Source organism: Pan paniscus, chromosome 6 (genome assembly GCF_029289425.2).
Source record: "Pan paniscus chromosome 6, NHGRI_mPanPan1-v2.0_pri, whole genome shotgun sequence".
Lineage (NCBI taxonomy): Eukaryota > Metazoa > Chordata > Mammalia > Primates > Hominidae > Pan > Pan paniscus.
The window spans coordinates 81,146,790-81,290,968 of NC_073255.2; the positions used below are offsets into that span (position 1 = coordinate 81,146,790).

Consider the following 144,179-nt stretch of genomic DNA (forward strand, 5'->3'; position numbering starts at 1 on the left):
GAGGCCAAGAGTTGGAGGAGGCAGTAAGGTGAGACCCTGTCTCTATTTAAAAAATTGCCAAGCTTTACCTTGGAAGACTATGTACAATTTAAACACCCCTCCTAGTATAAGAAAGTGTCCATTTCACTGCACCTTTGCCAGCACAGGGTATTATAATTTAATAAGTTATTTTTTGTTTGATTATTTTAAATAGATAAAATACCACATATTGCTTGGTCACATTTCAGCATCTTCCCTTAGCTTATTAGCTCTATTTCTTTTCTGTCTGTAAATGGTTGTGGTTGTTGTTGTTTTGTTGTTTTGTTTGAGATGGGGTCTTGCTGTGTCACCCAGGCTTGACTGTAGTGGCATAATCATGACTCACTGTAGCCTTGACCTCCCAGGCTCAAACTATTCTCTCACTTCAGCTTCCTGAGTAGCTGGGACTACAAGTGTGCACCACCACTCCCAGCTAATTTTTTCTTTTTTTGGATAGAGACAGGGTCTCACTGTGTTGTCCAGGCCAATCTCTAGCTCCCGGCCTCAAGCAGTCCTCCTGTGTTGGCTTCTTAAATTGCTGGAATTTCAGGCATGAGCCACCATGCCTCGCCTGGGCTAGTCCTATATTCTCTAGAGTTCTCTTTACTTTGTGCTAGCCAGTCTCTCATTATGCTGTTCCCCTGTTATAATGAATAATTCTCTGTATTAAATTTTACCACTTTAAACTTTTGAGTGGTTTATGTCTCCTGGTTGGACTCTAATATGCTAAGAAGGGTCCCTGGAGATAGACTCACACAGATGGGATTTGGGGATAGGTTTGGTTATCCAAGGGGCAGTGCTGAGCTCCTTGCCAATGGGAAACGGAATGCTGGTGATTTCCAGGAAGTGACCTCACAATGACTCAAGCTACTGCTTACTGTTGATTGTGATGAAATGCCAGCTGAGGCACATGCCTTGGGAGCTAAGTGGTTGCTGCACTTGACCGCTATGAAGACTGGTGTGGGAATGGTCCTTTTGGATGCACTTCAGCAGGGGTCCCCAACCCCTGAGCCATGGAGATTTAAGGAGCCACACAGCAGGAGGTGAGTGGTGTTGAGTGAGGGAAGCTGCATCTGTATTTACAGCCACTCCCCATTGCTCACATTCCCGCCTGAGCTCCGCCTTCTCTCAGATCAGCAGCAGCATTAGATTCTCATAGGAGCATGCATCCTATGCAAACCGTGCATGCGAGAGATCTGGGTTGTGCTGTCCCTATGAGAATCTAATACCTGATTATCTGTCACTTTCTTCCATCAATTCAGATGGGACCATCTTGTTGCAGGAAAATAAGCTTAACATGTCCACTGATTCTACATTATGGTGAGTTCTATAATTATTTCATTATATACTACAATGTAATAATGGAAATAAAGTGCCTAATAAATGTAATGCGCTTGAATCTTTTGGCTCAGCTCCTGCCTCCCGGCAGCCTCTCCAGGTCCAGAACTTTCTCCAGTCGGCCTCTACGGGCCAAGCTTGTGGCTCACAATGGCCTATTTAGGCCCATACCCTACCTCATGGCAGTCTCCACAGATGAGGCTGCTGCCTCATGGCAGCCTCCACAGGCCCAGCTCCATCATTACAATGGCCTCTTTAGGCCCAACTCCTGCCTCCCAGCCTTCTCTCCAGGCCCAGAGAGAAGGTTCTCAAGTCAACCTCACCAGGCCCAGCTACTGCCTCTCATCAGCCTCCCAAGGGCCATCTTTTGCCTCACAGCCACCTTCCAAGACTCAGCTCCTGTTTTACAGTGGACTCTTGAGGCCCACCTTTTGCCTCCCAGTGGCCTGTACAGGCCCAGCTCCTGCCATACAACAGTCTCTTTAGTCCGAGCTCCTGCCTCTGGGCAGCCTATACAGGCCCAAAATGTCCATAAGTCAGCCTCTCAAGGCCAAGCTCCTGCCTTCTTCCGTTGGCCTCTCCAGACCCAGCTGCTGCCTCCAGGTGGCCTCTACAGGCTGAGGTTTCTCCTGGCTGTGCCTGGAGGCCCAGCTCCTGCCTCACAACAACCTCTTTTGGTTCAGCTTCTGCCCAGCTCCTGGTGGCCTTTGTAGGCCCAAAACTGCCTCAAGTCAAGCTCTCCAGACCCACCTTCTGCCTCCCAATGGCCTGGACAGGCCCAGCTCCTGTGTGACAACAGCATCTCCAGGCCTAGCTCTTGCCTCCCAGCTGACTCTCCAGGCCCAGCTTTTGCCTCACGGAGGTCTTCCCTGAACAAGTTTCTACCTGCCTCCCGGCAGCCTCGACAGGCCCAGGTCCTGCCTCACACTAACCTCATTACGCCCAGCTCATGCCTCACGGCAGCCTCTCCAGGCCCAGCTCCTGCCCCCGACGGGCTGTCCAGGCCCAAAACTTCCTCAAGTCGCCTCTTCAGGCACAGCTCCTGCCTAACACTGGCCTCTTTAGGCACAGCTCATGCCTCTCGGTGGCCTCTCCAGGCCCAGCTCCCGCATCCCGGTGGCTTCTCCAGACTGAGAACTTTCTCAAGTCTGCCATTTCAGCAGACCTCCCATCGGCCTCTACAGGCCCAACCTCTGCCTCACAGCAGACTTTCCAGGCCCAGTATCTGCCTCACCACAGCCTCCCAGGCAAAGCTCCTGCCTTTCGGCAGCCTCTACAGGCCTAGCTCCTGCCTCCCAGTGGCCTCTCTAGGCCAAGCTCCTGCCTCATGGTGGCCATTCCGGCCCAGCTTTTGCCTTTTGGCAACCTCTTTAGTCACAGAACTTCCACAAGTGAGCCTCTCCAGGCCCAGTTCTTCCTCCTAGCTGAATCTCCAGGCCCACCTCCTGCCTCACAACAATCTCTTTTGGCTCAGCTCCTGCCCAGCTCCTGGAGGCCTTTGTAGGCCCAAAACTTCCTCACGTCAAGCTCACCAGCACAACCTTCTGCCTCTTGGTAGCCTGGATAGGCCCAGCTCCTGCATGACAATGGCCTCTCCAGGCCCAGCTCTTGCTTCACGGAGGTCATCCCTGGCCAAGTTCCTGCCTACCTCCCAGCAGCCTTGACAGGCCCAGCTCCTGCCTCACACTGGCATCATTAGGCCCAGTTCATGCCTCACGGTGGCCTCTCCAGGCCCAGTTCCTGCCCCTGACAGGCTCTCTAGGCCAAAATCTTCCTCAAGTCGGCCTCTCCAGGCCGATCTCTTGTCACACTGGTCTCTTTAGGCCCAGCTCATGCCTCTTGGCAGCCTCTTCAGGCCCAGCTTCTGTGTCCTGGCAGCCTCTCCAGGCCCAGCTCCTGCCTTCTGTCAGCCTGTACGGGCCCAATATCTGCCTCACAGCAGATTCTCCAGGCCCAGCATCTGCCTCACCGTGGCCCCCCACAAGCCAAGCGCCTGCCTTTCAGCAGCCTCTACACACCCAGCTCCTGCCACCCAATGGCTCTTTAGGCCAAGCTCATACCTCACGATGGTTTTTCCAGGCCCAACTTTTGTCTCATGGCAACCTTCCCTGGCCAGGTTTCCACCTATTTCCTGGCAGCCTGGACAGGCCCAGGTCCTGCCACACACTGGCCTCTCTACGCCCAGCTCATGCCTCACAGTGGCCTCTCCAGGCCCAGCTCCTGTCCCGGGACATCATCTCCAGGCCCAAAACTTCCTCAAGTCGGCCTCTCCAGGCCCAGTTGCTGCCTCCCGGCATTCTCTCCAGGCCTAGCTCTTCCTCCTGGCTGTATCTACAAGACCAACTCCTGCCTCACAACAACCTTTTATGGCTCAGCTCCTGCCCAACTACTGCCGGCCTTTGTAGGCCCAAAACTTCCTCAAGTCAAGCTCTTTAGTCCCACCTTCTGCCTTGCAGTGGCCTGTACAGACCCAGCTCTGGCTTGAGAACAGCCTCTGCAGGCCCCGCTCTTGCCTCTTAGCTCCCTCTCCAGGCCCATCTCTTGCCTCACAGTGGCTTGCGTGGGCCAAGTTCCCGCCTGCCTCCCAGCAGCCTCAACAGGCCTAGCTCCTCCCTCACAATGGCTTGTTTAGGCCCAGTTGATGCCTCTGGCAACCTGTCCAGGCCCACCTCCTGCCTCACACTGGCCTCTCTAGGCCGAGGTCCTTTCTCATACTGGCCTGTTTAGGCCCAGCTCATTCCTCTTGTCATCTCTCCAGGCCCAGCTTTTGCCTGTTGTTGGCCTCTACCTCACAGTGCACCTTCCAGGCCCACCTCTTGCCTCACCGTGGCCTCCTCTGACCAGGTTCCTGCCTTTCGGCAGCCTCTACAGGCCTAGCTGCTGCCTCCCAATGGCCTTTGTAGGCCACGCTCATGCCTCACGGTGGCCTTTCCAGGCCTAGCTTTCGCTTTTTGGCCACTCCAGGCCCAGAACTTCCCCCAGTCAGCCTCTCCAGGCCCAGCTCTTCCTCCCAGCAACCTCTGCAGGCCCAAATCATCCTCAAATTGGCCTCTTCTTTCCCAGCTCCTGCCTCCTGGTGGCCTCTGAAGACCCAAATCATCCTCCAGTTGGTTTTTCCAGGCCCAGCTCCTGCCTTTTGGTGGCCTCTCCAGGTGCAAAACTTCCTCCCATCAGCCTGTCCAGGCCCAGCTCATGCCTCTTGGTGGCCTTCTCAGGCCCTGCTTTTGACTTGGTGGCCTCTTCAGGCCCAGAACTTGAATTCAAGTCAGCCTCTCCAGGCCCAGCTCCTGCCTTCTTAAGGCCTGTACAGGCCCAGCCTCTACCTCACAGCAGACTCTCCACACGCAGCTCTTGCCTCACTGTAGCCTCCCCAGTCCAAAACTCCTGACTTTTGGCAGCTTCGACAAGCCCAGCTCCTGCCTTTCAATGACCTCTTTAGGCCCAGCTCATTCCTTACAACGGCCTTTCCAGGCCCAGTTTTTCCCTTTTGGCGGCCTCTCCAGGCCCAGAACTTCCTCAAGTCGGCCTCTTTAGGCCCAGTTGCTGCCTCCTGGCATCCTCTCCAGGCTGAGCTCTTCCTCCCTGCTGTGTCTACAGGCCCAACTCCTGCCTCACAACAACCTCCTTGGACTCAGCTTCTGCCCAGCTCCTGGTGGCCTTTGTAGGCTCAAAATTTTCTCAAATCAAGCTCTCCAGGCCTACTGTCAACCTCGTGGCAGCCTAAACAGGCCCAGCTCCTGCCTGACAATGGCCTCTCCAGGCTTTTCTCCTGCCTCGCAGCAGGCTTTCCAGGCCCAGCTCTTGCCTCATGGTGGCCTTCCCCGGCCATGTTCCTATCTGACTTCTGGCAGCCTCAACCGGCCCAGCTTCTGCCTCACACTGGCCTCTCTAGGCCCAGCTCCTTTTTCACAGTGGCCTCACTAGGCCCATCTCCTACCTCAGATCTGCCTCCCAAGACCCAGCTCCTGTCTCATGGTGGTCTCTCTTACACCAGCTCCTGCCTCACAATGGCCTCGTCTGGCCCATCTTCTGCCTCACAGTGGCCACTCAAGGCCCATCTTTTGCCTCATGGTAGCCTCTTCTGGTTTTGCTCTTGCCTCACAGTTGCCTCTTCCAGATCCAGCTTTAAGCCTTCGATGGTCAACAGCATCAAGGAGCCTAAAGCTTCCCTGGACTCTCATTTGTTCACTTTACAGCAGAGTGCCTTAGCAAAAACTGTCTCTTAACCTTGAGAGTGGATTTCTGACAAATCGATAGTAAATTCTGCCTGTGTGGTTTCACAGTGATTTCTGTTTTATTTAGTGTCTCATGGTTTTTCTTGTCTACTGGGGGTGAGGAGGGGAATGGGCTTTTGCTTGGGCCCTTTGTCTTTGCCCTGGACATGGTAGCTTCTCACTTCATGTCTTCTTTTTTATATTTTTTATAGTTTTCTTTTTCTTTTATAGTTTTCTTAGACAGGGTCTTGCTCTGTCACCCAGGCTGGAGTGTAGTCGTGTGATTATGGCTCACTGCAGACTTGGCCTCTTGGCCTCAAGTGATCCTCCCAACTCAGCATCTTGAGTAGCTGAGACTACAGGCATATGCCACCATGCCTGGCTAATTTCTGATTTTTTCTGAGAGGTTGGTTCTCACTAGGTTGCCCAGGCTGGTCCCAAACTTTTAGACACAAGCAATCTTTTTGCCTGGGCCTCCCAAAGTGCTGAGATTACAAACATGAGCCACCATGCCTGGCCTGCCATTTGCTTGTCATGAACTATTAAGAATTTACTTTTTGATTAATACACTATGACTATATACATTTCTATGTAGAGAGAGATTTTAAATTTTTCTTGGATACCAATTTTTTTCTTTTCTTTTCTTTTCTTTTTTTTTTTTTTTTTTTTTTTTTGAGGCAAGGTACTGCTTTGTTACTTAGGATGGACTGCAGTGGTGTGATCTCAGCTCACCACAACCTCTGCTTTCTTGGCTTAAGTGATCCTCTCACATCAGCCTCCTGAGTAGCTGGGACCCCAGGTATAAGCTGCCATGCCCAGGTAATTTTTATATTTGTTGTAGAGAGGGGGTCTCACCATGTTTCCCAGGCTGGTTTCAAACTCCTGGGCTCAAGTGATCCTTCCAACTCAGCCTCCCAGAGTGCTGGGATTACAGGTGAGAGCCACACCTGGCCTGCCATTTTCTTTTCAAGGATGATTAAGAATTCACTTTGTGCCGGGCACAGTGGCTCATGCTTGTAATCCCAGCAATTTAGGAGGACGACGTGGGTCTATTATGAGGTCAGGAGTTCAAGGCCAGCCTGGCCAAGATGGTGAAACCCCGTCTCTACTAAAAATAGAAAAATTAGGTGCCTGTAATCCCAGCTACTCAGGAGGCTGAGGCAGGAGAATCGCTTCAATCTGGGGGGGCAGAGATGGAATTGAGCTGAGATCGAGCACTGCACTCCACCCTGGGTGACAGAGTGAGACTCCATCTCAAAAAAAAAAAAAAAAGAATTTACTTTTTGATTAGTATACTGTAAATATTTATATATGTATGTGTGTGTATATATATTCATATATGTATATATGTGTATATTTTCATAGCATACACATACACACACACATCTATATATTGTGAAAGAGATATTTGAATGCCTAGAAGTTGATAAGCTTCTTCCAGGTTTTGAAAACACCCTTAGCACAAACATGAAAGTAGTACAAAGTATCATTATTAATGACCATGGACCAAGATGACCATGAGTCAATAGTACTTTGCACCTCAACCACCTTCCAGCAGAGCATCTCAAAGGGCTGGATGTATCTGAACATCACACCCTTTCACTTAGATTAGGATGCTTTGTAATTGTTACTTCTCTTAAGACCTCAGTGTGACCCTTGTCAGCATGAAATCAAACTATTTCTCAAATGATAGAGATATTGAATAACAGCTTTGGTCAGGAAATAGGTATTGCATTTGGTTTGTCATGACAAGTTCCTGACCTAGTCAGATGGAATATTGCAGAAATGTGTGTGTGTTTGTGTGTGTGTGTCTGTGTGTGTGTGTGTGTGTGTGAACATTCTTGTGCACAGATGTGGGGGTGGAAGTGGGGTTTGAATTTGATAAAACCAGCAGTGGGCAGGCTGCTGGGAGGGGGCACTTATTTTGGCAGCGGCAGTGTAACTCTAGAATTAACAAATGCTTGTAAGCCTCAGTTTTCTCTCTTGGAAAATAAAGATTATAATTCTTGCCTTGATATGTGGATTAGGTGATCCGCTATATGCAAAATATCTAGCATATAATAGGTGCTGAATTAATACTACTTTCTGTAGCTCTTTCTTAATCACTGCTTAATTTTTAAAAGTTTAGAATGACTACTGCTTTTGTAAAAATTATTTGTAATTATTATATAAAATGTAAGTCCTATAGAAAAGTACAAAGCACGCCGGGTGCTGTAGCTCACACCTGTAATCCCAGCACTTTGGGAAGGCAGGTTAGAAGGATTGCTCAAGGCCAGGAGTATGAGACCAGCATGAACAACATAGCAAGATCCCATCTCTATAAAAAGTTAAAAACCAGTTATGGTAATGTGCACCTGTAGTCCCAGCAACTCGGGAGGCTGAGATAGGTGGATCACTAGAACCCAGGAGTTTGAGACTGCAGCCTGGGCAACAGAGTGAGACCCTGTCAGAAAGAGGGAGGGGGAGAGAGAGAGAGAGAGAGAGAGAGAGAGAGAGAGAGAGAGAGAGAGAGAGAGAGAGAGAGAGAGGAGAGGAAAGAAAAGTACAAAGAAGCAAGTAGCAAATCATGAAATTTTCAACCACCAAGAAATAACTCTTAACATTAGGTGATATGGCCAGGCATGATAGCTCATGCCTGTAATCCCAGCACTTTGGGAGGCTGAGGCAGGCAGATCACTTGAATTCAGGAGTTCGAGGCCAGCCTGGCCAACATAGTGAAACCTCATCTCTACTACAAATAAAAAATTATCTGAGCATAGTGATGCCTGTAATCTTAACTACTTGAGAGGCTGAGGCACGAGAATCTCTTGAGCCTGGGAGGCAGAGGTTGCAGTGACCCAAGATCACACCATTCCACTCTAACTTAGGCAACAAAGAGAGACTCTGTCTCAAAAAAAAAAAATAATAATTCATACCTCTTTTTGTGCAAATAGGTAGCTAGATAAGTAGATAGATTAATGGACTGAAAATAACTTTGATGAGTGCGGTGGCTCACACCTGTAATCCCCAGCACTTTGGGAGGCTGAGGCAGGTGGATCACAAGGTCCAGAGATCGAGACAATTTTGGCCAACATGGTGAAACCCTGTCTCTACTAAAAATACAAAAATACAACTCCAGCCTGGCGACAGAGTGAAACTCCTTCTCAAAAAAAAAAGTAACTTTACGTATTTTATATTGTGTTTTAGTTTAAATATATATATAACTTTTATTTTGCTTGCTACAACAGAAGCTGAAGAAACTAAAGTAAGGTGGGAGAATTTCTGAACTTCAGATAAATGCCTATGGGAAAGTGATATCTTTTTATTCAATGTTCATTAAAATTATTTTAAAAATAATAAAAGTATTATGAGTCTTTTTAATCTGCAGTTTCTGTTTTCACCCACAGCTGCTGTATTTTTGGAATTGGTGCATGTTTGATAGTTTCTGTTTAATGTGTTTATCCTTGGATGACTTTTTTTTTTTGACAGAGTCTTGCCCTGTTGCCCAGGCTGGAGTGCAGTGGTGTGATCTCAGCTCACTGCAACCTCCGTCTCCCAGATTCAAGCGATTCTGCTGCCTCATTTTCCTAAGTAGCTAAGAATACAGGCACACGCTACCACGCCTGGCTAATTTTTGTATTTTTAGTAGAGATAGGCTTTCACCATCTTGGACAGGCTGGTCTCGAACTCCTGACCTCAGGTGATCCTCCTGCCTTGGCCTCCCAAAATTCTGGGATTGCAGGCATGAGCCACCGCACTTGGCCTGGGAGAATATTCTTGATTCATTTTCCTTTGCTTCAGGTCTTCCCATAAGTTCTGACTCTATTCTCATCTGACTCTGGCTGGGGCTAAGGGAAGGTCTGAGGCTGGCTGGAGGTTTTTCTCACATGTACTTATGTTTTCCTGCCCAAAGGCCAGTGGAGTACTTTCTTTATCATTGAAGTTTGATAGCTTAGCCAGGGTTGGCTGGAGGCCAATCACTCCGTATCAGTTTTTCCAGGTATACGGTGTGCCCTTTGGCTACTGACTATGTACTTCTCTATCTCTGCATGCAATCTTTCTTTCTCTTTCTTTCTTTCTTTTCTGTCTTTCTCTCTTTCTCCTTTCCCTCCCTCCCCTTCCTCCCTTCCTTCTTCCTTCCTTCCTTCCTTTCCTCCCTCACTCCCCCCACCCTCCCTTCCTCCTTCCTCCATTCCTATGTTTCTTCTTTCTTTCAAGACAGGGCCTTGCTCTTTCACCCAGACTCTAGAATACAGTGGTGTCATCATACCTCACTGCAGCCTCAAACTCCTGGATTCAAAGGATCTTCCTGCCTCAGCCTTCCAAATAGCTGGGATTACAGGCATGCACCACCAAACCTGGCTAATTTTTGTTACATTTGTAGAGATGGGGTCTTACTATGTTGCCCAGGCTTGTCTCAAACTCCTGGCCTCAAGCTATCCTCACACCTCAGCTTCCTAAAGCACTGGGATTATAGGCTTGAGCCACCATGACCAGCCCTGTTTTATTTTTTTAGGTTGTCTAACTCAGGGTCACCAATTGACAACCCAGTGTTAGACTACTGTCTCTAATTTCCATAATTATTTTTTCAGTTGTTTTATTGTAGTTCTTTTATCCTCTGATTCACTTTGATTATATCAAGCATTTCTATGTGTTGAACTTTTTTTTTTTTTTTTTTGAGACAGAGTCTGACTCTGTCACCCAGGCTGGAGTGCAGTGGTGTAATCTCAGCTCACTGCAACCTCTGCCTCCCAAGTTCAAGTGATTCTCCTGCCTCAGCCTCCTGAAGTAACTGGGATTACAGGTGCATACCACCATGCCTGGCACATTTTTGTATTTTTAGTAGAGACGGGGTTTCACCATGTTAGCCAGGCTGGTCTCAAACTCCTGACTTCAGGTGATTCGCCCCCCTCAGCCTACCAAGGTGCTAGGATTACAGATTATAGGCATGAGCCACTGCGCCCAGCCGCCACATTTCCTTTATTCTTTTTTCCATTGATGGAAAGAAACGTAGGTTGATTCCATCTCTTCACTGTTAAGAATAGTTGTCTACAAATTTTTTTACACTTGTCATCAAGAGATAGAATCTGGTTTCAGGCTGGGTGTGGCGGCTTACGCCTGTAATCCCAGCACTTTGGGAGGCGGAGGTGGGTGGATCACGAAGTCAGGAGATTGAGACCATCCTCGCCAACATGGTGAAACCCCATCTCTACTAAACATACAAAAATTAGCTGGCCGTGGTGGCTTGTGCCTGTAGTCCCAGCTACTCAGGAGGCTGAGGCAGCAGAATCACTTGAACCTGAGTGGTGGAGGTTGCAGTGAGCTGAGATTGGGCCACTGCACTCCAGCCTGGGTGACAGAGCAAGACTCTGTCTCAAAAAAAATAAAAAATCTAGTTAATCTTCCCTTGAATATGAACTTAGTCCCCTGCTTCTATAAGTAGAATACAATGGAAGTGTTGCTCATGATCTGCCAAAGTTAGGTCATAAAAGATGTTTCCACTTGGCTGTCCTTCCTGGGATGGATGCACTTAGAACCCATTCACCATTTTGTGAGAAAGCCCAGGCCACATACGGAGGTGATGTGTGGGTGTTCCACCAGATAGCCCCATCTGAGGCACTAGCTAACAGCCCACATTAACCAGGAGATATTTGAGCAAGGAAACCATTGAGACTATTCTAACTGCATACTGTTTGAAGGCAACCACATAAGACATCCTAAGCCAGAACTGCCTAGGTGAGTCTAGTCAGCCTTCAGTATTGTGAGAAGACTAATAAGCATCATTGTAACTTTATACCATTATGCTTGGAGTGGTTTGTTACACAGCAATAGATAGCTGATACACAAAGTGGTCTTCCAATACGAATATTATGTCAGTTCTCCACTTGACAGCATTTAATGATTTAGAATTGAGTGTAAAAGTCAAAACCCAATTCTGAATCCATCTGACAAGGGATTAATAACTAGAGTACATAAAGAGCTCAGGTGGAAAAAAAATAAATGGGAAAAAATATAATAATCTGATTTTAAAATGGGCAAAAAATCAGAATAGATATTTCTCAAAAGAAGACATACAAATTGCAAACAGGTATATAAAAAGGTGCTCAACATCATCGATCATCAGAGAAATGCAAATCAAAACTACAATGAGCTATCATCCTACCCCAGTTAAAATGGCTTATATCCAAAAGACAGGCGATACCAAATGCTATTGAGGTTGTAGAGAAAAGGGAACCCTGATACACTGTTGATGGGAACGTAAATTAGTACAACCACTATGGAGAACGGTTTGGAGGGTCCTCAAAAAACGAAAAATAGAGTTACTTTATGATGCAATAATCTTACTGCTGGATATATACCCAAAAGGAAGAAAATCAGTATATTGAAGAAATATCTGCATTTCTATATTTATTGCAACACTGTTCACAATAGCCAAGATTTGGAAGCAATTTAAGTGTCCATCAACAGGTGAATGGATAGAAAAAATGTGGTATATATACACAATGGAATATTATTCAGCCATGAGAAAGAATATAATCCTGTTATTTGCAACAACATGGGTAGAACTGGAGATCATTATGTTAACTAAAATAAGCCAGACACAGAAAGACACATTTTGCATGTTCTCAGTCATTTGTGGGTGCTAAGAATTAAAATAATTGAACTTATGAAGATAGAGAATAGAATGATGGTTACCAGAGGCTGGGAAGGGTAGTGGGCTGGAGGGAGTGCACAGGAATGATTAATGGGTACAAAAATACAGTTAGAATGAATAAGATGTAGTATTTGGTAGTACAACAGCATGACTATAGTAAACAATAATTTATTGTATATTTAAAAATAGCTAAAATAGGCCAGGTGTGGTGGCTTATGCCTGTAATCCCAGCACTTTGGGAGGCCAAGGGGGGCTGATCACCTGAGGTCAGAAGTTCAAGACCAGCCTGGCCAACACGGAGAAACCCCACCTCTACTAAAAATACAAAAATTAGCGGGGCGTGGTGATGCACGCCTGTAGTCCCAGCTACTCAGGAGGCTGAGGCAGGGGAATCACTTGAACCGAGGGGGCAGAGGTTGCAGTTAGCCAAGATTGTGCTACTGCACTCCAGCCCTGATGACAGAGCTGGACTTTGTCTCAAAAAAAAAAAAAAGCATAATTGGAGATTGTAAAACAAAGAAAGGACAAATGCTTGAGGTGATGGGCATCCCATTCACCCTGATGTGATTATTACACATTACATGCCTGTGTCAAAACGTCTCATGCACCCCATAAATATATATACCTACTGTGTATCCACAAAAATTAAAAGTAAAGCATTTTTTAAACCCCCAATCTTGGCCAGATGTGGTGTCCCACACCTGTAATTCCAGTGCTTTTATAGGCCAGGATGGGAGGATCACTTGAGTCCAGGAGTTTGAGACCCACCTAGGCAACATAGCAAGACTGTCATCTCTAATAACAATAAAAAAACTTAGCCAGGCATGGTGGGGCTCAGGCCTATAGTCCCAGCTACTTGGGAGGCTGAGATGACAGGATCTCTTGAACCCAGGGGGTTGAGGCTGCAGTGAGCTATGATTGCCCCACTGCACTCCAGCCTGGGTGACAGAGTGAGACCATGTCTCTTAAAAAACAAACCAATCCTAGCATGATCAGACCCTGTCTGCCACCCTCTATTCCTTTCCTCTTGCTCGTTGCGCATCAGACATCTGGGCTTCTTTTCTGCTCCTGTAAATGCCAAGTGGTTTCCCTCTTCAGGACCTTTGCACATGCTCTCCCCTGCCCGAAATGGACTTCCCATACCTCCTGCCATAGCTGGATTTTTCTCATGTTTCAGACCTCAGCTCGCACATCATCTCTCGAGAAATCCTCCCTCATCCTGTGAAGAGAGAATCATCGTCCTTTTCATTGCCTTGTCCTGCCTGGTTCTCTCAAAGCAGATACCACACTAAAAAATCAGCTTGTTATTTATTGAACTGCTTGTCTGCATATCCTCCTCCCAAACTCACGGCAAATCAGAACAGAGGCTCCCTATGGCAGGAGTCCCATCTTGTTCGTTCTCAGAACCTAATATAGTACTTGGCACATAGTAGGCACACAACAAATGTCATTAGAATGAGTAAGTATCAAGGGGTCAGGCGCGGTGGCTCATGCCTGTAATCCCAGCACTTTGGGAGGCCAAGGCAGGTGAATCACCTCAGGTCAGAAGTTCGAGACCAGCCTGGCCAACATGGTGAAACCTTGTCTCTGCTAAAAATACAAAAGTTAGCTGGGCATGGTGGTGCACACCTGTAATCCCAGCTACTTGGGAGGCTGAGGCAGGAGAACCACTTGAATTTGGGAGGCAGAGGTTGCAGTGGGCCAAGATTGTGCCACTACACCCCAGCCTGGGTGACAGAGTGAGATTCCATCTCAAAAAAAAAAAAAAAAAGAATGAATGCATAAGTATCAAGGAAGGGAGATTTTGTGATTTGCCACCTTTACATGGAAAGCCTACTTAACATTGACATTTTCTATTTGATGGTATTTTTATAATAGGAAATTGAAACTGAGCTAATTAAAAAAGAATAAAGCTGGGCATGGTGATTTATGCCTGTAATTCCAGCACTTTGGGAGGCTGAAGAGGGAGGATCACTTGAGGGTAGCAGTTTCAGACCAGCATCGCAACATACAGAGACCCCTGTCTCTGTAAAAACAACTTTTTTTTTTTGAGACAGAATTTCGCTCTTGTTGCCCAGGCTGGAGTGCAGTGGCACGATCTCGGTTCACCAACCTCTGCCTCCTGGGTTCAAGCAATTCTCCTGCCTCAGCCTCCCAAATAGCTGGTACTACAGGCATGCACCACCACACCTGGCGAATTTTGTATTTTTAGTAGAGATGGGGTTTCTCCATGTTGGTCAGGCTGGTCTGGAACTCCCGACCTCGTCTGATCCACCTGTCTTGGCCTCCCAAAGTGCTGGGATTACAGGCGTAAGCCACCTCGCCCGGCCAAAAATAACTTTTAAAAAATAAACCAGGTGTGCCAGGTGCAGTGGCTCATGTCTGTATTCCCAGCACTTTGGGAGGCTGAGGGGGGCAGATCACCTGAGGTCAGGAGTTCGAGACCAGCCTGGCCAGCATGGTGAAACCTCATCTCCACTAAAAATACAAAAATTAGCTGGGCATGGTGGCAGGCACCTGTAATCCCAGCTACTCAGGAGGCTGAGGCACAAGAATCACTTGAACCCGGGAGGCAGAGTTTGCAGTGAGCCGATATCAGGCCATTGCACTCCAGCCTAGACAACAAGAGTGAAACTCCTTCTTGAAAAAAAAATTAACCAGATGTGGTGGCACATGCCTATAGTCCCAGCTCCTCCAGAGGCTGAGGTGGGAGGATCACTTGAGCCCAGGAGATAGAGGCTGCAGTGAGCCATGATTGCCCAACTGCACTCAGCCTGAGCAACAGAGCTAGACCTTATCTCTAAAATCAAAAAACAAAAACAAAAAAAAAAGGCCAGGCGCGGTGGCTCACACCTGTAATCCCAGCACTTTGGAAGGCTGAAGCAGGTGGATTACCTGAGGTCAGGAGTTCAAGACCAGCCTGGCCAACATGGTGAAACCCTGTCTCTACTAAAAAATACAAAAATTAGCCGGGCATGGTGGCAGGCACCTGTAATCCCAGCTACTCAGGAGGCTGAGGCACAAGAATTGCTTGAACCTGGGAGGCAGAGGTTGCAGTGAGCAGAGATCACACCACTGCACTCCAGCCTGGGCGACAGAGCAAGACTCCATGTCAAAGAAAAAACAAAACAAAAACACTAAAAAGAACACTTCAGCTGCTTGTCAAGAGACTGGACATGGAGGGGCAAGAGTTGGAGCAGGACATCTGGTGAGGAGCTGTCATTTCAACATCTTTTGATCACTCCAGGCCACGTTTTGAGTGGGGCCTCGGCTAGAATGTGGCCCAGCCTCAGATGCCTTAATTCTGACACTCAGTGCCAGTAGAGGCCCTGTGAGGTCACACTGTGGAGGCTTCTTGGGAAAGTGTTGGCTCTAAAATCAACATCCTGGTTCATTCCTTTGATGCTGGAGACAATGACCTGTGTCTCCTCATATGTCTGCTCAAGACTGTTACAAACAGGGTGGAGTGTCTCTTAGTCTAGGAGCTTGGGCTGCTCTGGAGTTTGCACAAATACAAATAATCATCACAGGTCTCAGGCCACGTGTCTTGGTTATGACACAAAACAGCCCTTCAGCAGTGGATGTCTACATAGTGGAAGTTCCCAAACACCTCTTTTTTTAAAAAAAATATAGAGACAGGGTCTCACTATGTTGTCCAGGCTGGTCTTGAATTCCTGGCCTCAAGAGATCCTCCTGCCTCAGCCTTCCAAAATGCTGGGATTACAGGTGTGAGCCACTGAGTCTGGCCCTTTTTTGTTGTTGTTGTTTTTAGACAGGGTCTTGCTCTGTCACGCAGGCTGGAGTGCAGTGGCATGATTACAGCTCGCTGCAGCTTCAAATTCCTGGGCTCAAGTGATCCTCCTGCCTCAGCCTCCTGAGAACCTGGGACCACAAGCATACAGCCACACCCAGCTAAGTAAAAAAAAAAAAAAAAAAAAAAATTTCTGGAGACAAGGTCTCACTATATTGACCAGGCTGGTCTTGAACTCCTGATCTAAAGCCATCCTCCTGCCTCCACCTCCCACCTTGAACACCTCTTTTCTCCAGTTTGAAAATGAAATCCACACTTTGAGAAGGAGGAACAAATGGGGAAGACAGGAAGCCAAGAAGCCAACCAGGCTTGCTTGGATAAACACTGAATCCCTTACATTGGTTTTACTTCAATGATACAGCTAATTAAGGGTTGTTGATTTTTTTAAGTTCCTATTTGGCAAGTGAACAGTTTCTTCCTCAGTAAATTTGAACATCAAGTATCTGTTCTGTGATTGAATGAAGCAAATATTTTACACATGGGGAACCATTGTTAAATGATTGTATTATAGATAGGGATGAACGGGACAGGGGCAAGGCAGGGTCGGATGTCAGTGCCTGTGTCCCTGTGCTCCCCACCCACCTCCTCTGTCCCTGCTCCCCATGGTGTTTGTCAAGGGGCACAGTGCACTGAAGGAGGGGTTACCAGGTGGCACATCCAGAAGACATCATTCTCGGCTACATGGAATCCACTTACTTTGATCTAATTTCTTTACTCATAAAATTCATTTAACATTCACATCAGCAGCTTCTGAATATCTAAGCCAATTGTTAAACATAGTGATGTTACTGGATTCTTAAAACAAGCTGGAGGCCGGCCGGGCACAGTGGCTCACACCTGCAATCCTAACACTTTGGGAGGCTGAGGGTGGATCATCTGAGGTCAGCAGTCAGAGACCAGCCTGGCCAACATGGTGAAACCCCGTCTTTACTAAAAAAAATACAAAAAAATTAGGAGGGCATGGTGGCAGGCCTGTAATCCCAGATACTCTGGAGGCTGAGGCAGGAAAATCGCCGGAACCCTGGGGTCAGAGGTTGCAGTTATCCGAGATCGCACCACTGTACTCCAGCCTAGGTGATAGAGTGAGACTCCGTCTCAGAAAAAAGCAAAACAAGTTAGAGAAGGGTTTTTTTTTTTTAGCTTCATTTTGAAATTGTGAAGACAGGCAGTGAGAGTGAGTGAGTTGTCCAAATTCAGGCTGCAAGCTGGAGAGCATGCGATTCCTGGCCTTTTGCAGCCAGGTTGTATGGGCCAGCTGTGTGGTGGTGTGCACTCCCCTCTCCGTCTGCCGGCACTACCATATACCACGTCTGGCCTTGTCACCTGGAGACCTGGGAGTCTTCTTTTGTTTTCCCTGACTTTTGTCACCAGATCTGCTTACTTACAAGTCCTGTTGGTTGTGCCCCTCCCAGCCTTTCCCGTCTTCCTCCTTCTTATCTTGGTCATTATTTCAACCCAGCTGGAATCATATCTGGCCCAGATTACTGCATTAGTTCCTAGTTGGAGTCCTTTAAACTCTCTTTTTTAAACAAAGATGGCTGAACAGGTGGCTCCTGCCTGTAATCCAAGCACTTTGGGAAGCTGAGGCAGGAGGATCACTTGAGGCCAAGAGTTCAAGACAAGCCTGGGCATCAGAGTGAGACCCCCATCTCTACAAAAAAAAAAATTAAAATTAGCTGGGTAAAGGAAATAATGTATACAGTGGTCCATTTCCAAGACAAAGTGCCTTAAATCAGATTAGGTCAGCAAACTACAGAAGAAACAGGGTATACACGGCTCAGCATGGTGACTCACACCTGCAATCCCAGCACTTTGGGAGGCCAAGGCAGGTGGATCATGAGGTCAGGAGATCAAGACCATCCTGGCTAACACGGTGAAACCCCGTATCTACTAAAAATACAAAAAAAAATAGCTGGGCGTGGTGGTGGGCGCATGTAATCCAAGCTACTCAGTCGGCTGAGGGAGGAGAATGGCAAGAACCTGGGAGGCAGAGGTTGCAGTGAGTCGAGATTGCGCCACTGCACTCCCACCTGGGCGACAGAGCAAGACTCCATCTTAAAAAAACAAACAAACAAAAAAGACACCTAAAGCCCCTACCCAACAACCAATAAGTGACATCCAGGAAGACTGTGACCCCATAGTACTCAGCCTATGTATGAGGAAGCGGGAGGGACCTGCACACAAGAGGATAAATTGCTTGTTGAAACTGTTATGAGTGTGCCTGCCTATCAGACACCCAATCCTGCAAGACCATCGTTAAAAGTCTTACTTTCGCTGTTCTCTGGGTATCTGAGTCCATTCTTTGTGTTTGGACAGGTGAGTTTGTTTCTGACACTGGGCATGGTGGTGCAACCTCCACCTCCCAGGTTCAAGTGATTCTCCCTTCTTCAGCCTCCCGAGTAGCTGGGACTACAGGCACCCGCCACCATGCCCAGCTAATTTTTGTATTTTTAGTAAAGGGGTTTCACCGTGTTGGCCATGCTGGTCTCGAGCTCCTGATCTCAGGTGATCTGCCTGCCTCAGGCTCCCAAAGTGCTGGGATTACAGGTGTGAGCCACCGCCCCTGGTCCAGTTGTGAAGTCTACAGAGTATCAATCAGTCGATGTTATTCCCTGGTTTTGAATGTATTTTTTTACTTCAAGAGTAAGTTGCTGGGCACGGTTGGTCATGCCTCTAATCCCAGCATTTTGGGAGGCTGAGGCAGGTGGATCACTTGAGGTCAGGAGTTTGAGACCAGCCTGGCCAACATGGTAAAATGCTATCTCTACTAAAAATACAAAAATTAACCAGGCGTGGTGGTGGGTGCCTGTAATCCCACCTACTCGGGAGAGTTTGAGGCAGGAGAATCACTTGAACCCAGGAGGCGGAAGTTGCAGTGAGCTGAGATCATGCCACTGCGCTCCAGCCTGGGGGATAGAGTGACACTCTGTCTCCAGAAAAAAAAAAAGAAGGGAAGTTGTATCTAGAGGAATTAAATGAAATTTGATGCTAAGAGATAAAGGGAGAAAATTGAGAGTGTAAAAAAGCAACATTTAAAGAGTTTAGCTGGTGTTTTTATCAGAAATAGTGTTTCTTGGACTCTTCTCCATTAAAAAAGTGGCCAGGTATAGTGACTCATTCCTGTAATCCTAACAATTTGAGAAGCCAAGGCAGGAGAAATGCTTGAGACCAGGAGATTAAGACCCAGCCTGGGCAACATAGCAAAACTCCATTGCTCCAAAAAGGATGTTTTTCAGATTAGCCGAGTGCAGTGGCACACACCTGTAGTCCCAACTACTTGGGAGGTTGAGGTGTGAGGATCACTTGAGCCCAGGAGGCAGAGGTTACAGTGAGCCAAGATCTCACCACTGCACTCCAGCCTGGGTGATAGAGCAAGGCCCTGGCTCTAAAGGAAATTTTAAAGATTGCCCTTGGAATTAAGATTAATATGTATTCCCTGTGATTTCCAGGGTATTAAGAAAAAAAAAAAAAAAAAGGAGGCAGAAAGACAGAGAAGAAGAAAAAGGAAAATTTGAGCAAGAATGGAAGAAGGGCTGGGCGTGGTGGCTCATGCCTATAATTTCAGCACTTTGGGAGGCCTAGACGGGCGGATCACCTGAGGTCAGGAGTTCGAGACCAGCCTGACCAACATGGCGAAACCCCATCTCTACTAAAAATACAAAAATTAGCAGGGCATGGTGGCGGGCACCTGCAATCCTAGCTACTCGGGCGGCTGAGGCAGGAGAATCACTTGAACACAGGAGGCGGAGGTTGCAGTGAGCTGAGATCATGCCATTGCACTCCAGCCTGGGCGACAGAGCAAGACTGTCTCAAAAAAAAAAAAAAAGTTTTCTGAGCCCGGGTGTAGTGTTTCATGCCTATAATCCCAGCACTTGGGGAGGCTGAGGCAGGCAGATCATTTGAGGTCAGGAGTTTGACACCAGCCTGGCCAACATGGTGAAATCCCATCTCTACTAAAAAATACAAAAATTAGTTGGGCATGGCAGTGGGTGCCTGTAATCCTAGCTACTTGGGAGGCTGAGGAAGGGAGAATCACTTGAACCCGGGAGGCGGAGGTTGCAGTGAGCCGAGATCGTGCCATTGCTCTCCAGCCTGTGTGACGAGTAAAACTCTGTCTCGAAAAAAAATAAAAATAAGTCAGTAAAATAAATAAATAAAAATACAAAAATTAGCTGGGTATGGTAGTGGGTGCCTGTAATCCCAGCTACTTGGAAGGCTGAGGCAGGAGAATCACTTGAACTCGGGAAATGGGAGGTTGCAGTGAGCCAAGATAGCTCCATTGCACTCCAGCCTGGGCAACAAGAGTGAAACTCCGTCTCAAAAAAAAAATTAAAAAAAATATATATATATATAATATATACTATATACTTATATATTATATATAGTATATACTTATATATTATATAATATATACGTATATATTATATAATATATATAATATATACATTATATATATATATATAGTGAGAGAGAGACAGAGAAAGTTTACCTCTACTTGATGAGCCAAGTCTCTTCAGTGTGTGAAAAATAAATGCTTTTTTTTTTCAGCCACCCCAGACTTCTGGGAAAGGACCCTGGAGCTGTGCCCAAGCATCCCAGCCTTTGCCCTCAATTGCAAACAGAGTGGAGTGTCTCTTAGCTAAGAAGTTTGTGCTGCTCACGAGTTTGCACAAATACAAAGTTGAGAAATACTCCTTGCTGAAAGGGGTGTAAAAGGCAAAGGACAAACCGGTTGTCCTCTGAAGTGGAGACATTTCTATTCTATGTTGGGCTATGATCTTGGAGAATGCAGGCAAGGAACGAGTTTCGCTGGTTTTTCAGTGAGAGACCCCTTGTAGTAAGAGAGGCTCTTCTCTCTCTACCTGGTGAGTTATTTCATCTCTTTGGTACCCATTTCCTCATGTTTAAACTTAGGAGTGAAACCACACGTCCCCTAAGATCCTTTTCTCTTAGCTGTTCTGTGAGTTAATTAATGAGATTTGTTTTCCCATTAGCATACATCCAAAAAGGTAGTCAGGGTAGGTTTTTCATGTTTCCTGGAACCTTGTAATTGCCCCAAATGAAGTGGGAGTATTTGGAGGAGAAGCCCTTCCTTGCTTCCTTTATTTCATTTTTAGAGACAAAATCTCTCTGTCACCCAGGGTGGAGAGCAGTGGTGCAGTCCTGGCTCACTGCAACCTCCAATTCTTGGCCTCAAGTAATCCTCCCATCCCAGCCTCTGGAGTAGCTGGGACAACAGGCTAACACCACCATGCCCAGCTAATTTTTTTTTTTTTTTGAGACCGAGTCTCACTCTGTCGACCAGGCTGGAGTGCAGTGGCGTGATCTCGGCTCACTGCCTCACTACAAGCTCCGCCTCCCGGGTTCAGGCCATTCTCCTGTCTCAGCCTCCTGAGTAGCTGGGACTACAGGCACCCGCCACCATGCCCAGCTAATTTTTTGTATTTTTAGTAGAGACAGGGTTTCACCGTGTTAGCCAGGATGGTCTCGATCTCCTGACCTCGTGATCCACCCATCTCGGCCTCCCAAACTGCTGGGATTACAGGCGTAAGCCACCGCACCCGGCCGACCAGCTAATTTTTAAAATTATTTTGTAGAGACAGGGTCTCACTATGTTGCCCAGGCTGGCCTCAAACTCCTGGCCTCAAGTGATCCTTCTGCTGCAGCCTCCCAAAGTGCTGGGATTACAGGCATGAGACATTGTGCCTGGCCATTCATTGCTTTTTAATAACCTTAATTTTTTGAATATCTTTAGAACTACAGTGGTTTTGTCTTTTGAGGCTAGAGTTGATTTCCATAAATAGTCATTTTGAGCCAGGTCTTTTGAATAAAGTGAGTGGCCAGAGATGAAGCCACAACTTTGGCGAAAACAGTTTCCCAAGGATTATGCCATGAACTCTAAAATGCTGTGTGCTGGTCACTGGGCCACAGTTCACTCCTCTTGCCAAATTCAGAATTGCAAATGAAAACTTTATTTCATTTTATTTTATTTATTTAATTTTTTTAGACAGAGTCTCGCTCTGTCACACAGGCTGGAGTGCAGTGGTGTGATCTCAGCTCACTGCAACCTCCGCCTCCCGGGTTCAAGAGATTCTCCTGCCTCAGCCTCCCATGTAGCTGGGATTACAGGCATGTGCCGCCATGCCCAGCTAATTTTTGTACTTTATTTATTTATTTATTTATTTATTTATTTATTGAGATGGAGTCTTGCCCTGTCACCCTGGCTGGAGCGCAATGGTGCGATCTCAGCTCACTGCAACCTCCACCTCCTGGGTTCAAGTGATTCTCCCTGCCTCTGACTCCTGAGTAGCTGGGATTACAAGTGCCCACCACCACACCCGGCTAATTTTTGTATTTTTAGTAAAGACAAGGTTTCACCATGTTGGCCAGGCTGGTCTCGAACTCCTGATCTCAAGTGATCCGCCTGCCTTGGCCTCCCAAAGTGCTAGGATTAGAGGCATGAGCCACTGCACCCGGCCTAATTTTTGGACTTTTAGTACATACGGAGTTTCACCATGTTGGTCAGGCTGGTCTCCAACTCCTGACCTCAAATGATCTGCCTGCCTTGGCCTCCCAAAGTGCTAGGATTACAGGCATGAGCCATTGTGCCCAGCTGATTTTTTCTGATATCAAAGGAATCACCAAGGTCTTCCCTTTCTTTTGATTCATTTATTTTCTTGGTTCTGAAATATTTTTTAAAATATGGAATGCTTCATGAATTTGTTTGTCATCCTTTCACAGGGACCATGCTTATCTTCTCCATGTCATGCCACTTTTTGTATATGTGCTGCCGAAGTGAGCACTGATTCTGGATTGATTGATTGATTTGTTTGTTTGTCTGTTTTTGAGACAGTTTCACTGTGTCTTCCAGGCTGGAATACTGTGGTATTATCGTGGCTCACTGCAACCTCTGCTCCCCAGGGCTCAAGCAGTCCTCCTGCCTGGGCCTCCCAAAGTGTTGAGATTACAGGCATGAGCCACTGTGCCCAGCCTGGAATGTTTAACTGCTGACTTTGATGCCTGGTTTTGGTTGTACTAGACACTCCCACTACTTTTTTCTTTAAAAATTACTGGTTTCTTTAGCTCCTTAAAAAGATCTTTGGTGTTTTATATATCAAAATATGTGAGGCCAGGTGTGGTGGGTCATGCCTGTAATCCCAGCATTTGAGGAAGCCAAGGTGGGAGGATCTCTCGAGCCCATGTGTTCAAAACCAGTCTGGGCAACATAGTGAGACCCCTGTCTCTATAAGAACTAAAAAATTAGCTGGGCACGATGGTGCGTGCATGTAGTCCCAGCTCTTGGAAGGCTGAGGCAGGAAGATCACTTGAGCCCAAGAGGGTGAGGCTTTAGTGAGCCATGATCATGTCACTGCAGTCTAGCTTGGGTGACAGAGTGAGACCCTGTCTCAAAAAAAAAAGAGTAATAATTGCAGAAACATTTTCTATGCTCCAGATTACTTTAAAAATTAGACCTAATCTTGGCCAGCCATGGTGGCTTACGCCTGTAATCCCAGCACTTTAGGAGACCAAGGCAGGTGGATCACTTCAGGTCAGAAGTTGGAGACCAGTCTGGCCAACATGATGAAAGCCTGTGGGTGAAAGTAAAGTTGGGTGCGGTGGCTCTCCCTGGATTCCTTGATGCTTTTAATACCCTGAGTCCTCTACCCCACTCTGAGCCACACTGACACTTGTGCACCAAGGTGCGTGGTGTGGCCCCAGTGCCCACAGGATCGCTTGTAAGAACTGCTCCTTCAGCCCCCACCTGTAGCCTTTCCTCCAGGGTGAAGTCTGGTTCCTGATGTTCACGCCATGCTCCTTCTCACCAGGGTGCACCGGCATCACTGCCTACAAAACATTTTATTGAAACCTGTTCCTCGTGGGGCCACCTCACCTGTCCAGGATGGCTTTCTCTGAAGCCAGTTCTCCCACCACAGTGGAGGTAAAGAAAATTATGAAAATTGGCCAGGCACGGTGGCTCACGCCTGTAATCCCAGCACTTTGGGAGGCCGAGTGGGGCAGATCACTCAAGGTCAGGAGTTTGAGACCAGCCTGGCCAACATGACAAAACCTGGTCTCTAATAAAAATACAAAAAATTAGTCAGGCATAGTGGTGTGCACCTGCAATCCCAGCTTCTCAGTAGGCTGAGTCAGAAGAATTGCTTGAGCCTGGGAGGTAGAGGTTGCAGTGAGCTGAGATCATGTCACTGCACTCCAGCCTACGCGACAGAGCAAGAGACTCTGCCTCAAAAAAAAAAGAAAAGAAAAGAAAAAGAAAATTATGAACACTCTCTCTTGAATAGATGGGCATCTCCTGAACAGGGAGGTGCTTGAGGGGAGGTCCTGGCAGGTGGCACAGGGAATCCTGGCAGAGCAGCAGCTGAGACTTCAGTGTATTCAGTGTCTGGACCACAATGGTTCCCTTTGTCACAAGTATCCATCTACATTCACTGACTTATATGGGGGAACCTGGGGAAAAACCAATGATATGGTTTGGCTGTGTCCCCACCCAAGTCGCTTCTTTAATTTTAGCTCCCATAATCCCCACATGTTGTGGCAGGGACCCAGTAGGAGGTAATTGAATCATGGGAGTGCGTTTTTCCCATGCTGTTCTCATTGATAGTGAATAAGTCTCAGGAGATCTGTTAGTTTTATAAAAGGGCAGTTCCCCTGCACATGCTTTCTTGTCTGCCACCATGGAAGATGTGCTTTTGGTCTTCCTTTGCCTTTGGTCACAATTGTGAGGCCTCCCCAGCCATGCTAAACAGAGAGTCCATTAAACCTCTTTCCTTTATAAATTACCCAGTCTCAGGTATGTCTTTGTTAGCAGCGTGAGAACAGACGAATACAATCAACCTCAATAGCTTAAGTGGGTCTAGCCACCACTCCAGAAGAGATACAGGATTATAAACCATGGTGGCATCCACACAGTGCTAACTCAGCATATGTGCAGAGTATATGAACTGTGGGGCTATGGTGGGCTCCACCTAGATTTCTTTCTTTTTTTTTTTTTTTTTTTTTTTTTGAGATAGAGTCTTGCTCTGTTGCCCAGACTGGAGTGCAGTGGCATGATCTCAGCTCACACTGCAAGCTCCACCTCCCGGGTTCACGCCATTCTTCTGCCTCAGCCTCCCAAGTAGCTGGGACTGCAGGTGCCCGCCACCACGCCCGTCTAATTTTTTGTATTTTTAGTAGAGACGGGGTTTCACCGTGTTAGCCAAGATGGTCTCGATCTTCTGACCTCGTGATCCACCCGCCTCGGCCTCCCAAAGTGCTGGGATTACAAGCATGAGCCATCGCGCCCAGCCCTCCACCTAGATTTCAAAACATGTATTGAACAGCTGGGCGCCCCAGGCAGAAGTTTGTCACAGAGGTGGAGCTCATGCCTGTAATCCCAGCACTTTGGGAGGCCGAGGAGGGTGGATCACGAGGTCAGGAGATCGAGACCATCCTGGCTAACATGGTGAAACCCCATCTCTACTAAAAAAAGTACAAAAAATTAGACGGGCATGGTGGCGGGCACCTGTAGTCCCAGCTACTCGGGAGGCTGAGGCAGGAGAATGGCCTGAACCCGGGAGGCGGAGCTTGCAGTGAGCTGAGATATAGCCACTGCACTCCAGCCTGGGCGACAGAGCGAGACTCCATCTCAAAAGAAAAAAAAAAAAAAACTTAGCTGGGTGTGATGGCGGGCCCCTGTAATCCCAGCTACTCAGGAGGCCAAGGCAGGAGAATTGCTTGAAATCAGGAGGTGGAGGTTGCAGTGAGCCGAAATTGTGCCATTGCACTCCAGCCTGGGCAACGAGCAAAACTCCGTCTCAAAAAAAAAAAAAGTGGCCAGGCGTGGTGGCTCATGCCTGTAATCCCAGCACTTTGGGAGGCCGAGGCGGGTGGATCACGAGGTCAGGATATTGAAACCATCCTGGCTAACATGGTGAAACCCCGTCTCTACTAAAAATACAAAAAATTAGCTGGGTGTGGTGGTGGGAGCCTGTAGTCCCAGCTACTCTGGAGGCTGAGGCAGGAGAATGGCGTGAACCCGGGAGGCCGAGCTTGCAGTGAGCCGAGATCGTGCCACTGCACACCAGCCTGGGCGACAGAGCGAGACTCCATCTCAAAAACAAAAACAAAGAAAGAAAATATCTGCCTTATATCTGTCCTACCATTATATTTTGGAGGCACCTTTTTTTTTTTAATTTCACAGGCTCACAGCTGTTGCCTCAGAATGAATTGTGCCGTGGGTCTCACCCATATCTGATTTAGATGAGACTCTGAACTTTAAACTTTTGAGTTGGTCCTGAAACAAATTAAGACTTTTGGAGCTATTGGGATGGAATGAATGTATTTTGCAGGTGAGAAGAACATGACTTTGGGTGGTTGGGGCAGAATGCTATGGTTTGAATGTATCCTCCAAAGTTCATGTGTTGGAAACTTAATCCCCAATGCAACAATGTTGAGCGGTGCAACCTTTAAGAGATAATTAGGTCAGGAAGACTTTGCCTTCAGGAATGGATTAATGTTGTTATTGTGGGAGTGGGGTTCATTATGATGCGAGTGAGTTTCTTATGAAGGATGAGTTCTGCCCCCTTCCTGCTCTCTCTCACCATGTGATACTTTCTGCCATTGTCTGATATAGCAAGAAGGCCCTCACCAGATGTAGCCCCTCTACTCAGACTTCCCAACCTCCAGAACCCTGAGTCAAATAAATTTCTGTTCATTATAAATTACCTGTTATAGCAGCACAGAATGAAGACAAGTGCCTCTGAATTATTCACCCTGGAGAGAAGAAACTGGTTTTAAAAATGCAGATTTTTACTGTCTCCCAGAGCTCTGAATCTAAATCTCTGGATATCTAAACCTCTGGACATGTAATTTTTAACAATTTTCCTGGTGATTCTTAAGCACTTCAAATTTGAGAACTGCTGCTCTATACCCAATATCATTTTAACCTGGAAAATATGCACTTACCAACCGTTCAATGTTATTACCTGAGTTTGCCTGATCATAAAGGTCACTAGAGGGCTTGATAAAAAACCAAACACCAAATGTTCTCACTCATAGTTGGGCATTGAACAATGAGAACACATGGACACAGGAAGGGGAGCATCACACACCGGGGCCTGTTGTGGGGTAGGGGGAGGGGGGAGGGATAGCATTAGGAGATATACCTAATGTTAAATGAGGAGTTAATGGGTGCAGCACACCAACATGGCACATGTATACATATGTAACAAATCTGCACGTTGTGCACATGTACCCTAAAACTTAAACTGTAATAAAAAAATAGAACTAAGAAGTTACATAGTATAATATGCCATGAAAGTAAATGTATTTAATAAGAGAAGAAATGGAAAATATCAAATAAAGCAATATAATAATTTCAAAAAATATATATATATATATTTACATTCTTAGGTCGCTCTGCTGGTGGGAATCATGAATGAAACAAAGCCCAAGAATTTACATTTATTTACTTATTTGCTCTTTTTGAAATGGAGTCTCTGTCACCCAGGCTGAGGTGCAGTTGTGCGATCTCAGCTCACTGCAACCTCCACCTCCTGGGTTCAAATGATTCTCTGGCCTTAGCCTCCTGAGTGGCTGGGATTACAGATGCCCACCAACATGCCCAGCTAATTTTTGTATTTTTAGTAGAGACAGAGTTTCACAATGTTGGCCAGGCTGGTCTCAAACTCCTAACCTCAGGTGATCCACCCGCCTTGGCCTCCCAAATTTTTGGGATTTGAGGTGTGAGCCACCATGCCCAGCCAAGAATCTACATTTAAATGCAGCTGTTAAACGTTCTTCTAAGTAACTGTGTACACATTTATCTATTTTGTGGAATTACTGGAAGATAGATCAGTTAAATTTTGGATAGCTTTAGCCCAATATGATAATTTTAGTTTTTGAATAGCAGTTTATTTTAAGCCATTGCTTCCAGAAGAATTTAATCTGATCCAATGTTGCATTTTTCTTTCACCCATAGAGACAAGAATGAAGATAATATCTATAGCATTTATTGAACATTAACTATGTGCCTGTCACCATGTAACTGATTCTCCTCAAACCCTCAGAGGCATGGACCACTGTACTACTGCCATCCCCATTTTATGGAGAAGATACTGAGGCAAAGGGGAGTTAAGTACCTTGCTAGGCACAGGCAGTTATTAATGCGGTAGAGCTGGGATTCCAAACCATTCTTGTAAGCAACGCAACACTGCGTCTCTGGACTTAATCCAGACAAATTTCTCTGATGCTCAAAAGTTGCCTGCATTAAATGCGCTTTTGTGAAATTCCTTCCTTCCTTCCTTCTTTTTTTTTTTTGTTTTTTTTGAGATGGAGTCTCTCTCTGTCACCCAGGCGGGAGTGCAATGGCACAAACTCCGCTTACTGTAACCTCCACCTCCTGGTTCAAGCGATTCTCCTGCCTCAGCCTCCCGAGTAGCTGCAATTATGGGTGCCCACCACTACACCCGGCTAATTTTTGTATTTTTAGTAGAGACAGGGTTTCATCTTGTTGGCCAAGCTGGTCTCAAACTCATGACCTCAGGTGATCTGCCTGCTTTGGCCTCCCAAAGTGCTGGGATTACCGGCGTGAGCCACCACACCCGGCCAAAATATATTTCTTATATAAAAGAGAAAGTTTTCCTTGTGTTGTGTTCTACTCATGGTTAAAAGGTTCCTAAAATGGGCCTTGTTGTTTTCTCTTCTTCTTCTTCTCTAGAGCAGCTAGAAAGAAACACACTTGTTCTTAACCCAAAGAGGCCTCTTCTAAAAATGTTTTCTATATTGGTGAGACTAATTAAACTGGAAAAGTTCATCAACTAAATGATGAAACAAGGTAAAGCCTTTTGCTAATTATTTTTGAATAATTTATTCCTGGCTGGCCACGGTGGCTCACGCCTGTAATCCCAGCATTTTGGGAGGCTGAGGTGGGAGGATCACGAGGTCAAGAGATCGAGACCATCCTGGCCAACATGGTGAAATCCTGTTTCTACTAAAAGTACAAAAATTAGCTCGGTGTGGTGGCACATGCCTGTAATCCCAGCTACCCGGGGGGCTAAGAAGGGAGAATCACTTGAACCTGGGAGGTAGATGTTGCAGTGAGCTGAGATGGTGCCACTGCACTCTAGCCTGGTGATAGAATGGGACTCCGTCTCAAAAAAAAAATTATTCCTGGGCTCCCTATGACTTGTTGAGGAATTGCAAGATCCTGGGAAGTCTCTAATTAGGGAGTTTTAGAATAAACAGAAGTATAAACATTCATAGGAGTTAGATTTGAAGACAACTGCTTTTAACACATAGACCCACCAGGAAGTGAGCATCTTGGTGGGGGTTATTTATTATGTGTTTTACTTTGAGCAGAGAACATGCACGTTCATTAGCTCAAAAGTGTTCTTGTCCTCGCATAGTGAAGGAAATGTGTGCAAGATAAGGATGAATGTGGCATGCAGGGAGATCCAGGCACGGCTGGCATTTGGCTTTGCTGATGGCTGCAATGTGGACTGTGGACTGTGGGCAAATTAACTCACCACTTTTTGAATGGCCTTTAGAGAGGAAATCCTAAAAACATTCCAGGACCTGCAGCAGCCACACAGGAGATTGAGTATTCAAGGGAATAGAATGCTGGAGAACACAGAGACAGTTAGGTTAACTAAAGAAGATGAAAAATTAGGCTGGGCACAGTGCTTCATACTTGTAATCCCAACACTGTGGGAGGCTGAGGCAGGAGCATCACTTGAGCCCAAAAGGTTGAGGCTGGCCTGAGTGACATAGTGAGACCCCCATCTCTACAAAAAATAAAAAGAAATCAATTGGGTACAGTGGCATGCACATGCGGTCACAGCTACTCAGGAGGCTGAGGTGGGAGAATCGCTTGAGCCTGGGGAGGTGAGACCCTGGGGAGGTGAGACCCTGTCGAGGAGGAAGAGGAGGACAAAGAGGAAGAAGGAGGGGGAGGGGGAAGAAGAGGAGGAAGAAAAAATAGAAGAAGAGCTGGGTGTGGTGGCTCATGCCTGTAATCCCAGCACTTTCGGAGGCCGAGGCGGGCAGATCATGAAGTCAACAGATGAAGACCATCCTGGCCAACATCATGAAACCCCATCTCTAATAAAAATACAAAAATTAGCTGGGCGTGGTGGCATGTGCCTGTAGTCCCAGCTACTCAGGAGGTTGAGGCAGGAGAATCACTTGAACCCAGGAAGCAGAGGTTGCAGTGAGCTGAGATTGTGCCACTGCGCTCCAGCCTGGTGACAGAGGGAGACTCCATCACTAAAAAAAGAAAGAAGAAGGAGAAGGAGAAGGAGTAGGAGAAGAAGAAGAAGAAGAAATGGTCTCTGAGCAGCCATGAAGAGTAGGAAGATAACCCAACCTACCTCTCGCTGGGTGTATGGGGAAAATATTGATTAAGGCAGAGCAGGTCTTCAGAGAGAGACTAGGTTTGGTGAGTAAGAGATTCGAAAAGCTAGAAGGGAATGAGGATATTTAAGTTACTCTTATTGCATAATATATAACCCCAAAACTTTGGGTGCTTAAAATCATCTTTTTTTTCATGGTTCTGGGAGTTGACTGGGTTCAGGTAGGTGATTTTCACTCGGGGTCTCTCATGCTGTTGCAGTGGCTGGGGCTGGAGTCTTCACAAAGCCTTCTTCAGTCCCATGTCTGGCAACTGATGTTGGCTGTCATCTGAAACCTGTGCTGGGACTGTTGATTGGAACATCAAAATGTGGCCTCTCCCTGTGATCTGGGCTTCCTCACAGCATGGTGGCTGGGTTCAAAGAGCAAGCATCCCAGGAAGACCATGGAGAAAAGGTGTCCCCTTTTATGAGCTACCTTGAATCACTTCTGCCAGTCACAGACCTTCTTGAATTCAAGGGGGAGGAGCACAGACCTGACCTCACCATGAGAGCAATGTTAAAGTTATGTTGAAGAAGAGCACATGCTATTATTATGTCTTGCTCTGTCACCCAGGCTGGAGTCCAGTTGTGCAATCTCGACTCACTGCAACTTCCACGTCCCAGATTCAAGTGATTCTCCTCCCTCAGCCTCCCGAGTAGCTGGCATTACAGGCACATGCCACCACGCCCAGCTAATTTTTGCACTTTTAGTAGAGATAGGGTTTCACCATGTTGGCCAGGCTGGTCTCAAACTCCTGACCTCAGGTGATTCACCTGCCTAGGCCTCCCAAAGTGCTGGGATTACAGGTGTCAGCCACCACACCTAGCACATGCTATTAGTAAAAAGTCAGAAAACAGTCAGGTGAGATGGCTCGCACCTGTAACCTTGCACTTTGGGAGGCTGAGGTGGGCAGATAACTGGAGGTCAGCAGTTCAAGACCAGCCTCGGCAACATAATGAGACCCCCAGCTCTATAAAAATAAAAAATTGAAAGTCAGAAAAAAAAAGATGTTGGTGAGGATTCAGAGAAAAAAGGAACGCTCATACACCGTTGGTGGGAATGTAAATTAGTACAACCATTACAGAAAACAGTAGGGAGATTTCTCAAAAAACTAAAAATAGAACTGCAATCCAACCAGCAATCTCACTATTAGGTATCTACCCAAAGGGAAAGAAATCAATATATCAAAAAGTACCTGTACTCATATGTTTATCACAGCACTATTCATAGTAGCAAAGATATGGAATCAACCTAAGTGTCCATCAACAGATGATTGGATAAAGAAAATATGGTACATGTACACCACGGAACATGACCTAGCCACATAAAGAATGAAATCGTGTCTTTTGCATCACTGTGGATAGAACTGGAGGCCATTCTCCTCAGTGAAATAATTCAGAAACAAAGTCAAATACTGAATGTTCTCATACATGGGAGTTAAACAATAGGTACACATGAGGAGCAATAGATATTGGAGACTCCAAAAGATGGGAGGATGGGAGGAGGGTGAGGGGTGAAAATTTCCTATTGAGTACAATGTTCACTATTTGAATCATGGCTACACACAAAGCCCAGACCTCAGCACTCCACAATATATGCATATAGCACTCCCACAATATTTGCCCCTGGTCCAGTTGTGAAGTCTCATACAGAGTATCAATCAGTCAATGTTCTCCCTTGGTTTTGAATGTATTTCTTTTACTTCAAGAGTAAGTTATCAAGTGTGGTGGCTGACACCTGTAATCCCAGCACTTTGGGAGGCCGAGGCGGGCAGATCACTTGAGGTCAGGAGATCAAGACCAGCCTGGCCAACATGATGAAAACCTGTCTTTACTAAAAATACAAAAATTAGCCAGGCATGGTGGCAGGCACCTGTAGTCTCAGCTACTCAAAGGCTGAGGCAGGAGAATCTCTTCAACCTGGCTGATGGAGGTTGCAGTGAGTCAAGATCACACCACTGCACTCCAGCCTGCGTGACAGAGCTAAAAAAAAAATTTATAAAAATAAAACTAAATAAATAAAAATTGTAAAAAAGCACACGGGATGGCAGAACTTGTTGCAGCCACCTTGGAATATAGAATTTGCCACAGAGGGCAAGTAGAAAAGTATGTCAGAGTTTAAGATTTCAGAAATCTAGCCATCCAAAAGGATCACAAGAGCCATTCCTGTGGCGGCTTTGGGGAGTGGAGGCAAAGGTCATCAGAGCTGAGAAAGACGTGGGATGATGAGTCAGGCGAATTGCATGCTCATCCACATGGATGCTGACATCCTCAGGAAAGCAGAAGGACTTCAGATAACAGAGGGCAAAACACGATTTCATTCTTTTTTTTTTTTTTTTTTTTTTAGAGACAGGGTCTTTCTCTGTCACCCAGGCTGGAGTGCAGTGGCGTGATCATAGCTCACTGTAGCCTTGAACTCCTGGGCTCAAGCAATCCTTCTGCCTCGGCCTCCTGAATAGTTAGGGCTACATTGTGTGCCACCACGCCTGGCTAATGTTGTATTTTTATTTTTTGTAGAGATGGGGTCTTGCTATGTTGCCCAGGCTGGTTGATAACTCCTGGCCTCAAGCGATTCTCCCACATTGGCCTCCCAAAGCATTGGGATTACAAGCGTGAGCCACTGTGCTCTGCCTCAAAACACTCTTTTAAAAGCTTTTTTTTTTTTTTTTTCTGTAGTGGTGAAATAATTAACCTCTGTGGTGAGGACTTCCTTTTTATTTGGGAAAAGATTTGCTGTGGGCCTATTGTTTCTGCAAAAATACTAGTAGCTAACATTTTTTGAGTGTCCATTCATTCATTCATTCATTCAAAATATATATATGGGGGCCAGACATGGTGGCTCACACCTGTAATCCCAAGGCCAAAGCGGGTGGATCACCTGAGGTCAGGAGTTCGAGACCAGCCTGACCAATATGGTGAAACCCCATCTCTACTAAGTACAGAAAAAAAAAAAAAAGCCAGGCGTGGTGGTGCATGCCTGTAATCCCAGCTACTTGGGAGGCTGAGGCAGGAGAATCACTTGAACATGGGAGGTGGAGGTTGCAGTGAGTCGAGATTGCATCATTGCCCTCCAGCCTGGGCAACAAGAGCAAAACTCTGTCTCAAATTATAAAATAAAAATAAAAATAAGTGAGGGCTTATGAGGCATCAAAGGTCATTTATAGAATGTTGTTAGCAATTTAATTCATGATAGCTAAAAATGGGCCAGATGTCCATCCGTAGTAGAATGGACACGTAAAATTGTGGATATCTAATATAATGGACTATTATACAGTAATGAAAAATAACAATCACTATTCACAATAGCATGGGTAAACCTCCCATACCTATTGATGAAAGAAGCCAGATGATCAAGAGATCTCATTAACTGAGTAAAGGAATCTATAAGAAGGGAAGTTGCAGGAGTCCACTTAGATTTATTAAAATCATTAGGGATGTAGAGTGAGGTTTTTGTTTTTTGTTTTTGTTTCTTAATCAGTGTGTCACTCTGTCATCCAGGCTGGAGTGCAGTGGGGCAATGTTGGCTCATTGCAGCCTCAATCCACACCCCTGCCCCAAGCTCTCTGGGCTCAGTCAGTCCTCCCAAGTAGCTGGAACAACAGGCATGCACCACACTTTGCTAATTTTGTATATATTTTTGCAGAGACCAGGGCTCCCTATGTTGCTCAGGCTGGTCTTGAACTGCTGGCCTCAAGCAATCCTCCTGCCTCAGCCTCTCAAAGTGTTGTGAGCCACCCCACCCGGGCAGAGCAAGGATGTTTTTGAGGACTGTGGTAGATAGCTTCCTCATATTCATGTCCTGTGTAATCCTCTCCCTCTGAGCATGGGCTGGACCTAGGGACTATTTTCTTTTTCTTTCTTTCTTTCTTTTTTTTCTTCTTTTTTTGAGATGGAGTTTTTCCTTGTAAGCCAGGCTGCAGTGCAATGGTGTGAGCTCGGCTCACTGCAACCTCCACCTCCCAGGTTCAAGTGATTCTCATGCCTCAGCTTCCCAAGTAGCTGGGTTTACAGGCATGTGCCACCGCATCCGGCTAATTTTTGTATTTTTAGTAGAGACGGGGTTTCACCATGTTGGTCAGCTGGTCTCGAACTCCTGACCTCAGGTGCTCTACCCACCTCGGCCTCCCAAAATTCTGGGATTACAGGTGTGAGCCACCATGACTGGCTGGACCTAGAGACTATTTTCTAAGTAGCAATAGACTTCGTAAAAGTGATGGGATGTCACTTCTGGGATTAGGTTTCAAAAAAGGACTGTGATCTCACTCTCATTTTCTTTTTCTGTCTCTTCCTCTTTCTCCTCCCTCTCCCTGGGGTAAGCCTGCCGCTTCTTACCAAGAGGTGCAAGTGGACAGGAAATGATGTCTCCAGCCAACAGCCAGAGAGGACCTCAGGCCTGCCAGCAGCAGTGGAAGTGAGTTTGAAAGAGGATTCTGAAGATTTGAGAGAGCTGCAGCCCTGGCTGACAGCTTGATTGTATCCTCATGAGAGCCTGAGCCAGAGGACACAGCTAACCTCACCCAGATTCCTAGCCCATGGAAACTGTGAGGGAAAAAAAAGCTTATTGTTTATTAACTGCTAAATTTGGGGTGATTTTTACCCAACAATAGATAACGAATACAAGGATATTGCTTATTATTCAAAATCACTATATAAAGCCCCTGAAAAATTGAAAGCTGCAACCAGGGAAACACTGAAAATCTCCAAGAAAACTGTGTTTCTTCTTAAAGACAGTGAGAAAAAGCACATACATCTGTTTTCCTTTTAGTGTTTGCCACCAGGAAGCTCAGAGCCAAATTTATGATGCAATTTTAATAACTATGTAAGCCCCTATGGCCTGCTTATCTGTGTTCTTATTCCTGGCCTTTCATTTTATTCTGACTTTTCTTTTTCTTCGTCCTGATTGTATTAGCTCATCTTTATTTTTCTATATTATATGAGTTATGGTAAGCAACTTCAAATTCAGCTTACGGAAAAGCAAGGAATTCGTAAATCCCTTTTTTTTTTTTTTTTTTTGAGACTCTTACTCTATCGCCCAGGCTGGAGTGCAGTGGCACGATCTTGGCTCACTGCAACCTCCACCTCCCGGGTTCCGGCAATTCTCATGCCTCAGTCTCCCGAGTAGCTGGGATTACAGGCGCCCACCACGACACCGGGCTAATTTGTTTTTGTTTGTTTTTTGTATTTTTAGTAGAGACGCGGTTACGCCATGTAGGCCAGGCTGGTCTCGAACTCCTGACCTCAAGTGATCCACCTGCCTCGGCCTCCCAAAGTGTTGGGATTACGGGTGTGAGCCACTGTACCCGGTCCATAAATCATTTTTTAAAAATAGTTTTTAAATTTAAAACATAGTTTTGCACATTAAAAAAAAAAGTTTTGCACAGGTCGAACCGGAGGTGGTGGTGGGAAGATCAGGTCATAGGTGTGGGTCTCTGGAGCTCCAAGCATTGGCCAGGGTTGATTTGGATTGGGTCAGAAATATACAACGAAAAAGGGAAAAAGGATGGCAATTGATTGCCATCCCCAGAGGGAGGGGCCGAGGGTTCGCCCAGTCACCCACAGTGGCATCCTTGCAATGTGCTAGTTAGACCGCTCCTCTAAGTCCCTCCCGCACTGGCCCGCTCGGCCCCGCCCCTCTCTGGCTCCGCCCCTCCCCACCCCTGCCCCGCCCCTCCCCACCCCTGCCCCACCCCTTTCTCCCCCGGGCTCCACCCCTCGCGCGCGTCGGGCCGCGCGGCGCAGCGCCACGCCGCCTCAGTCTCCGCCCGCCGATCCGGCCTCTCCGGCCGTGGCGCACTCCACCCCCTCCCTCCGCGCCCGCGCGCGCCTTCCCCGCCCCGTCCGCCTCACTCCTTTCGGGGCGGTTGGGCCGCGCGCCTGTGGGGGCGGGGCCCGGAGCAGGCGACCGAGCCAATGGGGCGCGGCGGCGGCGGCGGCGGTGGTGGCGGCGGCGGCGGAGGCGGCGGTGGCGGCGGTGGCGGCTGGGTCGGGCCCCGACGGGCGGCGGCGGCTGAGGTGGAGGCGGAGGGAGGCGGCGGCGGCGGCGGCGGCGGCGGGAAGATGGCGGCTCCCGTCCTGCTAAGAGTGTCGGTGCCGCGGTGGGAGCGGGTGGCCCGGTATGCAGTGTGCGCTGCCGGAATCCTGCTCTCCATCTACGCCTACCACGTGGAGCGGGAGAAGGAGCGGGACCCCGAGCACCGGGCCCTCTGCGACCTGGGGCCCTGGGTGAAGTGCTCCGCCGCCCTTGCCTCCAGGTAGCCGGCTTAGGGGAGTGGGCCAGGAGCGGCCGAGCGGGGCGAGGGCGGAGTCTCGGGGTGGGGAGCGCGCGGCGGGAGCTCAGGCCTGGGGGCGGCGGGGACCGGGCCGCTGGGGAACTGACGGGGTCGGGTCGGGGCCGGGCGGGGGGCGGCGGCGGGGCGCTCCTGCCCGGGGGGCGGCCTGAGCCCAGGCCGCGGGGCGGAGGTGGCGGGGCCGCGAGGCAGCCGGGGAGGGATGAGGTGGCAGAGTGCAGCCGGGAGGCCGGGGCGGACGCGGAGCGGTCGGGCGGGCTGGGGCCCGGCTGTGCAGGAGCGCGAGGGGGCTGCGGAGGGTGGGTCCAGGCTGGCTTGACAGGTTTCCTGGTTCTCGGGAGGCGGGCCGGGGGTGTGGGACCTTGTCCGCCGCACCCTTGAGACCAGCGGCAACCTCTTGTACCCCCGATCGCTGCAGCCGAGGCTTTGGGGCCGGCGCGGAGACAGGGGGGTTGCCTTTCCCACTGTCTTCCTGGTGCTAGGACAGGTGTTTCCGTGGTCAGGCCTCTTTGTACTCCAGCGCTAGTGAGAATTTGCAGACTTAACTGGGACGGTGACATTTGCTGGCAAACACGAATTTGACCCTACTGTGGAAGAAGATACCCGCACTTAACATATCTGATTTCTTGGATTCCCTCTCGTATGTTTCAGTGTGCCAGGAGAAGGAAATGGTCTGAGTTTGGGTCTAGTTTAAGCTTCATTGGAGTAAAGGACAAGTATGTTACGTATATGGTGGTGTTTTAGGCATTGGAATGACTTTTAAACGTTGTTGCCTATTAGCATATTCGAGACCAGCATATTGGTCAGGCTGGTCTCGAACTCCTGACCTCAGGTAATCCACCCGCCTCTGCCTCCCAAAGTGCTGGGAATCAAGCATGAGCCACCGCGCCTGGCCTGCTTAAGTGCTTAAAATTGACTTTTCTTGGCCGGGCACAGTGGCTTACGCCTGTAATCCCAGCACTTTGGGAGGCCGAGGCGGGTGGATCATGAGATCAGGAGTTCAAGACCAGCCTGGCCAACATGGTGAAACCCCGTCTCTACCAAAAATACAAAAATTAGCTGGGTGTGGTGGCATGTGCCTATAGTCCCAGCTACTCGGGAGGCTGAGGCAGGAGAATTGCTTGAACCTGGGAGGCAGAGGTTGCAGTGAGCCAAGACCACACCATTGCACCCCAGCCTGGGCAACAGAATGAGACTCCATCTCAAATAAATAAATAAAATATAAATAAATAATTTTTAAAAATTGACTTTTCTTTAAAAAAGTTTATTTAGCATACACTCTAAATATTCTCATAGTTATATCCTGCAAGAGCTGCATGTTTGTGCATAAAACATCAAGTAGTATATTAAAAGTATGTATAAGTACATGTAAGACTAAAGGTAACTGGATCTCTTAATAGTTTTAAATGTGAATTTAATATGTTGTGACTGAAAGTGATGTTTCATTGTGTAGCTGTGGACATAAAATAGTTTAACTTAGATGCTTGCCAAAGGAGGGTAGGTAAAAATAAGATTTGCTAATAAGAAGAGTAGATAACTTATTTGCCATGTATACAGTGAAATTAAGAAATTTGTTCAATTTGATCAGCCTGTTTATAAACTACTTGCAAAAATCAAGTAGCTTATAAACTACCCATTTAATAAATGAATTTACAAATCAACTTGTTTTGCAGGTAGTTTATATGCAGGCTGATCAAAATCATATATGTATATATACATATATAATCATATATATGTACATATATAGACTCATTTTCTTTTGGAAGTGTGTAGACAAAACATCATTGAAAGTTTTTATTTTGTCAAGCTGAAAGACACTTTCCTTTTTTTTTCTGAGACGGAGTCTTGCTCTGTCACACAGGCTGGAGTGCAGTGGTGCGATCTCGACTCACTGCAACCTCCAACTCCCGGGTTCACTCCATTCTCCTGCCTCAGCCTCCTGAGTAGCTGGGACTACAGGCGCCCGCCACAACGCCCGGCTAATTTTTTGTATTTTTGGTAGAGACGGGGTTTCACCATGTTAGCCAGGATGGTCTCGATCTCCTGACCTCATGATCCGCCCTCCTCGGCCTCCCAAAGTGCTGGGATTACAGACGTGAGCCACCGCGCCTAGCCTGAAACAGACTTTAAATGAAAGCTGATTATTGGACACCTCAAGTTAGTTTTTTTTGAGTGGTGATTGCCATGTAGCAGTAGTACTCAAATATGTGACTCTTTTAGGAAAAGAAAGTTTGAGCCCAGAGGAAAGTTAACAAAGATTCTGAAGAAAGTCATCTTCCAGGATCCAGAGTCAGCACGTGGTTTTGGATTGCTCAAACTCACTTTATTCTCATTTCGCAAGCCCTAAGTGTCTTAATCCAAACACAGTAAGGTAGAGATTAATGAGAGAATCTTGAGAGGCAGGTGTTATCTGTGTGTAAAGTCCTCTATTATTTTGGGGAGGCATAATGATGGAAAGTTCCAGATTTTATATTTCTAAAGAAATATTTCACCGAAATTAGTAGACTACAATAGAAATGCTGATTTTTCAATTCTACCATGTACAGCCAGTAAAAACAATAACACACCACTATCTCCTGTCACCATCATTTCATTTAACAAAAGGATATTTCCATTCAAACAATTTGAAAGAACAGAATCTCTCAGAATAAAATATTTTTAAATGGAATCATTTAGCTATATGGAAAAGTTTACTTTCAGACCAGCCTGGCCAACATGCTGAAACCCCATCTCTACTAAAAATACAAAACGAGCTGGGCGTGGTAGCATGCACCTGTAATCCCAGCTACTCGGGAGGCTGAGGCAGGAGAATCACTTGAACCTGGGATGCAGAGGTTGCAGTAAGCCAAGATCGCGCCATTGCACTCCAGCCTGTGTGACAGAACGAGACTCTGTCTTAAAAAAAAAAAAAAAAAAGTGTACTTTCGTGTCCTTACTTTTTCCCATTTTCCCATAAATGGGTGAAAACTCTGCTGCAAACCTGCACCAGCCTGCCAGCTAACATTCAGTTAGCAGTCCCTGCCCCCTTGGTTTGGTACACTGAGCTCAAATCTAAGGGATCTGGGTGGGCTTCCACCCCTCCCAGTTCTTAGACTTGTGGCCTTATCTTCATGGTGCCTCAGTTTCTTATGTTAAATAGGGCTTTTAACACCTACTTAGGGCCCGGTGCAGTGGCTCACACCTGTAATCCCAGCACTTTGGGACGCTGACACCTGGCAGACCTCTTGAGCTCAGGAGTTTCAGACCAGCCTGGGCAACAGGGCAAAACCGTGTCTTTACAAAAAATACAAACGTTAACCGGGCATGGTGGTGCATGCCTGTATTTCCAGCTTCTTGGGAGGCTGAGGTGTGAGGATCACTTGAGCCTGAGAGGCTGAGGTCTGCAGTGAGCCATGATGGTGCCACTGCACTCCACCCTGGGTGGTAGAGAGAGACCCTGTCTCAAAAAAAGAAAAACAAAAAAACCTACTTTGCCAGATTAGTGTTATGATGAAAAGTGATACATGTATGTTCCTGAAATAAAGCCTGTCCTCAGTTATAGCTGTTACCATTGATTGGAGATGTTCTTTTTTTTCCAGTGTTTGATAATAAATGCCTTTAAGTATAAGTTTCTTGTACATACTTGTTTATATGTTTAAACATTAATTGTTTTAATGTAGTTTATTGCTGACTTTATAGCATAGTATAAAGATGTGTTCATTTAAAACAATTTTGAAGTTGTGCAAGAGAAACTAATGCAGAATATTCTTTTTTTTGATGGAGTCTCGCTGCTCTGTCACCCGGACTGGAGTGCAGTGGCATGATCTCAGCTCACTGCAACCTCCACCTCCTGGGTTCAAGCGATTCTCCTACCTCAGCCTCCCAAGTAGCTGGGATTACAGGTGCCCACCACCATGCCCGGCTAATTTTTGTATTTTTAGTAGAGACAGGGTCTTGCCATGTTGGCCAGGCTGGTCTTAAACTCCTGACCTCAGGTGATCTGCCTGCCTCAGCCTCCGAAAGTGCTGAGATTATAGGCATCAGCCACCGTGTCCACCTGTAATATGCAGAATATTCTATGTAGGTATTTTCTATATATAAGACCCCCTCTAAGAAGGGTTTCTATGTAAAGAATAGTACAAATGATCTGGAAAGGTTAATAGGCTTGACAAATCTATGTTTCTTAAAACTGTAAAAATAGTCTGGTTGTCCTGTGGTCTATGTATAGAACATATACCATAGGGGATTGGTTCCAGGACCCCTGTTTTTACTGAGATCCTGGCATACTCAAGTCCACACTGTGGGCCCTGCAGAACCTGAATGTGAAAATTTGGGCCTCCATATATGCAGGTTTCGGTCTGCATTTGGTTGAAAAAGATCCACATGTAAGTGAGCTCACACAGCTTAAACCCGTGTTGTTCAAGGGTCCACTGCATTTGAAAATCAAGTCCATAAAAAAGTTGCCTTATTTTACAAAATGTCGGATTACTACCTCTCCCATATCTTAAAAAAAAAGTACCATCTATTTACTACCCCATTGAGATAATAAAACTTTTAGAATTAGAATAGAACCTAGGGCTGGGCATAGTGGTTCACGCCTGTAATCCCAGCACTTTGGGAGGCTGAGGTGGGTGGATCACCTGAGTTCAGGAGTTCGAGACCAGCCTGGCCAATATGGTGAAACCCCTTGTCTACTAAAAATACAAAAAATTAGCCGGGCATGGTGGTGGGCACCTGTAATTCCAGCTACTCGGGAGGCTGAGGCAGGAGAATCACTTGAACCCGGGAGGTGGAGGTAGCAGTAAGCCGAGATTGTGCCACCGCCCTCCTGCCTGGGCAACAAGAGGGAAACTCTGTCTTACAAAAAAAAAAAAATAGAACCTAGAAGTATTTACTGTTCTTTGCTTTGTCTGAGACTCAGAGGTTAAGTGACTTGCCCAAGATAGCGCAGGTAGTAGCAAATTGAGACTTGACACCTGGCTTCCAGAGTACTTATTTAAAGTCCCCTTTGCACCCCCATTTTAAAAATTCTTGGCTGGACGCAGTGGCTCACGCCTGTAATCTCAGCACTTTGGGAGGCCGAGGTGGGCGGATCACGAGGTCGGGAGATCAAGACCATCCTGGCTAACATGGTGAAACCCCGTCTCTACTAAAAATACAAAAAAAATTAGCCAGACATGGTGGCACACGCCTGTAGTCCCAGCTACTTGAGAGGGGCTGAGGCAGGAGAATCACTTGAACCCGGGAGGTGGAGGTTGTGGTGAGCTGAGATCGTGCCACTGCACTCCAGACTGGGTGACAGAGTGAGACTCTGTCTCAAAAAAAAAAAAAATTAAATTCTTGTCTAGGTAATGCATTCGCTGCTTCGGATTTGAAAGATAACAAAGCATGTACAGTGAAAAGTCTCCTTCATATCCCTTCCACCAAACAGACAGTTCTCCCTCTCAGTAGACCGCTGTGAAACTTTTCAGAGCCGTTTGACACATAGACAAACATCCATGTGACCATATGATTCCTCCCTTTTTTTAACATGGGTGTATCGTGTATGCGTCCTTATTGATAGCCTGCTTTTTGCTTGGCATTTGTTCCATTGCTCCCATACTTTAAATGCTTATGTTCATATTTAGTGAAATGTTAATAACTGCTAGTACGTAAAAGAGAATTTGTTCTAGTAGTTTTGACTAACCAAGATAAATTTCAGAAATAAAATTCTTAACATTATCATTGTTTCTTGGTATGGAAATTTCAGAAGCAGGTTGAACTGAAAAGAGTCCAAGAGGAATAGAGAAATATCACAAGGAAGTGAATCTGGACTGTAGTAGAGATAAATGTTAATACCTACAGATAATGCTTACTATGTGCTAGGCAGTGTTGTAAATGTTTTGCATACATTATTGAAGTCTCTCAAGAGTCCCATGAGGCAGGTAGCTTTTATCACCTTCACAGATGAGAAAACTGAGCCACTCAGACTAACACTTGATCCAGGTAGTACAGTGGCAGAGGCCTAATTCTAACCCAGGCAGTCTGGCTCAAGAGTCCAAGCTCTTTACCACTACTCTTTCTGTCTTCCTTTCTTCCCTTTTTTTCTTCCTTTCCCTCCCTCCCTCCTTCTTCCTTTCTTTTCTCTCTTTCTTTTCCTTCCTTCTTTTCTTTCTTTTTCCTTCCTTCCTTCTTTTCTTTATTTTTCCTTCTTCCTTCCTCCTCCTTTCCTTGCTTCCTTCTTTCCTTTCCTTTTTTCTTTCCTTTCCTTTTTTTTCTTTCCTTTCTTTTCTTTCTTCTTTAACTTTTTGAGACATTGTCTCACTCTGTCTCCCCAGGCTGAGTGCAGTGGTGCAATCATGGCTCACTGCAGCCTCAACCTCCCTGGGTCAAGTGATCCTCCAACCTCAGCTTCCTGAGTAGCTGGGTCTACAGTTGCGCACCCCACCATGCCTAGCTAATTTTTTCTATTTTTCATAGTGACGAGGTCTCACTTTGTTGCCTGAGTTGGTCTCAAACTCCTGGCCTCAAGCAGTCTTCCCACTTGGCCTCCCAAAGTGCTGAGATTACAGGTGTGAGCCACCACGCCCAGCCTTTTACCACTACTTTAAATTCCATTTAGATCTAATATTGATAGAGTGATAACCATATCAACCAGATTTTTAAAATATGCAAACAATGGTGCCAGTTTCTGTATCTGTGTGACAAAAATATATAGAGTTTGTATTATCACTTTTACCTGTTTAGAGCACTCTTTGGAAAGGCAGGGAAATTACTGTGAAGGTATTGGTATTCCAGAAGTAAGTTCCTGGAGTGTTTGCCTTCTAAGGTGTGAGGACGTGGTTTGTCACACCCAGTTAACTAACAGATAGACGGTGTAGTGAGCTATCCGGAAGACTTAGCAGGTTAGCCTAGGGAGGAAGGAGAAAGGGGTTCTGGGCACATGGAGGGAGGGGGAGGGAAAAGAGTTTGTTTGAATCTGTCCTAGATTGGGGTAGCTTTTTCTGAGGGAGGCCTTGTCCTGTGGACCTGCTGCATATAAAGACAGGAGAATTGGACCTGAGGTGTGGTGCTAGCTAAAGCGCCACACAGATCTGGGAATTTAAGAGGAGTTCATTTCCTCAATCATTAGGAAGAACTTGAAAGGGTAGCAAACTGTGGTCATTTGAGAAGAACAGCAAGTGGTCATATTTGAATGTAACATATTCAGCTGGGTTGGGAAAGAACCAGAATCTAGATCTTGCCCATAGCAAGTGCAAAACCAGGCGTTCTTGTAAACCATGTACTCTTGTAAACACTGATAAGACATAGCACTGAGTCCTGAGCTTTTCTTCTATAAAGTTATTGTACAGGTTGAGGATCCCTAATCCGAAAATCCAAAATCTGAAATGCCCCTGTGAGCATTTCCGTTGAGTGTCATATTGGCACTCAAAGTTTTGGATTTTGGACCATTTCAGATTTTGAACTTTCAGATTTGGGATGCTCAACTGGTATATAATGCACATATTCCCAAATCTGAAAAAATCCCAAATCCAAAGTATTTCAGCTCCAAAGTGTTTCAGATAAGGAATACTCAACCTGTACTACATTGTACTAGGCTTGTATTAGATTCCCAGTTTTCAAAATTTGTATCTCAGAATCCCTGTTCTCTGTCAATGAAACAGGGATTTCATACACCTTTGATTCACATTTTCATGTTTTAAGTTTAAAATATTATAAATGTTTATACACAGTCAAATGCATCTCATGCTAAATTTTAATATATTAGAGACAACTGATTTGTACTGCCAGGTTATCTCAAGAGAGTTAACACTGAGTGAAAATAAGTGAGAACCCTAAAAGATTACATACTGTATGATTGCATTTATGTAACATTATTGAAATAACAAACCTGCAGAGATGGAGAACAGATTTAGTGGTTGCTAGGAGTTAGGAATGGGAGGTGAGGGGTGGTTTGGTTATAAAGTGGTAGCATGAGGGAGCTGTGTAGGGATGGAACAGTTCTGTATCTCAGGTGTGATTATATAAAGCTGCAAATGTGATAAAAATTTCATACAACCACACACACACATACTGCATATAAATCCTAGCGTACTCAAGTCCCATTTGCATACAAAACTGGTGAAACCTGAATAAACTCAGGATTGGAGGAATTTGGGCGAGGGTACTTGGGACCTCCCTGTGTACTTTTTTGTAAATTCCTGTGATTTATAATTATAGTAATTTTAAAATAAAAAGTTGGCCAGGCACAGTGGCTCATGCCTGTAATCCCAGCACTTTGGGAGGCTGAGGCGGATGTATCACGTGAGGTCAGGAGTTCAAGACCAGCCTGGCCAACATGGTGAAACCCTATCTCTCCTAAAAATACAAAAATTAGCCGGGCATGGTAGTGGGTGCCTGTAGTCTGAGCTACCTGGGAGGCTGAGGCAGGAGAATCACTTGAACCTGGGAGGCGGAGGTTGCAGTGAGCTGAGATCATGCCACTGCACTCCAGCCTGAGCGACAGAGCAAACTCTGTCTCAAGAAAATAAAATAAAATAGACTGGGTGCAGTGGCTCACGCCTGTAACCCCAGCACTTTGGGAGGCTGAGGCAGGTGGATCACCTGAGGTCAGGAGTTGGAGACCAGCCTGACCAACATGGTGAAACCCCATCTCTACTAAAAATACAAAATTAGTCGGGGATGGTGGTGCATGCCTGTAATCTCAGCTGCTCGGGAGGCTGAGACAGGAGAGTTGCTTGAACCCAGGAGGCGGAGGTTGCAGTGAGCCAAGATCACGCCATTGCACTCCAGCCTGGGCAACAAGAGTGAAACTCCGTCTCAAAAATAAAATAAAATAAAATAAAAAGTAAAAAAGCAAAAAAAAAAAAGTGCATTTAGAATATTTGAGAGAAAATAAGCAAAAGGAAGAAAATGTAAATTATCTATAATGCTTACACCCAGGACAACAATCCTTGGAATAGAGTGTCTCACTTTGTGTATAGAAATGAAACTTTTAAAATGCCATTTTATTTTTTAATTAAAATTTTTTCTTTTGTTTTTTTTCCTCCTCAGAGTTAGAAAGGATAAAAATGTTATTGATTAGTAAGACTGTAGCTTTATGTTGATATTTTGAAATTTTAGGCTAGTGCTTGTTTGTTCATGTAACATTATATAAGCACATTCAGTACTATTAGAACTGTTGCATTATGCAATAACATGACTGCCTAATGCATATATCAGGATTAGTACATATTGTAAAGTTTTTATTTTTTACCAAAATGTTTACGACTACCAAGTATTCATTCCTTAACACTATTACATAATTAATTTAGAAATGTTTTACTTTTAAAACTTCTGGACAGGTGTAATTAAATCCTTAGATAGCGTTAATGTACTATTTAAAAAACACACACAAAACATTATCATTGGCAAAACATGCTTTATCATTTATTCATCTTTGTGAATCCGGTTTTTCTTGATACCATGCCATCAAAACAAAACAAATTTGACATAAGACTGCCCAATCATCCATAATTTAAAGTTGGTGTTCGTCAGAAGAATTTTATTGTTCTCATTATACATGTTATACATTTGAGCTTTTTTTTTTTTTTTTTTTTGGGGATGGAGTCTCACTGTCACCCAGGCTGGAATGCAGTGGTGCCATCTCGGCTCACTGCAACCTCCACCTCCCAGCTTCAAGCGATTTTCCTGCTTCAGCCTCCTGAGTAGCTGGAACTACAGGCACGTGCCACCATGCCTGGCTGATTTTTTGTGTGTGTGTATTTTTAGTAGAGACGGGGTTTCACCATGTTGGTCAGGCTCGTCTCGAACTCCTGACCTCAAATGACCCACCCCCACTTGGCCTCCCAAAGTGCTGCAATTACAGGCATGAGCCACCACACCCGGCCACATTTGAGCTTTAAAATACATTGATAGAATAAAATACTGCTTTAATCTTTTTTTTGTTTGTTTTTTGAGACGGAGTTTCACTCTTTCACCCAGGCTGGAGTGCAGTGGCGGGATCCCGGCTCACTGCAACCTCTGCCTTCCAGTTTCAAGTGATTCTCCTGCCTCAGGCTCCCGAGTAGCTGGGATTACAGGCACCTGCCACCAAACCCGGCTAATTTTTGTATTTTTAATAGAGATGGGGTTTCACCATGTTGGCCAGGCTGGTCTCGACCTCCTGACCTCGTAATCTGCCCGCCTCAGCCTCCCAAAGTGCTGGGATTACAGGTGCAAGCCACCACACCCAACCTAATCTGTTTCTTAAGTTATAGATGCACATAAAATTTCATTTAGAAAAATGTTCTTGTAGTACAATATTTAAAGCTATTGAATTATGATTCATAAGTTTTATTTTGTAGTTAGCATCTCTAGGGGAATTTCAGGGACACTGTTGGCGGTCTTGTGATTACCGATCCTTTTAAAAACTCATCGTATTTGAGAAGTAGTAGAAAATCTATGACAAAATCACGAATTAAAGTAGACAGTATACTCAACTCCACTGTGTTTAAAGTGTTTGATTAATTTCTATACATTGTGCCAGTGGTTAAGATCTGGGACTCTAGAGTCAACCTGAGTTGAAATCTTGGCTCTGTCACTTGATCTCTTGTCTCAGCTTCTTCCTCCATAAAATGAGGGTAGTAATAGTGTTAACTCATAGGATTATTGTGACTATGAAGTGTACCAGTACATGTAAATAGTCCTGGTGTCTGGCATAAAGGTACTCATAAAACATAGTTACTATTATTTTAGAACATGGTTTAGATCTTACTGTATGTTTAATTTGTCTTTTCCTCACTTAACATATCACAGCAGGGCACGGTGGCCATAATCCCAGCACTTTGGGAGGCTGAGGCAGGTGGATCATCTGAGGTCAGGAGTTTGAGACCAGCCTGGCCAACGTGGTGAAACCCCGTCTCTACTGAAAATACAAAAATTAGCTAGGCATGGTAATGCACACTGATGGTCCCAGCTACTTGGGAAGCTGAGGCAGGAGAATTGCTTGAACTGGGGAGGCAGAAGTTGCAGTGAGCCGAGATCATGCCGTTGTATTTCAGCCTGGGCGACAGAGTGAGACTGTCTCAAAAAAAAGAAAATATTACCACTATTTTCCCATGTTGTTAAAAATTCCACCAGTAATGGAATAGAATATTAGGTGCCCTGTGCCCTTGCCAAATTGGGCATTCTCATTTTTTAGATATTTGCCAATATGATATATGAAAATTGTCATGTTATTGTTTTGATTTGCATTTTCCCCAAGCATCAGCAAGATTTAATGGTTTCACATTTTAAAAATTTATTTTTTAATTTATAATCACCTTGTTTGACAATGAGGTTTTCATGTTTTTATTAACTGTGTTTCTTCTCCTGCCTGGATAAATTTTAGAATTTTTCACATTGATTTAGACGAATGCTAGTACAAAGGTTTTTTCAAGTCTATGATAATTTTAATGATTTTTCTTGGTAATTTTTGTCTGTAGATTCAAGTTCAGACAGGCATTTCCCATTCTGATATTGTGTAAATATATGTAATTTGTTAGTTCTGAAAAACATGACTTCTTAAATCTCCTAGCATGTAGTTTACTGGGTGTTACATGAGTCTACAACATAATTTTTGTACAGACAAAAATTTTGCATTTCTTCTGGATATTGCCTGTTCATACCTTTGCCCATTTTTTCCCTTTCTGGGTTGTTTATCTTTTCTTCTTATTGCTTTATAGGAGTTCTTTAGATGTCACAATGGTTAATCTTTTGTTATATGTGTTACACATTTTCTCTTCATTTGTTATTTGTCTTTTAATTTTGTTTATGATGTCTTTACATAGAAGTGTTAACTTAGGTGGTCAGATCTTTCACTTAAAAAAATTCTTCATTATTCAACTGGAAAATCTTTCACATATTTATAGGTTTTTTTTTTTTTTCTGGTTTAGCAAAATCTCTACCATCCCAAGATTATCTTTAAAATATTTTCATACATTTTATGTGAAAAAATTTTTTTCACACTGAGCTCTTTTAGTTTGTATAGAATTTCCTTTTGTGTCTAGTGTAAGGGTAGGGATCTAAATTTTTCCTAAATGGATAGGCTTTTGCCTCTCTCAGTTCATTGACTTGTTCATATTTCAAATGCCACAAGGCTTTTCTGCATACATAAAGCCTCTTTCTGGATTCTCAGTTCTGTTCTAGTGACAGGTCGGTCTGTGTTTATTCCATTACCACCCCTCCCCCGTGGCTTTTTATAGAAGTTTGATATCTGATAGGGCAAATATGCTCATTTCCAAATTTTTCTTTGCTATTGTCATGAATTTACTGTTTCCGGTGAATTCTAGAATAATTTTGATGAGTTCTAAGACAAATCCCACTGAGATTTTGATCAGAATTGTGCTAAATTTATAGACGAATATGGGAAGGAGTCAGTTCTCACTAGCAGGTCTTTCCATCAAGGAGCATATTGTATCTGTTTATTCTGGAGTTGCCTCTCTGATAACGGTTTTAACCTAGATGCTCATTGTGGCATTGTTTTGTTCTAAACACATGTATTACAAAGATAGTATTAGAGTAAATTAGTTGAGGGAAAAGCCTTATATCATCTATCCCTGTTTTCATTTCTCTTTTCACCTTTACTTTTGGTCTAAAGAGACTTTATCATGATATATGGTATATGTATACTCTGGTTCTTGTAATAATCGGCAGTATATTATGATCTCTTTTTCTTGTAGTCATTAATTTAATGATTAAGGACCATTTAATCAAGTTGATAACTGTACTTAACTCTTATTGTTAGATATGAAGGATGTTCCCAGTTTCTGAGGGTACACATTAAGATAGTGCCTTTACTTTTGTTTTATTTGAAAAATGTTTCAGGAGGGGTTGTTTTATTTTTTCAAAAAACCTCTTTGAGGTAATACGCAATTGTTGTGAAAATGTCGTAGAATATTGCAGCATATAAAGAAGAAGGTGCCTTTTGAGAAGGTGAGAGTTTTTTTTTTATTATTTTATTTATTTTTTTGAGACGGAGTCTCACTCTGTCGCCCAGGCTGGAGTGCAGTGGTGCGATCTCGGCTCACTGCAACCTCCGCCTCCTGAGTTCACGCCGTTCTCCTGCCTCAGCATCCTGAGTAGCTGGGACTACAGGCGCCTGCCACCACGCCTGGCTAATTTTTTATATTTTTAGTAGAGACGGGGTTTCACCGTGTTAGCCAGGATGGTCTCAATCTCCTGACCTTGTGATCCACCCACCTTGGCCTCCCAGAGTGCTGGGATTACAGGCGTGAGCCACTGCGCCTGTCCGAGTTTTTTTTTTTTTTTTTTTTTTTTTTTGTCTGAGACAAAGTGTTACTCTGTCGCCCAAGCTGAAGTGCAGTGGTGCAATCTTGGCTCACTGAAACCTCTGCCTCCCGGGTTCAAGCTATTCTCCTGCCTCAGCCTCCCAAGTAGCTGGGATTACAGGCGCACGCCACCAACCCTGGCTAATTTTACATGTTTTTAGTAGAGATGAGGTTTCACCGTGTTAGCCAGGATGGTCTCAATCTCCTGACCTCATGATCTGCCCGCCTCAGCCTCCCAAAGTGCTGGGATTACAGGCATGAGCTACCATGCCTGGCCGGGAAGGTAAGAGTTTTGTTCTCCAAACTTTCAGTCATTAGAGTGCCTCCTTGTTACTTTTGCGATATGCTTGTATCATCTGTACTGTTAATTCATAACAGTTTTCTTAAAATTTACTAAAGAAACTCAGAAATCCTTAGTGATAAGAGCTGTGAACTCATACATTGATCTATATTAGATAAATACATAACGTTGATATTATGTACATTGCTGTATATTAAAGAAATATAACATTGATGCATATTAAATAAATGAGTTTTTCAAAAGTATGTGTACTTTATGACACACTGGCACAGTGAGTGGAAGTGTAGGTTCTGAAATCAAGGTTTGGTGGTTTTAGATCCTAATTGTGCTATGGCCTCCCTCAGTGATACTAGATAATAAACTTAAGCCTCCACTTCCATTTTATTTGTTAAATGAGGTTAGTATGCCACCTGCCTTGTAAGGTTATTGTAAAACAGCAAGTGTACAAGCAGTCAGCACAGCCCTAGTACATAGGTGTTGCCCAAATACTAGCTATCATTCAGTAGAATAATTTGTAAATACCTTGCTCCTCCTTCAAAGTTAGTTCTCACACAAGTGTCTCATTTTTAAAGTGTTTACATAGTATTCATTGTAAGAATGTATTGTGATTTATGAAACATAGCCTTTTTTAATTTTTTTTTTTTCTGTCATTTAAAAAAAAAAGCAACAAATAACAGGATTGCTTCGTAATATGTATCACCATATTTACCTCCCAAAGGACTGTACTAATTTGCTGTTCTGTCAGTTTAGACTTTATCACTTAAATATTTGGTGAGGGGTGATAGTGGGTTTAAAAATAAAAGTTGTTTTTGTTTTAGTTAACATTTTATTATTATTCACCAGCCATTAAGGAACACATTAATTACTATTTATTCTTTCTTGTTGAATCTGTGCAATTTTCTGAGAAGTAGGTAAACCCACCCCTGTGTGTGTATGTGCCTGTGAGTGTGAGATGCAATTTGTGTGGTGCTAGAAATTGAGAAATTACGGTAATTTCTTATTATTCTGGTCAGAGATCCCTGGAATATCAAAATTGTCTGCAATCTATAGTCACTGTTTTCAAGTCTATAGGGTCCCTGGGAGAAATTCTTATATTAAATATTTGCACTGACAAATGGACAACAAAAGGACTCTACGTTTTATTCTTAACTAGGACTTGGGCACCAAACTCCAGGGTAGAAGACTGGAATGAACCCAGCTGGTTCAGGTGGAAATGCTGTTTTTTTGGAATCTAGTTAAGCTTAAATTGTTTCAAACTAAAGCAGGCCATGAGATGAACCCTTTTCATCTTCTCAGTTCTCAAACACACTGAGATCTTCCCCACATTTCACTCCTTTCTGTCAGTTGCTCGAGGTCATGTAACCAGAGTGAGCCCATTTGCCCTGGCTAACTGCTGATCTGGCCTTGGACACCTGCCCTGGCCTCTTCTACCCAAGCTGCAGGTTTGGCCCTGTCTCTCCCTTACTGCGGTGGTGAGGGGGGTGCAGGGGGGAGTGACAACCTTCTTAACCACTTCAGTCACATGAAAGAAGCAGACAAGTGAGCTTGCATCGGTGTGCTGACCTTTTAACAGTGATGCTGCCCAGTACACTCACACCCAATCAGTGTTCTCACATCTGCCTTCCTCCTTCCTGAGAATTAGGAGAAAGAAGAGCTCAGCCTTGATTTCTTACCTCAAAAGACAGCACAAACAAACTTGCAGCCATTCTCAGAAGTATTGGTTTTCTGTTGGGTTGTTGCTTGTGTCAACTCAGCTAGAAAGAGGTGGAGTAAAAACTGGCCTGCTGAGTAGTACCCATAATCCATGTCCCCCCCAACCCCCCAACTACACATCAACCTGCAGGGAGTGACTTCTTACTCTTGAGACGCTCTTTCCTCTTGCTTAATGGTTTGTGACAGTTCTTCATTTTGCTGCTACCACTCGCAATTTTTTTTTTTTTTTTTTTTTTTTTTTGGCTGGCTTATTCTCCTGTATCTGGCCATTAAATGTTGATGTCCCACCAAGCAGCCTTAGGCCCTTCTGTCATTCTTCTTTCCCTTAACAGTTACAGCCATGTCCATGGTCTCACTCATGGGTGAATCCAACATTTTTATCTCTACCCCAACCTCTGCTGTTGAGTACTTCATTTGCTAATATCTAATTGCCTACTAGACATCTCTACTTAGATGTCCCAAAACTAATAAATTCAGTATGTCCAAGATTTATTTCATACTCTTCCTCCAAAAATGCTGTTGGCTATCTCAGTGAAAGGCATCACCACCTAAGCAATTGTGCAAGTCAGAAACCTGGGACTTGTCCATGATTCTCTTCCTCCCCTCCCCCACCAAATTCAATCAATCACCAGGCCCCATTGATTGTTTTTCACGTTCTTTTATTGTGAACTATAACATACAGAAAAATCATTGAGCGGTGCATCTTTTTGTTGTTGTAATCACCAAAGTATAACCCTGTAACCAACATTCCGGTCATTAAATAGACCAATGCCAGCACTCCAGAAAGCCCTCCCTTAACTTTCCCTTAGTCAACTATATGCGTCCCCCTTCTCAAAAGTTACCTCTGTCCTGACTTTTATGAGAATCATTTTCTTACTTTTCTAAGATCGCACCCAAACTTAGTAGTTTAGTTTTGCTATTTGAACTTTATATAAATGGAACCATTTAGTTTGTTTTCTTTACTTGGCTGCTTTCACTCAGTGTCATTTTGTGAGATTCACCTGTGTTTTATGGAGGTGTAGTTTGTGCATTAGTCATTGCTGAATAATACTCTATTATGAATATAACACAATTGATATATTCATTCTCTCTCTTTTTTTGTTTTTGTTTTTGGAGACTGAGTTTCACTCTTGTCACCCGGGCTGGAGTACAATGGCATGATCTCAGCTCACTGCAACCTCTGCTTCCTGGGCTCAAGCGATTCTCCTGCCTCAGCCTGCCAAGTAGCTGGGACTACAGGTGCACACCACCACACCCGGGTAATTTTTTTTTTTGAGACAGAGTCTCGCTCTGTTTCCCAGGCTGGAGTGCAGTGGTGTGATCTCGGCTTGCTGCAACCTCCACCTCCTGGGTTCACACCGTTCTCCTGCCTCAGCCTCCCGAGTAACTGGGACGACAGGCTCCTGCCACCAAGCTCGGCTAATTTTTTTGTATTTTTAGTAAAGACAGGGTTTCACCTTGTTAGCCAGGATGGTCTCTATCTCCTGACCTCGTGATCCGCCCGCCTCGGCCTCCCAAAATGCTGGGATTACAGGCGTGAGCCACCACACCCAGCCCCTAATTATTGTCTTTTTAGTAGAGACGGCATTTCACCATGTTGGCCAGGCTGGTCTCGAACTCCTCACCTCAGGTTATCCACCTGCCTTGGCCTCCCAGAGTGCTGGGATTACAGACGTGAGCCACCACATCCAGCCTTCACTCTCTTTTTGATTGATATTTGTCTCCAGTTTGCAGCAATTATGAATACTGCAGCTATAAACATTTTTGCATATCTTCAGTTTTACTTGGTAATGCCAGACTATTTTCCAAAGTGGTTGCACTAGTTTAGATTCCTACCAACAATGTGTGAGAATTCCTGTTTATCCACCTCTTTGCCAAGGCTTAGAATTGTAAGTCTGTTAAATTTTATTAACCATTCTGGTAGGTACATAATGGGTTTTTGTGTGTAACTGAGGTATATGTCATACACAATAAAAACAAAAATGTACAGCCTGAGGAGTATTTTACCTATAAATGTATCTATAACCACTACCCAGATGAAGATATAGAATATTTCCGTCACCCAGAAAGTTCTTTCATGGTAATTTCCAGAAAGAAGCTGCTATTCTAACCACACTGTTTTGACTTTGGCCACTATACATGCGTTTGGCCTGTTTTTGAACTTCATATAAATGGGCTCAGACAGTAAGGACTCTGCTGTGTCTGGCTTCTTTTGCCCAGCATAATTTTTTTTTTTTTTTTTTTTGCAATTTATCCAACTTGGTGGTGGTATGAGTTACTCTTTTTTTCTTGCTGAGTTCTGTTGTATGATTATATTACCCTTTGTTTATTCATTTTCTTATTGATTGTTTCTAGGTTTTGGCTATTGTGAATTAAGCTGCTATGAACATTCTCATATATACTAATTTATCTTGTGTATATATCTAGGAGTGGATTTCTGGGTCATGGGATAGGTGAGTGTTTAACTTTATTAGAAACGACAGAACAGTTTCCCAAAGTGGTTGTACTAATTAACACTCCACTTTGGTTTTAATTTGCATTTCCCTGATTACTAATGAGGTTGACCAGCCTTTTATATGTTTTTCGGCCATTTGGATATCCTCTCTGTGAAGAGCTCATTGAAGTCTTTTGGCTAATTTTCTGGTTGGTTTGTATAAGGGATAAATGTATTGATCCCCTCCCCTCCCTGCCCCATACCTGTGTTGCATGTATCTATTACTAGCTAGTGGCTGGCCTTTCCTTGTTATTCTCTTAAAGGTGTCTCTTCACTAACAGAATTTTTTTATTTTTGTTTTTAATTATTATGGATACATAATAGCCATACATATTTATAGGGTAGATGTGGTATTTTGATGCAAGCATAGAATGCATGGTTATCAAATTAGGGTAGAGTACCCCATCACCTGAAGCATTTATCATTTCTTCATGTTAGGAATATTCCAATTCTAGTCTTTTAGTCATTTTGAAATATAAAATAAATCATTGTTAACTGTAGTTGCCCTATTGTGGTACTGAACACTAGACTTACTCATTCTTTTTAACTGTATTTTTGTGCCCAGTCACCAATCCCTCTTTATTTCCCACTTCCCTTCCTGTCCTTTACTCTATCTACATGGGTTCAATTTTTTTTCTTTAACTCCCACATATGGGTGAGAACATGCAATGTTCATCTTTCTGTGCCTGGCTTATTTCTCTTAACATAATGTCCTCCAGTTTTATCCATGTTGTTGAAAATGATGGGATTGCATTCATTCTCATGGCTGAACAGTACTGCATTGTGTGTAAGTGCCACATTTTCTTTATCCATTCATCTGTTGATGGACACTTAGGTTAATTCCATATTTTGGCTATTGTGAATAGTGCTGCAGTAAACATGGGAGTACAGAAATCTCTTCGATACACCAATTTCCTTTCTTTTGGGTGTATACCCAGTAGCAGGATTGCTGGATCACACGGTAGTTCTATTTTTAGTTTTTTTGAGGAACGTCCACATAGTGATTGTACTAATTTACATTACCAACAACAGTGTACAAGGGTTCCCCTTTTTCCACATCCTCACCATCATCTCATCCATTTAAACTGGAGTGAGACGATATCTCATTGTAGTTTTGATTTGCATTTCTCTGATTAATGGAAATTCTTAATTTTAATGTAGTTGAATATTTCTGCCTTTTCCTTTGTAATTGGGGGTTTTTGTATCCTGGTGTGAAGATAATCTACATTATTTTCTGTTACTGTTTTGCCTTTCTCATTTAGATCAACAATCTCTGGAATTTTTGTCTGTGTGGTGTGAGATGGGGTCAGTTTGTTATTCTAGATGACATGAAGATGATGATGATGATGTTTAGTTCCATTTATTGAAAAGGCCATCTCCTCCTGCTTTGTAGAGCTGCCTTGGTCATAAATCAGGTAGTTGTGTATACCAGGATTTGCCTGCCTCTTCTATTCTTGTTTGTCCTCTCCCAGTGACCCGTTGTCTTAAGTACTGTATTTCAGCAATTCTCAAAGTGTGGTCCCAGGACTATGCAGGTTTCCTGAGACCCTTTCAGAGGCCAGGTCAAAACTATTTTGATAGTAACACTTGGTTGTTTTTTGCCTCACACTCATTCTCCCACAAGTGTACAATAGGGTTTTCCAGAGGCCGCATGAAATGCAGTGTTGCAACAGATTGAATGCAGAAGCAGATAAGAGAATCCAGCTGTCTCCCATCTAGCCAAACATTAAGGAGATTTCCAAAACATATCCAACAGTGCCACTCTTCTCACTCATTTTTTTAATCTGTTTTGGAAAACAGTTATTTTTCATTAAAGTGTTATTTATGTTAGCATATAATAGATTTCTTGTTATTTTTAAATGAATGAATTGATATTTAAAACTTTCCTGTTTGGACCTGGTGTGGTGGCTCATACCTGTAATCCATCAGTTTGGGAGGCTGAGGCGGGCAGATCACCTGAGGTTAGGAGTTCGAGACCAGCCTGAGCAACATGGTGAAACCCTGTTTCTACTAAAAATACAAAATTAGCTGGATGTGGTGGCACATGCATTTAATCCCAGCTACTTGGGAGGCTGAGGCAGGAGAATCACTTGAACCTGAGAAGTGGAGGTTACAGTGAGCCGAGATCATGCCACTGCACTCCAGCCTGGGTGACAGAGGGAGACTCTATCTCAAAAAAGTAAAAATAAATAAATAAATTTCCTGTTTTAATTTCTAATGTGATAAATATAATAGGTATGTGCCACTGCACTCCAGCCTGGGTGACAGGGAGATTCCATCTCAAAAAAACTAAAAATAAATAAATAAATTTCCTGTTGTAATTTCTAATGTGATAAATATAATAGGTATAATGCATGTTAACTAAAGCATTTTAGAGTCTCAGTAGTTTGCAGGAATGTCAAACCAAAAAGTTTGAGAATCACTCGTCTAGTTTTATGTCTTGATATCCAGTGGATAATAAATCTTGGTTATGTGTGGCCCTGCGCCCTGTGCATTTCCACATACATTTTAGAATCAGCTGTGATGTTCCACAAGAATACCTGTTAGGATTTTGATTGGAATTGTGTTGAATCAGTTTGGGAGTAATTGACTTTTTTTTTTTTTTGAGACAATTCTCCTGCCTCAGCTTCCTGAGTAGCTGGGATTACAGGCACCTACTAGCACGCCCCACTAATTTTTGTATTTTTAGTAGAGATGGGGTTTCACTATGTTGGCCAGGCTGGTCTCGAACTCCTGACCTCAGGTGATCCACCTGCCTCAACCTCCCAAAATGTTAGGATTACAGGCATGAGCCACTGCGCCCAGCCAAAATTTTTTTTTTTAATCTACACCTGCTGTAATGGGAATTTGAAATCTTTATACTATTGAATCCTCTGATTCATAGACATTATTTCTCCATGTGTTTTGAACTTTAATTTTTTTCTCAATATTGTTACACAATTTTCTGTATAAAGGTTTGCACATTTTCCAAACAGAATTTTTGAAGGAAAAAATTCTACTTAGAAATAAATTGGGGCCGGGCACGGTGGCAGCACTTTGGGAGGCCAAGGCAGGTGGATCGCGAGGTCAGAAGATCGAGACCATCCTGGCTAACACGGTGAAACCCCATCTGTACTAAAAATACAAAAAATTAGCTGGGCATGGTGGTGGGCACCTGTAGTCCCAGGTACTCGGGAGGCTGAGGCAGGAGAATGGTGTGAACCCGGGAGGTGGAGGTTGCAGTGAGCCGAGATCGCACCACTGCACTCCAGCCTGGGCGACAGAGAGAGACTCCGTCTCAAAAAGGAAAAAGAAAGAAAAGAAAAGAAGTAAATTGGCCAGGCATAGTGTCTTGTGCCTGTAATCCCAGCACTTTGGGAGGGCAAGGCAGGAGGATCACTTGAGCCCAGGAGTTTGAGACCAGCTTGGGCAACACAGTGAGACCCTATCTTTACAAAGAAAAAGTAAGAGAAACTTAAGAATTAACAAGAAAATGAAAGATATTTCTGAAAAACATTGCAAAACTTTACTGAAGCTCATAAAAGAATTGAATAAATGCTAAAACATATTGTGTTCTTGAACAGGATAGCTCTCACATTTGTAAGATGTCAGTATCTGCTGTAAGTTGCTGTATTTTATATTGTTAGAAAGATCCTTTTTTACCTTTTATGATTTCTAAAGTTAAGATACGGCTTAAAGCTGATGACATCTTCCAGGTACTTCTGGCCATATGCTAATTATGAAGTTAGGTTAGGAGCATCTTAACCAACTTACCTTACATAACTTTACTTTCATTATAAACACAAGTTAGATGGGATATGAAAACAGAAACATTTAAGTCTAAAGAAGCTATTTCAATTGGCATAAAATAACTGTGCATCTTAAATTGAAAATGTATTAAATTTAGTGAAATAGGCCAGGCACAGTGGCTCATGCCTATAATCCAGCACTTTGGGAGGCTGAGGATCACTTGAGGCCAGGAGTTGGAGACCAGCCTGGGCCATATAGTGAAATGCTATCTGTGAGAAAAAAAAATTATATATATATATATGTATACACACACACACACACACACATATAATTTGTGAATTTAAAGTAATCCCAATTAATAGCTCAATAGGCTTTTCAAAACTTGATTCTAAAGTTTATATGAAAGAACGAAAATGAAACTTTTCACAAAAATTATGAAAATCTGTTCATGAGGGAGGTATTAGTGCTGTGAAATATTAAAGTGTATGTTGAAGCCAAACCAATTTGAGCATCAGATCACTGGCACAGAGCTGACAGCACTGAAGTAGCCTCATCTATAGAAATGTTTTATGTGGTCAGCAGTGGTATATGTGATGAAAATAGTGAATTCCTTAGTAAATGGTATTGGATGAACTGAGTAGCCATTGGGAAAAAAAGAGAACTATCTTGCTATCTCACTTCTTTTTTTTTTTTTTTTTTTTTTTGAGACAGAGTCTCCCTCTGTCCAGGCTGGAGTGCGGTGGCGTGATCTCGGCTCACTGCAACCTCCGCCTCCCGGGTTCAAGCGATTCTCCTGCCTCAGCTTCCCAAGTAGCTGGGATTACAGGTGCCCGCTACCACACTCGGCCAACTTTTTTTTTTTTTTTTTGTAGTAGAGACGGGGGTTTCACCATGTTGGCCAGGCTCGTTTTGAACTCCTGACCTCAAGTGATTCACTCGCCTCAGCCTCCCAAAGTGCTAGGATTTTAGGTGTGAGCCACCGCGCCCAGCCATTATCTCACTTCTTTTGTTTAACATGTCTATGACATTTATTTATGTTGTATATTGCAGTTCTTCTTTAGGATATCACATTTTATCTGTTTTACTATTGATGAAAATTTTGGTTGTTTCTATATTTTGGCTAAAGTGAATAAAACTGCTAAGAACATTTATACATGTTTGGTGGACATAAATACTCATTTTCTGTTGGAATTGAGTGGGACTGCTGGGTCATAGGATGTATGTTTGTTTAGTTTTGGTATATATTGCCAGTTTTCCAGAATAATTGCAACAGCTTACCCTCCTACCAGCAATGTAATAGGTTCCGCTCCTATCTTCCCCTCCCTCCCTCCCTTCCTCCCTCCTTCCTTCCTTCCTTCTTTCCCTCCCTCCCTCCTTCCCTTTTCCTCTTCCTTTTCTTCTTCCTCTTTCTCTTCCTGCCTCTCTTATGATTCTTCATCATTCAACTTGAGCCCTTGCATACAGAAAAAAAAGTTGATGAATTTGCGTAAAAACAGACAAGCTGCTGGGCCTGGTGGCTTATGCCTATAATCCCAGCACTTTGAGAGGCTGAGGCAGGCTGATCACTTGAAGCCAAGAGTTCGAGACCAGCCTGGCCAACAAGGTGAAACTGTCTCTATTAAAAATACAAAAATTAGCCAGGTGTAGTGGCACATGCCTGTAATCCCAGCTACTTGGGATGCTGAGGCAAGAGGATTGCTTGAACCTGGGAGGCGGAGGTTGCGGTGAGCCGAGATCGCACCATTGCACTGCACTGCAGCCGGGGCAACAGAGCAAGACTCCTCATCTCATAAATAAATAAATAAATAAATAAACAGACAACCTAGACATGGCAAAAACTAGTATAAACAAAATTGGGACTCCAGTGATAAGCTGGGAAGAAATAGTTGCCATGCAGCATGTTTAAAGGGCTAATTTCCTTTAAAAAGCAGGATCGCTTGCTGATAGAAAAGACCAACAACTCAGTAGACAGGTGGGCACATTCAGAGACAGTTCAAAGGAAAGACAAGTGGCTCCTAAATGTATGAAATGATCCTCAGTTGCAGTCAGTGTAAGAGTTAAGCAAATTGAAACTATACTGAAAGCATTTTAAAAATACCCGATTAACATGATTAAGTTTGATTAGCTATTGACTAAGGTGTAGGAAGACAGCTACTTCCGTACATTAATGGTAAGTGTCTAAACTCTATGGAGAGCAGTTGAATAATATCCATTAAAGTTTAAGAATGCACATACTTTGTGTAGTATAGTATAGTTTAGATCAGTTGTGATGTATTTACACAATGGGATATTATAGAGCAATAAGAATGAATGAATTACAGTTCACCCAACATGAATGACTCACAATCATAATGTTGGGTGAAAGAGCCAAACACAAATATAAATTCAAAAAAAGACAAAATTGTGGTGTTTGAAGTCAGGGTAGTATTACTCTTGCGGAGCTCACTGGATGGAGACATGAGGGGCTTTTGGAGGCTTATAATCTTTTTTTTTTTTTAATCTCTGTGTTACGTGGAATTACACTGAGAAAATTCATCAAGCTATGAACTTAAGAATTATGTACTGTTCTGAATGTATGCTATACTTCAATACACATTTTAATATAAATAAAAATAGTGTGTATACATCAAGTCACACATCACACAATCACACATAAAGAATGCACATAACTTTTGTTTTAGCAGTTTCATCCTAGGCATGTAACATATATTTACACACACTCTTGTATATGTGGGGCTTAAAAATAGCATGAAGGTATTCATTGCTGTGTTTATAAGCACAAAAACTCATGCAAAACCTAATTACCCATAACTAGGGAACTGGTAAAATAATTGATACAGTCATACAGTAAATTTGTAGCAGGTTTTTTTTTTTTTTTTTTTTTTTGAGACAAAGTCTCACTTTGTCACCCAGGCTGGAGTATAGTGGCACAATCTCGGCTCACTGCAACCTCTGCCTCCTGGGTTCAAGCAATTCTCTGCCTTAGCCTCCCGAGTATATGGGTTACAGGCGCCTGCCATCACGCCCGGCTAATTTTTGTATTTTTAGTAGAGACGGGGTTTCACCATCTTGCCAGGCTGGTCTTGAACTCCTGACTTCATGATCCACCCACCTCAGCCTCCCAAAGTGTTGGGATTACAGGTGTGAGCCACTACGCCCGGCCAGATAGCAGCTCCTAAAAGGAGTAAGGCAGTTGTATATGAAGTAATTTAGAAAAGTCTCTGAGATACATTAAATGAAAAGACCAAAGTGCATGAACAGTATGTGTAGTATGCCACCGTTTGTGTATGGGTGTGTTTTACCTCTATAGGCATATATTTGCAAGCATATATAATTGGAATATATTTGGAAAGATGGGAAGATATGCTAACACTGGCTGTCTCTGAGGAGTGGAACCGAGTGGCCAGAAGGCAGAATTGGGTGACACTTTCTATACTAATTTGTGACTTAACATTTTTTAAAAATTTTAATTGTGATAAAATACATGTAGCAAAACTTACTATCTTAAACATTTTTAAGGGTACTGCTCAGTAGTGTAAAGTATATTCATATTGTTGTACAACCAGTCTCCAAAACTTTTTCCTAGCCATTAAACAAGTACTTAATACTTCCCCTACCCTTGGCAGTCACCATTCTACTTTCTGTTTCTATGAATTTGACTACTCTAGATAGCTCATGCAAGTGGAATCATATAGTGTTTGCCCTTTTGTAACTGGTTTGTTTCACTTAGCACAATGTTCTCAAGGTCCATACTATTTTGTGACTTTTGAATACTTTACTTTGTTTATTATCCATTTTCAAAAGAGCACTAAAGTAAAAAGACATGACCTTATTCAGAGCTGATTAATTACATGGTAAAAAGTTGAAGGCTGGCGTGTCTTATTCATTTCAAGCAATATTAAATGCCAGTTTGGGCAGCAAAACAACTTTCTGCCAAAGTGCCATTTGAAGCCTGGTTTATGACATGTTTCTCCTTTTGTCATCTTTGGGTGCCACCCAAAATGCAGGCTCAAGGCCGCAGCCTCTTGACTCTGTTCAACAGTTTCCCCCCTTGGCTTATTGTCCAACATTGGCCTACTCTTCCAAATCCACCTCTTTATCCCAGGAACAAGCTGCTTCTATGCCAAGGGCATGGCTTCCTCTTTGCAGATTGTCTCATATCTCTGACCTGGAAAAAAGGGGGTTTTTCATTCTGCTAGCTTTTTAGTGCTGCTTTGAGATCATTATTCTAGAGCCCTCTGCAGTAATGTTTTTTCTCATGGATTGAAATTCATTGTTTCCAGTAGGATTTTTGACTAGACGTGGAAACAGAAGGACAAATTGAAATGACTCAAGCTTATGGGGGACTTAAAAAATAGCTTCATACCAGACGTGGTGGCTCACGCCTGTAATCCCAGCACTTTGGGAGGCTGAGACAGGCGGATCATCTTAGGTCAGGAGTTTGAGACCAGCCTGGCCAACATGCAGAAACCCCGTCTCTACTAAAAATACAAAAATTAGCCAGGCGTGGTGGTACATGCCTGTAATCCCAGCTACTCCGGAGGCTGAGGGAGGAGAATCGCTTGAACTCAGGCGGCAGAGGTTGCAGTGACCCAAGATCACGCCATTGCACTCCAGCCTGGGCAACAAGAGTGAAACTGTCACACACACACACACAAAAATAGCTTTGTGCGTGTGTGCATGTGCGCGCACGTGTATGTGTATGTGTGTGTGTGTTTGTGTGTGTGTGTGTGTGTGTGTATTGAAAATACAGAAAAATAGCCAGGTGTGGTGGCTCATGCCTGTAATCCCAGCATTTTGGGAGGCTGAGGTGGGCAGATCACAAGGTCAGGAGATGGAGACAATCCTGGCTAACACGGTGAAACCTCATCTCTACTAAAAATACAAAAAAATTAGCCAGGCGTGGTGGCGGGCACCTGTAGTCTCAGCTACTCCGGAGGCTGAGGCAGGAGAATGGCATGAACCCGGGAGGGGAGGCGGAGCTTGCAGTGAGCTGAGATCGTGCCACTGCACTCCAGCCTGGGTGACAGAGCGAGGCTCTATCTCAAAAAAAAAAAAAAAAAAAAGAAAATATAGAAAAATAAAGAAAATGTTACACACAAAACAAATCATCATTCTTAATACCTTAAGTGAATTAACTGCTGTTTGTTCCTCTGGTTGTATATGTATAAAACTACATACATAGCTGGGCGTGGTGGCTCACGCCTGTAATCCCAGCACTTTGGGAGGCTGAGGCTGGTGGATCACTTAAGGCCAGGAGTTCGAGACCAGCCTGGCCAACAAGGTGAAACCCCATCTCTACTAAAAATACAAATATTAGAACTGGGTGTTGTGGCACATGCCTGTAGTCCCAGCTACTCGGGAGGCTAAGGCATGAGAATCGCTTGAACCCCAGAGGCAGAGGTTGCCGTGAGCCAAGATTGCGCCATTGAACTCCTGCCTGGGTGACAGAGCAAGACTCTGCTAAAAATAATAATAAAAATATTAATAATAGAAGTACATACATAAACTTTAAAATGTAGTAGAAATTATATTTTGTATTCACCCTTTTCACCTCTGTGAATGAAGAAATCCAAGGCCAGTCACGTAGTACTTCTGCAAAAGAGGTTATGAATGAATTTGTGGGACTTGTTGAAATTTCACAGGTGAGATCCTACACAGATGGAGAAGAAAATGCGGCAAGAATAGGATTTTGGAAACTTGCCTAGAACTTTCAAGATTCAAGAATCAGAAATGATAATCAAAGAGATAGGAGAATTAAGAGTTTAGTGTCAAACTAAGAAGAGCAAATTCCAAGAAAAAAAGGAGGAAAATTTTTGTTTGGTGTTATAAAGAGGTAGAGCTGGATGAAGACTAAGCATTTAAATACTAAGTTGAGGGCATAGTAGCTGGCATGTGCCTATAATCCCAGTGTTTTGGGAGGCCTAGGCAGGAGGATGCCTTGAGCCCAGGGGATTGAAGCTGCAGTGAGTTATGAGCCAATGCACTCCAGTCTGGGTGAGAGTGAGACCCTATCTCAAAACAGCAACAACAACAAGATACAAATTGAGAAACTGTTACTTGATTTGCGATATGTATTCTGTCCAGCAGTGATAGAATAACAAGGACTGGATTTACCTTGCTATTTTAAGTAACAATATATGAAATAGCAATTTGTAGGCATTGGGTAACAGGCAAAGCAAGACTGTGGTCACTGAAAGCTGGGAAACAAACCTACTGAGCTCTGTGGTTGCCCCAATTTATTATCTGGAGGTAGTTTTCAGGCTGCAGAGCAGGGATGGGGAAGTCAAACAGAGCATGGTGTCTTAGAATTGGGAGGACAAGATGGGGGTTGGCGGGGAGGGAAGGTTGTCATCATTCATGGGGCAGAGTACCAGAGAGGTGGGAGTTGTACACAGAACTCCAGAGATAGGTGGAGGAGTCTCCTGAAATCTGGTTGAGTCCTGATCTACAGGTGCATGAGAGGAGAGCACCTGAGGCCAGAGAAACAACCCCACTGGAAAGCAGCAGGCCAAACAATTCCTGGGACTCAACACAGAGCTGGGAATAGTCTATGTTCCCATTAGCCAGAGTATATGCAAGGGCATCAAAAGGGCATTGTAAAGAGGCTAAATTCGCCCTAAGTTAAAGGCTACTCTGGATCTACTCTAACAATGAAAAAGCAAGTCTTGGAAGATACAGCCGATTTAAAGAATCTTACCTGTTTGTGAGAACAAAGTCCAGCCCTGTTTAAAGAAAAACACAAAATCCAACACCCAAAACACAAAACTCATAATGTTTGGCATTCAGTAAAATGACCAGGCATGCAAAGAACCAGGAAAATGTGATGTAATCAGGAGAACAATCAACAGAACTAGATCCAGAAATGACAGAGATGATGGAATTAACAGACGAAGACATGAAAACAGCAATTACAAATATGCTGTCAGTTCAAAAAAGTAGAGGAAATGGTTAACATAATGGAAAGAGAAGTGGAAGGTGTATTTTAAAAAGACCCAAACAGAACATCTTGAGTTGGAAATAAAATTTAAAATACAGTGATGGCATTAACAGAAGTTGAGGCACTGCAGATCAGTGGACTTGAAGACAGCAATAGAAACTGTCCAAAATGAGAACAGAAAGAAAAATGGAAAAATTGATAGAGCATCAATGACTGTAACAAGGACAATTGTTAGAGATAGAAATAGTCTAACATATGTGTAATTGGAGCCCCAGAAAAGAGGGAAAGGGGAGAACAGAAAAAAAAGATTGTAAAAAATAATGACAAGAAAATTCTCAAATTTGATGAAAACAGTAAGCCCACATATTTAAGAATCCCAAGGAGAATAACTATAAAGGAAACCACACCAAGGCACATCATCATCAAACTGTTGGCAACCCATTATAAAGAGAAAATCTTGAAAGCAGGCAGAGAAAAAATTCACATCATGTACAGAGTAACGGAGATAAGGATGATAGCAGACTTCTCATCAGAAATTTAGCAAATCAAAATACAATTGAGAGACATCTTTAATTTTATTTATTTATTTATTTATTTATTTATTTTGAGATGGAGTTTTGCTCTTACTGCTCAGGTTAGAGTGCAATGGCGTGATCTTGGCTCACCGCGACCTCCGCCTCCCGGGTTCAAGTGATTCTCCTGCCTCGGCCTACTGAGTAGCTGGGATTACAGGCATGTACCACCATGACTGGCTAATTTTGTATTTTTAGTAGAGACGGGGTTTCTCCATGTTGGTCAGGCTGATCTCGAACTCCCGACCTCAGGTGATCCACCCGCCTCGGCCTCCCAAAGTGCTGGGATTACAGGTGTAAGCCACCACGCTTGGCCTTCATTTTTTTTTTTTTTTTTTCAAGACAGAGTCTCACTCTTGCCCAGGCTGGAGTGCAGTGGCATGAACTCGGCTCACTGCAACCTCTGCCTCCTAGGATCAAGTGATTCTCCTGCCTCAGCCTCCCAAGTAGCTGTGATTACAGGCGCATGCCACCACGCCTGGCTAATTTTTTTATTTTTAGTAGAGACAAGGTTTCACCATGTTGGCCAGGCTGGTCTCAAACTCCTGACCTTGTGATCTGCCTGCCTCAGCCTCCCAAAGTGCTGGGATTACAGGTATGAGCCACTGTGCCCAGCCTGGAGAGACATCTTTAAAGTGCTTTTTAAAAAAGACTACTGGGGCTGGGTGCAGTGACCAACACCTGTAATCCCAGCACTTGGGGAGGCAAGGTAGGAGGATTTTGAGATCAGCCTGGGTGACATGGTGAAAGCCTATCTCTACAAAGAATGCAAAAATCAGCCAGGCATGGTGGCGCGCGCCTGTGGTTCCAGCTCCTTGGGAGACTGAGTTTAGAAGATCGCTTGAGCCTGGGAGGCAGAGGCTGCAGTGAGCTGTAATTGAGCCACACTGCACTTTAGCCTGGGTGATAGAGCGAGACCGTGTCTCAAAAAAAAAAAAAGGCCTACTGGAACTTGTTGCCAGCAGACCTGCACAAGAAGTGTTGAAGTTATTCAGGCAGAAGGCAAATGGTTTAAAATGGAAATTTAGATCTTCACAAAGGATTGAAAAGTGCTAGAAATGGTAACTGTGGGAGTAAACATAAGAATTTTTTTTCCGTTTTATTCTCTTTAAAAGATGGCTGCATTGAAGGTGATTGTTAACAGGTACAGGATTTCCCTTTTTGCACGATGGAAATGTTCTGCAGTTAGTGGTGATGGTTCCACAACATTGTGAATTAAAGAAATAGTAGCTTTAAAAAGATAGTTGCTTAAAGCAAAAATAATAATGCATTATAGGTTTTATAACACATGGGAATAAAAGTTATGACAATAGCCCAAAGAATGGAAGGGGACCAGAAGGGTATAAGAAACCTTAGTCGGGTTATTTATTTATTTGAGACAGAGTATCACTTTGTTGCCCAGGGTGGAGTACAGTAGTGCAATCCCAGCTCACTGCAACCCCTGCCTCCTGGGTTCAACAAGGTTCAACAAGCCTCCCGAGTAGGTGGGATTTCAGGGGTGTGCCTCCACACCCAGCTAATTTTTGTATTTTTAGTAGAGGTGGGGTTTCACCATGTTGGCCAGGCTGGTCTCAAACTCCTGACCTCAAGTCATCTGCCTGCCTCAGCCTCCCAAAGTGCTGGGATTACAGGCGTGAGCTACCGTGCCTGGCAGAAACCTTACTAAGGTTCTTAAGCTGTACACGGAGTGGTATACTTCACCTGGAAGGCAGACTGATAGTTAACAATGTATAATTTAAAACCTAGAACAACTACCATAAAAATTAAAGAGGTATAGCTAATAAACTGATAGTGGAAATAAATAGAATTCTAAAAAGTAATTAACCTAAAAGAATGCAAGACATATGGGGAAAGAAACAAAGCACAGATGGGATGAATAGAAAAAGACAGCAAAATGGTAGATTTAAACAGTCTTGGGTCCATTATCACATTAAATGTAAATGGTCTTGAAAAATTCATTCAGGTTAAAAATACAAGAGAAGATAAAAATCTCCATTTTCACCATCATTAAGTGTACTTCTTTCCAGTTGATTTTTGTCTGTGTATATATATGTGTGTATACATTTCTTCCTGTGTATGTATGTATATATGTATGTTATACACATCGTATACATATTATGTATATATACATGCAAGTGTATATACATACACATGCCTGTATGTATATGTATATGTATACATATAGATATGTATATGTATACATATAGGTATGTATATATATACACCTACATACATACACACACATATGCATACAAATGCAGGTGTATACACATAAATAATGTGCAGTTTTTTAGAAACAAAATTGGAATCATGCTTTTTGTTTCCTTTAACTTTTAATCGTGAACATTTGGACCTGTAATAAAATATTTGAAAACAGCTTTTAATGTCTGTATAGTATTCCACTGAGTGCCACATTATAACTTGTTTCAGTCTAGATAATTTGTCATATAAGTTGTTTTAAATTGGCGTGGTTATTTTATTTTATTTTATTTTTTGAGATGGAGTCTCGCTCTGTCATCCAGGCTGGAGTGCAGTGGCGCGATCTCAGCTCACTACAACCTCCGCCTTCTGGGTTCATGCCATTTCCTGCCTCGGCCTCCCACATAGCTGGGGCTACAGGTGCCCGCCACCACACTCGGCTAATTTTTTGTATTTTTAGTAGAGACAGGGTTTCACCATGTTAGCCAGGATGGTCTCAATCTCCTGACCTCGTGATCCACCCTCCTCGGCCTCCCAAAGTGCTGGGATTACAGGTGTGAGCCACTGTGCCCAGCCAAATTTGCCATTTTAAATAATATGAGTATTCTTGTATACTTCCGTGTAAATCTTTACATCATTGATTTTTTTGGCTGTATTCCTACAAGTAGAATTGTCAAATTTACATCTAGAAAATTTAAACAATTTGTGTTTCCACTACAGATGTATGGAAGTGCCAATTTAACCTTATGCTTGGTCCACGTGTGGTATTAGTATAAAAACATCGCCACCCAGATTTTTCAAAAACTTGATTACCCCAGACACCCAATCCTCACCGTGCTTGTAGGATACTTACTTTATCTCTGAAATCTTTGAAATTCTATCAAAATCTCTTTGCCTTAAATTTGGCTAAAACATAAAACGTATGCATTTATTTTTTCCTTTTCTTCTCTTCCTGCCCCTTTTCTTCATCAACCTAGTTTTCTTCATTCACTTCTTTGGTTACTACTTCAGCTTCATTGGTTCTAGAATGTGAGCGTTTTGAAGACACATTCCGTATCTCCCATAGTCTCTGTTGTATCATGGCCATAGTATACTAGATGCTCAATAAATTTGTCAAAAAGGCCAGGCACGGTGGCTCATGCCTGTAATCCCAGCACTTTGGGAGGCCAAGGTGGGTGGATCACCTGAGGTCAGGAGTTCGAGACCAGCCTGGTGCCAGTGGTCTCAACTACTCGGGAGGCTGAGGTGGGAGGATTGCTTGAGCTCAGGAGGATGAGGCTGCAGTGAGCTGTAGTACCACTCCACTCCAGCTTGGGTGACAGAGCAAGACATTGTCTCAAAAAGAAAAAAAAAAAAGGAGTATGGTGAAATTTTTAGTAGTATAAAGTTAGATCTAAGAGTTTTATTTGCAAAGATTACCATGTGGGAGTAATCTCTAGACATTTTTGACTTACTGGCCTATTTTGTAAGACCCCCAAAGGTGGAGAACTGGATCAGGGAAACAAGCAGATCTTGAATACACACTGCCTATTTTTGAGAGGACCACAAATTCAGAATTTGAAAGAATTGGAGTTATTCCTTTCCTTAATTACACTTTGGCCCTAGGGACCCAGAAATGAATGTGAGTTCCTCTTCTCTAGGAGTCCAGTTTAATGCTAGGCATACATGGTAATAAGCAGAGTCCGTGCAACAGAAATCAGTGGCGTGAAAGTAAAGGGGAAGAGATCCATAATTCATGGTTGACTTGACGTTTTCCACTGAGGGGCCAGCATGGGTTTTATGCAGAATGAAGGACATTTGAGATTTCATTTTGGGGCCATAGGAGGCTATAACCTGGGATGGGTAAAAAAATTATAAAGCAGTGCTTACGCTCAGGTTGGGGACCTTGAACTTGTACTGGTGCTAATTATGGGTTTTTTCCTAGTAGTATTTACAGCCCCTATACAAGGGTGGAAAGTGAAACTAGTGTATTTACTGAAAATAGGTGACTTGAAGGAAAATGGGATGGAGCAAAGTAGTGCTTTATAATCAGCCCCAGTTTTAAGGATAAGACTGCTAGAGACTCATTACTTTTCACATTATAATGTGAAATTAATCATTAAAACTTAAGTAAAAATGGAGGTTTTTGGCCAGGCTCGGTGGCTCATGCCTGTAATCCCAAGCACTTTGGGAGGCCAAGGCAGGCACACCATCTGAAGTCAGGAGTTCGAGACCAGCCTGGCCAACATGGTGAAACCCCGTCTCTACTAAAAATACAAAAATTAGGCATGGTGGCGTGTGCCTATAATCCCAGCTACAACAGAGGCTGAGGCATGAGAATCGCTTAGAACCCGGGAGTCGGAGGTTGCAGTGAGCCGAGATCATGCCATTGCACTCCAGCCAGGGTGAGACTCTGTCTCAATAAATAAATAAATAAAATAAATAAATGGAGGATTTAAATATCTTTCCTCATACCAAAAACTATTCATGGTAGCAATATTTCTGACGGCCTCTGGCATCCTTTTGTTACTAGCTAGAAAGAGAAATGTAGATTGCTTTCACAGTCCAGAATGACCCTCCCTAGGCCTCCCGCTGTTCAGTTGTGATTACTGTCAATAAACACCACTGTGAATACTACTGTTTTGTTTCATTTTGTTTTAATCAGAGAGAAAAGGTTTTAATACTTTCTCTGTGACTAGGTAGGCTAATGATCTACAGATCTTTGAGCAGGTGTTTAATTATTTTTCAAGTTCAAGTTCACTTGAACTTCAGGGAGTCTGAGATTACAATCAGAACATTTGGTTATTTCCAATGACAGTTTTACTCAGCTGGTTAACCTAAGCAAGATAGGTTTTGTTTTCAAGATCTTCCCTCATCAGTTTTTTTTTCCCGTATCAAAGACAACAGTTTCAATGGAGCGAACACTGGATTAAGTATGAAAATGTGCTCTGGTCCCAGCTTTGATTACTTACTGGGAAAACAAGCAAGCAGTGTGTCAGATCTGTTAACTCCTTTGATACACAGAGGCCACAACTGCTCTGCTCATGAATATTGACAGTTAAGACATTTTCCTATACCCTTCAAATTTGTATTAGTAGAATCTCAGTTAATAGAAATTTATTTGGCTGGGTGCGGTGGCTCATGCCTGTAATCCCAGCACTTTGGAAGGCCGAGGCGGGCAGATCACCTGAGGTCAGAAGTTCGAGACCAACCTGGCCAATAAGGTGAAACCGCCGTCCCTACTAAAAATAGAAAAATTAGCCGAGCATGGTGGCGCATGCCTGTAATCCCAGCTACTTCGGAGCTGAGGCAGGAGAATCGCTTGAACCCGGGAGGCAGAGGTTGCAATGAGCCGAGATCGCGCCACTGCACTCCAGCTTGGGTGGCAGAGCGAGACTCCATCTCAAAAGAAGAACAGAGATTTATTCAAGATTATTTATCTGGATTTAATCTGTTGACACAAACTCAAAATGCAAGTAACTACTTAAGGCTAGCCTGGTATTTCTCAAACCACTGAAGGCAGAGTTTTTAAAATTTCAAATCCAGGCCGGCCATGGTGGCTCATGCCTGTAATCCCGGCACTTTGGGAGGTCGAGGCAGGTGGATCACGAAGTCAGGAGATGGAGACCATCCTGGCTAATATGGTGAAACCCCGTCTCTACTAAAAATACAAAAAATTAGCTGGGTGTGGTGGCATGCACCTATCTTCCCAGCTACTCAGGAGGCTGAGGCAGGAGAATTGCTCGAACCTCAGAAGCAGAGGTTGCAGTGAGCCAAGATCGTGCCAGTGCACTCCAGCCTGGGTGACAAAGCAAGACTCCATCCCAAAAAAAAAAAAAAAAAAAAAAAATTCCAATCCATTGTAGACTGATATGTTTGCAAGATGAAGTATTAAAAAATAAATAAAAACATCAGACATGTAAAATACAAGCTCATGTAATTTATTCAGCTGAATTACGTTTTAATAATATCAATACAATACAGGCTGGGCACGGTGGCTGATACCTGTAATCCCAGAACTTTGGGAGGCCGAGGCGGTTGGATCACCTGAGGTTGGGAGTTCAAGACCAGACTGGCCAACATAGCCTTGGCCTCCCAAAGTACTGGGATTACAGGCGTGAGCCACCGCGCCCAGCCTAATTTTTTTTTTTTTTTTAGTAGAGACAGGGTTTTGCCATGTTAGCCAGGCTGGTCTCAAACTCCTCACCTCAAGCAATCCACCCACCTCGGCCTCCCAAATTGCTGGGATTGCAGATGAGCCACCGTGCCCGGGCACAGCATCACTTTCAAGTGACAATATAAAGCTAAGCTTTGCTATGTTTTGATTTAATAATACTCTTAAGTAGAGAAACCATTGTTACCGAGATGTCGTGATGGGAATGGAAGAAGAGATCTTAAAAACAATTTCACCAAGTTCAGGATATGGACTTCCAATTGTATCCACAATAAAGCAAGTCTCTTTAATCCTTTATCTTTCAGCATTAGCCAATTGTAACAGTTTATGCCATGAAGAATTAAATTATCTTTAGGTGAAGGAAATAGATTTGGTTCTATTACATTTCCTGTGTGTGGATCTCATTGGTTGAAAAATTAAATTTCAGAATGTTCTGTTTCATTTATAAGGTATTTGGTGATCATCTGTCGAAACTGTTCTTTGAAACTTCTAACTTTTGTTTTAGCCTTTGTGTGTGTGTGTGTGTGACGGAGGCTTGCTCTGTCCCCCAGGCTGGAGTGCAGTGGTGCAATCTCAGCTCACTGCAACCTCTGCCACCCAGGTTCAAGCGATTCTCTTGCCTCAACCTCCTGAGTAGCTGGGATTACAGGCATGTGCCACCATGCCCGGCTAATTTTTGTATTTTTAGTAGAGACAGGGTTTCAGGATCTTGGCCAGGCTGGTCTTGAACTCCTGACCTCGTGATCCACCCACCTCGGCCTCCCAAAGTGCTGGGATTACAGGCATGAACCACCGTGCCTGGCCTTGTTTTTGCCTTTTAATCTTACCTGTTGCTAAAAAGCCTGTTGCTTTCCTTCCTCCTAAGGAAGTATTAAGATAATTAAAAGTAACAAGTTGGCTAACCAGTTCACATCTTTTAAAAGTTGGAAACAAACTTGTTTCTTACCTTGCAGAAGCACTGAGTCTGTTCTGTAATTCAAATTTCTCCTCAGTACCATTGTTTTAATATGAACATTATTTTAACATTAATTCACTAACAGTATCCTTTTCTATTAGCACATAATAAAGACAATAATCATTAATGTGTATTTGCATTCTCATGATTTTTATTATGACACTACACACATACTGTTTAGTTCAACTGACATTTTTTGTACCGAGATCACACACCAAGCAGTGTGTGATTTTCTTTCTGGTGCAAGCTGCTTAATCTGGGGAACTACTCCAGAATGTTTTCTTGTCATTGCAGCTGTGCTATCAGAACATTCTTGTATACAAAATTCCAGACCAGTTTTGTTGCCAACATAATTCTCATCGTTTTACCCAGTTCAGAACTAGTTGTGTTTGTTGGATGTAAAACTGAGAAAAAGAGTTAGTTCTTCCTTCACATCACCATCATCTTTGGATAGCACATTAGCAATATCTGTGCGCTTGTCAAGGTACAATGAAAAGCACTTTGCAAGTTTTTTTTTTGTAAATTGGTCTTCTGTATCATTAGTTTCCAAAGGTAGCAAGCTGTGCTTTCATTGGAAAGTGCAGATTTACCCTTTCATATAAGTAATATTCACTTGTTCTTGACAATAGCATTTTCATTTTAGCAATCCAAAGTGCTGGGACAGGAAGCATGTAAAACATTTATGGATAAAATACTGATCATCTGCTTCTATTAGCCTTTAAAATGTAGTACTCTTTCAAAGAATTCTCTCTGTTTTGAGCTTAATAAATGCCCCTTAAATTTTGATGATTTTGTTGCTCCATTAACCAGTATATCTCTTCAGTTAACACACTGTGATGTTACACTTCACCATTAATTATGGCTACAATCCTGAACTCAGTATATGAGGGCTCAGCCCCACTCCTGAGTGAAAGTGGTGTGGCATCTTTTGGTCTTCATCTCTTTGGATTCACTTCCTTCACTGTCCTGTGGTTTACTATATTCAGAGGCATGTCTTTTCCACTGAAAAGATGCTGCAAAATCAACTGAAGCTTGTTTATCCATATGTAAATTTGGTTAAAAAGAATGTAAACTTCATTTCTCTAGTTTAACTCATGTTAAATTACAAATTTAAATACAGGCTTAAAATGAAAATGTTTGCAAAATTAAGTAGTTATAAAAATGAATAAACCCATGCATTTTCTCAGATTTTTGTATACATTTAGGTAGTTGGTAAAATAGGCATAGCATTTCTCATATAACTTGATTCTGCCATACCTGCCTAGTACATGTCATGCCATATACACCTCCCCATGTGAGCTTGACAGCACCTAGATAGGTTATTACTCTCTGTTCAGCAAGACAAATCACTGGTCGTGCACTTGCATGTCATGGCATTGTTGAATGTGTATAAAAGTTTTGTTTGTTTGTTTGTTTTTAAACAGAGACAGCATCTTGCTATTTTGCCCAGGTTAGTCTTGAACTCCTGGGCTCAAGCAGTCCTCCCACCTCAGTGTCCCAAAGTGTTGGGATCACAGGCATGAGCCACCATGCCTGGCCTATACAACTTTCTAAACACTTATTCTCAATTTCTGAACTGACCCTGTCGTGGATTCATAACAAATAATTCATAGACCAGCACTGGTTTGTGGTTTTGCTCTGATAGGCATTTTGCTCTGACTGGATGATTGTATCATTCTTAGAAAGTTATAGGCTTTACATGCATTAAGTCCATAGAAAATAGCTAGTTTCACTGCATCTTTTTAAAGGATTTATTTGATACCTATTATATCACACAACAGGGCACATTACCCACTATTGACATATAATCCCATAATATAATATCAAGGTAAAAGGGGGAGGACTGATTGAGCCTGGGAAACAGAGGTTGCAGTGAGCCGCTATTGCACCATTGTACTCCAGCCTGAGTGACAGAGCAAGACCCCATCTCAGGGAAAAAACAAGAAATGCTGTAACTTTATATTTCATCGTATTGCACTCTAATTTTCAAAAGCTTGACAATGCGTTCATTTATAGGCGTCTACTATTTTAACTAGAATTTCAGAACATTTAAAGTAGGCATGAGCTGTGCGTAAATGTTTCTGAGGTGTGAATTTACAAAAGTAGCTTATATTAGTGGAGCTGTAGAATATTGTTTTTTCTCCAGGAAGCCACCAGGAACCATATATTGTGTGCTGGAGCTTGTGGCTCTTTCCGAGCTCACAGTGTTGACAGCTGATGCATTTCAGTGCGTGTAACATCCCGTGTTTCTCAGCTGGCTCAATCGCGTGTCAGTTTCTTCTGATTTGTGTAATGGATTAGTGAGAATAACCTCATGAAGCATCTGCATGTTGAATCTTAATGCACAAAGGCCCATGTAGCAGGCAGTATGTTCCTCAACAGCTGACTGAGGGCTCCAAGGAAGCTTTACTGACACCATGACTAGGTTTGTCGTTGCTCGTACCCTTTGAAACTGGGCACTTAAGGCCTAGTGTATAAGAATCTAGTACATCAGTGCTTCTCACATTGTGATGAGGAAATACTCCTCCCACCCATCAGGTGGGGATCTATACTTTGTAAAATACAATTGAAACAAAGTACTAGAAAAATTCATTTTAAAAGATAAAAATATAAAATATAAAACATATGCCACGTTTTTATTAATAGATTCAATTCATAAAATTACATTTTAGTAAATTTACAACATGGGAAAGTTTTTCTTTTCCATTTCTGTATGTATTTCATCATGGACTAGTAAACAGTTCCAGGAGCAGCACCGGTCCGTGGAACCCACTCTGAGTAGCACTGTGGTAGTTACTGAGCCTTGCATGCCAATCTGTCTGCGTTACTGGCAAGATTAGGTAGGGAGGTGTGGGTATCTCAGAGAGCTGGTAATGCTGTCAGCAGCAAAACTGCAAATGAAAGAGCATCCTGTGGGGCTGCTCCCTCCACAGATCTGAAATGTATATGTCAGAGCCCATCTTGGCTGCTATAACTGAAAAATTGAATTTTTATGAAATATATATCATATTCTTTATTCTGATAGTGAATTTTCTGTAGAGGAAGATTGCTTCTCTGAGTTCTGGGAACGTTCCTGGTTCCCTTCCTTAGCACTGTTGCATAGACCCTTTGTTTTTTTCACGTAACGTCCTTATGGAAGGAGATCTGGGCCTGCTATTCATTGTACTACAGCAGTCAAATAGGAGTTGGGGTGTTCTCCACCCAGAGCTTCACACACATATAATATTCTGTGCCATTAGAAGGGAAAAAAGAGGCAGGCGCGGTGACTCTCACCTGTAATCCATACTTTGGGAGGTCGAGGCAGGTGGATCACTTGAGGTCAGGAGTTTGAGACCAGCCTGGCCAATGTGGTGAAACCCCATCTCTACTAAAAATACAAAAATTAGCCGGGTGTGGTGGTGGGTGCCTGTAATCCCAGCTACTCGGAAGGCTGAGGCAGGAGAATTGCTTAAACCTGGGAGGTTGGAGGTTGTGATGAGCCGAGATCGGGCCACTGCACTCCAGCCTGAGCGACAGAGTGAGACTCTGTCTCAAAAAAAAAAAAAAAAAGGGAGGGGGGTGGGGGTGAGATGTGGTGGAATGAGAATATTCAGTTACCAGGATGAACATTCAGAGGTCTGATTGTAATTATATGGATGAAATCACTAAGGAAAATTTCTGAGTAGTTCTTTTGGTGTGGCTTTTTGTGCCAAAATAAACTTCTAGGGCCTCCCTCCAGTACTAGGTATATGGGAGAGTTTCCAAAGCTGCCAAAACACAGAGCTGGAATGACTACAAGTGGGAATTGGAATGGCCTCTTGACACACCTTAGACTCCAACCCTTATTTCTTGAGTTTAGAGGCATTATAAAAAAATAAAAATGTGTCTTGAATTTGGTACAGTGTATTAATATAGAGACAGTAAATCTTCAGTGCCTTTATTTTATTTTTAATTTAATTTTTTGAGGCAGGGTCTCACTCTGTCACCCAGACTGGAGTGCAGTGGTGCAATCCTGGGCTCAAGCGATCCTCCCACCTCAGCCTCCTGAGTAGCCAAAACTACAGGTGTGCACCATCATACCACCATGCCCAACTAATTTTGAAAATTTTTGTAGAGGTGAAGTCTCACTTTGTTGCCCAGGCTGGTCTCCAACTCCTGGACTCAAGTGGTCCTCCCGCCTTGGCCTCCCAAAGTGCTGGGATTACAGGCGTGAGTCACTGCACCCAACCCAGGCACTTCTTTTTTGCCACTGTCTCTCCTATCCCTTCCCTCTATATCTTCTGTAAATAAATTGTCCTGCATCCTTAACCTCCCCATCTTTCCCTTTGCAATCTTACCTCAATGAAACTCACCTCTTCCAGCACTGCTTTTTAATGGCAATTACTCATTCTCTCACAGCCCATATACCATGGAGTCCAAGAGAGTGGTAACAGCATTCTTTCTGCTTCCCCTTGCTGTTTTCAAGCTAATTCTTTTCCACCCCTATATTGTTTTATTATTTTCATTCTTAGAATTATCTTGTTTGCATCTACTTACTCTCCCTCTGGCTGGGTGTTGTGGCTCAACCCTGTAAGTCCAGGACGTTGAGAGGTTGAAGCAGGAGGATAGCTTGAGACCGACCAGGAGATTGAGACCAGCCCGGGTAACATGGCAAGACTCTGTCACTACAAAAAATAACAAAAATTAGCTGGATGTGGTGGCACATGCCTTGTGGTCCCAGGTACATGGGAAGCTGAGGTGAGAAACTCACTTGAGCCTAGGAGTTCGAGGCTGCAATGAGCCATGATTGTGCTACTGCACTCCAGCCTGGGTAACAGAGCAAGACCGTGTCTCAGAAAACAAAAAAACCCACAAATACTTACTCTCCCTCTTCGGTTTGTAATTTGTGATTGTGAGCTTATTTTTTTTTTCTTTTTTTTTTCTTTTTTTTTTTTTTTTTTTGAGACAAGAGTCTCACTCTGTTGCCCAGGCTGGAGTGCAGTGGCTCGATCTCGGCTCACTGCAAGCTCCGCCTCCTGGGTTCACACCATTCTCCTGCCTCAGCCTCCTGAGTAGTTGGGACTACAGGCCTCTGCCGCCATGCCTGGCTAATTTTTTGTAGTTTTAGTAGAGACGGGGTTTCACCGTGTTAGCCAGGATAGTCTCGATCTCCTGACCTCGTGATCCACCCACTTCAGCCTCCCAAAGTGCTGGGATTACAGGCATGAGCCACCGCGCCCAGCCTTTGTGAGCTTATTTTCTGAACTCTTTTTTTTTTTTTTTTTTAGATGGAGTCTTGCTCTGCCACCGAGGCTGGAGTGCAGTGCTGCGATCTCTCCTCACTGCAACCTCCGCCTCCTGGGTTCAAGTGATTCTCCTGCCTCAGTCTCCCAAGTAGCTGGGACTACAGGCGTGCCCAGCCTGATGGTACCTTTAATCTGTAATTCTCCCTTCGTCTCTCCATCCCTTGCAGTTTATTAAAGAAACCAGTTTTTTTTTGGTGTAGTAGAGTTTCCTACCATCTGGGAAATTGGGAGTTAGATCTAGAGGTTTGATAGTAGAGGCATGATTGGGGGTGAGGCTATTTATATTCAATGCCTAAATCAACACCTAATTTATTAGGTGTTGCAAAATGGTGCTATTCCATCATTCATTCTTCATGTGTTAGCTGCAATACTTGTATAAGAAGAAACCTCCTGGCTGGGTGCAGTGGCTCACACCTGTAATCCCAGCACTTGCTGAGGCGGGCAGATCACTTGAGGTCAGGAGTTCAAGACCAGCCTAGACAAAATGGTGAAACCCCGTCTCTACTAAAAATACAAAAATGAGCTGGGCATGGTGGTGTATGTCTGTAATCCCAGCTACTTGGGAGGCTGAGGCGGGAGAATCGCTTGAACCCAGGAGGCGGAGGTTGCAGTGAGCCAAGATCACGCTACTCTACTCCAGCCTGGGCAGCAGACCGTGACTCTGTCTAAAATTTAAAAAAAAAAAAAAAAAAAAGAGGAAACATCCTTTTTGTCTACTGCTTGATTACCCAGTGATACAGTTTGTATAGAAAAGGCAGGTTATGTGCCTGGTTTTTTTCTCTTTATTTGCCAGTTTTGAAAATAATGAGTTGGTTCCCTAGCATTTCCCATGTTGACCAATTAGTTTGTATTATTAGAAAGTCATAGAATTTAAATGTGTTTGATGTGCTTCAATCCATTGTGGTTATTATTCTTATTGACACCCAGACTTCTCTGCCTTCTTCTAAGTCCTTTTCACCTGACTTCCATCGCCTTCGATAGCTTCCTTGTTTGGTATGACCAGATGTTCTTGGTTCATCTTGTGCATTTCCTGTCCCCTACCTGAAACTAGCCATTTCTCTGAGGAGTCCTAGATTCTTTTAGGGGGAAATGGAATTAGAAGATCACAACCTAGATCTTATTGCTATAGATTGGTCATTGTTTGATATAGGAAACATCTTTTTTTTTTTTCTTTTTTTTTTTTGAGATGGAGTTTTGCTCTTGTTGCCCAGGCTGGAGTGCAATGGTGTAATCTCAGCCCACTGCAACCTCCACCTCCCAGGTTCAAGTGATTCTCCTGCCTCAGCCTCCTGAGTAGCTGGGATTACAGGCCTGCGCCACCATGCCTGGCTAATTTTGTATTTTTAGTAGAAACGGGGTTTCTCCGTGTTGGTCAGGCTGGTCTCGAACTCCTGACCTCAGGTGATCCACCCACCTTGGCCTCCCAACGTGCTGGGATTATAGGCATGAGCTACCAAGCCTGGCCTGAAATATCTTTTTTTAGGATAACAGTACATGGTTATCTTTAAAACACTCCCAATTCAAATTCAGGACTTCAGAGTGTTTATTTTATCTCCTATATCTTATCCCTTTTCTTCTACACTAGGAGTTTTAGGTCTCAAGGATGTTAGATGATAGTATTAGCATATCACGTAATTAGTTATTTACTTAATTCCTCATTTTACAAAGTGAGACTTTCTCCCGTGCACCAAGAGCCCCAACGAGACAAAAAAGTGTCCTGGTTACTTTCTCACACCTCTTTTTTCTTTATCTTCACATTCCTAATCCAATTGGTGATTATGTCCTATTGATTTTACTTTAATGTTTCTCATCTCCACCCCTTCCCTCCACCTTTTCTCTGTGCGTTGATTTAGGCCTTCATTGCTCTTCTAGGTTTCCTATCCTTCCATTCTGCTGTGCATGTGGCTATGAGGGTGTAGTGTAAAGTGCTTTTTGCCTGCATAGGACAGTCAGAATTCCTGTAAGTCTCTCCATGATTTGTCTTCTGTCTACCTCTCCTTCCTTGATACACTGTACTCCAGGCATTGGAAGTAACCTGCAGTTTGCCAGACTTTTCATGTTCCTCTGCCTTTGCTCAGCTACTTACTCATTGGGTCTCATATGCCCTTTCCTCTCCCATGATAAATTTTTCCCAACATTTTATTATGAAAAATTTGAAACATACAGAAAACTTTAAAGAATTTTCTAGAGAATGCCTGTATATCCACCACTCAGACTCTACCATTAACATTTCACTTGTACTTGCATTTTTATTTGCTATACAATTATCTACCCCTGTATCCATCACTAAAAACTTTCTCCTAAGTACTTTAGCATGCATATCATTAGTTCATTATTTGCTTACATTTTCTTTTGAGCCAAAATACACATACAATGAAATACACAGATTTGAAATGTATATTCTCTGAATTTTAATGAACATGTACGCCTAAGTAAGCCAAAACTCTGTCAAGTTATATAGGGTGGTGGCTTTGCCTACCAGGGAACATTTGACAGTGGTCTGGAAATAGTCTTGGTGTCACAACTGGACAGGGTCGCAATAGGTTAGTAGTGACATCTAGCAGGTAGAGTCCAGGGACAGCTACAGTGACAGTTCTTTCTCGATAGTGCCACTGTTGATGAGCTTTGATACTTTGCTACTACATTACTACAACCCTAAAGGTTTCATCACGCCTCTTGCCAATCAGTTCCCTACCCCGCAACCTCCTAGAGATAACCATTGTGATTCTTTTGTTCTACTACAGTTTTCCTTGTTCTAGAAGATCATATAAATGGAATCAAACATTGTATACTTCATGGCAGTATTGCCTAAAAAGGGGAACATTGCCTGTAACTCTTCAGGGAATGCAAAGTTTTTCCATGGATTATAAAAGAAATCCCTTGGAGGGTTTCACATAAAGGACACAGAGATATGTAGATAATATTTTCAGCAACATTGCCAGAGCAGATTAAGCAAAGGCATTCGTATGACCATTTCCTTTTGAAATTACTAAGACATAATGCTGACATGAAACTCACTGCAAGCGCTTTTACATAGGAGAGACATACTGTCCAAAGACATAGCTTTCTGGTGGTCTGGGTTGATTTAAGAGTCAAACCTAGAGAAATGAATGGTTGGGATGATCTTCACTTTCCACAAAGGGCACTTTTCTCAGCCAGGTGTCAGTAACACATGCACAGCATCCATTTCAAGGTGCTTTCTTGCTTCAGTGCAGGTAACCTATGGTGTCAGTTAAGGCGAAAGCCACCAAATTTGGAGATCAAATAAGAGGTAACTGAGAAAATATATGTCGTGTTAATGTTAGCTATGCAATTTTTTCTCAAAGGTGGTATAAGAGAATATCTGAAGGCAAAGGAAGATTCTTTAAAAACCAACAAAACAGGCGGGACGCGGTGGCTCCCATCTGTAATCCCAGCACTTTGGGAGGCTGAGGCAGGCAGATCACTTGAGGCCAAGAGTTCAAGACCAGCCTGGCCAACATGGTGAAACCCCATCTCTACTAAAAATACAAAAGTAATCCAGGTGTGATGGTACATGATTGTAATCCCAGCTACTCCGGAGGCTGAGGCACGAGAATTGCTTGAATCCAGGAGATGAAGGTTGCAGTGATCGCGCCACTGCACTCCAGCTTGGGTGACAGAGCGAGACCCTTTCTCAAAAAATAAATAAGTAAAAATAAATAATAATAATAAACTAAAACAACAGCATAGCTGTGGTTCCACTCCAAGAGAAGCTCAGGTCCCCATAGTCCTACACTACCTGTTCATCCTTGACAGCTCTGATGGCTAATAGTCATATGTTTATTAGTCATTGATTAATGGATTGATGCATTTATCAAAGGTTACTTGTTGATGTCATTCAGTCTCTTGACTTTAAATAGCAAGCTGTATGCTGACCACTCCAAAATTTTTATTTCTAACTTAACTTGCAAATTCATATATCCATTTGCCTCTCTGACATTTCCACTTAAAAGGTAGTTCAACTTGTGTCCAAAACTGAATTCCTGATCCTGAATTCCTGGTCTCTGAAGCCTTTTCTTTCCTAACTCAGAAAATAGCAACTTTTCTTCCCAGCTAGTAAAGTCAGAAACCTCTGTGTCATCTTAGACCATTTTCTTGCCTCATGCTGCACATCCAATCTGCGAGCAAGTCTTGGTGGCTCTACCTTCAAAATATATCCTGGGCCTAACCAGTTTTCACCACCTCCACTGCGGTCATCTTGTTCTAAGCTACCATGCTCTCTGCTGGGATCATTGCAGTAGCAGACTGAGTTTATTTCCATCCTTCTTCCTCATAGTCTATTTTCAATACTACAGCCAGAGTGACCTTTTAAAAATATAAACAGTGGCCAGGCCGGGCGCGGTGGCTCATGCCTGTAATCCCAGCACTTTGGGAAGTAGAGGCGGGCAGATCACAAGGTCAGGAGATCGAGACCATCCTGGCTGACACAGTGAAACTCTGTCTCTACTAAAACTACAAAAAAATTAGCCAGGTGGCCAAAACCACCCCTTGGATGCCCATTTTTTTCAGAGTCAAAGTCATCATCATGGCCTAAAGACCCCATGATCTACTGCTACCCTTGCCCTGGTGTTTTTTTTCTTGTGGCTCCTGTTACTCTTCCCTTCTTACATTTGCTTGCTCTGTTCCATGCATCCTGGCTTCCTGGCTGTACCTCACACCCACCGAGCATGCATGACTTGCTTTCTCACCTCAGCGAGGCCTCCTCGCCTCACCACCCGACTTCAAATTTTGAATATAAGTTTAGATTGCAGTTCCTTCAACCCTGTACTCATCTTTCCCTGCTTTGTTTCTGTTTGCTTTTCTGCTCGTCTCTCTCTCCATGAGAGGGTAGACACCATGAGGACATACAATGTTGTCTATTTTGTTTATTGTGTTCCCAGCACCTGATACCATGCCCGACAAATGGTGGGCACTCAATAAGTATTTTTTAAATAAATGTTTGGGTCTCTCCCACCTGCTGGACCCTGCTAGACACTGGGGACTCACTGCTGAATGATCCTTCTCCTCCTGGAGCATAGACTGGTATAGGAGACACCGTAATTGATTAACACATAGATTCGTGTACATAATTTGAGATAGAAGCTCTTGAGAAAGGAGCTTTGGTTGTAGGAGAGGATAAAATAGAAAGCTAACAGGAGGAGTGGGGAGGCTCCTTCTTGGCCAGGTGTCAAAAGCTGGGATCTGAAAGATGAGAATTAAGTAGCTTCTGTGGTGTCGTGTCCTTTCTCTTTCCTACACTGTTTTTCTCTCTTTTAAAAATTAAAGATGGGCCAGGCACGGTGGTATGCGCCTGTAGTCCCAGCTTCTTGGGAGGCTGAGGTGAGAGGATTGCTTGAGCCCAGGGGTTCAAGGCCAGCCTGGGCAACATAGTCCCTGTTTTTAGAAAAAAAAAAAAAAAAGACAGAAAGGAGGAAGAGAGGGAGGGAGGAAGAAAAGAAGGGAGAGAAGGAAGAAAGGAGAAAGGAAAGAGAAAGAGAAAAAGGAGAAGGAAAGAAAGAAGAAAGAAAGAAAGTTAAATATGGGTCTTTCTACACATTGACCACTTTTATTAATCTTTGATTTGTACTATTTTTGTTTCCTTTTTCATAGACTGCTTCTCTTACATTTATTAGTATCTTTTACTTTGGGGGGGGTTTAACTGGCTGTTATTTTTGTAACTTTTTGAGATTGATACTTAGAGCACTAATGCATGAAGTTATGGTTATAATTTCTCTCTAAACACAGTGTTAGCTACATCCTACAGGTGTTGATAGTAGTATTTTTAGTAGGCATTTTATAGACCTTTTATATGTTCAATTTAATTATGAATATATTTGGATTTAAAGCTAATGTCTTAGGATTCCTATTTCCCCTACCAGTGCCATGTTCATTTTTCTCTTTCCTTGCCTTCTTTTGGATTAATCAAACATCTTATTCCATTTCCCCCCACTGTATTATCTTATTCATATACATTAATTTACGTTTTAGAGACAAGGTCTTGCTGTGTCACCCAGGTTGGAGTGCAGTGGCGAGATCATAGCTCACTGCAGCCTTGAACTCCTGGCCTCAAGCAGTCTTCCCACTTCACCTTCTCAAGTAGTTGAGATTACAGGTGCGTGCCACCATGCTCAACTAATTAAAAAAATTTTTGGCCAGGCACGATGGCTCACGCCTGCAATCCCAACACTTTGGGAGGCCAAGATAAGTGGATCACGAGGTCAGGAACTCAAGACCATCCTGGCCAAAATGGTGAAACCCCGTCTCTACTAAAAATACAAAAAATTAGCCGGGCGTGGTGGCGGGTGCCTGTAGTCCCAGCTACTCTGGAGGCTGAGGCAGGAGAATGGCATGAACCCGGGAGGCGGAGCTTGCAGTGAGCGGAGATCATGCCACTGCACTCCAGCCTGGGCGACAGAGCGAGACTCCATCTCAAAAAAAAAAAAAAAAAAAATTTTTTTTTTAGAGACAGGTCTCACGGTGTTACCCAGGCTGGTTTCAAACTCCTGGCCTCGGGGATTCTTCAACCTTGGCCTCCCAACGTGCTGTGATTACAGGCATGAGCCACCTCATTTCTTTTAAGTCATTACCCTGCAGGTTATACCATGCATCCTTGGTTTATTGAACTCTAATATAAATTAATAGTTGTATCACTTTTCTATCAGTGCGTGGACCTTTGGATATTTAGGCTTCATTTACTAATCACATACCTTTTTTGTCATTATTGTCATTTATTTTAATTCTGCATATTTTTGACTCCACAAGACATTTTGTTTGACATAGTCAGTATTCATTTAGTCTCCCTCGTATTTCTCCTTTCAATCATTATTTCCCCCTCTATCTTTGCAGTGCTTCTGTCTAGGATCATGTTCCTTTTTTTTTTTTTCTTGAGACAGAGTCTTGCTCTGTCACCCAGGCTAGAGTGCAGTGCAGTCGCGTAATCTTGGCTGACCGCAACCTCTGCCTCCTGGGTTCAAGTGATTCTCCTGCCTCAGCCTCCCGAGTAGCTGGGATTACAGATGTGCTGCACCACCACTTCTGGCTAATTTTTGTATTTTTACTAGAGACGGGGCTTTGCCACATTGGCCAGGCTGGACTCTAACTCTTGGCCTCAGGTGATCTGCCCGCCTCAGCCTCCCAAAGTGCTGGGATTACAGGTGTGAGCCACTGCGCCTGGCCAGATCATGTTTCTTTTGCCTGAAGAACTTCCTTTGGCGTGAACAAATTCAGTTTTTATTCATCTGAAGAAGAAATTGTTTTTAACCTTCATTTTCAGCCGAAATGTAGACTTGCACCTGGAATTGTGGATTGGCAGTTGATTGTCTTTTGGCTTGCTTTCTTTCTGTTGGTATTAGCTGTCAGTCTTAGTTTTGCTGCTTTAAGAGTGCTGTGTTCTTCCCTGCCTTCTCTGGCAGCTTTTAAAGATGGCTAATTTTCTTTCGTTTTCAGAAAGTTTACTGTGATGTGCTTGCAAAAGTATTTACGTGTCCTGCTTGGGGTTCAACTCTTCTTGAATCTATGGCTTAGTGTGTCTTTCTTCAGTTTTGGAAAAGTTTTAACCATTATCTCTCTCCCTCTCCAGATTTTGCTTTTGTCCTATTCTTCCCCTGTTTTTGCTGATGATAAAGTAGAGCATTTGATCATAGGAAAGGTAACTGAGTTGGAGTTATTAAGGACATAATTGATGTGCTTGTTCGTCTGTGTGAGGCTGACATCTCTTAAAAAGATGATAGGAGCAGGGTGCAATGGCACTTTGGGAGGCCAAGGCAGGTGAATCGCTTGAGCCCTGATGTTCAAGACCAGCCTGGGCAACATAGCAAGACCCTGTCTCTCAACAAATCACAAAAATTAGCCAGGTGTTGTGGTGCATGCCTGTAATTCCAGCTACTTGGGAGGCTGAGGCAGGAGGATCACTTGAGCCTGGGGAGGTCGAGGCTGCAGTGAGTTGTGATTGCACCACTGCACTCCAGCCTAGGCGATAGAGACCCTGTCTCAAAAAGAAAAAAAAAATAAGATGATAGTAATTGGGGAGGAGAGAAAGACTGATAAGCAAGGAGTGAAACAGCTTCCTTGAATGAGAGCGTGTGAGGGAGTGACTCTAAGTGTGATTATGAGGTTGGCAGGTGGCAACAGAGAGCGGTGGCTGGAGCATATGTAGTTATATGGAAACACACCTCCAAGAAGCAGGAAGATTTGCAAGAGGGAAAGAGAAGCAAACTCCTGACAGCAAAAATGAAAAGGAAGGACGGTATTTTCCTTCCTGGCCTTGACAAATTAGGAGTGTGAGACCAAAAAGTGTTTCCAGCTGAATGGGCTGCAAGAGAATTCATATTGTCAGGGAAGAGCGAAAGAAGGCAGAAATATTTTTCTAAAGTTAATAGCTTATTGATCAATGAGCAGGGATTTCAGAGGACAGAGCTGAGAGGTTTGGGACAGGAGAGGAATGAGACATTAGATTTTAATGAAAAGTACAGAGCAGTGTGGGTTCATGTGATGATCGGTGACTTAGGAAGCCTCACCTTCTGGCAGTGACAGGTAGAAGGGATGCTTCGAAGCTAATGGGATCGGTCTTGCTAGTTTCTGAGATATGGGTGGGTAGTTGGATTTCTACTCTGATTACAAAGTCTTCCCCTTCCAGTATAGCAGTGCATGAGGTGGTACCACCCTAAGGTTTTAATGTGTTGAGACTTAAAGCCTGTAGCAGAGGGTGATCTAGCTGGGGTAGGCTTCCCAGTAAGGAATGTGAGATCAGTATGTTCTAATATCTTCATACATGGCTTACTGAGGCTGGGCATATCAGCTTCCCAAGGTTTTTCAAGGTTTTGAGATTGTAAAACCCAAAGCTAGACCCTGGACCAGGTTCAATGCACCAAGTTAAACACCCATTGTGAGGCCTTTAGTGGCCAATCAGCCACTTAGCAGCAAACTCGTCTTTGCCTTCTGTTAATCTGGACGCTGACTTTTCATCCTAGAATGGCACACTCTATTGATAGTGACATTATACTGCAGTTAGCCAGCTTTTTCTGTTAAGAGCCAGAAAGCAAATACTTTAGGCTTCACGGGCCACAGGATCATTGCCAAACTAACTACATGACTATTCTATAATATTATAGTTTGAAAGCAGCCAGAGTAATACAAATGTAAATGGCTGTTTTCTGATTAAACTTTATTTACAAAAACAAGCAGTGGGCTAGATTTGGCCATGAGTTGTAGTTTGCCAACCTCTAGCCAAGTAAAACCTCCAGGGTATTCCTCACTGGAACCACTGTTAGACTTTGACAGTACTTCATGGTAAACTTTTTATGTGACACGTGGTCTTCAAATTGGGTGAAAATCTATCTAGTAATTTTTGCAGATGTGGTAACAAATGATGAAGTGCTTAGTTTTTATTTATATGGAATATAAATATTTGTTACTCTGTATTCTATGAATCTTTTTCTCAGCATTTGATACAGAATATTGTGTTCTTCCTTAGATTCTCCTGTACCTTCCTGTTACCGTTCTCTCTCCTGGTTCTCCCCCGCTTCCAGCTGTTTTCCATCACCTTCATGGGTGCTTTCCCTCCTGGTTGGTCCTTTGCTTAACTTGTGGTGTTCCCTAGTACTCCATCCGTAATCTTCCCTTTCCCTCATATTCTCCCTGAACATTCTTCTTCATGGCTATCATGTTTAGAACCATACTTCTAAATCTGCATTTCAGACCCATCTAGAAACCTTCAGGTTTTTATTTTGGGCTGCTTATTGGATGGAGTTATCTGTGTGACTTGGAGGTATGTGAAAAGTCAACAAGTCAAAACTCAACTCAGTCATCTGTTCTTCCTCCTGTGTTCTTTGTCCCATGAATGGCCTCACTATCTATTCAGTCATCCTGGAAACCCGGGAGTCAGTCATTCTTCCTCAATTCAGCCAGTTGTCAGATCCTGTCAGTCTTACTTCTTCAATCTTCGGATCCGTCTTCAGTGCTCTAAACTGTTACAGTCTCCGAGTTGGTCTCACTCTTTCCAGTTCTGACCCCTTCAATCTGTGTTGTATACCAATGCCACGGTGACTGTTAACCCCTCAGGCAGAATTCAGCCTCTTCATTTGAGTCCATAGGTACTTGGTGTATTTAGTACATTATATTATGTTTCAGAGTATGATGTTTTTCCCTGTTCTTTAAGCTTCTTGAGGGTAGGGGCTGTCATTCAGTCACAAGAAATAGGTGTTGGAAGCAGTAAGGGCTTTGAGGTTCTCTATATGTTAGGTTGGTACAAAACTTCAAAGCCTTTACTGCTTGTAACACCTATTGCTTATTATATAGGATTTGATAAAATTTGAGTAAGTGCATTTTAGATTCCAAGATAAACATAATAGATTTAATGCATGTGCTTATTTCTATACCCTTAGGAAACCCCAAGGAAATGAGAGTAAAGGAATACAAGAAATTGCATAAAACCACAGGACAAAAAGAATGAGAAAATAGGCAGAGTCCAAGAACACTGGCAGCCAAGCGTCTTCATTCCAATCTGTACCCTAGAAGTAGGAGGCTGGTGGAAATGATTTTTCTGAGAGAAATATTTTTTTCTAGAAAAAAATATGTACAGATATTGACCTTTGGGGACCACTAATGATATAATTAACTCTGCTTAATTATTCACCTATGGTAACATCTGTAATTATTCACCTATGGTAACATATGTTGGGTGTTGACAAAGCCACACTCAATAAGAATTCTATTCTACCTTTAAATTTTAATGTATTATTATTATTATTATTATTATTATTATTATTATTATTTGAGACAGAGTCTCACTCTGTTGCCCAGGCTGGAGCGAAGTGGCACAATCTTGGCTCACTGCAACCTCCGCCTCCTGGGTTCAGGCGATTCTCCTGCCTCTGCCTCCAGGGTCGCTGGGACTACAGGCACCCGCCACCACGGGTGGCTGGGGTAGCCACGCCCAGCTAATTTTTGTAGTTTTAGTAGAGACGGGGTTTCACCATATTGGCCAGGCTGGTCTTGAACTCCTGACCTTGTGATCTGCCCGCCTCAGCCTCCCAAAGTGCTGGGATTATATGCATGAGCCACCACACTTAGCCTAATTAATTTTTAAAATTAATTTTTAAGCTTCAAGGGAACACTTACATACTGCTGGTGAGAATGTAAATTAATACAACCTCTTTGGAAAACAGTATGGAGATTTCTTAAAGAACTAAAAGTAGAACTAACTACCATTTGATCCAGCAGTCCCACTCCTGGGTATCTACCCAGAGGAAAAGAAGTCATTCTATGACTGGCCAACATGGTGAAACCCCATCTCTACTAAAAGCACGAAAAATTGCTGGGCATAGTAGTGGGTGCCTGTAGTCCCAGCTACTTGGGAGGCTGAGGCAGGAGAATCATTTGAACCTGGAAGACAAAGGTTGCAGTGAGCCAAGATCGTGCCACTGCACTCCAGCCTGGGCAACAAGAGTGAGATGGTGTCTCAAAAAAAGGAAAAAAAAAATCATAATGGGTACAATGTACACTAATTGGGTGACAAGTGTACTAAAATCCCAGAATTCACTATATGTAGGATGGATATGGATTCACTATATATAGTGGATTCTGGGATTTTATATATTGTATAATTCATCCATGTCAACCAATAACCTCTTGTACCTGTGAGAAACAAACTCATCTGTCCAAACCCAAAGAATGGACTCAGAGACCAGGAGAACGGCGAAAAGTGAGACTTTGAATGGCAGCCTTGCAAGATAAGGTGTCTGGTGGACAGGCACACCCAGCACAGTCACAACAAGCCATTTATCCCCTCGTGTGCAGGTCCCTCCCCCAGTTGCTCATTGGCTGAGTACTACAGGGTTACAATCTTCCCAGACTTCGCCTATTGGTAGTTGGATTAAGATTTCAAGTATGTTCTTTAGGATCTTTCTGCTGCATTTTATTGTAGCCCACCATGCATTGCAACAGTCTCAGCACTCTCCAAACATTTGTCTTTTGGCCCTAGTGGCTGCACTTAACTGATAAGAAAGGGTACAATTATTTATGTTGCAAGATAGCCTAAACTAAATTATTTGGTGGGGTGGGGAGAGGGTAGTTAAGGGGGCCCCAACTGATAGGCGCCTGGCTGCTGGGTGAAAGGGGAGGCAGGAAGGAGGAGAGAGCAGTGTTGGCTCAGTACACTCTGCTTCTTTATCTCTTTATTTCCGTGAAGGCTGTTTAAACCTATACTAAGGCACTTAGAATTGAAAGTGGACTGCCCACATATAGGTTATTTTCTACATGCCCCAAGAACTATTGAATTTTTTTTTAATGGGAAGAAAATTTTAAGCTTCTATACAGTGATATTCACTATTTGGTTTATAGTTTGTTGAGTTTAGAGAAACGTGTATAGTCATGTAGCCACTATTAGCATCAACATCAAAACAATCCCTACCCCTACCTTTTTTCTTTCTTTTCTTTTTTTTTATTTTTTTTCAGATGGGGTCTCACTGTGATACCCAGGCTGGTCTTGAACTCCTGGGATCAAGAGATCCTCTCACCTCAGCTTCCCTGATAGCTGGGATTACAGGCATGTGCTCCTGGCATAGAACAATTCCCTTTTGTAGTCAGCCTTTCCCCATCCCTGACTCCTGGCATGTGTTTATTCTCTACCCTCATAGTTTTACCTTTACCAGAATATCACTTAAATGGAATTTTATACTGTCTAGTCTTTGAGTCTCACTTTGTTCACATGTATTTGAGATTTATCCGTGTTGTTTCATGTATCACCAAATGAAACAATTCCTTTTTATTGCTGAGTGATAGTCCATGGTATGTACCAGTGTATTCATCCATTCACCCATTGAAGGACAATTGTGTTGCTTACGTGTGGGACAATTATAAATAAAGCTACTCTACGTTTCCAAACAGGTTTTTGGGTGAGCATAAATTTTTGCTTCTCTTGAGTAAATGGGGTGGAGAGGGTGAGGATTGCTGGGTCATATGATAAGTATATGTTTAACTTCATAGGAAACTCCCAATTTGATTTCCATACTATTTTGTGTGACCACCAGCAATGTGTGAGAGTTTCAGTTGCTCCACATCCTCACCAGTACTTGGGTATTTATTTTGTTATGTTTATTTGCTCTTCTGGTAGGTGTGTATTGGTGTATCATTGGGATTCTCATTTGTATTTCTCTAATAACTAAAGATAATGGGCATCTTTCCATGTGCTTATATGCCATCTATATATATTTGGTGACTTGTTTGTTTAAATCTTTTGCCTTTAAACAAATTAGATTGTTTGTTTCCTTATGGTTCAGTTTTTAAGAGTTTTTGAAAAAAGAGGGCTGGGCATGGCATGGTAGCTCACGCCGGTAATCCCAGCACTTTGGAAGGCTGAGGCAGACGCATCACCTGAGGTCAGGAGTTCAAGACCAGCCTGGCCAACATGGTGAAACCTCATCTCTACTAGAAATACCAAAAAAAATTAGCTGGGTGTGGTGGGAGGCACCTGTAATCCACCTATTCAGGAGGGTGAGGTGGGAGAATAGCTTGAACCCTGGAGGCAGAGGTTGCAGTGAGCCGAGATCGCGCCGCTGCACTGTAGCCTGGGTGACAGGGAGACTCTGTCTCAAAAAATAAAATAAAAATCAGTTGTGTCTGTTTCTGAGCTCTGTATTCTTCTCTGCTGATCATTGTGTCTGTCCTTTCACCACTACCACACTGTCTTGATTACAGTAGCTTTACAACATCTTGAAGTTAGTGTGTGTTCACCAACTTTATTTTTCAAAACTGTTTTGGCTTTTCTAGTTTCTTCACTTTTCTATGTAACATTTGTCACTATCCACAAAAAAATGCTACTGATATATATATATATATATGTATGTGTGTGTGTATGTATATATATATATATTATATATGTGGTTTTTTTTAACTTTACTTTTTAAAAATTTTTTTTGTAGAGACAGGTTCTCCTGGGCTCAAGTGATCCTCCTGCCTCAGCCTCCCAAAGTGCTGGGATTGTAGTTGTGAGCCACCATGCCTGACCCCTACTGATATTTTGGTTAGCTTGCATTGAGTGCGTAGATCAATCTGAGGATAATTAATATCCTAAAAATATTTAGTCTTCCAATCCACAAACATAATATCTCTATGTATATAGGTTGTCTTTATTTTTATCAGTTTTATAATTTTCAGCTTATAAATACTACACGTATTTTGTTAGATATGTGCCTATGTATTTGTCTGTGTGTGCTATTATAAATGATATTACAAATATTTTTATTTCTAATAGTTCCTTACTAGAATAAAGAAACATAATTTTGATTTTTGTATATTGGTCTTGTGCCGGGTAACGTTATAAACTTCTTAATTCTAGAAGCTCTTTTGCATTTTCCTTATGTGGAAATAAATGGAGACCACTCAAATGAGGATGAGTAAAGCTATTATTCAGAGCTTGCTATAGGAAGGTCATCAGTCACTACTATTTGCATTTGGCATAGACTCAAATGAGATTCTTAAAGAGGAGTGTAAAAGCTTTAGAGTGGAAGAAAAGAAAGACTTCAGGTGTGCCCTGACTGGAAGTTGTTGGCGTGGAGGAGCTGGAAGCAAGGCTCGCTAGAAGTGAGTCCTCCTGTGTGAGTGGTTAGGGGAGCGTATTTGGCTTGCTGTGCTTGTTCCTAAATTGGAAACAGCAAAAATTAGGGAAGCATGCAGTTATTGATCAAGCATTGGCTGTTTGGAACTGATTGCTACAGCGGTTGTAGTTTGGCTTCCTTGGTTGGTGGCTGCAGAGATTGTGGGTCAGAGTTCTGTATGTATATATGGTTGAGGCATCGTCCACTTTTGTATTCAGTCTCACTTGGGATTTTCTATATAGACAATTGTGCCATCTACAAATTGAGTTTTATTCCTTCTTTTCTGATCTGTATGCCTTTGATTTTTTTTTCTTCCTTTATTTTACTGGCTAAGGGCTTTCAGTACAATGTTGAGTAGGGGTGGTGAGAGCAGACATCCTTGCCTTCTTCCTATCTTAGGGAGAAAGAATTTCGTCTTTCCCCATTGAATGTGATGTTAACTGTAGGAGTATTTTAGATGACCTTTATCAAATCAAGGAAAATTGCCTCTCTTCCTAGCTTGCAGAGAAATTTAATCATGAATAGATTTTGTATTTTGTCAAATATATTATCTGCATCTATTGAGATGATCATATGGTTTTTCTTCAGTCTGTTAACATGATGAATTACACTGATTGGTTTTTAAATGTCAGACCTGCCTTGCATTTCCAAAATTAATCCCACTTGGTCATGATATATTATCCTTTCTGTATATTGCTGGATTTGATTTACCATATTTTGTTGAGGGGTTTTAAGAGTCTATTTTCATGAATGATATTGGTCTGTGGTGGTTTTTTTTTTCCTTTTTTTTCTTTTAATGCTTTTGTATGGTTTTGATGTCAGGGTAAAGCTAGCCTTACAAAATGAGTTAAGAAGTGTTCCCTCCTCTTCTGTTTTCTGGAAGAGATTGTGTACAATTGGTATTACTTCGTATATATTTGGTAGAATTTGCCAGTGAAACCATCTGGACCTGCAGTTTTTGTTTTCTTTCAAGATTTTTAACTAGTAATAGGAATATTCAGATTCTGTATTTCTTGAGTGAGTTTTGATATTTGTGAATTTCAAAGTATTGGTCCTTTTCATCTAAGTTGTCAAATTTATGGGCATAGAGTTCCTTTATTATCCTCTTAATGTATATAACTGTGTCTAGTGATATCCCTTCTTTCATTTCTGATATTAATACTTTGTATCTTGTTTTTTTATTCTTTTGTCAGAGGTTTATCAATAAAGGTTAGCTAGAGGTTTATTGATTTTCTTTTTCTTTTTTTGAGATGCAGTCTCGCTCTGTGTCCCAAGCTGGAGTGCCGTGGGGTGATCTCGGCTCACTGCAACCTCCGCCTCCCGGGTTCAAGGAATTCTCATGCCTTGACCTGCAGAATAGCTGGGATTACAGACATCCACCACCATGCCCGGCTACTTTTTGTATTTTTAGTAGAGACAGGGTTTCACCATGTTGGCCAGGCTGGTCTCAAACTCCTGACCTCAGGTGATCCCTGGCCTCAGCCTCCTAAAGAGCTGGAATTGCAGGCATGAGCCACCATGCCCAGCCCATTTATTGATTTTCTTGATCATTTCAAAGAACCAGCCTTTGGTTTCATTTATTTTCTCTATTGTTTTTCTGTTTTAAATTTCATTTATTTCTGCTCTAAGTTTTGTTTTGCTTTCCTTCGTTCTGCTTGCTTTAGATCTAAATTGTTCTTTGGGTTTGTTGTTGTTGTTGTTTTGAGGCAGGGTATCATGCTGTTGCCCAGGCTGGAGTGCAGTGGCACGAACTCAGCTCATGGCAACCTCTGCCTCCCGGGTTCCAGTAATTCTCCTGCCTCAGCCTCCCAACCAGCTGACATTACAGGCACCCGCCACCACCTCCAGCTAATTTTTGTATTTTTGGTAGAGACAGGGTTTCACCATGTTGGCCAGGCTGGTCTCGAACATCTGAGCTCAAGTGATCCATCCACCTTGGCCTCCCAGAGTGCTGAGATTACAGGGTGAGCCACTACACCTGGCCTGTTCTTTTTGTCATTTTTTAAGGTGGTAGCTTGGAGTAATAATTTTAAACTTTCCTTTCTAATATAAGCATTTTAATGCTATAAATTTCTCTCTCAGCACTACTTTAGCTGCATAACACCAATTTTAATTTGTTATATTTTTATTCAGTTCAAAATTTGTTATTTCCTTGAGACTTCCTCTTTGATCCATGAATCTATTGTTCAGTTTTCAAAGAGTTGAACATTTTGAAGATATCTTTCTGTATGAGTTCTAGTTTAATTCTATTATGGTCAGAGGACATACTTTGTACAATTTCAGTTATTTTAAACTTGAAGTTTGTTTATGATATGTTTATGTTTTGTTTACGATGTGGTCTATCTCGATGAAACTTCTATGTGTATTTGTAAGGAATGTGTGTGCAGCTGGGCGCAGTGGCTCATGCCTGTAATCCCAGCACTTTGGGAGGCCAAGGCGGGTGGGTCACGAGGTCAGGAGTTCAAGACCAGCCTGGCCAAGATGATGAAACCCCATGTCTACTAAAAATACAAAAATTAGCCAGGCACAATGGCAGGTGCCTGTAATCCCAGCTACTCGGGAGGCTGAGGCAGGAGAATTGCTTGAACCCAAGGGGTGGAGGTTGCAGTGAGCCGAGATCGCGCCACTGCACTCCAGCCTGGGCAACAGAATAAGACTCTGTCTCAAAAAAAAAAAAAAAAAAAAAAAAAAAGTGTGTCGGCTGTTGTTGGGCAGAATATTTTGTAAATGTCAGATCAGGTTGCTTGATGGTTCTCTTCAGACCTGTATCCTTTCTGATCTTCTGCCCACCTGTTCTGTCCATTACTGAGAGAGAGAGAGATTGAAGTCTTTAAGTATAATTGTGGATTTATTCTTTCTTTCAGTTTTGTTAGTTTTTGTTTCATTTATTTGGGAGTTCTCTTATTAGATTTCTGTATATTTAGGATTGTTTTATCCTTTTGGTTAATTGATTCTTTTACCGTTATATGTCTCTTTCTTCTCTGGTAAGTTCCCTTGTCCTGGAGACTACATTTTCTGGTATTAATACAAGCACGGTACCTTTTGTTTTTTTTCTTGTGCAAAGTTTATACAACATAAAGTTTACATTTTAACCATTTTCTGGATTTCTTTTGATTAGTGTTTGTATGATGTAACTTGTTTCATCTTTTTACTCTTAACCTATGTTATTATATTTAAAGTGAGTTTTTTGTAAATAGCATATACTTGGGTCTTTTTTGCTTTTCAGTTCAGTTTGACAATGTATGTCTTTTATTGGTATATTCAGACCATTTACTTTTAATATAATTGTTAGTATGTTTAGATTTAGGTCAACCTCTCTGTTTTGGTTTGTCCTTTCCCCTATTTCGTGCCTTTTAGATATTGGTATTTTTTGGTATTTTATCTATTGACTTTTTATTTTTATCTCTGTGAATTCTTATGTGGTAGCTCTAGAGATTACAGTATGCACACATAGCCTTTCATATTCTAGTTAGATTTTATATTTAGCAACTTTAAGGAGAATATAGAAATCTTACAACTATTAATATAAAGATTCCTTAATCCACACCCGCCTTATGTTATAATTGTCATTTGTTATATCTACATATATTGAAAACCCCACTCCACAATGTTACATTTGCTTCCAACAATCTTAAGTTTTTAAACTGAAAAAAAATCTTTTGATGCATCTTTAGTCAGTTTTCTAAAAATTTTAATGTAAATTAGCTGCGTGTGGTGGCTCATGCCTGTAATCCCAGCACTTTGGGAGGCTGAGGTGAGAGGATCACTTGAGGCCAGAAGTTCAAGACCAGCCTGGGCAACATAGTGAGACCCCCATCTCTTTAAAAAAAAATCATTTTATTGTAAATTGACAGTCAATAATTGTATATATTTATGGAGTACAACATGATGTTATAATTTACCAATATAATATAGAATAATTAAATCAAGCTACTTAACATATCCATCACCTCAAATACTTATTTTTTGTGGTTGAGAACATTCGAAATTTATTCTCTTGGCAGTTTTGAAATGCAGAACACACTATTATTTACTATGTTCACTATGCTGTGCAATAGATCTCAAAATAAAACTTATTCCTCCTGTCTGAAGATTTTTGTATCCTTTGACCACCATCTTTTCATTCCTCCCACTCCCCCAGCCTCTATAACCACCATTCTACTCTCTGCTTCTATGAGTTCAATTGTCTTAGTTTCCACATGTAAGTGAAAACATGCAGTATTTGCTTTCTGTGCCAGGCTTATTTCATCCAGCATAATGTTCTCCAATTCCATCCACGTCACCAATGACAGAATTTCTCTCGTTTTAAAGGCTGAAGAATCTTACAAATGTTAAAGCACTTTAGATATTTAAAAAAAGTCTAGGTTGGGCTCAGTGGCTCACGCCTGTGGTCTCAGCATTTTAGGAGGCCAAGGCGGGCAGATCACGAAGTCAGGAGTTCTACTAAAAATACAAAAAATTAGCCGGGCGTGGTGGCGGGTGCCTATAATCCCAGCCACTCAGGAGGCTGAGGCAGGAGAATCACTTGAACCCGGGAGGTGGATGTTGCAGTGAGTGGAGATCGCACCACTGCACTCCAGCCTGGGTGACAGTGTGAGATTCCATCTCAAAAAAAAAAAAAAGGGGGGGGGGGTCTATTGTATTTACCCAGATATTTACCATTTCTGAAATTTCATATTTCCCTCTGGTGTCATTCTCCTTCAATGTGAAGAACTTCCTTCAGCATTTCTCATAGTGCCAGTCTGCTGGTAGTAAGTTCTCTTTATTTTCTTGCTTCTGGAAGTGTCTGATTGTTCTTGATCCCTCAAAGAGATCTTGAGGGATGTAGAATTCTCAGTTGACAGTTCTTTTCAGTACTTTAAAGATTTCGGCCTCCATGGTTTCTTTTTTTTTTTTTGAGATGGAGGCTTGGTCTGTCACCAGGCTGGAGTGCAGTGGCGTGATCTTGGCTCACTGCAACCTCTGCCTCCCAAGTTCAAGCGATTCTCCTGCCTCAGCCTCCCGAGTAGCTGGAATTACAGACGCACGCCACCACGCTCATCTAATTTTTGTATTTTTAGTAGAGACGGGTTTTCACCATGTTGGCCAGGATGATCTTCGATCTCCTGACCTTGTGATCCACCCGCCTCAGCCTCCCAAAGTGCTGGGATTACAGGCATGAGCCACCGCACCTGGCCCCCTTCATGGTTTCTGATGCAAAATTGGTAGGCATTTGAATTCTTGTCTGCTTATATAATGTGTCATTTTTCTCTGGATGCTTTCAAGGGCTTTTCTGTCTTTGGTTTTTAGTAGTTTGGTTATGATGTGTCTGGGTGTGGCATTCTTCGAGTTTAATCAACTCTCATGTTAACTGAGTTTTTGAATCTATAAATTTTTATATTTGGCTAAATTTGGGAAGTTATTAGCTACTATTTTTTCATACCTTTTTGTGCATCAATCTCTTTCTTTCTCCTTCCAGAAGTCCAGTGAAATAAATGTTAGACCTTTTGATACTGTCCTATATTTAAGATTGTTAAATATAGGACATTACCAAAATATTGTCCTATATTTCAGATTGATATTTAAGATTGTTCTTTAAGTCTCTATTCTTTTTTTTTTAACATGTTTTTCCTCTCTGTTGTTCAAATTGGATAATTTCTGTTAATCTTTCAGCTCACTGAATCTTCCCTTTGGTATCTCCATTCTGCTATTGACCTCATCTAGTGGATTTTTAATTTCAGATCTTATATTATTTAGTTCTATAGTTTCCTTTTTTTTTTTTTTAATGGTTACTTTTTCTCTGCTGAGAACTTCCATCTTCCCAGTCATTTCTCTTTACTTACTTATGGAACATAGATGTAATAACTGTTTTAAATCTGATTCTGGTAATTCCAGCATCTGTGTCATCTCAGGGTTGACATCTGTTCATCATCGTTTGTTTCTCTTGAGAACTGGTAACATTCTTCTAGTTCTTTGTATGTCATATAATCTTGGAGTGCATCGTCAGTGTATTTTGAAGAGTATGTTTAAGAGTCTGGGTCCTGTTAACATCTGGAGAATAATGATTTTGCCTTGTTTTAACAGGCAATCCAGTTTCACAAGCTCTGCCTCTCCTTCTGTGGGTGATGGGTTCAATGCCAGTTTTATTTTAAAAGCGTTTGCTATCCTGTTTGAGTTTTCCCTCATGTGCGCCTCTCAGTGATTTGTCTGCAATTTGAATGATCGTTTATATCGTAGTTTATTTCTGAGAGACTTTGCTGTGCCTTTGGGGTCTATTCCATGCATGTGCCACTTGGGTGAGTCTGGGGCTTGTGTTAGTTCCTACACAGAATTAAGGGACTCCCTTCTCTGGTCCTTTCCTTGCTGGGATTTTCTTCCCCATCTCTGGCTCCCAGGCACCCCTTTTGCTGTTTCTCTTGCTAGAAAGATGGGTTTCTCTCAGACAGTTTTAACCTCCTTCTCTGTCACACAGTTCCATGTGACTGGCTTCACCCGAAGAGTGAGGCAGTGAAAGAAAAGAGAAGAAACAACAGGATTCCTTTTACATGCTTACAGCCGCAGAGACCCCTTCTCTCATTTCTTCCAGGGAAAGAGACAGGCTTTGAGGTGCCTGGACTGCTGGCCAACCTTTAGGCAAGGCCAAGAGGGAAAAAATAATGAATGTGAAAGTACGCTGTCATCATGCTCTCCAGCCCACGTGGATCTCTTGTCCTCATCCTCTGGCCAGAAAGAAGTTTTATGGGTTTTGTTTTGTTGTTGTTGTTGTTGTTGTTTTGCTGTCTGACCCCTCACACACCTTACCCCTTGGGCAATTCTGCAAAGAAGAGGGGAAAAGAACCCAAGAAACTCCAATGTACTACTTGATCTTCCAGTTTTTACTCCTCTCCTCTATCAACCAGCTATTTTTCCTTTTCAGAATCCTCAGTTGCTTTTTGTGTTGTCCAATTTTTAATTGTAACCTGTCAGGAAGAGCAGCTTGTAGTGGGCATATTCCCTTTTATCCAGCACTGGAATTGGCATTCAGATTTTTTTTGTTTTATTTTGTTTCGTTTTTGAGATAGTATCTCATTCTTTTAGGCTGGAGTGCAGTAGCACAAACACAGCTCACTGCAGCCTTGACCTCTGGGCTCAAGTGATCCTCCCACCTCAGCCTCCCTAGTAGCTAGGACTACAGGTGTGTGCCACTACATCCAGCTAATTTTTTTTTTGGTGGTGGTTTGTTTGTTTGTTTCGGTAGAGGCAGGGTTTTGCCATGTTGCCCAGGCTGGTCTCAGACTCCTGGGTTCAAGCAATCCCTCCAACCTCAGCCTCCCAAAGTGCTGGCATTACAGGCGTGAGGCAGTGTGCCTGGCTGACACTCAGATTTTTAATGCCTTGGTCTTACAAATGAATAGACGGTTAATGGTCCTCAAACATTTGAGAAAAGTCTCTAGTATGAGAGGCAGACACATATGGATGTATGTCCAAGGAACTCAGAGCAACCAAAAATTGAAGTAGCCAGAAATAAACTTAAAATAAACATAAATTATTTGATCTCCTTAGATCTAAGAAAAAGTGATATCCTTGGCTGAGTGCAGTGGCTCGTGTCTGTAATCCTAGCACATTGGGAGGCTGAGGTGAGTGGACCATTTGAAGGAGTTCGAGACCATCCTTGCCAACATGGTGAAACCCCGTCTCTACTGAAAATATAAAAATTAGCCAGGTGTGGTGGTGGGTGCTGGTAATCCCAGCTACTTGGGAGGCTGAGGCAGGAGAATTGCTTGAACCCAGGAGGCGGAGGTTACAGTGAGCAGAGATCAAGCCGCTGTGCGACCGAGCGAGACTCCATCTCAAAAAAAACCATCTCAGAAAAAAAAAGTGATATCCTTAAAACAAGATGCTATTTATGTAAAAGGAATAATCAGAGACTAAGAGAGAACACATAAAATTAAACATATGTTAGCAATAAGTTTAATAAATGAATTTAACAGGTTTGGGAGAGTATATCATGGTAATCTCCTAGAAATGGAGTAAAAGGAAAAAGAGGGAAAATAGAAAAAAAGATCAAAGAAAATTACAGGGCCAACATTTGGCTAAGAAATGTATGAAAATTTCCTAATATTGAATAATGTGAATTTCTGCATTGAAAGAGCCCTTCACAGTGAATGACTCAACTCCCACAACAAGGCACATCCTTTGTGAAATTTGAGAATGCCCAGATTAAAAAGAAGATTCTTAGAGCAGAAACAGGTCACATTCGAAGCTCAGAATAGCATCAGAATTTTCAAGAACCACCTCTGAAAGCAGGATGGTGGAAGAGTATCTTTAAAAATGTTGAGGGATTTGTGGCCTTCAGTGCTGCCAAGGAAGCATCATTCAAGCCTCTCTTCCCACTGTGGACATGTCTAAACCAGAGTCTCCTAAAGAGCCCGAACAGCTGTGGAAGCCTTGAAACAGTGAAGCCTTGAAACAGCCGAGTCCGGGGAGCCCCTCTGAACCATGGGGAATGCTCATGACTGTGTGGTCCTAGACCCAGACTCCAAGCACTCCGGGGGCTTTGGGTTGGTCATCTGCCACTGTGGAGGAGATGGATGCAGCCATGAATCAGGGCCATACCAGGTGGTTGGAAGAGCTGTGGAACCTCAGAGAGCTGTCTGAAGAGAAGATTCTCAAAGACTGGGTGCCCATGTGACTGTGGAAAAGATATTTGTTGGTGGCATTAAACAGGACACCGAAGAACATCACGTAAGAGATTATTTTGAACAGGATAGGAAAATTGAAGTGATTGAAATCACAACTGACTGAGGCAGTGGCAAGAAAAGGGTCTTTGCTTTTATAACCTTTGATGACCACGACTCCGTGGATAAGATTGTCATTCAGAAATACTATCCTGTAAATGGCCACGGCTGTGAAGTAAGGAAAGTCCAGGTTGCAGCAAGACATGGCTGGTGGCTCATCCAGCCAAAGAAGTAAAAGGGGTCCTGGAAACTGGTGGTGGTCGTGGAGGTGATTTGGTGGAAGTGACAAGTTTGGTCATGGTGGCTTTCGTGCCAGCCATGATGGTGGTGGATATGGTGGCAGTGGGGATGGCTATCATGGATTTGGTAATAATGGAAGCAATTTTGGATGTGGTGGAAGTGACAGTGATTTTGGCAGTTACAACAGTCAGTCTTCAAATTTTGGACGTATAAAGAGAAAAAACTTTGGAGGCAGAAGCTCTGGCCCCTATGGTGGTGGAAGCCAATATTTTGCCAAACCCTGAAACCAAGGTGGCTGTGGTGGTTGCAGTAGCAGCAGTAGGTATGACAGAGGCAGAGGGCATTAATTTCTGCCAGAAACAAGGCTTAGCAGGAGAAACAAGGCTTAGCCAGAGCAGCGACAGGGAAGCCGCAGGTTACAACAGATTTGCGAACTCAACCAGGCACAGTGGTGTCAGGGCCTAGCTTCTTCAGGGATATGCTTCAGACAATACTCATGTGTATGGGCAAAAGACTCGAGGGCTGTATTTGGGCTGTAATTGTATAACAGGGCATTTTAGTTTCTGTTCTCTGGAAACTGAAAACAGTCCAACAAAGAATTTTAATGTAGACTATTTTTGCACCCATGCTGTTGATTGCCAAATGTAATAGTCTGATCATGACGCTAAAGAAATGTGTCTTTAAAACATTCTGAGGGAAAATTGTCATTATTTTTTTTAGTTTTTATGTTTTTGTGACAGGGTCTCACTCTGTCACCCAGGCCGGAATGGAGCGATGTGATCCTTGTTCACTGTGGCCTCGAACTCCTGGACTCAAGCAGTCAACCTACCCCAGCTGCCCGAGTAGCTGGGGCTACAGGTGTGTGTCACCACACCTAGCTAATTTTTTTATGTTTTCTAGAGATGGGGTCTCACCATGTTGCCCAGGCTGGTCTGGAATTCCTGTCCTCAAGCAATCCTGAACCTCCCAAAGTTCTGCAATAACAGGCATAAGCCATCACACCTAGCCAGAAACTTATTTTTAACGTATAATTACATACCCAAACAATCAATCAATTATGATAGCAGAAGAAAGATATTTTTAGATGTCCAGCATCTCAGAAATTTGACCTCCAGTGTGTATTTTCTCAAGGAAAGAAACTATTAGAGGATTGTGCCACCAAGTAAAGTAAACCAAGGAGAAATGGAAGACACCAAATATAAGAAATGGAAGATTCAGTGTGGGGAAGAGATTGGAAGTCTTAGGACGACAGCTGCAGCAGGACCAGAGAGTAGCCAGCCTGACATGTCATCCAGAGTGCTCCAGGAAGGCAAGGGCTCCAAGAGAGATGTCTTCAGAGAAAGATGCAAATCATAGATTCCTTCACATGGTTGATCTTGTTTAAAGTATTGCTCAGAAGGGGTTCAGAAGACCAATAATAGTGACATAGAAAACTAAGCAAACAAAATATAAATTCATAACTCCATGAAAAGCAATTTGTGCTCAAAAGGAAATATGATGACAGCTAATTATAGATATTTTTGTGATGGACAGTATAACATGTCCCTGGAAAAATTTATTTTCTACGGAATTGAGCCCTAAAAATACCAGAGCAAGGAACCTATAGCTTAAGAGAGTCCTAAACAACATATCAAGTAAAATAGAACGAGAGTGGGGATTAAACTATATAGTGTCTAGGAATGCTCACTTGTCAATCCTTAGAGAAACTAAGGATAAAAGTTGGGATAGTTAGTGCTTTTAGAGGAAAGAAGAGGTGTTTAATTGCATTGGGGCACAGACAGGGGCTAGCAAAGTTCTATTTCTTTTTTTTTCTTTTCTTTTCTTTTAAGACAGGCTCTCACTCTGTCACCCAGGCTGCAGTACAGTGGCACAATCATAGCTCATTGCTTGCAGCCTCAAACTCCTGGACTCAAGTGATCAGCCTTCCGAGTAGCTGGGACTACAGGCATGTGCCATCACGCCCAGCAATTTTTTTTCTTTCTTCTTTTTTTAGGTAGGGACAGAGTCTCATAATGTTGCCCAGGCTGATCTTGAACTCCTGGGCTTAAGCAGTTCTCCCACCATGGCCTCCCAAAGTGCTGGATTACAGGCATGAGCCACCATGCCCTGCCAAAGTTCTATTTCTAGATGTGGGTGTGGCTATAAGGGTATGTGCCTTGTAAAAAATAATTTTTAAAAATACATTATTCAATGTATTTTATTTTTGTACGCTTATTTTATATTTACTATACTGTTTGGTATATTTTGATGTTAATATAATATTTTTTAGAAAGACCCCAGGAGAGTGGTTATTCTGGGGGAGGAAGGGTAACTGGAAGAAGGGAATGGGTGCCTCTAAGGTGCTGCTGGTATTGTTGTGTTTCTTTTTCTTAAGGTTTTTTTTTTTTTTTTTTTTTTTGAGAGTTTTGCTCTGTCACCCAGGCTGGGGTGCAGTGGCGTGATCTCGGCTCACTATAACCTCTCCCTCTCGGGTTCAAGCGATTATCTGCCTCAGCCTCCCAAGTAGCTGGGACTATAAGGCGAGTGCTACCACGTATTTGAGTAGAGATGGGGTTTCACCATGCTGGCCAGGCTAGTCTTGAAATCTTGGCCTCAATTGCTCCACCTGCTTTGGCCTCCCAAAGTGCTGGAATTACAGGCGTGAGCCACTGCGCCTAGCTGTATTGCTGTTTCTTCATCCGGCTACTGATTCACGCATGTGTTCAGCTCATAGAAATTAACTGAACTTTATACACCTGTACTTTATGATGTATAATGATGCTCCAATAAAAAGTATTTTTAAAAAGTACCAGAGGTTATGGGACAGGAATGGAGCAGACCACTCAAAACCAGTGTAATCTTGGGACCAGAGAATGAAAGCAATGTTATTTCTAGTAAAACTACTGGCAGAGTTTGAAGACTTGTTGGCCGGATGCAGTGACTCACGCCTGTAATCCCAGCACTTTGGGAGGCTGAGACGAGCGGATCATGAGGTCAGGAGATTGAGACCACCCTGGCTAACACGGTGAAACCCCATCTCTACTAAAAATGCCAAAAAAAAAACTAGCCTGACGTGGTGGCAGGCACCTATAGTCCCAGCTACTTGGGAGGCTGAGGCAGGAAAATGGCATGAACCCGGGAGGCGGAGCTTGCAGTGAGCCAAGACCACGCCACTGCACACCAGCCTGGGTGACAGAGCGAGACTCCATCTCAAAAAAAAAAAAAAAAAAAGACTTGTTGAATTTTTTTCTTTTCTTTTCTTTTCTTTTTTCCTTTTAATCGAGATGGAGTCGTGCTCTTTCACCTAGGCTGGAGTGCAGTGGCGCAATCTCGGCTTGCGTCCTGGGTTCAAGCGATTCTTCTGCCTCAGTCTCCCAAGTAGCTGGGATTACAGGCGCCCGCCAGCACATCCGCATAATTTTTGTATTTTTAGTAGACACGGGGTTTCGCCATGTTGGCCAGGCTGGTCTCAAACTCCTGACCTTAAGTGATCTGCCTACCTCGGCCTCCCAAAGTGCTGGGATTCCAGGCATGAGCACTTTTAACATGCTGGGGAAAATGATGTCTGGACTGTGCAACTTGGTGTTGTGTTACTGTCATTCTTCTATTTACTGACCGCCTATGACTTGATTCACTCTACAGAATCTTGTTAGAACAGATCATTCTGGGCTCTGTGTCAGACAATATAGTGATAACCATGTAAACAATATATACTGATAGAACCAAAAATTTTGATATAAGTACAAATTATGGTATAATTGGGAGGGGGATAGGGAAGTGAAAGTCTACTAAATCATAGTCTAGTTTAGCATACAGTGCTAGATGATCCAAAAATAATAAGTGGCCAGGCCTGGTGGCTCATGCCTGTAATCCCAGCACTTTGGGAGGCTGAGGTGGGAGGATCACTTGAGCCCAGGAGTTCGAGACGAGCCTGGCCAACATGGCGAAACCCTCTCTACAAAAAAAATGTTTTAAATTTAAAAACAAAAATAATAAGGAATTTTTGTAAAAAGAAATTTGTGGGTAAATATTGAGAGAAACCACTAAAATGAGTTGCTTCTAAGGAGGATACCTCAGGGGTCAGAGGAATGCTGCTTTTTGTTCCAAGTCTTGTAGCACTATCTGATTTTTTTAAACTATATATAACTGTAATAACATTAAAAATAATGAAAACAAAACAGCAACTTACCAAATAAGTTTACAAATCTTCCACTAAGTTCCTCAGAGCATCTTACATGTACCCGTCTAAGCCTCATAAATGTTTCTCCCACCTTTTTAGACTTTCCAAGGTCCATTCTTCCTTTTTAATGGTCAGGAGTTCGAGACCAGCCTGGCCAATGTGGTGAAACCCCAACTGTACTAAAAATGCAAAAAAATTAGTTGGGGTAGTGGCAGGCACCTATAATCCCAGCTACTCAGGAGGCTAAGGCAGGAGAATCCCTTGAACCTGGGAGGTAGAGGTTGCAGTGAGTCGAGATTGTGCCATTGCACTCCAGCCTGGGCAACAATAGTGAAACTCTGTCTGAAAAATAAATAAATAAAAATAAAGAGAATTTTAAGATTATTGTTTTAAAGAATAAATGTTGATATTCTTAAAGTGGTAAAAGCAAGATAATGGCATATTTATTAGTAACAAAAATTTAAACAACAAAGAAAAAAGCAAATGATTTCCAAAATATCAATAACAAATCAGTAAATAAAGGTAATCAGAAGTTTAACTTCCTTGTGGCTGGGCACAATGGCTTGTGCCTGTAATCCCAGCACTTTGGGAGGCTTCAGTGGGCGAATCACTTGAGGTCTAAAAAATACAAAAAATTAGCCAGGTGTGGTGGAACATGCCTGTGGTCCAGCTACTTGGGAGGCTGAGGCAGGAGAATCACTTGAATCTAGAAGATGAGACTAGCCTGGGCAACATGATGAAACCCTGGCTCTACCAAAAATAAAAAAAAAAATTAGCCCTGAGTGGTGGTGGGAGCCTGTAATCCCAGCTACTTTAGGAGGCTGAGACAGGAGTCTCACTTGAACCCAGGAGGCAGAGGTTGCAGTGAGCCGAGATAGCACCACTACACTCTGGCCTGGGTGACAGAATGAGACTCTGTCTCAAAAAATAAAAATAAAAGAACTAAAAGTAATTCTCAAGTGATGAGTATGTAGAGGTGGAGATGAAACAAGAAAGGCATAATTATTGAAGCTGGGTGATGGGTACCTGGGGTTTTTTTGTTTTTTTTGTATGCGTTTTGTTTTTATAGTACCCTTTCTCTTTACCATAGCAAAATAATACATGGGTGTTTATTACACTCTTGTGCTCACTTTGTGTATATGCATTTGAAGTTTTCTATTATATAATAATTTTTTTTTTTTTAAGAAAAAGCAGTATTTGGCTGGCCACAGTAACTCACACCTGTAATCCCAGCATTTGCAGAGGCCAAAATAGGTGGAATGCCTGAGCTCAGGAGTTCGAGACCAGACTGGGCAACATGATGAAACCTCATCTCTACCAAAAATACAAAAATTAGCCAGGCACGGTGGTGGATGCCTGTGGTCCCAGCTATTCGAGAGGCTGAGGAGGGAAAATTGCTTGAGACTGGGAGGTGGAGGTTGCAATGAGCGCAGATCGCACCACTGCACTCTAACATTATTGACAGAGTGAGACCCCGTCTCAAAAAAAAAAAAAAAAGCAACATTCTGGCTTACCATATTAGCGAGTCAAAAGATAATATTTAGGGCTGGGTGCGGTGGCTCATGCCTGTAATCCTAGCACTTTGGGAGGCCAAGGCGTACAGATGACGTGAGGTCAGGTGTTCAAGACCAGTCTGGCCAACATGGTGAAACCCCATCTCTACTGAAAATACAAAAATTAGCTGGGCGTGGTGGCGGGTGCTAGTAATCCCAGCTACTCAAAAGGCTGAGGCAGGAGAATCACTTGAACCCAAGTGGTGAAGGTTGCATTGAGCTGAGATTGCGCTGCTACACTCCAGCCTGGGCGACAGAGCCAGACTGTCTCAAAAAGAAAAAAAAAAAAATAGCAATGTAAACATATTATTTAGAAATGTGGAAGTAAATAAGAGTGAAAACAGGGCCGGGCGCAGTGGCTCACGCCTGTAATCCCAGCACTTTGGGAGGCCGAGGCGGGCGGATCACGAGGTCAGCAGATCGAGACCATCTTGGTTAACACGGTGAAACCCCATCTCTACTAAAAATAAAAAAAAATTAGCTGGGCATGGTGGTGGGCGCCTGTAGTCCCAGCCACTTGGGAGGCTGAGGCAGGAGAATGGCCTGAACCTGGGAGGCCGAACTTGCAGTGAGCCGAGATCGCACCACTGCACTTCAGCCTGGGCGACACGAGTGAGACTCCGTCTCAAAAAAAAAAAAGGTGGAAACAGTTAACAGACATCAAAGTGGATGCCTCTGGGATGAGAACTGACTTGGGGAGGGCTGGAGGAGGGAACATCTCTGTATTAGGAGGGAACATCTCTGTATTGATTTTATTTTATTTTGAAACCTTATGCATGTATAACTTTGATAATATATTCATTTGTGGATTGCCACATTGTTTTCGAGGAAAATACCCATGTGATCTTACATGAATAATCAGGCATAGACCAGTGCTTTGAATATATAAAAATTCTGTTTAGCCATGATAATTTTGGCAGTATGCCATTTATTTCTGTTGCCAAAGGCAGTGATTTAAATTGGAATTCCTGCCTGGGATGAGTAGGGCTAAGAGGTTTGATTGCATATAGTTTCCCTGTCTGTACTCTGGCCCCCAGCAGTTTGTTCTTTATGCAGCAGCGAAGAGTGATCATAAATAAGCTTATCTCACTCTCCAGTTTGAAAGCTACTAAACGTCTTTCATTGCAATTAGAATAAAATTCAAACTCTTCGGCATGGCCTACACACAAGGCCCTAAATAATGTAAATGATTGGACTCGCTCCCAGTTCTCCTGTCACTCTCCTCAATCACCATGCCCCAGCCTCGACAGCCTTCCTTGGCACACCCACAGCTCATTCCTACCTCAAGGCCTTTGACTTGCCATTGCTCATGAGACCGATTGCTTACCATCACTCAGGATCTCATTCAAAACTTCATTCCTGGAAAAGGTCCTTCCCGACCATCAAGCTAGAGGAGCTTGCTGCACCCCTTCTCTGCCCACAGCTATGGATCTCCAAGTGTGGGCTTCAGACCAGAAGCATCAGTGTTGCCTGCAAGCATTTCATTTTGTGTTGTGTTTTCTCTGGAAATGCAGAGTCTTAGGCCCCACCACAGACCCACTGAAGGAAAAGCTACATTTTAACCAGACCCCAAAGTGATTGTGCTTTAAAAATTTCAGAAGCACTGATCTAGAGTTTCCCCTTCTAATTTTCCTGTGTATCTGTTACAAGGTGTGTCCATTGCTGCAGGTAATCTGGCATTTGTTTACCTGTTTATTATTTCTCTTCCCTAAATAGAATTTAAGGTCCACAAGGGCAGCACCTCGTCTGGCTCGTTCACTTCTGGATCCCCGGCACGTAGCGTCAGTGCACACAGTACATGCTCAATAAGTATTTAGATGAGTGAAAGAATAAATGAATATAATGGAAATTATTTTATGTTCTTTGAAATGTATAACTGAAGGCTGGGTGTCATAGCTCGGCCTGTAATCCCAGCACTTTGGGAGGTCAAGGTGGGGGGATTGCTTGAGTCCAGTACTTCGAGACCAGTCTTGGCACATGGGAAAGCCCCAACTCTACAAAAAAATACCAAAAAAAAAAAAAAAAATAGCTGGGTGTGGTAGTCTCAGCTACTTCGGGAGGCTGAGGCAGGAGAATCACTTGAACCTCGGAGGTCAAGGCTGCAGTGAGTCATGATTGCAACTGCACTGTAGCCTGGGCAACAGAGGAACATCCTGTCTCAAAAAAACAAAACAAAACAAAACAAACAAAAAAAAAAGAATTGCATAATTGTACAATAAAAATCTTCATGGCTTTCACTTGTTTTTAAAATCGGGGTGATTTTTCTCTCCCAACATCATCGTTATACAGGGGTTTCATTCTATATCTTGGGCATCAAGTGCCATTAAACTATTGTGGCCTGTGAAGAATTACTTATTTATCCTTGCTTTGGGGCAGTTTGTCTTCAGAACCAAAGTTTAGATTTTGTTTAGACTGCTTCTCTACTGACTTAACACCATAACTGGTTATTATTTTTTTTTTTTTAGTATTTAAGAAGCACTCTCGTTCAATCCAGAGTTAACATTATCTTTAAAGGTTTTTTATTCAAAATGAATGTTTGATATTTGTATCAAGTTTTATCAAATAAGTTAACAATTTTTAAAAAATCAGATTTTAAAAATGTTAAGTCAAATGCAAGATTTAAAGTTAAATTGCAAATAAAAACTGATGGGGCATATAATGTATCCGGTTTTTTACATCTGAGATAGGATTCCAGGAAAGACCTATAGTTTCTGATATTATCCTGCATTTTTTTTTTGAAATGGAGTTTTGCTCTTGTTGCCCAGGCTGGAATGCAGTGGTGCAGTCTCGGCCCACTGCAACCTCTACTTCCAGGGTTCAAGTGATTCTCCTGCCTCAGTCTCCCAACTAGCTGGGATTACAGGTGCACACCACCATGTCCGGCTAATTTTTTGTATTTTGAGTAGAGACGGGTTTCACCATGCTGGCCAGCCTGGTCTCGAACTCTTGACCTCGTGATCTCCTCGCCTCGGCCTCCCAAGGTGCTGGGATTATAGGTGTGAGCCACGGGCCCGGCCCTACATTTAAAAAATATATTCCCATTATATTTCTTAATGCATATCCTGGTGAAATTTGTGAAGAAACAACTTTTCAATCTATATTCTTTGAGTGCATAAATAACACAACTTACATTCTATGGTTTTCAACTGGGGGCAGTCGTGTCCCAGCGGACGTTTGGCAATGGCTGTGACTGCATTTTTGGTAGTCACACCTGGGATGGAGGAGTACTGGGAGCATCTAGTTGGGGGAGCTCTGGGGTACTGTTAGTTATGTAATGCACAGAACACCCCACAGCACAAAGAATTATCTAGCCCAAAATGTCAGTAGTCCACTGTTAAGAGACAGTGGACAACTGTCTCCTTCTGCATAGAGAAGTCTCCTTCTGCAAATACTAATGCCATTGGAAAACGAATACTTTGCCCTACCTTCTGGAGAAGAGAATATATAGAAATTGGCAACTGAGAGATTCAGATGGGTATACTGGCACCTTTAGATATGTTCATTTTAGATGATTATTTCTAATCAGAAATCTAGTGACTGGCCTCTCTCTCTTTGGGGCAAATCACTCTCTCAACACAGGACATTTAAGACATTTCACAACTTAGTGGATTTTAGAATTGGATAACGTTCTCAAATAATGATACATTTTTTAAAATAGGGAAATTCAAATATAGGGTTACTGGTTTTCCTTATTTTACAGATGGGGTCGAGGATTTGGTCTTTTGGGTTCCATTTTTGGAAAGGATGGTGTATTAAACCAGCCAAACAGTGTCTTTGGACTTATATTTTATATACTACAGTTATTACTTGGTAAGTATTTATCAATACAAAAATAAGTTTGTTATATTCCGTTTAGTACTTTGTGTCTTTGCCCTGAAGTGTCTTGATGTTAAATAAAAGCATGTGTTATTTATAGAACCACTAGCGTGTACAACATTTTTGTGTTTTGAAAACTTGATTCACCAATATTTTTATTATATTATTGTTGAATTTATGTCAATTGCTGTTTAATCATGGAGAGCACTATCTCATGATGTCCAGAAAAACCAGTCCCATTCCAGGAAATTATCACTCCCATCTTCCCTGTTAACGTTTTTCCTTATTTTATAGACTCAGTGGCCTTGAAAAATATCATATATTAAGGGGACATTAATAAGAAACCATATTCATAATCCCATTACCTTTACATATCCACTATTTCCACAGTCTTCTGCTTTTAAAAATAATTTTTGGGCTGGGTGCGGTGGTGCACACCTGTAATCCCAGCACTTAGGGAGGCCCAAGATAGGCAGATCATCTGAGGTTGGGAGTTCGAGACCAGCCTGGCCAACATAAAGAAACCCTGTCTCTACTAAAAATACAAAATTAGCTGGGCGAGGTGGTGCATGCCTGTAATCCCAGCTACTCATGAGGCTGAGGCTGGAGAGTCACTTGAACCCGGGAGACGGAGGTTGTAGTGAGCTGAGATCGCGCCATTGCACTCCAGCCTGGGCAACAAGAGCGAAACTCCGTCTCACAAAAAAGAAATAAATAATAATAATAATAATAATAATAATAACTTGGGGCCAGGTGCAGTGGCTCACACCTGTAATCCTAGGACTTTGGGAGGCTGAGAAGGGCAGATTACTTGAGCCCAGGAGCAACATGGTGAGACTCTGTCTCTGTAGAAAATACAAAAATTAGCCAGGTGTGGTGGCACACACCTGTAGTCCCAGCTACTTGAAAGGCTGAGGTGAGAGAATCACTTGAGTCTAAGAGATGGAGGTTGCAGGGAGCCGAGATCACACCACTGCACTCCAGCCTGGGGGACAGAGCAAGACGCTGTCTCAAAAACTAATAATTTAATGTGAACTGTGTTTCAACATAGTGTCGTTTATCCTAAGTGTTATTGTTAACATCTAGGTTTCACTCCTTTTACTTCAAAATAATGCTGCAGTGATCAACTTTTTTTAAAGACCTCCTGCTCCTTCCTTCTTTGAATTATCTCCACAAAATAAATTTCCATGCATAGGATCAAAAAACACAGATATTTTCAATTTTAATCAGTGTTACCAATTTGCTTTTCCCTCAGTTCTTTGGTTTCCCTGAAGCTCCAGCGGTCTTTATTTTTAAGACATGCTTTGTAAAATTTCTTTTTTTTTTTTAATTGTAACGATAATCTTCACCTGGAAAAATTGCTAATAGTTACACATTAGTACCTATTACTTTAATTTTTACTCTTTTTAATTTCCTTTGATTGCCCATTTAGCATTTAGTTATTGGATCCCGATACTAGTACATTTTTATATGTGTTACAAACATTTTATGCATTCTTTATCCTTTCTTGTTAGTGTTATGAATTTATATTGTATTAAGTTTTTATACTTTTAGAGTTAAATCCATCTGTTGATGCCTTTGCATTTTATTTTTCTTCTTTTTTGTAGATCTTGTTGCATACCAATGCTTTTGTATTTTAATTGTTAATATTCCATTACCTGTCAGCTCTTCTGATTTGGTTCATTAAAAATACATGTAACTCTTCTATCTGAAATTGATTTGTTATGAGGCAAATTATAAATCTAAATCATTCTCAGTAGTTCTGTCGAGTTTGCCCAGTTCCATATCTATGTATTTATCTTGCAGAAGTAGAAAGATGTGTGCACAAGGATATTCATAGCAGTACAGTGTAAAATAGCAAAAAAAAATGGAGGTAGGTTACAAATAGGTAATGGTTGAATAAATTAGAAAATACTATGAAATACTATGTAGCCATTAAAGGAAAAAGGAGATCTATGTTTATATCCTAGAAAGATAAAGACACTATTTAGTGAAAAAAGCAAATTTTGGTATAATAGGTATAGGATAAACATGTTTGTATACATGCATGTAAATGCATAGAAAAGGGTCGGGTGGTTGGGGAGGAGGGAGAAATTTCACTATGTATTCTGCATATTTCCATTTTGCTGGATTTCTAGAGAAGAATATGAAGTATAAGCCCAGATGCAAGATGTTTTCCCTTAAAGGCAAAGAACCTAAGAACAGCCTTTGACTAGATTAACTCTTGAAGATAGAGGTGTGACAGCCAAATTTTTGTTTTACCATTAATTTAATGCCATGGTATATACATATTTTAAATCATATTTATCATATGTGTTTTTTCATTCGCATTTTTTGACCCGCATTTAGATGCTTCACGTGCCTTTTAATGTTGGTGTCTTCATGGGAGGCACATTTGAACTAACGTAGCAGTTTCCAGAGCACAGCATCTGTACTCCCTTCTAACCTGTTTGAGATACAGCATTTTTAATTTAATTTTTTCATAGGTAATCCATTCACGTGGTTCAAAAGTTTTTAAAAAGGACCGGGCACAGTGGCTCATGCCAGTAATTCCAGCATTTTGGGAGGCCAAGATGGGTGGATCACGAGGTCAGGAGTTCAAGACCAGCCTGGCCAACATGGTGAAACCCCGTCTCTACTAAAAATACAAAAATTAGCCAGGTGTGGTGCCGCACATCTGTAATCCCAGCTACTTGGGAGGCTGAGGCAGGAGAATTGTTTGAACCTGGGAGACAGGGGTTGCAGTGAGCTAACGTCGCACCATTGCACTCCAGCCTGGGTGACAGAGCGAGACTCCTTCAGGAAAAAAAAAAAAAAAAATATATATATATATATATATATATATATATATATATATATATACACACATATATTAAATGTTACACAAAGAAAAATCTATCCCACCCCTTCCCTTTATGCCTGGTTTCCAGTGCTCCTCAGCCCCGACTGATAGCTTGTTATTGTCTCTTTATGCATATACGAGAAAGTACAAATACACAATCTTAATTTTCCTCCTTTTTAAAATATAAAAGGCAGATGCTATACCCACTGTTCTACAGCTTGCATTTTCTTTTTTTTGCCTGATGAATATATCATGGTGATTTTTCCATATCAGTATATTAAATGTCTTCATTCTTTTCTACAGCTGCAGAATAATCCATTGCATAATTGTACCATCATTTATTTAGAGTTACAGCACATTTTAAATTCCATTGGGAATTTGACCCTGAGCCAAACGTACCTAGCTGCATTACAGTAGCATTTAATGGATATCTGGTATTTATACACTATTCTAAGTGCTTTAATCCTGCATTATCTCAGCTCATTTAATTGCCCAGCAGTCTTAAGAAGTAGGCATGATTGTTATCCCAGTTTTACAGTTGAGAAAAGAAAGGCATAGAGGAAGAAATAAGTTGCCCGTATCATTCTGAAGTTATCTTTCTTAGGTAAAATTGTGACCACATTAATTTCGAAATGTTAGTTGTTTAGCATAGGTGAAGTCAGCAAACTTTTTCAGTAAAGGGCCTGGCAGAAAATAGGCTTTGCCAGTTGCCGCAGCCACTCAACTCTTCTAGTATGAAAGCAGTCACAGACATTACATAATGAATGACATTACATAAATGAATGAGCATGGCTGGGTGCCAATAAAACTTTATTTACAAAAGCAGGTAGCTGGCCAGATTTGCTAGTCCCTGCAACAAGTAATTCAGCAGCACCTTAGTCTTGAAGTGCCCTATGAAAGCATCTAGGCCCGTGGCTGTGCTGCAGCCGGCCCACAGGCGTCTTCTTGTTGCATTTTTTTTTTGCCAACAGGGCCCAGGATTTCAGCTCTTTAACTGACTTCTTTATACCTGCTCCCACCTGTTATTTTGTTCCTGTTTCTGTTTTCCTTATCCATGAGTCATTGGGTAGGAGGGTAGTTTAACATGCTGTGCCTTCTCTGTCCTTGAAAATAAATGCACATATTCTCTATACTGTTGCCTATAAGAAATTAAAAACAATACATGTGAAGATAGAGTCCAGAATTCAGGTGCCTTTTTTTTTCCTTTTTTTTTTTTTTTTTTTTTGAGACAGAGTTAAGACTCTGTCGCCCAGGCTGGAGTCCACTGGTGCAATCTCATCTCACTGCAACCTCCGCCTCCTGGGTTCAAGTAATTCTCGTGCCTCAGCCTCCCTTGTAGCTGGGGTTGCAAGTGTGCAATACCATGCCCAGCTAATTTTGTTTTTCTCTTGTACTTTTTAGTAGAGAGGGGGTTTCACCATGTTGGCCAGGCTGGTCTCAAACTCCTGACCTCAAATGATCTGCCTGCCTTAGCCTCCCAAAGTCCTAGCATTACAGGCATGAGCCACTGTGCGTGGCTTCAGGTGCCTTTTTGTATTGAGAGCCTGGATTTAGCACACATGTCCACCATTTTTCTTGATCAGGTTTGACCCACATGCAGCCAACGGGCAAAATGTGGTTTCCCTTATCCACCAGGGTGAGCCCTTCCTGAAATGTTTATCAAGAGTTTCTTTTTCTCTCTTCAGCAGCTTGTTGGTGTAGTCACCTCTCATTGTGGATTTTTAATCAATTTGATCTAAACATGGAAAAGCAAATTTTACTTTCCACAGATGGGCAGGATGTAGTGAAAGTCCAGAGAAGGTTCTCACCAAATGTGTGCAGCTCGGAAGAAAAAGGTTGTGGTCCTCATGTCCCGTTATTCATTTGGTGTCTTGGGGCTGTTGATGTTACAAGTCAGCTTCATTGCTTAATGTGATTGTGAGATTGCATGTTTTCTTTGTGTGCATATTTTCAACTAGGCTAGTTTGTGAAATTAGTAATGTTTCACCTGAAAGATTGAGAAATCAAAAACATCACAGCTATAAAACTGGCATTTGGCTGGGCATGGTGGCCTATGCCTGTAATCCCAGCACTTTGGGAGGCTGAGGCAGGAGGATCACCTGAGGTTAGGAGTTGGAGACCAGCCTGGCCAACAAAAAATCAGCCAGGCGTGGTGGCACGTGCCTGTAATCCTGGCTACTTGGGAGGCTGAGGCAGGAGAATTGTTTAAACTCAGGAGGTAGAGGTTGCATGAGTTGAGATTGTGCCACTGCACTCCAGCCTGGGCAGTAGAGTGAGACTCCATCTCAAAAACCCCAAAACCTGGCATTATCAACTGCAGAGTCAACCTGTATAATTTTAACAAAACAGAGCAGTATTTCTGTTCTCAATTTTCAGAGTTGGCAGGAAGATCAGTGTTCAAACACTGCAGCAAGTCACACAGTGTTATTCCTTGTCACTCAGAAAGCCTCTCTCCAGCACCAAGGCCTGACTGAGCCTGCGTCTCTTCTCTTACAGGCATGACAGCAAGCGCTGTGGCGGCTTTGATCCTCATGACATCCTCCATCATGTCGGTCGTGGGGTCCCTGTACCTGGCCTACATTCTGTACTTTGTGCTGAAGGAGTTCTGCATCATCTGCATCGTCACGTACGTGCTAAACTTCCTTCTTCTCATTATCAACTACAAACGACTAGTTTACTTGAACGAGGCCTGGAAGCGGCAGCTGCAACCCAAGCAGGACTGACGCCCGACAGACTCCACCCTAACAGTCTCAAGCCCCTTTCCATTCAGTTTATTTTGCAGCAGGTTTTTATTATTATTATTATTATTATTATTCACAACAGACACTTTCCCTAAGAATCTCAAACTGATTTTTAAAAATCCGGTAAATTAGAAGGGGCCCTCGCTATTTTCTGTGTCAGTCTTCATTTTAAATATGGATACAAAAAGGATACGCCGAGCCAATCAAAGACAAGCTTTAACTTTACTTTGAAGTGTTTCTGAAATGATAAAATGTAGCCCTAGCCCCCTGCCCTCAATTGTAAAGTGAGCAACCATTGCTAGTAATTCTTTAATGTGTATAAATTCAATTTCAGGTATAACAAATGTGATCATGACATGAAAATATTCTAGAATAGATACTGTATTAAATATTGCCATGTTTACAATATGTAATATGTTTTTAGCCGATGGATTTAAACATGTAGATTCAACTAGAATCCATTTGTGATATTTGTAAATAAAGGTAGAAATATTAGATCCATTTCTGCAGAACTTACTGTACAGTTTAGTTGGAGTGTAGCACTGAAGAACTGTCAGCTCAGCGTTGACTGAGGAGATAGTGAAAATAGCCTATACACAGCATCTTGTGAAAAGTACTGGCAGCCGTGGTTGCAGTAAATAATAGGGCGAAAAAAATAATAATAGGGTGGTCGGTTCCCTTTCATCTCCCTCTTCTGAAAGGAAAAAATTGAATTGGAACGTTCAAGTCCAGTTTGTGTTCAGTCATAAAACTGGGCCAGTTGTTAACCTTACAGAATGAGTCATGTGGCCAGACCTTCAAGTCCAAGGCCATCAGACACTAAGGATGGGAAAATGGGTATTTTTCTTTGGAGAAAAGCTGGAAATATAAACATGGCATTTTTAGGTAAAGTTTCTTCCACTAGTTGAATTTTCATGCAGATATTTTTCCTTAACGTTGGTGCCAGTCAAGCAAAGAGTATTATGATGGAAAAGACCAGTCCAAGCCCCATCGCTCCGGAGTGGGAGCCAGTGTTCTTGCTAATTGTTTCTTTCTGCACTAACCACTCAGATGTCTAATTTAATTGTTTTGCAGTCAAATACTGGATTTGTAACCTTCAGGGCTGACATGCTGCCCAGTTTGCTTCATCGGGAGAATAGCAACAGGTAGACACATCTCAAGGCTAAATCTGCTCATGTCGCCACTGCTCTCATAATGACACACATGCAGTAAGAAGACTTTTGTAAGGGGATTTGAGTACACCCAAATGAAATTGTGACAGGATGTTTGTATGGTTAACATCTGATATCAGAATGTTAAAAGTGCCTTCTGTCTTAAATCTCAAACCAAATATTTTGTGTGTTGACCTTGGGCAGAAGAAGTGTCCTTCCCTCCTTTCTTCACCGTCAGGTAGAAAACCTGCACTCTACAGAAGGGTCCTGTGTGATCACTTAATCCTCTGGTTGAGAAGCAGCAGTAATGTTTTTGCTTCCAACCTGATTAATCATTTTATGTTGAAAATAGTCAATGAGACCAGTATCTCTTGAGTGCTTTATTTGCCTTCTCTTTGAAGGGAGGGGACGGGCTCTGCTCTGTAAACTCAAATGTGTAGAGTCACAGCAACAATTCCGTAGCTTCCAACTGACTCAGAATTGATGCAACGTAGGTCTTCTGGCCTGAGGCAGGTATCAAGTCCAAATCGTAATGAACTTTTCACCAGTTTCAACCAGTTTCTTAAAAGAGAGCTTAAGTCAAGATTTCATCAAGACTTGTGTTTTCCCATGAATGTGAATCTTTCAATGGCTGTTGGAGTATGTATGTACTGTTCTTGCATTCTGAAGTAGTTAAAGAACTCTAGAAAGTACTGATTGGCCATCTGGTGTCTATGGAGAAAGAAGTCCTCACGTTTGAGGGCTGTACAGTGAGGCCATCTTGTAGCAGCGCATCCAGCTCTACCAAGGCAGTCCTCTGGTTCTTTTTTCTAAGCTACAGTGGAAATGGCCTAATGGTTAAAACTGTGGTATACATAACATCGGTTGTGCTAAACAAGTTCCTCGTGTCCCAATATCCAATGGTTTTTCATCCTATTTTGTATCAATCAACAGAGTATAGTTAAAGCTTGTCTTGATGTTGCATTCTTGCAAATGTCTTCAACTCTTACCTGAGAAAACATGGGAAAATGGTCAGCTAGACCCTTCCAGTTTTTCCTTTGCTTTTCTAAGCCTCGGGGAAACCACTGTTTCAGTTGTATAAAAACTTTTGCCACATTCCTATGGCCCAGTCGAATTAATACCCTTTTTCTCACTGAGAGAGGAACACGTACTGCCTGTCATAACAGCATTGTAATGCCAGTGTCTCAGTAACAGAATCCTGGTGGGTGTTAATTGGGTGTTTTTTGCCCTGGAGAATTCAGATTCCTTTCTATACCTCCGATTCTGCCCAGAAGAGGAGGGGAATCACCAGTGTTACAAAATTAGAAGATTGTTTTGCCTGTTTTAGACTGAATATTTGAACACTGCAGCATTACTAGCCACCAGTGTTAAAGGACAGACGAGGGGAAACATTTGTTTTTAGCAGTAATTCCATGCTTCATCTTTTTTAAGTGATTTGTTCCAAATGAAGCCATTTATTGACTTGATGTTCACAAATATCATTTGAAGAAATAACAGGAATTGGGGTTAGATGATAAATTCTAGGGAATCTAGGTGATTTGGAGAATTTCATTTGTTTTGCATTACAGCTAGTTGCTCTCACTAAAGGTAAATTTCCGGTGAAATAACTCAGGTTTAACTAGCTGTGTGCCCAGAATCACTGTTCCTTCATACATGTGTCCTCTCCTTAAATTCATTACTTTCAAATGATGTTCAAAGCATTGACTATTTTCATTCAAAGAAACTACATTCGGCCGGGCACGGTGGCTCACGCCTATAATCCCAGCACTTTGGGAGGCCGAGGCGGGTGGATTACCTAAGGTCAGGAGTTCAAGACCAGCCTGGCCAGCATAGTGAAACCCCATCTCTACTAAAAATACAAAAATTAGCCAGGCGCAGTGGCACACCCCTGTAATCCCAGCTACTCGGGAGGCTGAGGGAGGAGAATTGCTGGAGCCCGGGAGACAGAGGTTGCAGTGAGTCAAGATCGTGCCGCTGCACTCCAGCCTGGCCAACAGAGCGAGACTGTCCCAAAAAAAAAAAAAAAAAAAAAAAGAGAGACTGCATTCAAAGAGGACCAAGACTACAGTGAAATTAAAACTGTTTGCTGGCTGGGCATGGTGGCTCACACCTGTAATCCCAGCACTTTGGGAGGCCGAGGTGGTTGGATCACCTGAGGTCAGAAGTTCGAGATCAGCCTGACCGACATAGTGGAACCCTGTCTTTACTAAAAATACAAAAATTAGCTGGGCATGGTGGCGGGCACCTGTAATGCCAGCTCCTCCAGAGGCTGAGGCAGGAGAATTGCTTGAACCCAGTAGGTGGAGGTTGCAGTGAGCCACAGTTGCGCCATTGCACTCCAGCCTGGGCAATGAGTGAAACTCTGTCTCAAATAAAAAAATAAAAATAAAAACTATTTGTTGACTTTTGTTTTTCATTTAGTTTTGGAAAAGACTATTTGCAAAAGTACAGAGTTATCTTCAGCAATTACTTCATAACTTAGATTGGTACCAAGAGTGACAGGAGATCTTGTCTTGGAAGATCATTATTAGATGCCAACAAGGAGACCCACTGTGATTTCTGGTAACCTATTTGGGGAAAAAGACCTAATGACCTAATATGCAATTTCTGTCCTCATGTCTTTTTCTCTAACACACAGGCATGGGTGAAACATTTCAGACACCTCAGGCAGCACTTATGGTTTCTAATTGTGAGAACTACCCTTCCATCAAACAAAAAGGGCAAGGGTGGGAGCCCCGGCTACTTGGTTAAACATTTTTTACTACAAATTTGCCCAGAAAAGGTGAAATATTTTGTTATAAAACTGTATTAAGCATAGCCTAAGTATTAGGTATATGATCTGTGTAGTATGTTCCATCAGAAATATTTCTTACTAGTGCTTTAAGCTCCAGAGTAAACAGTCATTTAAAATGGAGTTCACTGGGCAGGTTTCCCCTTTAATCTACATAGAAATACTCTTTATCAGAGATTTAAGGCACTGTTTTGCTAACTGGTAAATAAAACCAAATGTAAATATGTAAGAATGTTTATTTGTTGCACATAACTTTTTTGGTATAAAATAAATGTAGAAGTTACCTGTGGAAGTTGTGCTCCCATTATTCTTAAACTGCAGGGTTGCATTCCAAAAGAACTGAAACGAAGTCTTTTTAGACTCAGTAGGAGCCTTATATTCTTGAAGTCAGTACTGTAACCTCATTTCTAAGGTATTCTTTTTCTCTTAAATCATATGTAACTTGCAGAAGATTCAGAGTCCTCAGACCTCTAGTTCTTGGAATTCCTGTAGGTTTGCGGTGTATGTGATTGTCAAGAATTAATGACAAAATGTGTCACTGCCTACAGTTCTGTGAACACTCAGAATGTATTAATGAGCTGTTTTTCCATAGTTTTACTTTAGCTTACCTTGAGTACTCCCTGTATAATCCTCTAAAAAGGTAGCATCGGCAAGAAAGATGAATCCGTTGGAAATACAGCTGAGCCATACTTCACGGAATAGAACAAGTGTGTTCTGTGCTGGAGCTCAACACCTGTGGAAAGGGACTGCCCCCACTGGGTGCAATGGCTCATGCCTGTAATCCCAGCACTTTGGGAGGTAGAGGTGGGTGGATCACTTGAGGTCAGGAGTTCAAGACCAGCCTGGCCAACATGGTGAAACCTGCCTCTACTAAAAAATACAGAAAAATTAGCCAGGATTGTGGTGTGCGCCTGTAATCCCAGCTATTCAGGAAGCTGAGGCAGGAGAATTGCTTGAACCAGGGAGGTGGAGGTTGCAGTGAGACGAGATCACGCCACTGCACTGCAGCCTAGGCGACAGAGGAAGACTCCATCTCAAGAAAAAAAACAATGGACTGCCCCTAATTTGTAAACCATTTAAATGTGTCTATTACATTTAACTTTTCTTAATGTTTGTCAACTAAGTAAGTTTTATTCATTATACTTTGACATACTGGAACACAAAACTTGATTCCTTTGAAAAACTAAAGAGAAGTTGATAAAAAAAAAATACAGAAGCTCTAGATTCCTAATTGGAACTGACTACACTCATTTTTAAAAAATGGACGATGCCTAATAAAACCACATGAAATTAACTTTATTCTTTCTTTCATGGAGCTTGCACAGGAAAGCTAAAAAGGAGGGTCTGTGTGGAGACACGGGGCTCAACCACAAGACAGGGGAAAATCAAGTTCTATAGCAAGAACCATATTGGAGGCCGGGCACGGTGGCTCACGCCTATAATCCCAGCACTTGGGGAGGCTGAGGCGAGCAGATCACCTGAGGTCAAGAGTTCGAAACCAGCCTGGCCAACATGGTGAAACCCCATCTCTACTAAAAATATTTTTAAAAATTTAGCTGGGAATGGTGTCAGATGCCTGTAGTTCCACCTACTTGGGAGGATGAGGCAGGAGAATTGCTTGAACCCTAGAGGTGGAGGTTGCAGTGAGCCAAGATTGCGCCACTGCACTCCAGCCTGGGCGACGGAGCAAGACTGTCTCAAAACAAACAAAACAAACTGTATTGGTTCATTGTCTTTCAACTGACTGGACACCAAAAGGAGTATTTTTCCAAAGCATATACTTCAAATCAGAATTGATGCACCATCCTTGCCTTACTGGAGCCCAGGAAGAGAGGGAGGACAGATTCCTTAAGGAAAGACTGTGCTCTGGGAGGGGGCAGGTAGCGTCATTTTGGGGTGTAAAGGCATGGAATGCTGATTTGTAGGCAAAGTTGTTTAAGGAGGTCTTGTCACATTCAGTGGCATCCGTTATGATAAAGCCAATGGGCTTTTACACTCATCTGTCCATTTCTGTCAAGACCCTATGGCTGAGGTCAAAACAATGTTCTGGGAGAACCAGTTACCTCTAACCTTCCAATTCAGACACTGCCAGCTTAACTATGTAGAAACTGGCACACAGACCCTGTTAAGTGCTGCAACAATGACAGCGTTTCTATGAATTTGTTGGTACATGTGGGACTTTAGCTCATCTGAGGAGTCGAACAGCAGCTGTGAAAGTCTTCTACTCACTCCCTGTCGAGGCTGGCCTGGTTTGCTACACAAACACGGTGGCCCTAGGACCATGGGGCTATTCCTGCAGACACCCTCGGGAACCAGCTGCTCTGAACGTGGTGAGGGTGTTGGAGCAGCAGTTTCTCAAAAGTCCACACACAGTTAAAGCTCTGAAAACAGCGCGACGCACAGAAATGATTTCAGATGCTTTTCAGTAGCCACTTTCATGCCAACTCTTTATTTCCATAATAGAAAATCTTTTATTTCCACCTTTAGTGTTCCCTGCTAGCATAGATGACCACAAAACCCAGGCCAGAAACGTTCTGGTCTGCCGTGAACAGTCCAGGAGGCACTTGTTCTGCTGCTGTGGAAGTCGCCCTGACTCGGGGAGGAAGGGACACGCAGGTGGTATCAGTCTTGCTCAAGTAAACGGGCTGTTTTCCAAACATTGTGCCTTGGCTACTGAGTGGGGATACCTGGTTTCATTGGCAATCTTCCAGTATCTCTCTCGCAAAAGGAACGCTGCACTTTTTGGTTGTCTCTGCCGAGTGAAGATCCCCTTTTTATTCCCCAGCACTCTCGTCGGTGCTACAAAAAAAAAAAAGACACAAAGTGATTCAGATGACTTCTGATGGGTCAAGTTAGAACCAGTCTGGAGCTAAGGTAGGCACTAAATAGAAATGTCTTTTTTTTTCTTTTTTCTCCCTGTTGCCCAGGCTGGAATGCGGTGACACAATCATAGCTCACTGCAGCCTCAACCTCCTGGGCTCAGGCAATCCTCCTGCCTCAGCCTCTCCAGCACCACCATGCCCAGTAATCTTTTATTTTTATTTTTTAGTAAAGACAAGGTCTCATTATGTTGTCCAGGCTGGTCTCAAACTACTGGGCTCAAGCAATCTGCCCTCCTTAGCCTCCCTAAAGTGCTGGGATTATAAGCACAAGCCACCATGCTCAGCCAAATGTCCTCTTACAGTTTCAGGATGCTTGCTCTGAAGTGACAATTTATGGGTTGAAATATTTAAATACCACTGCTCTGCCCAAACACCCAGGTTCCCTGGTGTGTTAATTTCTAGTTTTCTAGTCTGTTAGGGGAAAAAACCCAAAACAGTGGCCAGGTGTGGTGGCCAACGCCTGTAATCCCAGTGCTTTGGGAGGCTGAGGCAGGTGGATCACCTGAGGTCAGGAGTTCAAGATCAGCCTGGCCAACATGAGGAAACCCGCCTCTATTAAAAATACAAAAACTGGCTGGGCACATTGGCTCATGCCTGTAATCCCAGCACTCTGGGAGGACAAAGCAGGCGGATCACAAGGTCAGGAGTTCAAGACCAGCCTGGACAATATGGTGAAACCTCATCTCTACTAAAAATACAAAAATTATTATCCAGGCATGGTGGTGGGTGCCTGTGGTCCCAGCTACTCAGGAGGCTGGGGCAGGAGAATCGCTTGAACCCAGGATGCAGAGGTTGCAGTGAGCTGAGATTGTGCCACTGCACTCCAGCCTGGGCGACAGAGTGAGACTCCATCTCCAAAAAAAAAAAAGCACTAGAAGTTTATCTTTTATTTGCAAACTAAGGTTTACATGCTGGGTACCCAGCTGTCTGGTAACTGGGTAGGCAGAGGGCTAGGGGTATCTGGGACAGTTACCCTTGAAAAGCCTTGGGCCTTTCTGAAGAGATAGCGCCTAGTGGGAGCCAGGGTCCTGACCAGCCACAGGTCCCTGCGTGGGACCTACTCATGGAGTTCAAAGTCCGCCGGGGCTGACGTCCAGCTTGGCAGCACCCACCACCAGTGGTCATTAGGCCTGAGCTGAGCCTGGTGGAGGAGCACAGCTGGCAACGACCTGTCAGGGCTGTGCTCTCAGGACATTCTCTGTCCCCAGTAAGACCACCACTAAATGGAAATGTTCAATGGAAAGGGGGCTTTCCCCACCAAAAGGTTCAAGACTGTTTCTTCCATAAGTGAACACAGGCATCGCCAAGTACTTCATCAAATGCAGCCCTTACGACACCAACAAGGAGGTGGCATTATCCCCACTGGACAGGCTTATGAAAAGCTTAGGTGACTTGCCCAACGTGATGCAGCTCATTTCTTTTTTCTTTTTAAGACCGAGTCTCAGCTGGCCATGGTGGCTCATGCCTGTAATCCCAGCACTTCGGGAGGCCCAGATGTGCGGATCACCTGAGGTCAGTAGTTCAAGCCCAGCCTGACCAACATGGAGAAACCCCGTCTCTACTAAAAATACAAAATTAGCCGGGTGTGGTGGCGCATGCCTGTAATCCCAGTTAATCGGGAGGCTGAGGCAGGAGAATTGCTTGAACCTGGGAGGTGGAGGTTGCAGTAGGCTGAGATAGCGCCACTGCACTCCAGCCTGGGAAACGAGCAAAACTCCGTCTCAAAAGAAAAAAAGAGTCTCACTCTGTTGCCCAAGCTGGAGTACAGTGGTGTGATCTTAGCTCATTGCAATCTCCATCTCCCAGGTTCAACAGATTCTCATGCCTCAGTCTCCCAAGTGGCTGGCATTACAGGCATGTGCTACCACACCCGGCTAATTTTGTATTTTTAGTAGAGACGGGGTTTCTCCATGTTGGCCATGCTGGTCTCAAACTCCTGACCTCAGGTGATCTGTCCACCTTGGCCTCCCAAAGTGCTGGGATCACAGGCATGAGCCACTGCGCCCAGCCTGCAGCTCATTTCTTACCGCATAAAGCCTCGCACCTCTCCACAAAACTGCCATCAGGGATGTCCCCAGAAACCATTTATCACAGGTGCCACGCAGAGGACAGCTTCCTGTTCTCCTTTTCCCTTTACCTCTTCCTTCTCACCTCATCTTGTTCATTCATTCATCCGTATTCCATTCTCACTCTTACGCTTTACCTTTCAAAGGCCTGTCTTTCCCTGTAAGTAATGTATTATAATTCCCACCATTACCACATGCTTCTCCAACCCACCAAACTGCTATCTTCAGTTTATGGTAAGTCCATAAACTAAGAAGAAATGGGACACATTCATTGCGAACTTGGCAGCCCCTCATCCATCCTCACAAGACACCGCAGATGTTATTCTCTTTGAAGACCAATCTTGTGTTTTAAAGACAAGTCTCACTCTGTTGTCCAGGCTCTCGTGCAGTGGTGCAATCATAGTTCACTGCAGCCTCCAACTCCTGTGCTCAGGTTATCCGCCTGCCTCAGCCTCCCAAGCAGCTGAGACTACAGGCACACACCACCACGCCTAGCTAATCTGTTTATTTTTTGTAGAGATGGGGTCTTGCTATGCTGAACAGGCTGGTCTTGAACTCCTGGCCTCAAGCGATCCTCCCGTTTTGGCCTCCCAAAGTGCTAGGATTACAGGCATTAGCACCATGCCCAGCCTGAAGACTTTTAAATGCTACCCCATTCAAGACGTGTTGAAACTCACCTATATTCAATCAGCCTGCTTTTTGCAAGTAATATACAACAGACTGAAATACCTTAAGCCTCTCAGGCTTTGTACCCTACTGTGGAATAATGAGTGTCCCAAAAGTAAATCCATAATGAGGTCCCGTTTTTCCTTCCTCCTTGGCTACAAAATAGACAAGGAAAAGGCAAGCCAGCCATTTCCGATTCACTATAGCTGACTCTCCTGTTTGCTTTTTGACCGTATTTGGGAGGCGGGGGCCTGAGTGCTTTCCTACTTCCTAAACACAACTTACTTTTCCTAGAAAATTCTCAACGCAACCTATATGGATTAAACCAGCTTCCCCAACTTTGTTTCCAATATTCTTACAATTGAAATGGCCAAAATTGGAAAGGCAACCTGAAAAAATAAGGACGGGTACATTATCCCATGAGCCAAACTGCCACTTACACTGTTCAGTCATGAAATCGGCAAAATTCCAAATGAGCTCTCCAACCACGTATTTTCTGCGTTTTTGATCCAGACCCAGATGGTACTGCTCTAGCAGACTTTTCTGGTACTCTTCAGTGAACATCAGAGGTGGATCCTGGGATTCAAGGCAAAGAGAATGTAAGAGTCAGAACTGGCAGAATTGTAAATGTTAGATAAAAATAAAGATCCACTTGATGGTGACCAAAATATCTGTCCTCGCAGGGGGCTACAGTGACTGCAGGACTCACTGATGCTGGGGTAAAGACAGCCAGGGAATGATGTAACCCAGAATCAAAAAGGAGGTTTAAAAAAAAAACAACCTTAATGAGCAGCTGCTTTATTTATAAACGTAATTTGACATTCGTTTCACATTACTTTTCCACCTCTATCTGCTGGTACAGTCTAAAGGCTAAACTACACTACAGGCAAAAATATGTCTTTCAGTCAGGTGCAGTGGCTCATGTCTGTCATCCCAGCAATTTGGGAGGCTGAGGTGGGAGGACTGCTTGAGCCCAGGTGTTCAAGACCAGCCTGGGCAACATAGCAAGACCCCATCTCTACAAAAAGTACAAAAATTAGCCAAGCCTAGTGGCACACATCTGTGGTCCCAGCTACTTGGGAGGCTGAGGTTGGAGGACTGCTTGAGCCCCAGAGATCAAAGCGACAGTGAGCTGTGTTCACACCACTGCACTCCAGTTTGGGTGACACAGTGAGACCCTGTCTCTAATAAATAAATAAATATAAATATAAATATATATATATATATATATAAATTAAATTAAATTCAACCAAACCAGGCTGGGCATGGTACCTCAGGTCTGTAATACCAGCACTTTTGGAGGTCGAGACAGGAGGATCACTTCAGCCCAGGATTTCAAGACTAGTCTAGGCAACACAGTGAGACCCAGTCTCTACAAAAAGTCAAAGTATTAGCCAGGTGTGGTGGCGCACGCCTGCAGTTCAAGCTACCTGGGGCTAAGGAGGGAGGATCGCTTGAGCCCAGGAGGTTGAGCAGTGAGCTGTGATTATGCCACTGCACTCCAGCCTGGGCAACAGAGTGAGGCTGTCTCAAAAAAATTTCTTTAATTAAACTAAATCAATTCAGTTATCCTAGTCATATATCAAGACCTCAGTAGCCATGTGTAGCTAGTGTGTACCATTTCAGACAGTGCAAATATAGAACATTTCCATCATTGCAAGTTTGTTTTTTTTTATTTTTTGAAACAAGGTCTCACTCTGTCACCCAGGTGGGAGTACAGTGGTGCAATCGTAGCTGAATGCAGCCTTGACCTACTGGGCTCAAACAATCCTCCCACCTCAGCCTCCCAAGTGGCTTGGACTACAAGCACTCGTAACCATGCCCAACTAATTTTAAATTTTTTGTAGAGATGGGGTCTATGTTGCACAGACTGGTCTCAAACTCCTGGGCTCAAGAGATCCTCTGACCTTGGCCTCCCAAAGTGCCAGCATTCCAGGTGTGAGCCACCATGCCCAGCACTGCAGAGGTTCTATCAGCACTGACCTAGACCCTCTCAAGAGTTTCTTAAGAATTCAGAGCTGGGGCTTGGCACGGTGGCTCATGCCTGTAATCCCAGCACTTTGGGAGGCCAAGGCGGGCGGATCACTTGAGGTCAGGAGTTCAAGACCAGCCTGACCAACATGGTGAAACCTCATCTCTACTAAAAATACAAAATGAGGTGGGCGTGGTGGCGCATGCCTGTAATCCCAGCTACTCGGGAGGCTGAGGCACGAGAATCGCTTGAACCGAGGAGGTGGACATTGCAGTGAGCCGAGATCGCGCCACTGCACTCCAGCCTAGGCAACGAGAGCGAAACTCTGTGTCAAAAAAAAAAAAAGAATTCAGAGCTGGTTACCTTTTCAAAGAGGATGCGCAAGCAAACATATCCAAGAGCCACTTCCCCTACTTGACTAGTTTGCAGAAGTGGCATTCTGTAAGCACGATAAATTTAAGGGTGCAAACAGAACAGCGCAGTCCACTGTGGGTGGCTGTTCCCTGTGTGTCAACCAGGAGCTGTGACAAACAAGTGTGAGCTGGCTGGGGTGGGAATGAGGGGCTGGATGGGGTTCAGGAATCCACAGGAAAAAAAAAACCTCACAAGACAAACCAACATATCTTTGGTGAGGAGGACAAAAAAATGAGATAGATTAAAAAAATGACAACAGGCTGGGCATGGTGTCTCATGCCTGCATTCCCAGCACTTTGGGAGTCTGAGGCAGGACAATCACATAAGGCCAGGAGTTCTAGACCAGCCTGATAGTGAGACTCCATCTTTACAAAAAAATTTAAAAATAGGCTGCACATGGTGGTTCATGCCTGTCGTCCCAGCTACTCAGGAGGCTGAGGTGGAAGAATTGCTTCAGCCCTGGAGTTCAAGGCTGCAGTGAGCTATGATGACACCACTGCACTCCAGCCTGGGCAACACAAGACCCTGAAAAAAAGAAAAAGAAAAAAAGGCTAGCACAGTGGATCATGCCTGTAATTCCAGCACTTTTGGAGGCCAAGGCAGGAAGATCAATTGAGTCCAGGAGTTTGAGACCAGCCTGGACAACATAGCAAGACCCTATATCTAAAATATGAAAATTAAGAAAAAGGATATTTTAGTTGGTGATTATGGTGCCAACATGGGCATTCCAGGCAGAAGAAACAGCTCAAGCAAGAGCAGGAGAGCAAGCGAGGGCAGTGGAAACAGATCAGTGGCTGGGATAGAGGGGAGAAGGGGATGAAAACCCAGGAGAGAGCAGAGGACACTGAGTGTCCTGACCAGAGGTTAGGGCTTTGTCCTGTGGGCCTGGGGGAGCCAATGACAGGACTCCCAAAATTTTCATCTGTGGCTGGTGCAGAGGCTCACACCTGTAATCCCAGCACTTTGGGAGCCTGAGGCAGATCACTTGAGGCCAGGAGTTCAAGACCAGTCTGGGCAACATGGCAAGACCCCATCTCTACAAAAGTAAAAAAATTAGCCAGGCGTGTTGGCATGTGCCTATGGTCCCAGCTACTCAGGAGGCTGAGGTGGGAGGATCACTTGAGCCCAGGAGGTTAAGGCTGCAGTGAGCAGTGATCGCACCACCACACTCCAGCCTGGGTGACAGAGAGATCCGGTCTCAAAAACAAATACAAATTTGGATCTGTTAGAAAGACCACTTGGGCACGGGTGATAGGAGGCTATCTGGAAACAAAGCCAGTAAGGAGGCCACCTCTGAGGACCAAGCGAGTGGGGCACAGGCCTGGCTGCTGGCGGTGAGGGAACGTGGACAGGGCCGTGGGAGGAGAGCCCAAAGCTGAAGCGAGGGGAGCAGTGCAATGGGCGCAGGTCAGGCTGGAGGAGGCGAGTGACATCTCTGCCCTGAGAGAACACACAAGCAGAAAGCTCAACACTGCTTACCTGGTGAAACCCTGCAATCGTTTCTGCTCCATACTCGCTCTGAATAATGGGCTTCTGATACTTCTTATACCAGTTCTCAAACTGGGTGGCCAGCTGCAGCTGAATCAACTCCAGGTGCCCGTAGTCGTGATACCAAGAGTAGTAGCTGTTCAAACAGATCACATCCACATACGGAGCCTAGGACCAGAGCGGCAGAGCCCGTTCAGCACTCAGTAGACAGCATGACTCAGCATTCACACACTGCGGGGGCTCCTCTGGCAGAGAAGGTAAGAAGGGGGATGTAATCCCAGCACTCTGGGAGGCTGAGGCAGGAGGATGGCTTAAGACCAGCCTGGGCAACACAGCAAGACCGCAGCATTACAAAAAATAGTAGTAAGAAAATTAGCAGGGCACGGTGGCTCATGCCTGTAATCCCAGCACATTGGGAGGCCAAGATGGGAGGATCACTTGATCCCAGGAGTTCGAGACCAGCCTGGGCAACATCACAAGCCCCCATTTCTACCAAAAAAAAAAAAAAACCTAGAATGGGAACAGCTGCCTCCTGGGGCTGAGAACATCCAAGTGTACCAATTTAGATCCTGAAATTACCCTGCCATAGGCAAGAAACATGGTCACAAAGTGGCCCAGAGGAGGTAGGCCTGGGACTCCGCACTGACACTCATGACGTGCGCAGCTGGGAAGGGCTGTGAGAGGCACAGCAGCTGCCAACGCACAGCCCTCAGCCAAAGCCCAGGGCCCCCACCACTGGAACTGACTCCTCTCCAGGCAGCACTCCCATCACTGGGCTTCCCCTCACCTTGCCCTGGAGAAGCACTGCCACCCGAGGGGCCGATGCAGTCATTCTCACAGAAAATCTTTTGTTTTGTTTTGGAGACAGAGTCTCGCTCTGTCGCCTAGGCTAGAATGTTAGTGGTGCGATCTCAGCTCACTGCAACCTCTGCCTCCAACCATCAGGTGCTTCTCATGCCTCAGTCTCCCGAGTAGCTAGGATTACAGGCGTGCGCCACCACGCCCAGCTAATTTTTTGTATTTTTGGTAGAAATGAAGTTCCACCAGTTGGCTGGGCTGGTCTTGAACTCCTGATCTCAAGTAATCTGCCTGCCTCAGCCTCCCAAAGTGCTGGGATGATAGGTGTAAGCCACCATGCCCGGCTGTCACAGAGAATCTTGAGGGAGCTTTCACAAGGCAGCACTGTGGACTGCAGAGGGCCAGAAAAGTCGCTCCAAGAAGCAGGGCGGTGACGACCGAGTAGGACCACCCCAAGCTTCAGCATAGTGGTGCTTACAGCTGAGCAGCAGGGGCTTCTGTGTCCAACTGGCTAGTTTCTAATGCGTCCTGAACACATTTCTTTCTAGTAAAAATGCTGGCCGGGTGTGGTGGCTCACGCCTGTAAACCCAGCACGTTGGGAGGCCGAAGTGGGCAGATCACCTGAGATCAGCAGTTTGAGACCAGCCTGGCTAACATGGCAAAACCCCATCTCTACTAAAAAATACAAAAATTAGCTGGGTGTGGTGGCATGCACCTGTAATCCCAGCTACTCAGGAGGCCGAGGCAGAATTGCTTGAACCTGGGAGGACGAGGTTGCAGCGAGCTGAGATTGCACCATTTCACTCAAGCCTGGGCAACAGAGCAAGATTCCATCTCAAAATAAATAAATAAATAAATAAATAAATAAAGAATGCTAATGTCAGCCAGGCACTGCAGCTCATGCCTGTAATCACAGCACTTTGGGAGGCCAAGGCAGGAGATCACTTGAGCTCAGGACTTTGAGACCAGCCTGGGCAACATAGAGAGATGCCACCTCTATAAAAAGATATAAAATTAGCTAGGCGCAGTGGTGAAAACCTGGAGTCCCAGCTACTCGGGAGGCTGAGGCAGGAGGATCACTTGGGCTCAGGAATTCAAGGCTGCAGTGAGCTGTGATCGCACCACTGCACTCCAGCCAGGGCAAGAGAGTAAGACCTTGCCTCTACAAAAGAAAAAGAAAAACTCAAGTTCCAACCCTGGACGTACTAAATCAGGACCTCAGAACGCAGAGATCTGGCATTTCATAAAAACTTCCCCTAGAGATTCTCATCAGCCAGGTGTGGGCCAGATGAACTCTAAGCTCCCTTAAATCTTTGACGTTTTATGAGTCTATTAAATCGAAGTGCAAAAAATGCTGAGTCCAAACTGAGCAAACAAATCCCATCTCCCTATGCCCAGCCTCCTTGGATTGAGAAAGCCACACTGCCTGGCGAGTAAGCAGGGGGAGAATTCTCATTAACCCAAAGACCATCTGTGAAAACAGACTGGCTGCGGCCGGGGTGTGGTGGCCCACACCTTGGCCTTTGGGAGGCCAAGGCAGGAGGATCGCTTGAGCCCAGGAGTTGGAGACCAGCCTGGGCAACATGGCAAGACCCTGTCTCTATCTTTTTAAGTAAAAAAGAAAATGAAATAAAACCCAGACTGGCAGCGCATGGTTCTTTCTGGCTGTTCCCATGACCAGGCTTCAGGACAAGCCCAGGCAAAGGCAGGGAGAAGTGGGGTGGGGACCCCCAGGCTCACCCCCTTGTCTGCTGCATAGTTAGAGTTGCTCACAAAGGTCACAGGCCGGGAGGGGTCCAAGGCTTTGGTGTGAGCGATCACCATCCTGTCCACAAAAGGCAGAAGAAACAGGTTCCATCAGTCCAGGAATGGCTCAGACACCCTCCCATCCTCTCTGTCCCATCTTCCACCGCCAGAACACAACACGGGGCCAGGCACGATGGTTCACACCTGTAATCCCAGCACTTTGGGAGGCCGAGGCGGGTGGATCACTTGAGGTCAGGAGTTCAAGATCAGCCTGGCCAACATGGTGAAACCCCAACTCTATCTACTACAAATACAAAAATTAGCGGCCAGGCGCAGTGGCTCACGCCTGTAATCCCAGCACTTTGGGAGGCCGAGGCGGGCAGATCACAAGGTCAGGAGATCGATACCATCCTAACACGGTGAAACCCCGTCTCTACTAAAAATATAAAAAATTAGCCGGGCATGGTGGCCGGCGCCTATAGTCTGAGCTACTCAGGAGGCTGAGGCAGAAGAATGGCGTGAACCCAGAAGGAGGAGTCTGCAGTGGGCCAAGATCATGCCACTGCACTCCAGCCTGGTCCACAGAGCAAGACCCTGTCTCAAAACAAACAAACAAAAACAAAGGGGAAAAAAAAAAAAGCATGGAGCCGCTGCTTTCTTCCCTAACTTGAGATGTATTTTACATAAGGGCATATGATCCTCTAGTCCTAGACCGAGCTCTCTAACATCACTCCGTCTACCCCCATCTCCGAATCCTCTACCCCCAGAGGAGTAGCCACCCTTCCAGGTACACAGAGCTGAGGTCACTAGGCTGGACACTGGCAAAAATGAGGTTGACTCCCTGAAACAGCTCTTGAACACAGGAGGTGGATGGATGCAGATTTGGGAGGGATATTTATTAATGCATCAAGCAAACAGGGAGTGCAGGCTGGGAGGTAGGCATGGGGCTAGGTGCGAGGTGCTCAGCAGTGACTCAAATCTAAGTCCACAGGTCCTGGGCAGTGGGAGTGGAGATGCATGCAGAGAAATGGTGCAAGTGCCGGGCAAGGCGGCTCACGCCTAGAATCCCAGCACTTTGGGAGTTTTACTAGAGACCAGGAGTTCAAGACCAGCCTGGGCAACATAGCAAGACCTTGTTTCTACAACAAATTTAAAAATTAGGGGCGGGCATGGTGGCTCACGCCTGTAATCCCAACACTTTGGGAGGCCGAGGCGGGTGGATCATGAGGTCAAGAGTTTGAGACCAGCCTGGTCAACATGGTAAAAGTCTATCTCTACAAAAAAATACAAAAAAAAACCTAGCTGGGCATGGTGGCATGCGCCTGGAATCCCAGCTACTCATGAGGCTGAGGCAGAAGAATTGCCTGAACCCAGGAGGTAGAGGTTGTAGTGAGCCAAAATTGCACCAGTGCTCTCCAGCCTGGGCAACAGAGCAAGACTCCATCTTGCGGGAAAAAAAAAAAAAATTTAAACTTAGCCTGACATGGCCGCACACACCTGTGGCCCCAGCTATTTGGGAGGCTGAGGCAGGCAGATAACCTGAGGTTGGGAGTTCGAGACCAGCCTGACCAACACGGAGAAACCCCATATCTACTAAAAATACAAATTAGCTGGGCGTGGTGGCGCATGCCTGTAATCCCAGCTACTCGGGATGCTGAGGCAGGAGAATCACTTGAACCCAGGAGGCAGAGGTTGCGGTGAGCCGAGATTGTGCCATTGCACTCCAGCCTGGGCAACAAGTGCAAAACTCCATCTCAAAAAATAAATAAATAAATAAGAAAAAATGTCCCTTAGAAGGGAAGAAAAACCCAACAGAGGGACCCGTCTGTGCTCAGAGCTCCCGGCACCTGCCCGAGGCCTCCACAGTACAGACTGTTTTTGTTTTTGTTTTTTTGAGAGACAAAATCTCACTCTGTAGCCCAGGCTGGAGTGCAATGACATGATCTTGGCTCACTGCAACCTCCACCTCCTGGGTTCAAGCAATTCTCCTGCCTCAGCCTCCCAAGTAGCTGGGATTACAGACGCCCACCTCTGTGTTCCGCTAATTGTTTTATTTTTAGTAGAGACAGGGTTTCAATATCTGTTGGCCACGCCGGTCTCAAACTCCTGACCTCAGGTGATCCACCCACCTCGGCCTCCCAAAGTGCTGGGATTACAGGCGTGAGCCACCGCACCCAGCCCAGACTGTTGTTGAAGCCTGTTTTCCTCTTCTCTTTCCTCAGTTCATTTCTTCTTTTACGCCCTCCCCCATCATTGCTCTGCCTATCCGAAGGCTGTGGCTGGCACAGATCAGAAAAGAACCCCCTAGCCTCAAGTTCCAAACCCACACTCTCCAACAGCCAGGCTCTCAGATGGGAAACTTCAAAGCCTGTGACAGCCTGGCTGAACCTCTCCAGCCTGGGTGGCTCCCTCCAAATCCTGCCCCAGAAAACAGGCATCTCCTCTGGCCACCTCCCAAAGACGCCTCAAACACCTGCTCCTGGAAGCCTGTACTCTTCCCCTTCGCAACAAAGGGCCTGTCCACCCAGTCCTGCTGAGCACACCCCTGTGCCCCCGAGCTCTGAATTGTCCTTGGCCCAGGCTGCAACAACTTCTCAGAGCCTTCTGCCTGCTGCAGACTTGGCTCAGCCCAAAGCACTGCATGAAATTGGGGTGTGCTGTATGAGTCAAGAGGCATTTCTACCACCTCTCCTGCTTCTACCCCAAGTGAAAAATCCAACTCTGAACGCTGAGTTAGAACTGCACGATTGTAAGGAAGAAAAGGGGGCCAGGTGTGGTGGTTCACACCTGTAATCCCAGCACTTTGGGAAGGTGAGGCAGGAGGATCACTAGAGGCCAGGAGTTCCACGCCAGCCTGGCAAACATGGTGAAACCCAGTCTCTAATTAGCCGGGCACGGTGGCTCACGCCTGTAATCCCAGCACTCTGGGAGGCCGAGGTAAGTGGATCTCCTGAGGTCAGTAGTCCAAGACCAGCCTGGCCCAACAGAGTGAAACCCCGTCTCTACTGAAAAATGCAAAAGTTGGCCAGGCATGGTAGCTCACGCCTGTAATCCGAGCACTTCAGGAGGCCGAGGCGGGCGGATCATGAGTTCAAGAGATCGAGACCATCCTAGCCAAAATGGTGAAACCCCGTCTCTGCTAAAAATACAAAAATTAGCAGGGTATGTTGGCGTGTGCCTGCAATCCCAACTCCTCAGGAGGCTGAGGCAGGAGAATCACTTGAACCTGGAAGGTGAAGGTTGCAGTGAGACGAGATTGCGCCACTGCACTCCAGCCTGGCCGCGGAGTGAGACTCCATCTCATAAAAAGGAAAAAAGGAAAACTTAGCTGGGCGTGGTGGCATGTGCCTGTAATCCCAGCTACTCGGGAGGCTGAGGCTGGAGAATCACTTGAACCTGAGCGGCAGAGGTTGCAGTGAGCTGAGATCATGCCCCTGCACCCCATCCTGGGCAATAGAAGGAGACTGCATATCCAAAAAATAAAAAATAAAGCAAAAATTAGCTGGGCGTGATGACACACATCTAGAATCCCAGCTACTTGGGAGGCTGAGACAGGAGGATCACCTGAGCCTGGGAAGTCAAGGCTGCAGTAAGCCAAAACTGCACCGCTGCACTCCAACCTGGGCAACCAGAGTGAGAACCCATTTCGAAAAAAAAAAACAGCCCCAGCACAGTGGTTCATGGGTGCCTGTAATCCTAGCTACTCAGGAGACTGAGGCAGGAGAATCACTTGAACCCAGGAGGCAGAGGTTGTAATGAGCGGAGATCACCCCACTGCACTCCAGCCTGGGCCATATAGTGAGACTCCATCTCAAAAAGAAAAAAAAAGAACAAAAAAGAAAACCACAATTTGGGTGGGTAGATATTTGGTCCCCTGAACTATCTGGGTATGGACGGCCTTCCCATTGGGCTGGACGCGAGGCCGATCTTGAACAGCACACGCCCACCGAGGTCAGCCACCTGCCAGGGTCTCCTTCCCAATCTAGCCGAGGGCAGGCAGGGAGCACTCACTTCAAGTAGTAGCCAGCAGATTCTAGGTGGGACGCAGGCTCGTTGGCCACAGACCACATCACGACCGCGGGGTGGTTCTTGTCCCTACGCACCACTTCTTCCATCACCTGCATGTGGTGATGCAGAGAAACGTTGTTGAAGAACTGCCTGCGGGCCAGGAGGGAAGGGACAGAGGGTCACGGTGACGCCCCCGGGCTGGGCAGGCGGAGCAGGTGCACAGCAGAGACTCACGGCAGCGCCAGGCCCACGCCGGGACACTCATCGATGACCACAATCCCATAGCGGTCACACATCTGCATCACTTCCTCTGCATAGGGGTAGTGGCTGGTACGGAAAGCGTTGGCACCAAGCCAGCGAAGCAGGTTGAAGTCCTTCACCAGCAGCGGCCAGTCGAAGCCCTTCCCTCGGATCTAGGGGATAGCAGAGCCAAGTGACCCCTGTCCCTGTCGAAGCTGCACTTCCTCTGAGAGCCAGGACCCTGGAGAGCCACCCCATGAGCCCCCTCTCCATTTGGAGCCATTTGCCTCATTGCCCTGAGCTGCCCTCAACTGCAGGACACAGGGAAGGCGAAAGTGGAGGGTGACCAGAAGCAGCCCCCACAAGGACCCAGGAGCCCCAACACACGTCCGCATCCTCATGCTTGTTGACGCCGTGGAAATAGAAAGGTTTCCCATTGATGAGGAACTGGCTCTTGGTGACAGCCACAGTGCGGATCCCCACAGGGAGTGTGTAGAAGTCAGACACAGGCCCCAGTGACGTCTGTGCAGTCAGCTGCACCTATGACAGCCAAAGCACCAGGTGTGAGCACCCCGACAGCCTAAGCCCCATCCGGCCTGCCCTCCAGCAGGAAGGCCCCTCATGCACCCCAGCAGCTGCCTCTGGGCCTGTAAGCAGAGATGCAGCAATCAGAGGTTCTGCCCTACCCTGGCTGACCCTGGGAACCTGCCCTTCAAAACATGGCCTTCCCTTTGACATGACAAGGTGGCTCATGCCTGGAGTTCCCACACTTTGGGAGGCTAAGGCAGGAGGATCACTTGAGTCCAGGAGTTGAAGATCAGCCTGGCGACAGACTGAGACCCCATCTCTATCAAAAAAAAATGTTTTTCTTCTGAGACAGTCTCAGTCTGTCCCCCAGGCTGGAGTGCAGTGGTGTGATCTCAGCTCACTGCAGCCTCTGCCTCCTGAGTTCAAGCAATTCTCCTGCCTCAGCCTCCCGAGTGGCTGGAATTACAGGTGTTCGCCACCATGCCCAGCAAATTTTCATATTTTTAGTAGAGATGGGGTTTCACCATGTTGGCCAGGCTGGTCTTGAACTCTTGGCCTCAAGTGATCCACCCACCTCAGCCTCCCAAAATGCTGAGATTACAGGCATGAGTCACTCTGCCCAGGCTACAAAATTTTTTTTATTTAGCCAGACATGGTGGCATGTGCCTGTAGTCCCAGCTACTCAGGAGGCCAAGGCAGGAGGACTGCTGCAGGCTGAGAGTTCAAGGCTGCAGTGAGCTGTGATCAGGCCATTGCACTCCAGCCTGGGTGACAGAGTGAGACCATCTCAAAAAAAAAAAAACAAAAAAACATGGGCCTCCCACCAAGGGTGAGAAACATCAGAAAGCTCAGAGGACCATGCCTGCCCATCCACCTGTCTTGGGCTCCTGCTGAAGCCAGGGTCACCACATGGGGGCAAAAGACCTCCCTTAGGCATGTCCCAAACCACCATTACCTCCAATGAATACAGATAGGCAGGGCGTTCGTGCATCAGGTACGGCCACCAGAGGCTGACACCTGGCACCTTAAGTTGGCCCTGGGTCCCAGTCCCATTCGCCACGACTTTGTTTTCTGCATCCAAAAGACGCACTTCCAACTTGAACAGGTTACTGCCCTTGACAGAGATCTGGTAATTCACCAGCCCTGCAAGAAACAAGAGAGACCAGGGCTGAGGGAGGGACACGACCTGAGTCACACAAACAGGAGCGCCCTGCAGCCACCGCTGCCAGGCAGCCATTTGTTTCTGTTGCTTTTTTTAAATTTAATTTCTTAATTTTTTTTTTGAGACGGAGTCTCACTCTGTCCCCCAGGCTGGAGTGCAGTGGCATGATCTCGGCTCACTGCAACCTCCACCTCTGGGGTTCAGGTGATTCTCCTGTCTCAGCCTCCCAAGTACCTGGGATTATAGACGTGCACCACCATGCTCGGTGAATTTTTATATTTTTAGTAGAGATGGGTTTTGTCATATTGGCCAGGCTGGTCTTGAACCCCTGACCTTAGGTGATCCACCCGCCTTGGCCTCCCAAAGTGCTGGGATTACAGGTGTGAGCCACCGCACCTGGTGCTTTTTTTAATTTAAAAAAAGATTTTGGCCAGGTGCAGTGGTCACACCTGTAATCCCAACACTTGAGGAGGCTGGGGTGGGAGGATCGCTTGAGACCAGGAGTTCAAGACCAGCCTGGGTAACATAGGGAAACCACTTCTTCCCTAAAAATACAAACAATCAGCCGGTCGTGGTGGTGCGTGCTTGCAGCCCCGGCAGCCCCAGCTACTTGGGAGGCTGAAGTGGGAGGATTGCTTGAGCCAGGAGTTCGGGGCTGCAGTGAGCTATGATCTTGAGGCAGGATAGGTAGTCAAGGAAGTGACCGTGTCCCTCAGACATGCCAACCACGGCGCTGAGACACGTGACATGTGAACAAGCATGTACAGCTACTACGCATGTGCAACCAGAGGACGGCCCAGAACGTGCTTACAGTAACACCTCTTCCCAGCTCCTTAGGAATTCATCACGGAAGACTCCCAGAAAGGGAGTTTCCCCAGTAATAATCGGTGCTGTCTCATCCTTACGAGCAGCCTGTCCTGAATTCTGTGTCTCAGGGTGAACTGTGCATTTTGCACTTCACTATTTTTTTTGAGATGGGGGTGTCACTCTGTCACCTAGGCTGGAGTGCAGTGTTGCAATCTCAGCTGACTGCAACCTCCACCTCCCGGGTTCAAACAATTCTCCCATCTCAACCTCCTAAGTAGCCGGGATTGCAGGCTCACACCACAATGTCCAGCTAATGTTGGCTAAGCTGGTTTGAACTTCTGAGCTCAAGTGATCCACCCATCTCAGCCTCCAAAAGTGCTGGGATTACAGGCATGAGCCAGTGCACCCAGGCTGTTCTAAACTTAACTTCCAAAATACCTTTCCTTGGCAATAAATTGCTCTATGGTGCATTGTCTTTGCTGTGGGATTCTTTTTTAAATTCTTTTTTATTCATTTATTTTATTTTATTTATTTATTTTTTCTTAGATAGGGTCTCAGTATGTTGCCCAGGCTGGTCTCAAACTTTGCAGCTAAAGCGATCCATCCACCTTGGACTACCAAAGTGCTGGGATGACAGGCATTAGCCACCACACCCAGCCTAAATTCTTTTAAACTTAGAACCGCGGCCCCACAACGGCTGTCAATAATCTCACCACTGCACTCCAGCCTGGGCCACAGTGCAAGCCTCATCTCAGAAAGAGAGAAAGATATATATATATATTTTTATTTTTATTTTTTGACATGGAGTCTCGCTCTGTCCCCTAGGCTGGAGTGCAGTGATGCAATCTCAGCTCACTGCAAGCTCTGCCTCCCAGGTTCACGCCATTCTCCTGCCTCAGCCTCCCGAGTCGCTGGGACTACAGGCCCCTGCCACCACGCCCAGCTAATTTTTTGCATTTTTAGTAGAGACGGAGTTTCACCATGTTAGTCAGGATGGTCTCGATCTCCTGACCTCGTGATCCCCCCACCTTGGCCTCCCAAAGTGCTGGGATTACAGGCATGAGCCACCGTGCCCGCCCTGAAAAAGATGTATTTTTAAAAAGAAAAAAAACTTAAAACAAAAATTTTTCTTAAATACAGACCGAGCGCTGTGGCTCATTCCTGTAATCCTAGCATTTTGGGAGACTGAGGCGGGTGGATCCCGAAGTCAGGAGTTGAACCAGCCTGGCCAACATGGTGAAACCCCATCTCTACTAAAAATACAAAAATTAGCTGGACGTGGTGGCACACGCCTGTAATCCCAGCTGCTCAGGAAGCTGAGGCAAGAGAATTGTTTGAACCCGGGAGGCGGAGGTTGCAGTGAGCCAAGAGCACGCCACGGCACTCCAGCCTGGACAACAGAGCAAGACTCCATCTCAAAAACAAAAAACAAAAACAAAAAAAACAGGGTATCCCAGCTGGGCACAGTGGCTCACGCCTGTAACCCTTGCATTTTGGCAGGCCGAGGAGGGTGGATCACCTGAGGTTAGGAGTTCAAGACCAGTCAGGCCAATAGAGTGAAACCCTGTCTCTACTAAAAAAAAAATAGAAAAATTAGCCGGGCGTGGTGGCGGGTGCCTGTAATCCCAGCTACTCGGGAGGCTGAGGCAGGAGAATCGCTTGAACCCGGGAGGCAAAGGTTGCAGTGAGCCAAGATCACGCCATCGCACTCCAGCCTGGCGACAGAGCGAGACTCCAGCTCAAAAAAAAAAAAGAAAAAAAAAAAAAGACAGGGTCTGCGTCTGTTGCCCAGACCAGAGTGCAGTGGCGTGGTCATAGCTCACTGCACCCTTGACATCCCAGGCTCAAGTGATTCTCCTGCCTCAGCAGCTGGGACTACCGGCACACATCACCATCCCTGGCTAATTTTTTAATTTTTTGTGGTGATGGCCTCGCTATGTTGCCCAGGCTGCTCTTGAACTACTGGCCTCAAGTGATCCTTATACCAGGGCCTTCTTGCAAAGTGCTGGATGACAGGCATAAGCCACCATGCCCGGCGCCCCCCGCCACCGAAGCTGCCTGTTCCTTGAGCACGATGTGTAGCAAGGGGAGATGGAGTGAGAGTAGCACAATAGAGAAGGGACAGGATTGCCACCCCGAGCTGTGTGACGTTAGGCCAGACCCCTCTTCTCCTAGCGAGGTCAACCACACGGGTGATTTTGGGAGCCCGTATCCGCTCACACAGGCTGAATTTTAGCTTCATAGGTGGAAGGGAATCTGTGAGGGTGTAGAGATGCTGGGAGCACCTTTTTCCTGGGAGAGCTTTCCAAACAGGGAACAAACAGAGCCACCCTGGGCCCCGCTGAGAGAGGATCCTACCAGAAGCCCTCACCACTGTCTTGCTCCACGCTGGTGGTGACGGTGATGTCATCGATGTAGGTGGTGGGTGTCGTGTACAGAAGTACAGACCGCTGCAGTCCCGCGTAGTTGAAAAAGTCAAAATATGTGTTCTGGACAAAGTAACCCTTGGGATACCTAGGATGGGAGGACTGTGGTTCGCTGGGCCCTTGCCCTGGATCCCCTGACCTCAGCTCACAGGCCTCCCTGGCCTCCCCAGATCCAAGGCCTCCACTCTGTGAAGGCCACCCAGTCCCTACCAGGAAGACCACAGGGTGGGGCGGGAAGGTGGGTGTGTGCAATGGAGGCAGGATGGTACCCACTTGGAGGTGTCAGTCAGGTATTGGATGGTCCCTGGTGGCAGGGTGGTGGGGGTGAGTGTGTTGTTGATGGCGATAGTGATTCGGAGCCGGGAGGGCAGGGGCCCCACCTGGACCAGGTTGCTGATGTCGGCCTCGAAGGGGAGGTAGCCCCCCTCATGCTCTAGCGTGTCGACCCCATTCACCCACTGCAGACACAGGAGATATGGGGAGGGGGCTGCAGGTCAGGGCATGAGGAGGCGCCCTGCTATCGGGCACTCCCTCACATAACCTGCAGCATGGGGCTCCGGGGCCTTCCAGCCAGATGGGAAGAATGACATCCCAATGGGGTAGATCAGGCTACCTATCCACCTATACAGGGCACAGCCCCCAGGGCAGGGCAGGACCCCCCACCATCCCACCCTAGCATACATGCCGTGGGTGGCAGCTGGAGGTCCCATGCTGTTCAGAAGCCGTGCCCCCCCACCCGCCCTGCCTGCTCCTGGCCGCACTGACCACGATGGCATAGGAATGGGCACTGCCAATCCTCAGCACCACTCTTGTGCGCAGGTCCTGGGTCCATCGCTCCGGCAGGATCACCTCCCGTTCGTACCACACCCAGCCGACAAAATGCCGCAGACGCCAGTCCTGGCTGATGTCATTGAAGCTGGAGGGAACTGGCATGTCCATGGTGGGGCCTGACTGTGGAGAGAAGAGCCGGGCTCAGCTCCTAGGCCCCCAAAGGGGTCCAGGACCAGTGTGCTGCACGGCTGTGCCCCCAGGCCTAGCACAAGCCCTGACACATAGCGGGGACTCTTGGCAGAAAGGACAGATAACTTGCTGATGACAGGTCAACTGCCAGGGCGATCTGTGCACCTGGGCCAGTGGGGCCAGGAGTTCCTCCTCAGAGTGGATGGGGCACAATATCTCCTGAGACAGGAGCAAGCCCAGGGCCACATCCCAGCCAGAGGCAAGAAGGTTCAGACCTGTGACTAAGAGGCAGATGGCCACTGCCTGTCACAGGGAGGAAGGCTGGTTGGAGGAATGGGGGGAGCTTTGCTTAGGACACTGTGAGTGGGGCGCACACTGGCACCCAACCCCCTCCTCTCTCCCTCCTGTACTGAATGCTGCAAAGTCAGAAAAAGAGGATGTAGACCAGGCAAAAGCTGCCCAGACCTCACCCAGTTCCACTTCTCTGCAGACCACATCCAAGTCAGGAGGGGAACAGGGGTGGCGTCCTGGGCCTGATGTCGCGTCCTGTCCTCTATGTGAACCTTGAAAACCAAGGGACTTCCTGCCTCGGCAGAGCTGACCTCAGGACATCTAAACTGTCACCTCCTCCCGATCCCCGGGCCCAGCTCTGTGCAGTGCATGCCGCTGTGGCCAGAGTGTGTGGGTGGCTCATGCCAGTAATCAGCGCTTTGGGAGGTCAACGTGGGAGGATGGCTTGAGGCCAGGAGTTCGAGACCACCCTGGGTAAATAGTGACACCCTGTTTTTTTTTTTTTTTAAGTTTTTTTGTCTTTTTTTTTTTTTTTTTGGAGACGTAGTCTCACTATGTCGCCCAAGTTGGAGTGCAGTGGCATCCTGATCTCAGCTCACTGCAACCTCTACTCCCGGGTTCAAGCAATTCTCCTGACTCAGCCTCCCAAGTAGCTGGGATTACAGGCATGAACCACCACACTTGGCTAATTTTTATATTTTTAGTAGAGATGAGGTTTCACCCTGTTATGTTGGCCAGCCTGGTCTCAAACTCCTGGCCTCAGGCGATTCGCCCGCCTCCGCCTCCCAAAGTACTGGGATTACAGGTGTGAGCCACCGAGCCCAGATAATTTTTTTTTTTTTTTTTTTCAATTAGCCAGGCGTG

The 144,179-nt window shown here is 44.1% G+C and overlaps 2 protein-coding genes, 1 non-coding gene and 1 pseudogene across 8 annotated transcripts in view; 2 read left to right on the forward strand and 2 right to left on the reverse strand.

Annotated features, from left to right (window-relative positions):
- Positions 1 to 2,949: 2,949 nt before the first annotated feature.
- LOC134730678 (putative uncharacterized protein FLJ44672) lies at positions 2,950 to 8,122 on the forward strand (annotated as a pseudogene).
- Positions 8,123 to 22,711: 14,589 nt separating this feature from the next.
- Positions 22,712 to 22,818, reverse strand: LOC112440525 (U6 spliceosomal RNA). Its single transcript, XR_003028566.1, has one exon. It is a non-coding gene; the product is annotated as a U6 spliceosomal RNA (small nuclear RNA).
- Positions 22,819 to 36,152: 13,334 nt separating this feature from the next.
- VKORC1L1 (vitamin K epoxide reductase complex subunit 1 like 1) lies at positions 36,153 to 121,152 on the forward strand. Of its 3 annotated transcripts, XM_034964222.3 has the most exons (4): positions 36,357 to 36,653; positions 102,528 to 102,665; positions 111,220 to 111,329; positions 116,674 to 121,152. In XM_034964222.3, exons 1-4 carry the CDS (start codon positions 36,460 to 36,462, stop codon positions 116,898 to 116,900), a joined length of 669 nt encoding a protein of 222 aa, XP_034820113.1. In that variant the 5' UTR covers positions 36,357 to 36,459; the 3' UTR covers positions 116,901 to 121,152. The 3 variants fall into 3 exon arrangements, with proteins under 3 accessions (XP_034820114.3, XP_034820115.3, XP_034820113.1); XM_034964224.3 differs by lacking the exon at positions 102,528 to 102,665 and having other exon boundaries at positions 36,155 to 36,653; XM_034964223.4 differs by lacking the exons at positions 102,528 to 102,665; positions 111,220 to 111,329 and having other exon boundaries at positions 36,153 to 36,653.
- A 2,127-nt stretch (positions 121,153 to 123,279) lies between these two features.
- GUSB (glucuronidase beta) overlaps positions 123,280 to 144,179 on the reverse strand; it is a 22,989-nt gene continuing 2,089 nt past the window's right edge. The window contains exons 2-12 of one of the 4 annotated variants that reach the window (XM_034964211.3): positions 142,830 to 143,015; positions 142,338 to 142,522; positions 142,010 to 142,152; positions 138,625 to 138,812; positions 137,529 to 137,681; positions 137,136 to 137,314; positions 136,905 to 137,051; positions 132,888 to 132,972; positions 130,340 to 130,516; positions 126,915 to 127,050; positions 123,280 to 123,659 (exon numbers count right to left, since the gene is read on the reverse strand). In XM_034964211.3, the coding sequence (XP_034820102.1) occupies positions 123,493 to 123,659; positions 126,915 to 127,050; positions 130,340 to 130,516; positions 132,888 to 132,972; positions 136,905 to 137,051; positions 137,136 to 137,314; positions 137,529 to 137,681; positions 138,625 to 138,812; positions 142,010 to 142,152; positions 142,338 to 142,522; positions 142,830 to 143,015 (1,746 nt within the window). In that variant the 3' untranslated portion in view covers positions 123,280 to 123,492. Of the gene's footprint in view, positions 123,660 to 126,914; positions 127,051 to 130,339; positions 130,517 to 132,887; positions 132,973 to 136,904; positions 137,052 to 137,135; positions 137,315 to 137,528; positions 137,682 to 138,624; positions 138,813 to 142,009; positions 142,153 to 142,337; positions 142,523 to 142,829; positions 143,016 to 144,179 lie in introns of those variants that run through there. The other 3 variants (XM_055115023.2, XM_055115024.2, XM_055115025.2) reach the window with 3 other exon arrangements.

Bases quoted from the DNA above. Each gene is read 5' to 3' on its own strand.
- VKORC1L1 (XM_034964223.4), top strand. From the start codon at position 36,313: ATGGGGCGCGGCGGCGGCGGCGGCGGTGGTGGCGGCGGCGGCGGAGGC. The intron at 36,654-116,673 runs GTAGCCGGCTTA...CTTCTCTTACAG, and splicing joins TCCGCCGCCCTTGCCTCCAG to GCATGACAGCAAGCGCTGTG.